Raw genomic sequence first — 144,179 nt, forward strand, 5'->3', positions numbered from 1 at the left:
AAGGGGGAAATGATGTCCTCAACAGTGCATGCCGTGATATGTGCCTTGGACTTTCTGGTCCTGTAGTTGGGATATTTTCACAGAGCCAAGAAAAGTTCTGAACTTGCCTCTTATTCTTCAGTGGAAAGTAAATGTCAAAACCAAAAGAACTAGAAAGATTTTTCTCCCATCCTCTTGCTAACCTTGGCAGCGGTGGTCGATTGTCTGCAAAAGGAGAATGAAAACCACAGCAGAATGTCCCAGAAATGGGTCATTTTAGAGTTCTGCATAAGATCCACACAGCTGTATGACTGAGCAGCAATATCCAAAGAGGAGGAAAATGCTTTGGTTGCCTCGAGCTAGCATGTTAAAAGAAAGGTATGCTTTCCTTCCACACAAGTAAAAGTGCTTGTTAGCTGATGAAGCAGGAACGACACTCAAATTACTGATGGAAAGAAGGTAGAAACGTGAAATGCCTCCTCTCATTTACAGCAAATGTCATCAGAAGAATTTCAGCCTCTCTCCTTGTTGTGGTTTAAAGTTCTTCTCGGCACATAGGGAAGTTGACAAAGGTGAAGACATTAAACTCTATCAATATAGAGAAACACAGGAAAATAGCATAAAGAAACAACACGTAGATGCCTAATTTCCTGTCAAGTTTCCACTTATTTACATGGATTCCAAACACCTGCAAGCAAACAAAGTGTTAGTTAATTAAGCCCCAAAGGAGACTTTTGGAAACAACCATTATAAACTAAAAACGAGACTCTCTTGAATTAAGAGATCCTGAACGAAGATAAAAATGTTCTCAGTATTTTCTAGATCAAAAAGGCAACATATGTTTTTCTGATCAAGAAAAAGAATGTAAAAGCCCAAACTAAGAACTCAAACTCTGACCCGACTCTCAGTTGTCCTAAGATCCTTTTACAAAGTATTAAATGAATCCGCTTCAAGGCCCCTTCGCAAGTTCTTCGTGTAGCTGAGAAATAGGCCCCTAAGTGCTCAGTTTTAGCCTGTGGTGCATTTTCAGCACCTGGGGCACGTTCTAGTCAGGCAGCACGCATTCATTGATTCAGTATGAACTAAAGGAATGCACTGAGCTACATGAACGCATCTCCCTCCAGTGTTCCCCTACAGATCCTTTATGTCCCAATAGTACACCAACACCTAACGTTCATTCTTTCCACGGCCTCAGAAGAGGTGTGTGCTTTGATGTTCTGCTCAGCTCCAGAACTAAGGGGAGCTACAAGTTATAGGTAGCAAAGCAATGAAGTCCTCATGAAGGCATCTATTCTCAGTGGTGTTAAGCGTCTCTGAATTCCGTGCGATTCAGGATATCCAGCAGAACAAATGAGACAATAATAGATGCTTCGAACTCAGGTGATATGGCTTCTGCTATGAAAAGACTCTTTTCAGAAAAGCATGAACAGCTATTATAGTAATACATCTGCATAATCCTCCCACTTTTTTCCAAAGTGCCAACAGCCAACACGCATGCAGCATCAGATACAAATGCCTCGAGAACACCTTTGCTGTTTCACAGGCACTGTGCAGTATGCCAGAAACAGGGATAAGAACAGAAAAGAACAGGCTCCCACAGCTTATATACCAAACGCATTAGAAAGTTAGTGGCAGAGTGAACAGCCCTGGTCATTCTATCACTGAAGTCATGCACAGGTGATGTGGAGTTTTCTAAGACCTATTCATGCAACAGTGTGAAATCTCCAGTGACGAGCCCCTCCTCCACAGAGCCTCTGCAGAGCCTCCACAGGCAGTCAGTGAAAGACGTTAGTGTAAGTGGATATTTTTATACCTTTGGGATTTGATTCTTCCCACAGAGGGTTCCCTGGGAGTCAGCAGGATCAGACCTTAAGTACCAGCAAAATTGACTTTTGAAATTGAATTATTGTTTCATCTTAACAAGTCATGTGTTGTAAGAGTAAGTGTCTTATGCTGAGTGACACTTAGCATGCCTATTCACAGTCCTCGCAGACTAGTCATTGAGGGGTTTGGCTACAGCACTTGGTTAGTCCAGGCTGGTTTTGGAAATCAGAGACAAGGGCAAAGGGTGATGAAGCATACCTGGGTCTTGTCCCAACATAAAGTAGAGACAGGCCTGGGGTATGCAGCTGGACACAGGAGCACAAAAGTATTATTGGATCCCACAATTTCAACACTGCCACTGAAATCAATGGGAGGTACACGTATCCAGCATCTCTTACACCAAATGTCAGGTTTCAGTCCTCTCTGAGGACAATGGTAGCTCTTCAACTCATGGTATTGCTAGGAGAATGATACCTTACAAGAATCAATGCCTCGGGGATAAGTATTTTCATTTTGTCCTTCTATAACATGTAAATACCTAATAAGTATTTTGCAATTGGAATACTTGGTGACACTCAAATACTTACCGTAAGTGCCACTGATCCTAGCAAAAGTGCAACTGAATAGACCAGTCCTTTGCTGTTTATCTTAACCTGTGGGAATTAGACAGAGAAGAGACATTTAAAATGCACAGCATATAATAACTGTGCTTTGGAGATCAGAAATCAATTTACTAATTTATGGTCCACCTTCTGTTCTCAATAGTTACTGACTTACATACTTTAAACTATGCAAATCCATGACCGATTTATCATAAGAATGGGAAGATTAAAGAATCAAAACAAATGTATAAGTAATCCCACCTCCATTTTTTTTTTAAAAAAATCAGCATTTTATGTTAGAAGATCCTCAGGAGAGAGAGATGCACTGTTATTCTCATCTTACAGACAAAAAGACTAAGGTACAGGAAGACTAACAGGTGTGCTTGAAGCTGTGTAGCGAGAAAATGACAGCGCCATGAAGAGATATCCATGGAGCTATTTTTCTGCTATACAGTATAATGTACTCCAGTTGACAAACTGGGAATTAATTGCAGCTTGTGGAAGAAGAATTGCTTCCTTAACTCCAGGTTCTATGGCAAAGAAATAACACCTTCTTTAGCAATCAATAACATGCTCAGCAGGTTGTTGGTTTTTTTTTGGTTTTTTTATTTTATTTTATTTGCATGCTTTCTTTTTAGGACAGTTTTTTAAATAGACAAAAAGAACAAATAAAAGATTTGCCAAGTATACATACAGTTGATCCAGAATCAATCGCTATGGTCTGCAAACCCCATGGAACGCCAAGGCCCACCAGAATGTCAAAGACATTGCTCCCTATTGTATTGGATACTGCCATGTCACCGAGGCCTGCAGAGAAAAAAAAAACAATCTTTTGGGTAAAAATGGAAGTATAGGACCATTACTCAGTGTGCTAGAGGAAACTAAAGGGGAAAGATCTGCATTGATCCAAGCCCCCTTGGACTGGCCAGAGTATCCGAGGTAGGGAGAAAATTTCCATAATCTTTGCATGTCTGAAAACAGTCTGAAAAGACTGCAAAAATTGCTCACTCCATCTACATCTTCATTGTGTCTTGCAGAGGCTTTACTGGGTGCGTGGTAACCATTCAGCATCCAAGTTCAATGCCAATTAAAAAAACCCAAGTCTTGTTCTAGGCATTCTGCAGCCACAGGGGATCTGGAGATTTTGTAGTACTGGGTTTCGTATGTGGACATGTGGCCTTTATCTCGTGTGAATGATGAAAAGTGATCGCGAAAAGAACCCAACCAGATGCAAGTCAAAGATAATTAAGCACTTCTGTGAGGCTTAATCAGCAGTGATTGCACTACAGGAACAATAAAATGCTACAGGAAAGGAAAAAAAGAAGAGTGAATAGTCCCTAGGCATTATTCAAAACCTACTTCTAATGCTCATCACTGGCTAGCATCTCATTCTGCACCAGTGTCAATGGATATGAGGACAGCAGAATTATCTGCCCTGCTAACTTCCCTTAGGAACCAGCCTAAATATTGAATCACTTCCACAAAGTGAATACTGGAAAGGAAGAGGAACTCTGATGTAAATGGCACATGTCCCACAAACACTTTGAGAGTACACAGAGTGGAGACAGACACTACCACACCATACGTACAGTATCTTCTTGCAGGAAGCTGCTGAGAGAAAGGTTATGCTTTAGGTCTGTATTACAGTAGTGTCCATCTCTACTTCTTAGATATTTGTCTGCAATCTGTTAGTAAACATCTCTCTTGAATCCGAGTAGTGCAAAGTCCCTGTATTGCCTTTGAGAGAACAGGGCTGCTTTTTGCCAAGCTAGTGCCTACCTTCACTTCCAGAGGAAACAATCCCTACAGTAGTTTTGCCTAATACTAAAGAAGAATTAAATGAAAGCAGCAGTCTGTTCATTAAAAAATGTAACGTGTTTTCCTTCTGTTCTTGCAAAAATCTGTTCGCTTTAATGCTTCGCATGGACAACTAATTTAGTAGGAAGGTGGTTCCATACGAATCCTGAATACTTTTTTGTACTGCTCGTTGTGAGATTTTGCTGTACACAACCAATAATACCATCTGGAAAATGAAATATTTTAAATATGTAATTCTTTTCAACCAGGCAACATTTAACAGCACTACTCCTATCTCAAACTACAAAGGTGGGGCTTTCAAGTACTTAATTTATCACTCCAGAACTCTTGTTGTTTGCCCAACGATGTGTGCTGGAGATCTTGCTATCTGGAAAAAAAAAAGACTCTGGGAATTGGAATAGTGGAAAAGAATACAATTAGGACCTTTTCTTATTCTACTGCAGTACAGGAGATCACAGTCAGGTTTAACATTTTTCAACAAGAGGAAAGAATGTGGCTACAGGTATTTCTCAAGTAAAAAATGAAATGTAAAGAACCTTAATCAAAACTTAAAGATACATGAGAAATCCTTTGACAATTTCAATTGGAAAGCTGATGAGGACATAGCTGACATTTATATAAAACCCTTTCCAGTGTGGCTATTCATATGTCCCAACAGGAAAGAGGTCTGCATTTAGATGAGAAGTAGGCCTGCAACAACATCACTTCTGCCAGATCCTCTTAAACCGCTTCACTTCCCTGGGTTTGAGAGGTCTTCTAGAAATCAGTACAAGTTTTACATGGACAAGTGCTGGTCAGCATATACTCTTTGATGTAGTTTTTAATAACTCATGTTCCAGTTTTGTCTACTAATTTTATCTTTTCACCCTGACTGATACATACCATGCATGGGATATCTGAGTGTTGAATGACCTTCTAGAATGCTAGGGTGAGCCCAGTCCCAATAAGCAAAAGATAAAAGGACCGGGATTATTTTTTTGGTTCACAATAATTAGGCAAAGTGTTTTCACTTTTAACAAGGTTCTGAAACAGTAAGAATAAAAGAAAAAAAAAGAATAAAATTGCATTGAGAATTTGTGTGTATGGAGGAAGCAAATCACAGAGCACCTATGTAAGATTGCGTTTATGCTTCAGCAGACACAGTACCTTGTCTTGCTACTATTAAGCTGGCCATGCAGTCTGGGACACTTGTGCCTGCAGCTAGGAAAGTAATGCCCATGATCACATCTGGTATCCCAAGGGTGTATCCAATCACAGTCACCTGAACAGTGAGGAAAACAGATTAATTCATCATATTTGGCAAGTCTCCTCATTCCAATACAGTTGTGGCATACTCTTTAACTTTGACTTCTGGTGTGGACCCTGACAGGATTAGATTCAGGATACTTACCCATTTTTGCAAGTTAAATAATTGTGGAATAACCAGCCCAAAACCAACCCTGTGAAAAGGAGAAGTTCTTCGGGTCATGTTATTCAACATAGAATCATAGAATCATAGAATTACTGAGGTTGGAAGGGACCTTTAAGATCATCAATTCCAACCGTTAACCTACCCTGATAAAAACACCACCACTTCTAAACCATGTCCCTAAGCACCTCATCTACCCTTTTCTTAAACACCTCCAGGGATGGTGAATCCACCACCTCTCTGGGCAGCCTATTCCAATGTTTAATAACCCTTTCAGTGAAAAAATGCTTCCTAATATCCAATCTAAACCTGCCCTGACATAACTTGAACCCGTTTCCTCTTGTCCTATCACTTGTCACCAGGGAGAAGAGGTCAGCTCCCATCTCTCTAAAACCTCCTTTCAGGTAGTTGTAGAGGGTGATAAGGTCTCCCCTCAGCCTCCTCTTCTCCAGGCTAAACAACCCCAGATCCCTCAGTCGTTCCTCATAAGGTTTGTCCTCCAGACCCTTCACCAGCTTTGTAGCCCTTCTCTGGACACGCTCCAACATCTCAATGTCCTTCTTGTAGTGAGGGGCCCAAAACTGAACACAGTACTCGAGGTGGGGCCTCACCAGTGCCGAGTACAGGGGGATGATTACTTCCCTAGTCCGTCTCACCACGCTATTCCTGATGCAGGCCTGGATGGTGTTGGTCTTCTTGGCCACCTGGGCACACTGCTGGCTCATGCTCAGCCGGCTGTCCACCAACACCCCCAGGTCCTTTTCTGCCGGGCAGCTTTCGAGCCACTCCGCCCCCAGTCTGTAGCGCTGCATGGGGTTGTTGTGACCCAAGTGCAGGACCTGACACTTGGCCTTGTTGAACCTCATACCATTGGCCTCAGCCCATCTGTCCAGCCTGTCCAGATCCCTCTGCAGAGCCAATCTACCCTCAAGCAGATCAACACGCCCCCCCAGTTTAGTGTCATCTGCGAACTTACTGAGGGTGCATTCGATCCCCTCATCCAGATCATTGATAAAGATATTAAAGAGAATGGGACCTGGGGGACACCACTTGTGACACCATCTATGAGCAAAGGAAAAGGTCCATTTTCTGTACTTCTAACAGGATATACTGATCTTTTAAGGAGGAGCACAGACATGACCCAACCCGTGTTTGGTTTTTTTATTCCCAAGAATGGCAAGATTCTCACTGGTTCCATCCTCAAAAGGACTGCAACCAATTTATATTGTGATATAGGGGTGGAGATATAAAGAACCTATTTTTATCCCGACACATGAAGAAGGAATTGGTTTCTTGCATGACTCCTGATATAATCCTGAAGTGAGCAAGTCTGGTTATACAGCCCCCTGAGAGTCCAGATGCAGCTTTAAAAGAGCTTAGGGAATGGCTGAAGCTTGTAGCAGCGCTCTTGGAAAGGACAGGAAATTGTATTTAGCTGGCACATCCAAAGAAGGCTGAAAAAATGTCAAGAAAAAAGGCTGAGCAGGCAGCTGAAAAGGAAATAGCCTTGTGAGAGTGAGAAGACTGAATGAGGGACAGGCAGCTGCTTCCCTGCAGAGACTGCTAAGGGTGGTAGTCTTTAAGGCTCTGTGTTGTTTTCTTGAAATAGTCTGCCAGTCTCTTACGTGAGGAAAACTGGACCAAAAAAAAGGTGTGTTTCAGGAACCCGCTCACAAACCTTATTCTCAGGGGGAAGCTGTGACTCAGAAATAGGAGTGGGCTTGATTCTCCTGCTGCAAGTGGTAACGGCCCGTTAAGGTCTAGCTGCCTCTTAAATAAGCTGTGTTGCTGCAGCCTTCAGGAACACACTTCTCATTTGTGAAGGGGGTATCTACAAATGGAGCGAAGGTACAGAGCATGGCCTTGCAAAGGACGTACAGTATGACGTTAGTATGTGGCTTTGGCACAATTATGCCAGGCAGAATGAGTGGCTGCCATATGAATTTCTCCAACACGTTTTACGTTAAGAGAAAAGAGGATTACTTTACAATGCAAAACTTATATAGAAAGTTGCAAAAAGCGTATAGAAACCACAATCTTCCATGAGAGGTAACATCAATATAAAGCAGTTCGCAAATGCCTGACACAATTGAAGGCGGCGGAGATGCTCTCCACCCAAAAAAGATTTTGCAGGTAAGAAGCCCATGAACAAAAATTCTTCCATATGCATGACTAGAAGAGTATATATATATATATGGCTCTGAGTGTATATATGTGAGACTATATATATTCCAGTATGAAATCAGCTGAAGGTTTCTTAACTTTTAAAGGAAAAATGGGCATCTAAATTCTTCAGCAGCACTTCCTACCAATTTTCCAGTTACAGTTATGTACAATTTTTAGTTTTCCATCTTTAACGTAGAAAAAGTTAAGTTTCTATACTTCAAAAGTATGGCTAATTTTTCTACCACAGAAATGATTTGAGGAGCTTTCCTATTCACGCCTATTCTCTGACTGAAAACGTAAACTTGAGAAACTGAAAAAGGGTAAGAAAGAAAAAATAGGAACTTATTCAAATCTTCAAGTAAGTGTGCTGCTGAATTGACACCAATTTACAGATCCACACCTGATACACTGCTTCTCACAGATCTAGGGCAAATGGAAACATACCAGCAATCGTAACACTCTTCACTAAGAAGGATTTTCTTGCATTACTCCAGTCTACTCGAGGTGTTTTACACAGCTCCTGAGTCTTCAAAATTTGCCATCCATCTGCTTTTATGCACATTTCAGTATCAGACCCTGTAGCCAAATTTCTAAAAGTGCCTCAGCTGCTGAGGGTTCAACATTTTCATTTAAACTCCCTTTTACTAGTAGGATGTGGATGTCCACATTCTCTTGAAAATCAAACTGCAACCTTCCTGTACTGTATTGGGCCCTATACAGTAAAGGCTCAATTATCCGTGCAGAAAAGAGCAACAAAAGGCTAAAATTATAATAATCAGAGTATGAGCTGACAGGACTGCACTACAATTACGCGCCTTTCTTTAACAACTACACAAAAGATCTATTATGTATTTTGAGATGCACTTTTCATGCAGTATGGAAAGTCCTGCTACAGGCACTTACCATCCACACCATGAAGTAGGAGAACAAGGCAATCCAGAGAGTGGATAAGATGAATGTCACCATAAAACACTTCTCCCAGCGTGGTTTGCTGCAGTTTGGAATGGTGCAAAAGAGCAAGAATATCAACGGCCATGTCAAAATCCATTTAATTTTGTTCGTTTTTCCATCTGCAGGACAAAAAGGAAAGAACCAGTTTAGCTTTCCCATCACTATCCCAGGTCCAGTTACACCTCTTTGAACACAGCAGATGATCCCAGAAGGGTATTTACAACTGTGTATGTCAGCTTATTTTCCATTGTACCTTTCATCTATACTTGTTCTCGTCACTCTCAGTCAGGCTCTGCATCCACATCCAGAATCTTACAATTAAGCCTGCCGAGGTCTATGTAAATGCATGAAAGAATTACAATGATTCAAATGCATGGCTGCTTTGAAAACCAAAATTAAAAGTTAGGTTTGTTATTCTTTCAAATACCTGTATACTATTAATCCAAAATTAAAAAAAACCCAACCAACAACCAACCAAAAAACCCAGCCCCCACCTTTTAAAAAGGAAGCTGGAAATCCTTGTAGTAAAAATAACCTGTACCTTCTATGCAGTAACAGAAAACACTTTCACGGGAAACAGAAGCACAGACCCAACCTATGAACGTGACAAACTTGTTTCACATGACTCACTGTAGTCACTTGGGCACAACTTTAAACTGGTGCTTAGGAGACCTAGACTTGTTAACTCTCCGACTGCATATAGCACCACCTTGAGATGGTCTCTCATCTCTAAAAAAGGAAACTGAAGACACCGACCTCCTGCGTACAGCTCTCCAAAATCAACTGGTGAGAAATACTAGAGAACTGTCATTACTGAAGACAAGTACACACCTTCTCACTCTTTAAAAATACAAAGTATTGTAAATGTGCACATAAATCTCAATACACAAAAGAGAATTATGTTATAATTGGGCCATAAATAAACGGGGCACTTATATGTTTCATGAGGTATCCTGCAAGTAGGATAACATTTTTTTTATCAGGCTAAGCCAGAGCATCATAGCCAACAGCATGGTGGGATTTGTTTGGGTTTTCTTTACATTATTTTAGAATTAGGCTAGTAAGGATTTCCATCATTAACTGATAATGATATGCATGAGATCTAATAATATATGCCACTTTAAATAAAATGGTTGGTTGCACTGAAGAAAATTATCAGATACATCTTGCAGTGAAGTTATTTAGCTAAATTATAAGGGGCAGGTAATAATCGGCAAAAGCTCCTATCAATTTCACCAGGAATTTTCTTTCAGCAAAGACATTGGGATTTAGGATTTGTTTAATGGAAGTTTTTGTCAGTGAATTTAATTAGGTTGAAATCTGTCCTCTGGACCAATGTGCACCAGAAGCAATGGAATTAAATATAAAACATTTAACAATGAGTAATACTTTTGTAATTTATGAGGCTACTTACTAGTCTAATTTAACTTGGTGAGTCCAAATGCAAGTCTTTAATCATTTACTTCGGTATGTATCCTAGTACTAAATTGTCTCAGGTAAGTTCTGAATCAGCTCCTTAACTTGAGATTTCCTTGTGAACCCTGAGATGCTATCAACCCACCAGGAAATCTCAGACCAAGCTTGGCTCTTTATTCCCACTTAGCTTCTGTCTGTGGAACTTCTAACACTAAAACTACTGAAGTCTCCTAGAGTCAATTCTAATTCTAGAATTTTATGCATCACTGGGGATCTACTACAGATTTTACAGGAAAGTCCTTTTTCCCTCTGATCACATGTACTGCTATACAGATTTTTAAAACCGTTATATCTGTCCTGTCCAGAAAATGACACTTCTTAGCTCACATCTCACTTTAATTCTGTTCACAAGGCTGTAAATATCCTATGGTAATTTCTACCTCCCCCTGTTTAATTTGTTACAGTTTGGATCATTAAAAGACTCCCCCTAGTTAATCTGTACTCTTTGTCTACCCGAGCTGCCAAGCTTGGTTCATAGTCAAACAAGTCAGTATGGCCCAGCATGGCCTAGGCCAGTGATTTCCTCAGGGCGTAATTCCAAGCACAGGGCGAGTGGGCGACTGACAGGAAAAAATTATGGATCCGATTCTGATCTGATGTGGGTGTAATCTGACTGACTTCAGTGCTGCTACACACAAGAGATTCAGTCCTGTTTCTCAATAACAAGAACAAAAGAAACAAAAATGTGTGGGGAACAACTAGAGAATAAACATACGCAGTCAGCCTCTGCTGGGGAACATGTATCTTGTCAGGGATCCTGTCTAATGCCCCAAATTACTTAAACAAATGCGTAACTGTGAGAATTCACAGTGCCTTGCCGCTGGCACTGCTATACTTGCCCAGGTCCAGGAAAACAAAAATATTAGTGGAGGAGGACTTGCCTTTCCCTTATCTTCACTCAGTTTGAATGGACGTGTGTCAGATGAAAATTCCTGGCTCTATTAGTGGTGCTGCTTTATCCACACAACATCATGAATCAGAACTGTTTTTTACAGCTTTTTGTGGAAGTGACATTTACGTTCACTACACCGCAACCAGGCTTCAGACTTTGGGGAACAAAGTCTGGGTTTTGCTGGGTTAACAGAGCAGCTGACTAGACATTTGCAGTTAGCCCGGAATAGTTCTCAACCACCATAGCCAAAGCAGCCTACTTGACACACTTTACATTGGCTTCTCTTTTTTTGTCAGGGTTTCCCAGCTTTTGTAAACTTCTATATAAACCTTTAAGTATATCTTTGGAGCACCTCTCCTATGAGGACAGGCTGAGAGAGTTGGGATTGTTCAGCCTGGAGAAGAGAAGACTCTGGGGAGGCCTTATTGCAGCCTTCCAATACCTAAAGGGGGCCTCAGGAGAGCCAGGGAAGGACTTTTTACCAGGGCTTGTAGCGATAGGACAAGGGGGAATGGCTTTAAACTGGAAGAAGGTAGACTTAGATTAGATATTAGGAAGAAATTTTTCACTTTGAGGTTGGTGAGGCACTAGAACAAGTTGCCCAGAGAAGCTGCGGAAGCTCCATCCCTGGAGATGTTCAATGCCAGGCTGGATGGGGCTTTGGGCAACCTGGTGTAGTGGGAGGTGTCCCTGCCCGTGGCAGGGGGGTTGGAACTCAATGATCTTTAAGGTCCCTTCCAACCTAAACCATTCTATGATTCTATGGTCTGGCCTTGGTTCTGACTCCGGTCATTTTCTTCAGTTCCTACTACGCTGAGTCAAAGAACTTGTGTGGCACCCAATGCTAAAGAAGTCTACTTGTATGCTGTAACTTGGTAGTTAAGTAAGAACTTAGTAAGTTTAGCAGCAACCTCAATAAAGTGAGACTTAATTTCCTCAGGAAACAGATGCCTTTATTCGTTTCACCTGGGTTAGATGAATGCACAAACAATATACAGCTTGACATTTTTTTTTTTTTTTTAATTCATTTATTTTGAAATTACTTCTTGTGGCTCTGTTGTTTTGTTTTTGACAACCCACTCTAAAATAATCATTAAAATGATTTAGTGATAAATTTGTTAAATTGGGGTATGTTTTTAGTTCATGACAAATTGTTTTATGATTGTTGCATAGCTCACTAGTACATATGCAAGGAAGAAAATTATCATCCTCACTAAGACTCTTATTCAATACATAGCTGTTCTGCAAAACCAGGCAAATAGTCCCATTACAAGGCCTTAGCTCAGTTGTTTTAATACCAGTACTGGTCTCTCCTGTGAGCCCTGGGTCTGGAGGCTCCTGCGGCAACCCACATAGCTGAGGAAAGGTGTATTTTGTTTGTTACAGCTCCCATGACAATAATGAAAGAATATTGCCTTATTACAGAAAGTAACACTGGTCTATATCCTGTTCACTTCACCCTGCTGTAAAAGTTGAGTTTTTTCGCGTGAAGTTGTTTTCCTACTTTATACATCCATTTTTTCTGTGTCTCCAGATATCCAGAAGCCAAGCATGCCAAGTATTTCAGAGAGATATCATTGCTGAAAGGCCTGATTACAGTGTTTCTGAAAACGAAGCAGCAGCCCTACAACAAAAAGCCCTCTGCTAATTTTCAATACATTTTTGGGCTTGTCATCTTTCCAGATGTTACACTTGCAATAATTACTTTCCCATACAGATAATCTCCTGGTGAACGAACTCAACAACACACATCACAGCACCGAGAGGAAAGAAGTATTTCCTTAAGGCACAAAAGGAAGTGCCTTTTTACCAGAAAAACACTGTCCTGTTCACAATATTCACACAGAGATGAGAGGAGCTCAGTACAAAAGTGTGAAACTACATTTCTGTTCTCACACACATCAGGAGTGTAGCCTTGAAGTAAATCCCCTGACTATCTGCATTTACTGTACTTTAGTTTGCAATACAAAGCAGCCTTGCATCACACCAACAAGATCACAGAACCATAGAATGGTTTGGGTTGGAAGGGACCTTAAAGATCATTGAGTTCCAACCCCCCTGCCACGGGCAGGGACACCTCCCACCAGACCAGGTTGCCCAAAGCCCCATCCAGCCTGGCCTTGGACACCTCCAGGGATGGGGCCTCCACAGCTTCTCTGGGCAACCTGTGCCAGCGTCTCACCATCCTCATAGGAAAGAATTTCTCCCTAATATCTAATCTAAATCTCCCCTCTTTCAGTTTAAAACCATTACCCCTCATCCTATCGCTACAGTCCCTGATAAAGAGTCCCTCCCCATCCTTCCCGTAGGCTCCCTTTAAGTACTGACCCCCTTTAAGTACTGGGTTCCCTTGGTAAAAGCTGCACCAGAGGCACAAACTTAGAAGTGCTCCAGATAATAATAGGCATTTAGTCCATGGGACCAAGGTAGAGCTAATCTGAAACAGAACTTCCAAACACATATAGTGCAGACAGCCTACCCGACCTAGTCAATAAGCTGCACAGGAAACTTTCACTGAGTTTAGACAGACTGAGGTCTGCAGCTACACCGTCAGGAGTCAGATCTAAGTTGCCACAGGTCACTAAATTTGATAGCTTTTCCACTTCATCTTCCTTTTAAACGTGTGGCAGTCAAGCACGGACCACCGCTCCACACATTCGCTACTTCACAACATGCCTAAACCTTCACACATGAAAAAAGCATCTGCTTACATAAGGCAACTAGTAACTGACTGAGCTAAAAAATTATAACATCAAGGAAAAGCACGAATCTAATTGGCACACAGGGTTTTCATAACTGTATTGTTATAAATTCATATAAATCTCTAATTTAAGGTAACTTGAAAAGTTACTTGAAAGGTTTTCTCTAATTTAAGTCTATCTGAAAAATGAGAAAAACTTCCCGGAGTTTACTATTGATTGCTATTTTTCTGGGATTTTGCTTTTGACAATGGTAAACTTAGAAGAAAAATAAGGCACATCCAGGCTGGCCCAGAAAGATTATTGTTGCTGATATATTTGGTGCTCCACTTCATCATTTTTAAAGTCCTTTTTTATCTTTTAAAATCTCTCTACCGTTTTTCATTTGGATAAATAAACCCAAACAAACAAAACAACAAAATCCTTAACTGTTTTTCCCACATTAAAAAAATGATTTTTAAATCACCTGTCCCTTTGGTCTTAATTAAGCTTTACATTTACAAAGATATATTTACACCCACGTCATTAGAAATATTAATTCAAGTCTCAACCTGAAAACATGTAACAGTAACATACACGCCTTGACACTGGGAGCTAATAACCCAGACAGCAAGTAAATTTCTGCTAGAAAGTGCTGCTGTTCATCAGAGTTGAGACTGGTTGGAAAACTTTAATTATGTAACTTAGCCAATCTGAAAGCCTAATTCATTTCTGAGCATGTGCAGTATCCAAAACATAACAGGGGAATGTGAATTTTTGTCCCAAGTATGGGACTCAACATAGACACAACTGAATTAGATATAACAAACTAGATCCACTGTGAATTTTCCACCCGGATTATTTTCCACTGAAAAATGCCTTTGTTGCAAAATAAAAAAAAATTCTGAGAAAAAATGGTTTCAATTTGCTGCTCTGAAAATTAACACAGCAGCTGCCTCTCCACCTTCTTGGAAAATCCTTATTGCTTTCAGCTCTGCAACTTTCCCTAGGAACTGTGGCGGCAAGAGACTCCCTGCGTTACCACACCAGAGACAGGCTACCCAGTGTGTGAAAGGGTATCCAAGAAGGCCCAACTTTTGTCAGCCTTCCAAGTGGGCGCTTGAAATATTAAAACATTCTTATTGCAATTCTCCCGCAACAGAGCTTTGGAAACAACTATTTTATTTTTTTTCTGTGGAAAATACCGAGGTTTTACTTCTCATCCTCATCCAAAACAGACTATTTTCCAAGCTACTGACACTTTTCTCGGAAGTTCCATTTTCCAGAAGACAAGTTCCAAATTCCAGACGATGAGATCTGTCCAAAACAACACAGATTTCTATTTTCAGCCTGTGCCTTTACCACACTTTGCATATTCAGATTTGTGCCAATAATTTTCTCTTAAAGACATATTTTTGGTACGGGGGGAAGTGGTCCGGAAAAAAAAATTTGCTCCAGTATGCAGAAACAAGCTTCACTCTCAGTTACTTCAGGTTTACAGAGGACAATATGCAACAAAAATAAAATGTGATTGAGCAGAGGTACTCCCCGTGTCTTCTTTGACTTGGCTGGATTTTGGCATGGTTTATTTTGTATGTTTTAACCTTGCTGTCTACTTCATCAATATTCTTTTAAGGGAGAACTGGGATTTATAGACTGACTTACTCAAGTCCCTCTTTGCCCTTTCAGAGTGAAGTGATGAGTTACTAAATGAAAGCCTTGCCCACTTCTCTTCCAATTTATCCTGTGTATCCTCCTCCAAGGTAGAGCACGCTCGTTGCTCTTCTGGAACACATTTTCCAGTTTAGTTTTCTACAAAAGGAGTCTGGTTCATGAGGTCCAAGAACATGGTACAAAACACAGTGCAGTACAGTGAGATGTGCCTCAGAAGCACACTTGTGTTCTGAAATAAAATTCTAAGGTAGATGTGCCATTACACAGGCAGTGGCAAGAGAAAGCTCTTCCAAAAAAGCATTTCAGAATACTTTAGTTAGGTCCTGCTCTGAACTACCTTCTTGGAAGAACTTCTCTCTAACAACATCACAGAAGCTATGGAAACTGGCTCTCTTCCTAACTCAGCCACCTTGAGTCATGTTTCCAAACTTTGGCAAAAGCACAATAAAGCAGGGAAGAAAGAGAGTCTGAGGAACAGCTACAAAGAGGAATCAAAATTCGCAATAAATCTTACTTCAAATACATTAGGAGCAGGAAGTCTGCTGTGTCCACTGGTGATCACTGAGAAGATAGGGGCATTGCAGAGAAGCTAAAAGAACTCTCTGCATCAGTGTTTGCAGAGACAGAAACTATGGAGCTTTCCACATGGAACTCTCTTCTGTCTCTAGCTCAACCTTGAGGACATACAACTCCATGAGGAATGTAACAAAAAGCTACAGCATCCTGAGTGTCCAGGTGAAATACATGGGGTTTGCTTTGTTCATGTTTTTTTCCAACAAAAGACATCAAATAAAGCTAGTAGGAGACCGGTTCAAAGCAAGTAAAAGGAGACGGTTCTTCACACAACCATGAAACTCCTACCCAAAGGCTGACGTGGGTGTTAAATGTTTGCAAAGATTCAATGAGAATTAGACAGGTTAATGAAGAAGAAATACATTAAGGATTTTTAAATACTCAGACATTACACCCAGTCCAGGAAGTTCCTTGAGCTGAAAACAGCTGAAGGTCAACTTGTCCTGTCCCATTTTTCCCCAGGCTTCTTCATAAACTCATGACTGGAGTCAGAATATTGGGCAAGATAAACATTTTGTTTGACCAAGTACAAACGTTTTTTATTATTTTAGTAGATACTGTTAATTCCTTTTTGCTTCTATCCTACATGTTGTCTTTGTATTTTGGATCCATACAAGAAAGGGGAGGATTGCTAATCTCCTTTATTGCCATCTCGTTTTAGCTCTGGGAATTATTATTCCTATTTTAGCTAACACCCATCACGACTTACATAAAGCATCCATGGTCCAATCCTGTAAGAGAAGGAGTTCTTCATTTCTGTGAACCAGGAGGAGCTGAGAATACTGAGTATTTTAAAGGATCCTGGACACGTGACAGTGAGTGAGATTTAAGCATCCATTAAGAGCTGCATAGAATTGCTTTTCTGAGTCTGGACTCTAAAAGACCACTGAACTATGCAAGGGCTTTTACACATCATTTTGTTGTCAACATATGCCCGTTCAGTTTCATCCTGCTTTATTCTGATCCGTTTGGGGTTTTTTTAAAGTTTAAGACCTCTTTCCAAACAACTGTAGAGTAACCAAATTGTAAAGCATCAAACGAGCCTTTCTCATGGAAGAAAATCATCATGACCTAAAGGTTAGGTCAAGAAAGAAACTCCTGTTTTAAAGAGAATGTTTCTGCCCACATAGAAACCAAAAGCAAAGGCTGGTTTGTATGATACCATATGTAGTTTCCATAAAAACTACGTGTTGCCTCCTGTTTCAAGATGGACCTGAACCACACCCCGGGGGTGAATCTCTCTGGATGTCTGACATATGTGATCTAGGCTGGATGCTGTAGTTTGAGACTGTTTTCATGTAATGATTTTTTTTCTCTATTTCTGCACGCTACAGCCCGACATTTACTGCTGAGCACTGCCATTGACAGAGGATAAAAGAGAACGAAAAGCAAAAGACTTACAGATGGCAAATGATTACTGGGAATCACTCAGAGATGATGCAGTGCTTTAAATTTCACTTACATTTATTTCTGTTTCAGAAAAAAACTTGTACTTGCAAAAGGATCCAGAATACATATTTTGAAGGAGCAAAGTCAAACCCCAAACTAGGCTAAAAAAGGTGACTACAGGACAGCAGGAAAAAAAAAAAAAGGTTTGGGCCAATTCACAGCCATTTCTCTTGCAGCTCTTAAAATACCGGAGTGAATTTTCTACTTAGCACACTGTAAGCAGTTGACTTGGAAAGTCCTATTGAAAAGTGAAAGCCTATTCTTCGTAGAGCTCTTTATAGTACTGAAAGAATACATGAACTTCTGATCTTTAGAAAATGTATGTGCCTTATTCCTGGCCTGAAAATATATCAAAAGTAAAAGAGAGGGGATTCTGGGAAACTGTCTGCAAGCTACCTTTTGCCTAAAGCCAGTTTTAAATGTCAGGATTTTTTTTAGGCTACTGATTGGGCCACAGTACTTAAACACCAACAAAGCACGATGCTAGTTCTTCACATTTTCTCCGAAGTTATTAAAGTGGTGCTTCTGAAAGCAAAAATAAAAGAATTCTCCCTCAGAATATACGAGTTGAGCAATGACAATCCAACCAATAGATAAGCATCTCCAGACAACAGAGGAGTAACAACACCTGAAGATAACGATGAGGACTTTAAACAATCACTTTACCACTTTTACGCAAACTCTTAGAATTGATGTTGAACTTTTGCTCCATTCCAGTATGAACTGTATCATCAGTGGTTTCAATTTGGCCTGTTACACCTCAATTATCTTTAAAGACTTTCTCAAAAATGCAGAAAAACTGCATTTAAAAAAGGCCAATGGCTCAACTAATAACTCCCTCCCTCCTTAGTTCAAAGCATTTTGTCTACTGTGAATGTCACACAGTTAGGAAGCTCTGCTCCAAAATCTATTTTTTATTCATAAAGAAGTTATCTTAGTCTTGAACAAATCCAAATATGGCAATTTGGTCTCCATGTAATGTCTGCCATATTTGAAGTTTCCTGCACTGTCCTGGAATGCAAAAAGAAACGCATGATTGCACTGCCCTAATTAAAATTTGAATCCAAAAACTTGTTAAAAACAACTCAGTTAAAAAATCTCCTTTGCCAATGTGTGCATTGAGTCCTGCGTTTTTAAAGTGGTTTGGGGAGGCATTTTCGTTCTTTAGAAATTGGTTATTACTGTTACTGTTGTTATTATTATTGTTGTTGTTGTTATTATTAACATGTGCATACGCACAAGCATATTGCTGATTTGGATCCCTTATTTCACCATACAGTAAAAACATTTTTTTCATTGTCTCATTGATTATCAGGAGCCCATCTAATGGGCCTATCTTCAGTGAATCCATTTGTTTCCACTCGTCACCTCCGATGAAAGCCCGTAACTGCCGACTGCAAGAAGCTCCTGTAAGAGCACACAGTACAGTCACATATGAAAACATACGGTTTTATCTGGTTTTCACAGAGTGTGCTTCAATGTTTGTTCAGTCACAAACACCTCTTCTAAAATGACAGCAACTGAAGCAACGGGATCTCTAAGAAACTAGACTCATACCCAACATGGAAAATTCTTCCTTCTTTCTCACTGCATGTGACATTCATTTATGCCAAGTAATACTTGTGTTCAACAGGAACTGTGTGACAGATGACTACTGACTACATGTCTGTGAGGTGTGATCTAATCTCTGCTATCTAATCTCCAAAGCATTTGGGGGAGAGTTAACCTGCAATGTGCTAAGGGCACCAACATAAAAATGTTGGTTATATATAGCTGTTCACACCAAAGAGTTTCCAAAAAAATTCAGAAAGTGAATATTATTACATACTGCTATTCCATGAATTTTAAACACTGTCAAAGATATTAAACACTCTTTCTCCCTCTAAACCTTTCTTCATCTTCATCCAAGAAGCCTCCCCTACAGTCACTAAATCAAGTTGTTATATATTTATACACCTTGCTGCCTCTGGCAATTTCCAGCAGGGCATTATTAACTGTTGACTTCAAAATTACTACCAATGCAGTACTTATTGGGTTGGTCTGACATGTTTTGTAATATAAACCTGCCTTACCTGCTTTCCCTCTGCCGCTAGCAAACCAGGACTTTACCATTATTGTGCAGGATGGCTGGAATACACTTTCCTCGGATCTACTTTTAGCCATTTAGCCTCCAGCCCAGTTTTACTGTCATTAAATTCAGCTTTCAGACAGCCAAATCAATCCCCGTGCTCCTCTCTCCCCACATGCGTTGTCTTTTCTTACAACCCAGTGTTTGGCATTTTAATTATCTTCTGTTTCCCTACAGAAAAACCTGGAAAGTAAACCTTACCTGGCAATGAAAAAGGAGATAGATTGTCCTGTTCATTTTCCTCCTCTTGGTTCACCACAGGGATGTTCCCATTTTCAATATTCTGATGTCTCCCATTCTGAAGTGGTTTGCTCGAGCCGTTGGCAGATTGGATTAACCGCTGACGCTGCATAGTGTCAAAGACAAAACTGCCATAGTTTGGAAAATATTGACTTTGTTAAATTTGAATTTTGCTGTCTATCCAGCCCCACGTAAGCTGTGATGTTTCTCCACAAAGCCTTCCTTCCGGTCAGCAACAAATAAATCTGTCTGTGACCTACCTGTCTTCATCAGGCCAGCGTTGACCATCCACCTCAAAATTACTGGCAGGAGTCTTTCAAGCCATGATGAAGACAGTTGTCATATCTGTTCTTCCACACCATGTTTTAATAAGCGTGGTTATTCTGAAGCACTTCTCACGCTACGGTTCCCACTCAAACCAGCAACAGCACCATAATCTAGTGGTAACACTCAATACATTTCCACACTAATAGAGTTGGTTTATGAATGACTTATTACCCAGGATCTCTCCTACTCAGGCCTGACTCCTTTCCCTCCTTCTCATCCCCATTCCTTGAGGTAAATGTAAAGGTCCGACTTAAAATTTCAAAAGCAAGACTAACCCCTGTTGCCCTTGTCTGAGTAGATACTTTCATGAAGCTCATAACTGCCCCTGCAGACATGTATAAGACTGCTACAGTTTCAAAACATAGTACAACAATGACAAAGATAGGTTTTAAACATCAGTATATATACCCATTAATACATCGGAGAATGTGAGATGTAACAGTGATTTCCTACTCTTATCAAAAAAATATTTTAGTTTGTTAGATGAGATAATGCAGGGTTAATAGGTGTTCTCTTTTTCATGACAAATTGTTGCAACTTCCTAAAAAGTGCTGTGAAATGCCTTGAAAAATAAAGTAACTGCACAACACAAAAAATTTCTGAAACTGGTATTAACACACTGTAATTAAAAAGAGAGAAAACCGATATCTGAATACTTAGCAGAAATTTGGCAATGAGAATACATAAGAACATAGATCCAGAACGCTCTGGTTTAGCGAATGTTTTTTGCAGACGCTGAACTAGCAGGTATTAGCTCTCTCTGCACATATCCATTAAGAAAGAATTTTTTTCAGATCAACGAATTGCTTTCAAAGCAGAACTTTTACAAAGTCGACTGCTGCTCTGTGCCCTATCTGGTCTTCTGCTCTTTACTGTATGCCACCAAGCTGACTTCCTAATAAACATTTCACTGTTTTACTGTTAAATCGGACTTCTGTTAAAAATACATTAGTGCTGCTTTCTTTCATTGGGGTATTCACAATGTGGATAGACTCAGAAACTGTGTTACAATGTTCAAATTCTAGGATCATGCTAAAGATTTTATTTCCTAAACTACTGACATTAATTTATTTGCCAGAGTAAAAACCTCTCATATTTGGCACTGTAGGGAGCAAAGGATAAAATCCTGCTTTCATAGAAGCCAAGGTTGGCAGGTCAAAGATTTCCCCTCAAGTGCTTCATACAAGCTCAGAACAGCATCACTTGGCCAGTCTTGTCATTTTAGCTGTAGGGTATGAAACAAGCAATATATGGTGGTGACAATACATCAAGTAAGAGTTAACTGAAACTGTCCAGGGCAAATTCCACTCATGAAAGTATTTTGGTCCTTTTTCATTTTGAGCTGAGGACTACACTGAAGACTAAAGAGGCAAGCAAATATCTGATATGATCCTGATGTGCTGCTAATATAAGAACAGTTCTTACAGATTTTTGGTTGCCCTGTCCATTATTCTTTTTTAGCTTGACCACTGTTTTAATGATCAAAACCAATTCTGCTGCTGCAGATAAAATCCAAATGTGCATGCATACACACACATACACCCTGAAACAGGCATCTTCTGGCAGGGAGGTAAGGGAGTCCTTCCTTGGTGACTGCCCTCCCATTAAGACAGGCAGCATGACCAGCTGGGAATCCACCTTCAAATCTGCCGTGGCATAGCTTCTAGAGAAAGACACAGCTCTAGTCTGTCCCTAGGAACATGGGAGAATCCGAATTCCAAAATCACTATGAGCACGGCTCTTTGGCAACCCCTCTGCCTCATAGTCATTTGTTGTTTTCTTAATGGACCTACCTCATTAATGATGAGCCGGCTTGCCATCCGCATTCTGGTGCGTGGTCCAAACTTATTTGTAATCATAATCCGTAATCCAGCTTCAGGGAACCGGTATTTGGGGGGACTGGAGCAGATGATCTCATCCACCATCACAACACTGTTTCTGCCATACTGCTGCATCCCCTTCACTAATGATCACAATGGACAGAGTCAGTTGTGGAATTGATCTTACCATGCTTCCCATCACCCAGAGTCATTCTTTTCAGGTGCAGATGGGGGTAATATCCATCTGAATACATGAGTTTTCAAGTGACTTTCTTATAATTTTTCTGCAGCCTGGTGAATCTGCTCATCAGTTGTGCACTTCGTTCAGATCACATGCTGAAAAGGGATTTCACTCTGCTAAGGTAGCCACCAACCCACTCTCAGGAGAGTGGGAGCAGTTTTTACCCAGCCATTCATGCTGTAGGACCAGTTTTCTTTGCTTATGTCCCACTACAGTTTTGTAAGCCTTCTCTAAAAGCACTTGCACTGTGGCAGTGTAGACAGCGCTCCTGAAACCTCTAAAGCTATCCCACTAGGATCAAGGAGCTGCACACCCAGAAGTCCCTAATGTTGTGCCCACACCTTTTACAACTCTTCACTTTACCTTCACAGAATATTATCAATATCTCTAACATGACGAGATTTGAAATGATAAAAAACAACAATTGTTAAGAACAAATGTATGTTATAAGTAAGCCTTTGGTAATATAAAGGAACCCGTACCAAGGTTAAGAGGTTTGTTCTACTGTGTTAAGAACACAAATAGAGAGACAAAATTACATGGGGAATCAACACAAGTACAGGCAAAGACTTTAAGAGCTCAACAACAAACCAATATTCTCACAAATGCTACAGACTACACATAGCAAGCAGGGCAAGGCTCAGCAGACAGGAGACATACCCATGTGGTGTTAGAAAGCAGGGCAGGAAATAGGCATATGACTGTAATAAATATTATTTATTAATATATATATATAAATATTAATAATATGTATGGGGGAAAAAAAAAACCCAACAAAATTATTTGTTGCTTGTTTTCTGCTTTGCTTAGCTTGGCTTCACCCTCCCAGTCCCCTTTGGCATTAAGTTACTTACATTAAGAAGAGGAAGAGAATTTAGGAGGTAGAAGTGAAAGATAATTATTAGTGCATGGTTCCAGTCAGGAAGCAAAGGAAATCTAAGAAAACATTCAACTCAAACAAAGGAATTAAAATGGACCTGTTCTAAACACACAGAAATTTGTATTGTTATTTTCTTGTATTGTTACCATGTTGAAATATTTTTGAAATATTTTCAGGAAGAAAACTGGATTCATGCATGCATGTAAATCTCATCATGCAAAAGAGGCTTTGCTGTCTCAAGCATCTTCTAACATATTTGACGTTGAAGAAATATATCCTTCCATTATTGTTCAACAAGAAAAACCTAGCAAGCCTGTAAATCACCAGTAAACAGCTATATCTTTTGAGTGTCTTGCTTTGTTTCGCTAAAATGAGTTTTCAATGACTACACCGGCGTCACCTGAAGTGTCATAAAGAGATCTTGGGTTTCACAAAGAAATATGTCCTACTCAAAGAATCCACTTGGTAGTCTTGTTTTGCAGCTTAATATCTCTAATGGAGAATAGAACTAGTAGTAATTTTGCATTTGGTAAACACAAAGCAGCAATTACCCTCCCCCTGCCCCGACATCTAAAACAAATTAACCTTGTTGAGTACTGTAGCTGATTATGCAAATAAGGAGCACGTCCATTCCAATGACTTTTACAGTTAGAGATCTATGAAGGAATATATAGCCAGACAAGCTTCCTAGGAACCAAACCTCACAGATGAGGCTACCTGGGAACCAATCCTAGAGAAAACGACTCAACCACAGTAGCATAACATTTGCTTTAGTTAGAGAAAGAAGAAGAAATGTTTGACAGCAATCCTGGCCAGATATCTTTTGAACAGTCTCATGGGATTAACTGCTCTCAAGTGAGTTTCTCCAGTGAAGTCTCCAAAGTGCTGCTGTATCTTACATCGTCAGGAAAAATATGGGAGTGCTGCAGTTACGCTGGAACTGTTTCTAAGAGTGCTAAGGAGAGAGCGACCAAACACACTCAGCTTTGATGAAATACCATGACAAAAGACCCAGCACTGATGTAGAATACATCACTATAAATATGTATAACCAACTGCAGCTGTTTTGACTTACTGCGGCACATTGGTCTTACATTTTCATAACACCTCTTCAGTCTCACTCCCTGTGCCCATAAACATATATACCTTTGCCCCATATGGTATAAACAGGGTCCACCTAGAATTTGAAAAAGTAGTTTTCATAAATGTGTGAGACAGGGAAAAGTGTTTTTCGCTTCTCCTTTGCAATATCTTCTGAAAACAGCTTTTCCTTTTAACAAACTACCTAAACTTCCTGCTCACTACAAAGGGTCATCACCAACAACCCTGTCAAAATCAACAGAAAGCTTCTTGCTGACTTTAGCTGACTCCTGGTCAGGACCTTGAAAACCCACTTTTTTCAAGTTTCTGGTTTTAGGCAGGAATTGTACCATGCCACCTGGTGGAAATTTGGGTCAACATAATAAAAGCCACAGGCAGTGAACCACATGTTTGTACTTTTAAAATAGGAGTGCTATTCACGAAGTACAAATATCTTGCCTTTACCTGTGTGTGTAGAACTTGCCCTTGAAATTGAATTTAACTCATGGTGAAAAGCTCTTATTTTTCCCTCTGAGACTTAAGTAATGGAAGCTTTTATATTGTACCATTTGAAGCTCTTAAAAGTAATAAAACTTAGAAGCATAAAAGAGCTGTGCAGCATGTGGACTCCCCTTTTATCTGCACCTTGAGCAACAGACTAACCATCCTTGGCAGGAAGAAAGTTCCTCACCCAAAGCAATTGATCTTTTTTAGGAAGTAATCAGAATTTCCTCCTGTGGAAAATCAGATTAAGGTTAGATTTACACCTTGGTAAAGCCAAGGGAGGTTTTTTGGTGGATCCTGAACCTTGCTAACCACTGGCTAGAGGTAAGGCAGAGGCCTGCTCTACTTCTCTTCCCTGCTACTAGCAGTGCTCCTGTTTCTGAAAGTGGCTGGTGCTGGTGCAGCTCAGCTTATGAAGCCAGCCAAGTGTCAAGTAACAGGGAGTCACTGATAGGTCATGGCATATTTTGACTCAACAGGAAGCAGATGCAACAGGCAGCCATGTGATGGTTTTCTAGGACAGCTTCTTGACACATAAAGCATCCCATCTACAAAGCAGTTCGGCTAACACTGCCATCCTCCTCTCCCACTCCTCACTTCAAAACCTGTCACCTTCTTAATCTCTTCTTCATCTCCTCTCTCATCGCAGGTAGGTTTGCCTATGATAATATCTACACTCTCACACTTTGAACAATGCTCCAGCGCAGCATGTAGTTATGTAATGGGTGCTGGAGAAGGCAAAGGGAATCTGACTGAAACTGCAGTTGCAGTGCATCTCTGAGGGAAATTAGAGAAAAAATCTGCTGTGGACAGTTGCTAGTGGAGACACCATTCTCAGGAGTACAGGTTTTTATTAGCTTTCTTGCTCCTTTTCCTAAAAGTTCTGCGTGTTCTTCACAAGCATTAAATTATCTTCACATTTCCTGAAAGGAAAATAGGTGGACTCCGATAGCACTCTGTGCTATCAACCCTTTACCACACAGTGGCTAGAGAGGACACACTGGTACTATTTAACATCTTTGTTGGTAACATGGATGTTGGAATTGAGTGCACCCTCAGCAAGTTTGCCAACACCACCAAGCTGCGTGGTATGGTTGTCCTGAGGGACAGGATGCCATCCACAGGGACCTGGACAAGCTCGAGAAGTGGGCCTGTGAGAACCTCATGAGGTTCTACAAGGCCAAGGGCAGGGTCCTGCATCTGGGTCAGGGCAACCCCCAGTATCAATACAGGCTGAGGATGAAGGGATTGAGAGCAGCCCTGCTGAGAAGGACTTGGGGTTACTGGTAGATGAAAAGCTCTACATGAGCTGACAGTGTGCGCTCACAGCCCAGAGAGCCAACCACACCCTGGGCTGCATTCAAAGCAGCGTGACCAGCAGGGCGAGAGAGGGGATTCTGCCCCTCTACTCCACTCTCGTGAGACCCCACCTGGAGTACTATGCCCAGCTCTGGAGCCCTCAACATAAGGAGGACATGGACCTGTTGGAGCAGGTCCAGAAGAGGGCAACAAAGATGATCAGAGGGCTGGAGCACCTCTCCTATGAGGACAGGCAGAGAGAGGTGGGGTTGTTCAGCCTGGAGAAGACTCAGAGAAGACCTTATAGCAGCTTTCCAGTATCTGAAGGGGGCCTACAAGAAAGCTGGAGAGGGATTTTTTACAAGGACATGTAGTGATAGGATGAGCGGGAATGGCTTCAAACTGAAAGAGGGGAGATTTAGATTAGATATTAGGAAGAAATTTTTCACTTTGAGGGTGGTGAGGCAGTGGAACAAATTGCCCAGGGAAGTTGTGGAGGCCCCATCCCTGGAGTTGCTCAAGGCCAGGTTGGAGGAAGATACCCTAGGAGGTATCCTCTGAACCTTGTATTTACGTACCTCCACATCCAAGTGACAGGCTTCACTATATCATACTTAATGTTCACAAAAATTCATTGTAAAATGAGATCAAAGTATTTGAAAGACATCTGCATTTAATTATGCTACAATGTCCTATGAGAAGTAATTTTAAATCTCTGTTAAACTATGTCTAAACATAGCTTGACATCTGAGACCAGAATATCAGTGCATAAACCTGTAGTAAGTGACAACACCTACCTTGAAGAGATCCCAGCCTAAACACTGAAAGCAGAAAAGAGTGGGCTTCTCTGAGCCTGCCCTGAATTCCTGTTTGCTGCTATTTGTTATTATATGAGGACTTTTCCAAATGCTACCTACACTGCTGCTCAGCTCAGTCTGCAAAGAACAAAGCAAGGAGACCTCACTCATTAAGAGTAGCCCAAGAGCTCACTAAATTATATGGTTTGTGCTTTGAAGGTAGGAATGATTTTGTTCTACAGAGAAAAGAGGGAATGGAAGGGAAGAGGGTAAGACAATGTTAAAAACAGGCTTACAAAAAAGCCAAAAATACCCAGGTATATTTGCTTACCTTCAGTACCAGAAGCTGGGTATCATCTTCTTTCCCTTTATGACAAAGACATGGACAGCAAAGAACCTGCATTTCTCAATTTTACATATGTGCTTGGCAAAGTATGCAGAGCTATTTAGGCATATAAAAGCCAGTCTTCTGAGGATCTGAACTCAACACGTAATCCCTCTTGCCCACTGATCTGCCCATGTCCTTTCCTTCAACACCCAAGTCTCAGCTTCTAGTTCCAATCTAATTTTTGAAGTGAAAATTACCTTCTTCCTGGCAAAAAAAAAATAATATTTCTTTCACAGTGTTGTAGCTTGTCACTGAACAGGAGATCAGAAGGGATCAAAACTGCCAATGTGCAAAGCAGCTTGTTTTCAGAATATAAAAAAAAAAAGATTGTTTTTTTTCCATCTGGCAGTCTGACTGCTGAATTGTGAAGTTAACCCAATAAAAATTCCTGCTTACAATTGAACAGTAACTGTTTCGATTGCATTAAAGAAAAAAACAAAAGGATATCCTGTGAACTACTTTTTTTTTCAAGTCCTGTCTGCTCAGCCTTACCTTTGCATAGTAATGGAATGGACGGGTCATCACAACTAGAGGTATAACATTTATTACCATCTTCCAGCTCATTGTTGACTGTGTCACCATTTCCAACATTCTTGCTTTTAAGGCTAAAGAAACTTTGCATCCTCGCATTGTACCTGAAAGTGCAAAGGAAAGGTCTGAAAATGTTGGATTGTTGCATTTCCTCATCAAACTTTTAAGTGTCTGAGAACAACTTATGCAGGTGAGCAGTAAAGCCTAGATGCATGTTCTCCGACAACCGACAGGAAGTTAAGAGAAAGGACCATCCAATTCAGTGGCAAGCTGATGGGAAAGCAAGGGCTGCACCTATCTTATGAGATACAGCAAATTGCAGAAGGACACTAGAGCCCATTTAGTGAAGGTAAAACACTGGAGCTGCAGATTTTGGAGCCAGGACATTCACTGTACAATGGCTTCTCTCCTCCTGCATCAGCTTGAATTCACCTCACTGTTTCTCTCAGTACTGTGTCCCCCGTGGCAGGTAATTGAGTATTTTTGGGACTGTTGACCACGCCCTTCTAAAGAAAGAATGCATCTATTTTAGCACTAGGGTGTGATCTAAGAGGGTTGTCGATGAACTCTCCTAAGACCTGATGTAGGAGAAAAGGGAGGCTGAAGTTCCAAAAAAGGTAATTTTTGAGGGGAGGGCACCAAGGGGTAAGTCTAAGCAGCTTGCAGTAGAAGGGTGAACTCACAGACCCTAGCTGTAAAAGTCAGAGGCGGTGACACTACAGAAGACGGATGTCAGTATACAATCTGGTATGACATGGTCTGAAGATCAATACATGCTTAGTAGTCTGTCTAATGGTCCTTGACCTTGCTCTCCAGAGATTACAAAATATGTGTAATAACTGACATGCTGTGTGCTTACAATCCAGAGTACCCAGTGGACTTTTTCATATATCTTTGTACAAATGACATTTTCTCTCAACTATTTCTGAAATCTACTTTAGCTCAGTGCACTATGAAAAAGATGTATGAAAATATTTGCTGATGACTGAGCACAAATTTAGAGCGAACTGATTAAGCATAAAAAAGCAAGGGATCTTACACAGAAACATGACTGGCTGAATTGTCCTCAGCAGGAAGGCCAAGGACAAAACCACACCAAAAGAATGACGGTCAATTAACACCTAAAGGGCATACGGAGGAGAAAAGCACTTACTTCATGATAAGTATGTAGAATGAATACATAATGATGAGTACAAGGCTTTCCCACCTCAAAGAGACAAAAAAAGTATTAAAAGACCATTCAAACAGCTGTATGCTTTATAAGTTTTCTGTAGGAGTGCACATTAAATATCTAGTACCAGTCCCATTTGTGTACACAGGATTCACATCATTAAGATTAGATGGTGTCTCAGCAGAATGGGAGGGAAGCAGACTCTCATGTTCCAATAAACATGCAAATAAAATGTAATACATATATTTCAGAAATGTGCTATGCAGACTGAAACCACAGCTACCTTCTGAGGGTCATAATGCCAAGGCCTTTTGTCATTTCAGTGCTGAAGCACAGGCCAGGCACCCTGAGAGGACTCTTTTAGAAGATGCTTATGATCTTCCACTAGGATCCCACCTTGGATTGTTCTGTGGGACACCTGCACCCCCAGAAATGTTAACAGCCAGATTCAGAGCAGCAGAACTTTGGTTACCCTCTCCGCACGTATGAGTCTTCAGGCCTTACATAACAGCCTATTTACTTTGTCAATGTTTCCGAAGTCTTAACTTTTCTTTTAGTTTTCCCTGATCATCATAAAAAATATAACCAAAGAAAATATACAGGATTTCCTAGGTGTCAAATCCAGATCATACTCCCAGTGTGTAAGAATGAAAGCTAATTACACTGCAGCTCTATTTACTGATCAGTCTCATGGCAAATAGGGGACTGCAGGGAATAATTTACACAACTTACCATTCTATTTTCTCATCATATATGAACTAGAAGAAGGAAAAAAAAAAAAAGAAAAGAAACACATAAATTGACTGTTTCTCTGATCTATCTTGAAAAACAGCCTTATTTGTTTAATAAATATCAGTCATATCTAGCTAGAAGCTACTAAAGTTTTGACCCTTTCTAACCAGAACTTTCACTGTACGGACTGTGCAGCAAAGTTATGTATTCTGAAGAGACCTAACTCTGAGTCCTGTTAACAGCTAGACCAGTTGTAGCAGGAAAGGCAACCATTCTACTTCTGCTCTTAGGCCAAGTGGTTATACACATTTTACTCCACCCTATGTAACTCCTGTAACTAAACGGGCAGCTAGTGATCTGTATTTATTACAAAACAAACTAAATGGATTCTTCCTCTCCTTGCCACCAGACAAGTAATTACATCCATTCAGGAATTACTACACTGCTCTAGTTGTATCTTACCTGTGCTCTATTTAGAACAATTTACCCAGAATCTGCAAAATAAAATCACTGTGTAGCAGCAAGAAACAGCCTACCCTATTTAAAATAGAGGTGCAGCTCAAAATTTTTCATTTCCACAATGAGCAGTCCCCTAGGTCAGAAGAGAGCGCTAACTGCACTGTTTAAGAGTAGCCTGCTACCCCGCAGAACCTTACAGACTGTAGGTACAAACTGAATGGACGCTGACAGACATGATGGACATGTATTCTGTGGGGTTCTCTGAAGCTTTCATATTTGGACTGTATTGCAGAGCTCACTTCCAGTTGCCACTAGAACTAGCTAGGAAAAGAATTGTTTACTAGTGTATATCAATGGTTAGAAGACTGGTCCTCCAAAAATTCAAGCAATGAAACACATTAATTGATAAGAGAACTACTTACAACAATAAGTACGATCACAGATATCGTGTAGTATGCAGAATCCCGAAACACAGACCACTGGGTGAGATGAACCACCTGAAAAACACCGCACCTTCAGCCAACAAAAATAAGTGATTTTAAAGACAAAACAAAGGCCTCTATCTTGCAATCACTTAGGTGTGTTAGCAATGATTCTGGAACCAATCACAGTTTTATACTAACAGGAGACATATCAGTCTGTTAGAAAATGGATCGATAATAACCACCAGTACTAAAAATCATATAGAAACTTCCATTAATGAAATACATTTTTTAGTAATGATATTTTAATTGGTCATAATTTCAATTGTGAAGTATAATTCATTGTACTGCAGAAAATCAATGGTTCCCACTTCGTTATATTTGTGGATACATTGGACTTAATACCTGAAAAAATATGATACACAGTCTAACCATCTAGTGAGTAGATGGAGCAAATCTCATGCTTGTGTTCTAAATTCTATGATGACCATCAGTACCAGGAAGGATTAGCAGATGCCACTGATCAGTTGACTGTGAATACAGTATTGTATGAAGAGGAACCAGTGTCCTCTGTATACTACACATGCAGAGTGCTGAAACTACACCTATTTGTAAATGATTTGTAAAGTCTTTCCAACATTTGATATTTTTCACAAAGCCAGCTCTTTTTTTTTTTTTTTTTTTAATGCTCCCTTTTTTTTTTTTTAATATTTGCTCATGGAAACCCCTGAATTGTAAGTAATTGAACTCCATAAAGATAAGTATCTTACTAACCTGTCCTGCAAACAATCCACAGACACCAACAATGCAGAGGATGTTGAAAACTGCTGAACCGACAATGGTCCCTACTCCTACATCTCCATGAGTGATAAATACTCCTGTAGAGGGAGCAAAACATGATTATGTCTGTCATTTCATTTTAGGTCACAGGCCATTACTTAGAACATGTACTACCTGAGAACAAGAGATAGTTTCAATGTTTAACCAAAACATGTTTCATAATAAATGCTCACTTCTCTGTGGAATATTTTTTGCTTTTAGTCTAGCTAGCAGCCCCCCCATTTTTGGCTTAACATCTCTACACATATATATTTATTAAAAGTAAATTATTTCTTTGCTAGTTAGTTCAACAGTAAGTCCTGTATTTCACAGCTTGGTTGTTAGTGGTACAGTAATCTATTCAAATGAGTATAAAACATCTCCAGTCACATCAGGAGCATGGAATTTATTTCAAACAGCATAATAAAGCACAAAAACCTTTCTCCCAGGTGTTTAATATTTAGTGTGTTCTTCCTTGCAATGTCTTATGAGAGTAAGAGATTCTTCCCTCAAAAACTGGTAGCTGCTTTGGGTGCAGTAACGTTTGCCCTCTGACTCAGACAGACAACAGGATTCAGAATTAACCTGTTCTAATACCAACTTTTTACTGAACCCACATATGCCTCAGATCTGTAACATAATTGCATCAGAATGACAAAAATTAATGGCTGGAGCGTACCTCCAGGCATTATTTATAACGTAGCCTGCAGCACTGAGGCAGAACCAAAGACAACGTGAATGTACTACAGAACTGTATCTACTTGTACTTTAAATCTTTCACTAAAGGGAGCCTTAAACGCTTGCACTCACTGCTTATAATAATTTGGACATGAAGTTATAGTGCATTCATTTGGACTGTATTTCCCTAAAGTTGGTAAAAACATTAGTTGGGATAGTAGCAGAAAGCCTACTAAGGTTTTACTGAAGACTTCTTTATCAAATTTAAGCCACTGTACTGCTAGAAATCTACAACCTAGTTGCCATTACTAAAACGTGGGACAAATCCCATGACTGGAGCGTGGCTATGAATGCCTACAGGCTGTTCAAAAGGCACAGGTGAGGAAGGAGGGGTGGAGGCGTTGCCCTCTACATCAAGAAATGAATACAGTGTGAAGAGCTGTCTCTGAAGGATAGCGACAAGCAGGCTGAAAGCCTATGGGTGAGAATTAGAGACTGAGGCGACAAAGGGAACCTTGTGGTTGGTGTCTACTACAGGCTGCCTGATCAAGGAGAGCCTATTTAGCAAGCCTTCTTACTCCAGCTACAGGAGGCATTGTGTTTGCAGGCTCTTGTCCTGCTGGGGGACTTCAACCATCCTGACATTTGCTGGAAAAGTAGCACAGTGAGCTGTAGGCAATCCAGGAGACTCTTGGAGTGCACTGAAGATAACTTCTTAAGACAGTTAATAGTCAGCCCCACCAGAGGAGATGTGATAGTGGACCTGATGGTCACCAAAGCGGGTGAGCTAATTGGTGCAGCTTGGACTGCAGTGATCATGCACTGGTGGAGTTCACAGTCCTAAGGAATGTGGGTCAGGTGAAAAGTAAAGTCAGGACCCTGAGTTTTAGGAAAGCAAAATTCCAGCTCTTCAAGGAGTTAGTCAATAGGACCCTCTGGGAAACTGCCCTCAGGGACAAGGGAGCAGAACAGGGCTGGCAGATCTTTAAGGACACTTTCCACAGAGCACAAGAGCTCTCAATCCCCAGGTGTACGAAATCAGGAAAGGAGGGCAAGAGACCAACATGGCTGCATCAAGACCTGCTGGTCAAACTAAAGGGCAAGAAGTAAATGCACAGGCAGTGAAAGCAGGGACAGGTGTCCTGGGAAGAGTATAGGGACGCTGCCCAGTTGTGTAGGGATGGTGTCAGGAAGGCCAAGGTGCAGCTGGAGCTGAACTTGGCAAGGGATGCAAAGATTAATAAGAAGGGCTTCTACAGGCACGTCAGCCAGGAAAGGAAGGTCAAAGAAAGTGTAGCCCCCAATGAGCAAGATTGGCAAAATGGTAACAACGGATGAGGAGAAAGCTGACATACTCAACAACTTTTTTGTGTTGGTCTTCACTGGCAAACTCTCTTCCCACACCTCTCAAGTGGATGGGCCACAAGGCAGGGACTGGGGGAGAAAAGTCCCTCCCACTGTAAGAGAAGATCAGGTTCGTCACCACCTGAGGAACCTGAACATACAGAAGTCTATGAGAGTTGAGGAGATGCATCCCCAAGTCCTGAGGGAATTGGCTGATGTAATTGCCAAGCCACTCTCCATGATATTTGAAAAGTCATGGCAGTCAGGTGAAGCCCCTGGTGGCTAAAAGAAAAGGGAAACATTGCACCCAATTTTTAAAAGGGTAGAAAGGAGGATCCTGGAAACTACAGACCTGTCAGCCTCACCCCTGTGCCTGGGAATATCATGGAAGAGTTCCTCCTAGAAGCTATGCTAAGGCACATGGAGGACAGGGAGGTGATTCAAGACAGCCAGCATGGCTTCACCAAGGGCAAGTCCTGCCTGACCAATCTAGTGACCTTCTATGATGGAGTGACTACATCAGTGAACAAGGGAAGAGCTACAGATGTCATCAACCCAGACTTCTCTAAGGCCTTTGACACAGTCACCCACAACATCCTTCTGTCTAAACTGGAGAGATATGGATTTGATGGGTGGACTGTTCAGTGGATGAGGAATTGGTTGGATGGGTGCAATCAGAGGGTAGCAGTCAACGGCTCGATGTCCAGCTGGAGACCAGTGACAAGTGGCATTCCTCAAGGGTCAGTATTGGGATGTGTGCTGTTTAACATCTTTGTTAGTGACATAGATGTTGGGATTGAGTGCACCCTTAGCAAGTTTGCCAATGACACTAAGCTGTGTAGAATGGTCAACAGGCTGGAGGGAAGGGATGCGAGACAGAGGGACCTGGACAGGCTTGAGAAGTGGGCCTGTGTGAACCTCATGAGGTTCAACAAGGCCAAGTGCAAGGTCCTACACATGGGTTGGGGCAATCCCAAGTGCAAATACAGGCTGGGGGATGAAGGCATTGAGAGTAGCCCTGAGGAGAAAGACTTGGAGGTGTTGGTTGATGAGAAGCTCAACGTGAGCTGGCAATGTCTGCTTGCAGCCCAGTAAGCCAACCATATCCTGGACTGCATCAAAAGCAGCATGGCCAGCAGGACGAGGGAAGGGATTCAGCCCCTCTGCTCCACTCTGGTGAGACCCCAGCTGGAATACTGCATCCAACCCTGGAGCCCTCAGCATAGGAAAGAACTGTTGGAGTGGGTCCAGAAGAGGGCAACAAAGATGATCAGAGGGCTGGAGCACCTCTCCTATGAAGACTGGCTGAGAGAGCTGAGGTTGGTTAGCCTGGAGAAGAGAAGGCTTCGGGGACACCTTATTGAGGATTTTCAATTCTTGAAGAGGGCTTATAAGAAAGATGGCCCTCTTTAATAAGGCCTGTTGCGATAGGACAAGAGGTGATGGCTTTAAACTAAAAGAGGAAAGATTTAGACTAGATATAACAAAGAATTTTTTTACGATGAGAGTGGTAAAACAGTGGAACAGGTTGCCCAGAGAGGTGGTAAACGCTCTATTCCTGGAAACATTCAAGGTCAGGTTGGACGGGGCTCTGAGCAACTGGATCTAGTTGAAGGTGTCCCTGCTTACTGCAGGGGGTTGAACTAGATGACCTTTAAAGGTCCCTTCCGATCCAAACTATTCTAAGATTCTATGATTCTATGAATCTTAATAGGTACTACTTTTGCCATTTAGACCTCCTCTCTACAACAATAATCTTTAATATTTCAGAGATTACGTCAAATTATTCTGTAAGTAATGTATACCATGTCCTTCTGGCTTTAACAGACCTGACTTATCTATACATTAATTTGTTCTTTTCCCATGTTCCCTGTTCTCCTACTTCATTGCTAAAATTAAGTTCCTTTATTTGTGAAGAAAGAAGCGAAAGAGGCATCAAATATCTCAAATCGTCTCTCAGGGGACTGCAATAAATCTCTTCTTTTACTTCCCATGTTCAGAATCAGCGATTCCTCTCTGTGTTTTGAGAGAAGATTCACAGTTTCATGAGATATTTTGAGTAGTTAATTATACCATGAACCACAAACTAGCTGACAGCTGCAATTGCTGATTATAAATTGGCAGAAGAATGGTAGCACTTTTGGATAGCTCTGCTTGATCTGCTGCTGATTTTTTAACAGCAGATCTCATAAAAGCTAGTGTGTGGGCTCCATACCTATAACAGATGCAAACAGTTCTGGAGTGGAGCTCCCTGCTGCCATGAATGTGGCTCCAGCAACATCTTCACTCAAATGTAGTTTCTGGAAGAAAAGCAGTGGTAATTAGCACTGCTACTGTATTTACATTGCACAGTTCTACAGTTGCTAAGATAGAATCTCTTCATTTTCTGGCCACAGTGCTGTTAAAGGATGAACAGTCAGTATGACACAAAATTAGACACTGCCTTCTGAGAAGGTAAATACACTTTGGGCAAGTCAAACGTTTATACCCTAACTCAGTGAAGTGTCAGATAAAATTACCTACTTATATATAACTGAATAGCCAGTTGCGGCTTACCTGTAGCTGATTAGAGAAAAGCATCTCCACAGGTTCAGCAAGATTGTAAACATCTCAAATTATTTTCATTAGTTTACTTTTGGAACTCTAAACACAACCATTCAAGAATTAAGGGCAATTCTTGAGGCTGATAAAATTTGAAAATAAAAATCCGTAAGAGAAAAATGTAACCTCTGAATAAATCTTACAAACAGCAGGCCTGATTCTGGCTTCACTTTACAACTGTGTTAATCAAAAGTGAGTCCACTGACACAGACAAAATTAGTCCAATTAGACACAGAGAAGCCTGTGTACTGTATACAGATCTATTTTTATGGCAGTGCCTCTTAAGCTTTAATAGGATATAGATAACTTCTAAGTTCTCAGACCAGCAGAAACATGTGTAGTTCCACAAGTCAGCTGCATCAATTTAATACTGTCTGAAGATCTTTCCCTTGAACTATAAAGAAGGTTTTATGGAGGAGCTTTTTCCTTTTTGAGAGTCTCTAGACTCATCTTTAGTACCTTATTTTTCTTCCAAGGACAGAAAAGCGATTAGTGACAGAAGGACCAGCACAGAAATCCTGTATTTTTCAGGCAGTATGCAACACTTTGAGCTGCTGAAAATGGCATCCTACAGCACTTGACAAAATATAAACACAAGCCCTTATTGTACCATTTGATTTACTGCCAATCATACTGTTGCAGGAGCTCAAACTTAAGTGTGCTATCTGAATTCTTCCTGGCTGTTTTAATGTTCAACTGAACATCAGACAAGAAGCAAAGATTTTATGAAGGATCTGTGACAACTTAATTGGTACAACCCAACTGGTACAACTTAAACATGGTGTATAAGGTGCATGCTGAAGACAGAATACGTGAAAAGGGAAAGAAAAGATCCCTATTGAGGATTTTACTATTTTTGGCCACCTCCCTTATTCTTTTATTTGTTCTTCTATTGATAAGTCTAAGTACACAGCTTGTACAACACTAATAGGGATTTAGTACATATATCCATAGGAAAATAGACTTTTTAACTAGCTACAGTAGTTTTCCAGAAAATGGTCACACACGTTTTTGTTAAAAACCAAAGGAGATGAGATTTTCATTTTGCCCTCAAAAAGGAATTAAAATCCGGTTTTGTATTTGGATTCATTTTGTAGTAGTTCACCCAAGCCTTAACAAGCACAACATTTACATGCCAGGTATAAATTCTACCCTGTCCTGATCAATTCGCTTAATGTGAATCCTATATGCAACTGTGTAAAGGAATTGCATTTATTTACTATTTTTTGCCTATAAAATAGGTATTCTCCTTCTATATCAAACCAAGTTACACACTTTTCTCATGCATTCTCCCTTTTCTCTACTTTATGCTAGGACCACATACGCTTGCTTTCTCCTTGCTGATACAGTGGCAGATGCATAATAAAATCTGCATAGCCAACACATTAATTTATTTATGTATGATTTCTTTTCGCAAGTGACTTTTTAAACTGGGAGTACAATAATAAACCCAACGCATCCATATGTCATATCCACCCTAGCTATGTGCCTCAGGTATTTAAGACTGGGTTTTGTCATCTGATCTGATTACATCTTTCATTTTTTTTTTCTTGAGTGTAGCCAGGGGCACCAACATGCCCTGACCACAGGGTCATTTTTTGAAGGAAAGCTCAAATCATTTGAAAAGGACTGAGGCCAAAAAGGTGACAGGAATGAACTCCAAACAACGATGGCACAAAATATTTGATTCTATAATACTCTCTAAATAAATTTCCAAAAAAGGAATAAAGTTCTTTAACATACCTCACAAATTTTCTCTAAGGATGGAACAAAGAAGTCATCACATACTATAGCCAAAGCATAGAACATATAAAGAGCCTGTAAAAAAAAAATAAATTCAGGAAATACTTCAGATTTTTCCCCTACATGGAAAGAAGAAAGAAGGCAATATTTTATTTATTCAGACTAGTGGAAATATACAGCTTCATTTTTTTATTCCATTCCAAATAAAAATCCCTCTGCTGATCAATATATGGCATAAAAATAAGATTCTTGAATGTAAGATTAAGTTTAGGACAAGAATGTTTGCAGGACCCTAGAATACAAAATGCAGCACAGTTTGACAGAACAGGGCGCCACAACAAACTTCATATGAAAGAAATAAACAGGCAAGGCTTACAAAGTTATGTAGTCATCATCTATATTTTCAATTAATTATTGGACCAAGTAATTAAATAGGAAGTAACACCATGTTGATTAACAATACTTAAGAAATAATCACACCTGGAAATAAGCAGACCCTGACCACGGCTCACTGCACCAAACCTCTCAGGAATGATGCTGGTTCCCTGCATACGTGTGATTCTCCCACTGTCTTTTGTGGCTTTATGCGCTGTGCTCAGGCACTGGGCATAATCCTGCTGTTGTCCATGAAACACGACTCTCTTTTTCTTTACTTTCCCTGAGCTGGCAATCGAAAACTGGAGCCTGCAGGCCTTACTCGTTTTGGTTTTTTCTACAATAAAATATAAAACTCCCCATGACATTTTCTATATTTCTTCAGGCTTTTTTTTTTTTTAATTACAACTGCATCTTTTGCATAGGGGCACAATAGGAAAGAAAGAGAATCAAGAATCTTCCACACCATCGTTGATGTTATCTACAAAGGAATCCCAAATCCTGTTTATGCAAGATGAAATAGAAACAAATACAAGTCTGTGATCCATACAGCCAGTTACCTTTTGAACATTTATACCTATCTGGACATATCAGAAATACTGAAATCAAAGTATTAGAAACATGTCGATATATACAGAGCTCTATTTAGTAAGACCACTAAGATGATTAACGTCTTACAAGACAAATAAAAGGAAAACAAAAATGAAGCACAGTAGAGGAAAACTTACGGCAATGATATGAAGCAGAACCCCTCCTTGCTGCCGTTCTTTATTTGTAAACACATCTTCAGGAAATTCATTAATGGCTGAAAGAGAAATGTACTTTTTTAAGAAAAATTTTACGGCATGTATAAACGGAAGACTGAAAAATACGGATGCATCTGTAGATATATATGATCAAACCTAAGTGTATCTTCCAATTAATTACATTAAGGCTTGCCACCTCAGAATCTCTTTTCTGCTCTGTAGAACAGAGAACTGATACTTAGGTGTTATTAATTATCATCATTCCAGTGACTTCAACCAATCTCCAATGTACTATGAGTTTCACGTTCTTAATGCCTTATTTTTACTATTGTCTCCTCTAAATATACCTCCAAAGTGATAGGTACAGGCACAAAAATTCATCCTGAAATAATCTTCCTGGCTTTAAGTGTGTCTTGCCTGAAAAATTACGCAATGGTCGTAACCTTCCATCAGGTTCTTAACTGCAAACTTTTATAGGGCTCCACAATCTTCCAAATTGCTTCACAAAGATTAAAGCAATTCCAAGTACTTTCTCCAGAAAGTGTAATCTGGTGAAGGAAGGAATGAGACAGAAATGGTAGGTGGATGATAGGAATGTGCAAAGACATGAGTTTTGGGATTATTTCTGGGTGACTGCGAAGTTGTGTGGAGCTCAGTTAGAGGATCTATGTTCCACACAAAGGCAACGGAGTGAAAAAAAGATTCCCGATGGTGGAGACAAAGACAGCAACTAAATCACAGGCCTGAAGAAATATATGAAATAAAAACCATCCAGATTGACAAGACAGGCAGGGATAGAGATCTACGGTGCCTCAGACAGGAGTCTGGGAAGTTTAAGGGTGAAAATTATTTCAGCCACTGGAATCCAAATGCATTGGAGTCATTAAATTATTATTCAGAAAGAGACGTTCCTTTCCGCAAGGAGTTGTAGATGTAGGTTGACAACAAGATAAGCTCCAGAAGGTTCTTTTGAACTTACCATAATATACTGAAACTCAGAGAAAGAAACAGAAGGAATACATTATCATCTTCCCCATATCCAAGCCCGCCAGTTTAAAGAAACGCTTAAGAGCACAATATATGATATTTATGCTGTTCCGTTTTCAATTTCAATAGCATATTTTCTCAATCTCTCAATATAATTCTGCAAACAATAACCATGAACACAGAAAGCAAGATCTTGAGGTATGGTTGATGTTTTGAGCTACTAAACTTCAAACACTCTAAACTAGCCTTATTTTCAGGCTTATTTTCAGCCTTATTGTTGCACTGTAACTCTTTGAAGATTACACTTTTTAGAGTATCTTAAATTTGCATTACCTGTAATCACCAAACACACTCGAAAATCTTATCTGCAGTGAGAGGATAATCTAGTTTCAAAGACCTGAATGACTTCTCATCTCCTCAGTCTTTGAGTTTTATATAAATACAAAAATGCCTCTTCTCATCTGTACTACACACACCTACATAGGCTGCATGTGTCTAGTTTGACAAAAACCTGAACAGTGTCTCCATGCAAAGTTGAAGATCCCATATCTCTGTTTTTTCCTTAGTGCCCACTACCATAAATGTATTATTTTTGAATTAATATACTGGCAGCGGGCAGTATTTAAAACCTTATATATATAAATCACACCTTCCTTCCAAAAGTCAAAGTTACCATTTTATGAAATCTCTCCAAATCCTCCAACCTAATACTTGAAAGCCATTATAGTTTTGTTTAAAACTACGAAAAGTCTATAAAATATTTAGAATAAAATAAAAGTTCATTACCAATGACTGGCTGCGATTCCTTTACTGATTTTCATTAGGCTTTTCTGTTACAACATCTTACTGTTGTAATCTGACTGGAACCAATATCGGCACTTGGTATGCTGAATAGAGCTTTCCCAAGATACAGGTGCATCTTTTCTTTAAAATCTCAGACAACAAAAGCTATATAAATCTATATCAAATTTTGCTTAGGTACTCCTGAATGTGATTTCCTACGCCTAGGTTCTAACTCCTGGTCCTTCTTCTGTAATCACCAGGAAAAATGAAAGCAATAGGGGATATAAATATATAAATCCATCAGCACAATAGCACAGTAATACCCAATCACTCATTGAATTATGGAACACCATTCAAGGGCATGCAGAGCACTTCAGTGTCTAAAGACCATCAGCACAGCAGTGTTTAGCAGGACTAGCTTCAAGAAAGTGGGTCTGGGTTGCTATAGAACTCCACAGTCTTCAAGGGCCATGATTTGCACTGCAAAGAGATTTGTGACCTTATGAAACAGTCCGAGGAAATAGCATTGCTATATAAATGCAAACCACACTGTAAAAAAAAAAAAAAAAAAAAAGACATCTGCCTATTGAGCCAGACAAATTCAAGTACTTCTAAAATCAAAATATGTGAATAAAACATCTTCCTTTCTCTTTGGTTTTCATAACTGTTACTCTCAAACAAGGAAAAGGATAGTAGAAATATACTGTAGTTTTGAGACACTGTGTATTTAGAGTTGACATTGTGCAGGATAAACCACAAACTATCCATCAAGACGCAGCAATCTGCAATGCTTTCATCTACACATAAAGCTTTTAAGATGCCAACAGAACCTTATATGCATGTAACAGCCAAGCAGGTTCCCCGTAGCAATATACCGCTATATACAGTAATAAGTAATACAGTAAATACGGTAATATTGTTCCCCCCATGTAGCAATCAGGGATGAAGACACTTCTGGAATCATATTGGAATACCATCAAATTTAAGAACTTCTCATCAGTTAAGCTAGCTGCCAAACACAAAATTTCTCAGAGGGCTTATTCCCTACCCCATGAAATAAAGTACGTCAAAAAAATTAATCAGCACGCAAAGCATGTGGTTTTAAATAAATTCTCCCAATTAACAATTAATATTAACTAAAATGATTAATAACTTAAAAAGCATTAAGGAGACAGACTTCTTTGGAAGAACAGACCCAGAGGTACAGCTGCTGGCATCTTACACGTTATGAGTGTTCTCGCATCACTGGCTAAAATACCATGCCCACACGGATAAATTTAGGACATGTATACTATTTTTCTTATCGCATCCCTCATTTCTCGTCTGCCTCCTCCATCCAAGCCGTGGCTGTGAGAATACATGTATTCCAGCAACGCGCTAGGAGAGCCGAGACCAGAGCCTTGGCCTGAGTCTCCAGCAATGATAAGGTCATCCTGCACGTGGGCTACATCCTTTCACATACTCTAATGCAAAGGTTTGCAGCTCCCATCACAGGTGCTTGTGCCAGGAGCACCATCCCCCTCACTGCCACCGTATGGAGAGGGAATATACCCCTGCCCCATAACTTAGCAAAATGGACGTGTCATCTGGGAAGCTATTACTTACCCGGTAATCCCATTCAATTGACTGAAAAATATTTCACATTATAACATTAAAAACGCTTAAGTCAGAATAAACTGAAGTTTCAAGAAGCATGGATAAAAATCACTTTCTAATCTTTCTAATGTGACTTTACTTATTCAAAGTTAATACTAAATAGGAAATCGGGAGGCCAGAAGATGTTAAAAGTAAGAGCCAGAAGATAGAAGCCAGGGATCTGATAACCAAGCAAAAGCAAACCAGCTTCACTGCAAGCCATCTTGCTTCACATGTAGTCTGGTGATGTAGTATTTCTAATAAATAACTACTTGTAATAAATATCGGCAGAGGTAATTTTAAACGAATTAACATGAGGACCACTTTTCTCCAAGATAATGCTCCTCTACACAGAATTCACGGCATAGCAATTGTTCCCACACAAAGACACTACAAAATCATCTTTAAGTCAGGGAAATGAAGAAGGCTCTGGAGCTTGGTAAGGAAGATTTTTTTTCCTTAATGAAATGGGCACCTGGCAGTGAGTTTCAAGGTAAAGTTTGGAGTTTTTCAATATAAGCATTTGCTGTCTTTATGGTTTTATTATCCAGGCAATCATAGGTCTTGTATAACTGTCATCTATAAATTCTGTATACCTTATCTACAGGCACCGTTCCTTATTTACTCACTGTATCATGGTTTAATATTTTAAACAAAGATTTGTTTTTCTTACGTACTGCAACGATAACCTGGTTGCTGAGGAAAAGGCTGTTTGGATTCCCAAGGCTCCTAGCTCAGGCCTGAGAATCAACGTCACTTAACTGAGGGGGACAGTGGCACTCCTTCATCTGTGTGAACTGACCGAGGGGACAGGACATCATCACGGAGTTTGAGAAAGCACCGTGTGCCCTCACAGTACAATCTGATGTGTGCGTGCAGCAGGGCACTGCTCTGCTTCACACAGAGATATTTTCTGGTGTATGGGAGACAGAGCTAGCTGGCAGCCCGAGTGGGAGCCACGTCTCCTCGGTTTGTACTGAAAAGAGAGAGAACAGATGGAAGAAGATGAAATGAAGAGCAGTACATCTAATGGGGCTAACCTTTGCCAAAAAAAGGAGAGGAACATATACCAATCATCTTAAAATCAGCTAGAAACAGAAATATTTATCCTGCTGGTACTGTTGCAAACCCATGGCTCCTGCAGCTCATCTTATCAAGCACAGACTTTTTGAGGGGGAAGGGAGGGCACCAAGAAAGCCAAGTCTACATTGGAACTGTCATCCTTCTGCAGCTCGTTCCCTCTCCCCAGTCATGAAATCAGCTGCGAAACAAAAGCAGCTTATCCAGCCACGACTCGGAGGGGACACCACCACCTTTTTTCCTGAGTGACGGAAACAAAAAAATCCGTGACTATGCCATGACAGAAAGGATGATTCATCTTTGATAAAAAGCTCTGGCTGAGCTGTCTGTGGCTAAAGAGCTACACAAGGCATGCAAATAGCATGCCTCAGAACAGAATATAATAGCAGCTGCACAGCTTAAGCTCTCTGCATGGCTCCAGAGTGAAGATCGGGGATGCAGCAGCCAGGGTAACCCAGGCACGCCAGTGACACCTCCCTGGACTTAGGCTGTTACCGGATTACTTCTGGGTACCATCAGAGCATTGTTCCCATATGCCCTATCCATACTGTGACAGGCAGACTGCCAACGCAGTTGAGTTTCAAAATCTCCTAAGCCTGACAGAACATCTCAACAACCACGTGGATCTGTGGTTTTATAACCTGTCTCAACATGTGATTTCTTCACCTTATCAGCAGTTGATTTACTCACAGAGGCAACAGACATGCCAACTCTTAATACCTGCTAAGCATTCAAGCCTGTTAATGTCTCTTCATAGGGAGAAGGGAGCTGTAGCTGTTTGAAAGGACAGACGCAATCGGCTCCACTCTGCCTTTGCAGGAAGAGGGTTAAGCAAATGATGTACGCAGAAGCCCACTTCTCCTTTTAATGCCTGCATGTTCTTCCTCTGCCTTTGTTCCTTTGTCCCTTCAGGACATGTTACATCTACAGACTGTGATACCCACCCCTTCGCCCTGGAATTCAGGGGTTGTTGATCATCAGACTCACCCAGGGCAGAGGTACAGGGAGAAGAAGAACAGACGGAAGACAGAATCACGTAATTCCACTTTTACTCCCTCTATAATCCTATTCACAAGCCAGCTTGAATATTTCAAATTTGTGTCTTTAAGCACTGCAAACAGCTTTAGGCACCTCTGCACTTAGTGTATATCTGCTTATGCGCAATTCCCTTTTCACATTGCAGAGCCTCATCTTCCTAAGGCCTGGTCTTGCGTTCATGTACACTTATTTGTGCCTCAGTGACAGCAAACGAACTCATCACTGTGTGCAGGAATGCGCTTCTTTATACCTGTCAAGCAAATGCATGCATCCTTACCTGGTGTCAGCAGTGAAATGTCAACAGTTTGTGCACGGAGAGTTGAACTTGGAACAGCCTTCACAGTACTGCAACTTACACTAATTTATAATTCTGTAGTAATACAATCTGTTGTAAGACTTGAGTGAAAGTCAGAAAATCATCACTTCTACCAACCACATCTCCCTGAATGCAGGGGTCCTGTATTGGCTGAGTTGCAATGAATGGGATAAGGATGTCTTAGAATCACCCTTGCCTTCAAAACATTTGTGGCTTTGGCCCATACTGTTCTTGAAAATCAGTGCACCGGGAAGATTTTTTTTACAGAAAGAAGGTTAGCCACTTTGAAAGCAACCTGATGGCAATGGGAGATACTCCTCCCATATTCTCTTTACTATCGACGTCAAGAGGGTCAGTCCCCTGTCACACTTCACATCTTAGCTCAGGTGCTGAAGTGGTGACAGTCTCAGAAACGACTAGTGAGCTCAGTCAGGCAAACAGACGTGGCAGTAGTCTTGGGGAATAGCATAGCCTGTGCACTGCCGGTGTTGTGACAGCAATTGAGCACTTCAGAAGAGCAGCATCACTTTTGCTCATAGAAAAGTATTGACTTGTTTTAGTTATGTATTCCAGTGTTAACAGTGGAAACAAAGTCAACCCAAAGATCGTATTATCCCAGTGAAACTAGTTTACTCATATATAGAATGTACCGTATGAAAGCCCTCCTTTTTAATACTGCTTCCCAAATTAGATATAATAAATCATTAGAAAATCATAAATGTGCCACAGTACACTAAAGCTCTAATTTTTACAGAATTACAGAAAGTCTAAATTAAAAAGAAGAAAAAATCACACAAATCTCAAATTTAAAAATAACCCTTTCTAACACCACAAGCTAACATGCCCTTAACTCCAAATTGTCAGTGGAGAAAAATGGTATACTTAGCAAGTACTTTCATACATGAAAGCTGGTAACTTAAAAATCTTACAAAGAAGAAAAAAAAAGAACAATTGACTGATAATCCAGGGTGCCATCCAGAAAAAAATAAGAATTACCAAGCTTTAAGCTCCCATTCCCATTAGACAGCTGTTTCCAGTTTTCTGCAGCAGGATGATATGGATTTCCCTCAAATACCCAGTCCAGCTTCTGCTGGATACTAATCTAGGCACCAGTGTTAAAGCATATCAGGAACGGGCAATTCAAAGAAACGCACATGTTTACTTGAAAAATTCTGCAAGCAAATTCCTTTAGAGACAACTCTAGTAAACTGGTTTCATGGATTCTACCTCCTGATCAACAACAGAGCACCCGAATGAAGTGCAATGAAACGATGTGAAATACCACCCAACTTCTTTGAGAGACATTTGTGCATAAATGTAATGCCGTGTGATGCCAAAGATCAAGCTTTCTATTTCCAGGCAAAGTACCATATGGCAGGAGGCACAGTAAGCATCCTCCTCCATAGCCCTCACCTCACAAACAGTAGAATTATGAAAATTTTATCTCCGTGGTATATTAACTCAATTTGCATCCCACAACCAAAAGAGGACTGCCAAATGCGGTTATCTGTACAACGGTAAGTGGCAGCTTATGAAGCAAATAACTGACTCAACTCTACACTATTAAATCCATTTAATATATGTAAAGGATGGCGTATTAATGAAATAGCTTTCAAACCTCTCCTTCCATCAGTATGAAATTATGAAAATATCTATACAAGACTGGATTAGCTATAGTAAAAAGTGACATTAATACCTTATTAAACCCTGGACTTACATTTAGTTTTTTTCTTTTATAAAAAAGAAAAGTATCTGCACTCATTAGGACAATGTCAATCAATCAAATGAAAATACATTAACAATTATCTGCCAATGAAAATAAAATTGTAAGGCATGATGAAATCTCATCTCCCAATCAAGGGAATCAGTGATGACACAGGGATGCACAAGGACTGCCACATGGGGATGCACTGGCGTATCAGAGGGCAGCATTTCATGTGTACTGGGCCTTGTGTTAATGGTTTTAAATGTCCTCAAGATAACTGTAAAAGGACCCCAAGGTTTGGGATCATGGATTATTTTTTTTCTCCCTGGCCTCCAGCTGATATACTCTCTAGAAGCTGCCTTTAAATAGCTAGAGATCAAGAACCTCATGATGAGTTTTCTTTTCTTTCTGGCAACAGTTAGTTATTTCACATTATTTTCTCACATGGATAGCTCTTGCCTGATGCCTTCATACAGCTATACCTCAACTTTATTACCACAAAGTAGCAGTTTCATAGAAGACAACTGGAACCTGCCCGGAACACCTCTACCACGATTCAGGACTTCAGAAAATTACAAAACTGTGAAGTCCACTCAAATTAACTAAGAATGAGGACGTGGCCATTTCTAAATCAGTGCTGAACAGAGGTGAAATTAGCAACACTTAATTTTATTACAGTGTAAGAACAACTTACATGAAAAGATATTAATTCAGTGTAGTGCAATGCTCTAAGTTTGCCTCCGTTTGACAGCTCTCCAGTGTTTATGTGACGTAAGCTGTTGGTCTCAGTGACCACTCACAGAATTTCTGAACTCTGCTGACATCTTCCATGATTATGGTTCTCGTTTTCTACAAAGCACAAGTGTATTATTCAAAACCTCACCCAAGGACACCAACCCTTTTATTTTACACCTCAGATTCCTAAACCAGGATACTAAAAAGCTTTTTCACCTCCTCCCCTTTTTTTACTTACTGTCTCATTCTGCCTCAGCTGTGTTTACGCTACTCTGAGCCAAGGTTGCCGAAGCAGTTCAAACATTAGGAGGGTCTAGCATTGGTGCGGCTTATTCAGACATGTCATTTCCAAGCTTAGAGGGAATAATATGGTTCACCTTCCACTCAGGACTGAATAATCATTGTGGAATAACGTTAAATTGTACTACCTCATGATTGGTCTGTGAATTAATCACAGGCACCGGTCACCAGTAAAAACTGGTGTCTTCTACATGGTATTTCTCTCCGGTTTCTCACTTTGAGCTTCATACATTGCATCCCTACAAAGGGGAATGCACACATTGCATACATTGCATCCCTACAAAGAGGAAGGCAGGCAGAAAAGCCTGAACAAGGAGCTCCTGGACATGACCAAAAGGAAAAAGGAGGCCTATAGGGAGTGGAAACAGGGGTGGGTAGCCTGGGAGGCATACAGAGGAATCATTTGAGCAGCCAGGGATCGGGTTAGACAAGCTAAAGCCCTGATAGAACTAAATCTGGCCAGGGACATTAAGACAAACAAAAAATCCTTCTTTAAGTATGTCAGTGAGAAAAGAAAGACTAGGGAAAACTGTGGGCCCTCTCCGGAAGGAAACACAAGAACTGGTTACCCAGGCCAGAGACAGAGCTGAGGTACTCAATGACTTTTTGCCTCAGTCTTCACTGGCAAGGACTGCAGCCGCACTGCCCACAACGCAAAATGCAAAGGTGAGGATTGGGAAAATGGAGAACTGCCCAATGTAGGTGAAGATCAAGTGCAAGACCACCTGAGGAATCTGAAGGTGCACAAGTCCATGGGACCTGATGAGATACATCTGCGGGTCCTGAGGGAACTGGCAGATGAAGTCGCTAAGCCACTAGCCATCATATTTGAGAAGTCGTGGAGGTCTAGCAAGGTTCCTGCCAACTGGAAAGGGGAAACATAACCCCTATTTTCAAAAAGGGAAACAAGGAAGACCCAGGGAACTACAGGCCAGTCAGTCTCACCTCTGTGCCTGACAAGATCATGGAGCAGATCCTCCTGGAAACTCTGCTGAGGCACATAGAAAACAAGGAGCATGGCTTCACCAAGGGCAAGTCATGCCTGAAAAATTTGGTGGCCTTCTACGAAGGGGTTACAGCGGCAGTGGACAAGGGAAGACCAACTGATGTCATCCACTTGGACTTGTGCAAAGCGTTTTGACACTGTCCTACACGGTATCCTGGTCTCTAAATTGAAGAGACATGGATTCAACAAATGAACCACTTGGTGGGTAAAGAACTGGCTGGACGGTCACACTCAAAGAGTTGTGGTCAATGGCTCAATGTCCAAGTGGAGAGCAGTGACAAGTGGTATTCCTCAGGGGTCATTACTGGGACCTATACTGTTGAACATCTTTCTCAGCAACATGGACAGTGGGGTCGAGTGCACCCTCAGCAAGTTTAGCGATGATACCAAGCTCTTTGGCGAGGTAGACATGCTGGAGGGGAGGGATACCATCCAGAGGGACCTGGACAGGCTGGAGAGGTGGGCCCAAGCCAACCTCATGCAGTTCAACAAGGCCAAGGGCAAGGTCTTACATCTAGGTCGGGGCAATCCGAAGCACAAATACAGGCTCGGCGAGGAATAGCTGGAGAGCAGCCCTGAGGAGAAGGACCTGGGGGTGCTGATTGACGAGAAGCTCAACATGAGCCAGCAGTGTGCGATCGCAGCCCAGAAGGCCAACCGTATCCTGGGCTGCATCAGAAGAAATGTAGCCAGCAGGTCAAAGGAGGTGATTCTGACCCTCTACTCCACTCCCGTGAGACGCCACCTGGAGTACTACATCCAGCTCTGGAGTCCCCAGCATAAGAAGGACATGGACCTGGCTGAAACGTGTCCAGAGGAGAGCCACGAGGATGATCCGAGGGCTGGAGCACCTCTCCTATGAGGAGAGGCTGAGAGAGTTGGGGCTGTTCAGCCTGGAGAAGAGAAGGCTCCGGGGAGATCTTATTGCGGCCTTCCAGTACCTAAAGGGAACCTACAGGAGAGCTGGGGAAGGACTTTTTGCTAGGGCATGTAGCGATAGGATGAGGGGGAACAGCTTTAAACTGGAAGAGGGCAGGTTCAGATTAAACATTAGGAAGAAGTTTTTCACTTTAAGGGTGGTGAGGCACTGGAACAGGTTGCCCAGAGAAGCTGTGGAAGCTCCGTCCCTGGAGGTGTTCAAGGCCAGGCTGGACATGGCCTTGGGCAACCTGGTCTACTGAGAGGTGTCCCTGGCTACGGCAGGGGGGTTGGAACTCGATGATTTTCAAGGTCCTTTCCAACCTAAGCCATTCTATGATTCTATGATACATTCCACCTCCCCTCTCTCCTTCACCTTTCTCTCATTGTTTGTTTCTGATATTTTTCGATCACGAGCTGATAGAAAAAAGACATCCATGACACCTGCAAGGGGATTTCACTACAAATCTATTAGTAAGCTGTATAGCCAGGGAGAATGACAGTCTGGTTTCAATACCAGAGGGCTTTGAATATCAAGCAGACAAGCTGTAGCACTTATTGAAAAGATTATGAAAAGTATAACATAATTTTAAGACACTATGGACTAGTAACCCTCTTTGAAACAACACACTCCATTTGGCACAAAAGAAGGATGTTTTTATGGAAGGTGGGTTATAACTCCCCAATTTTGTTACTGAGTATACATTGGAGATGCTTTTATATATATTGTTGTTGTATTATGCCTCATGAACAGCTCAACAGTCAGAGCAGACCACAACCTCCCTCTTTGTTCCCAAAATGACTCTTTCAGCAGGTGTACAAGGAACAACCACCACAAAAGTTCTCCTTGGCAGATTTCCCTACACTACTGAGTTTCATAGCTGGAAGAATCTCTTTTCTGTGCTGCTTGAATATGCAAGCAAGGTGGATCAGTTACGTGAATCTGGCCCAAGGCTGAAGTCTCCTTCTTCTCTGAACATCTGAAGAGCTCATTTGGCAGATGTCATCCATTTCAAAACTGGGATGCATTACCATTCCATTGATGCCACGTAACAACAGGATCAAAATCTGCCCTTCAAAGACAAAATGAAAAGGTGGCTACCAGTGACAGAACTAATATGAAAGACGATCACATTTATGAATGGATATAGATGGAGTGGCAGGAAATAACAGTTTTTCTTAGAAAATATCACTGATACTGTTTCATGAACATCTCTGCTTGCAAACTGTATTTTTCTATACAACCAAGGTCCTTCTTCCCAGCTTTCTTCAATGAATAAAACAGGGTGCTACTACCTCCTTATACCTGCTGGAGATAGACCTCAAATAACACGGAATACAAGGCTATTTCCTGCCTGGTACATCCTCAATAGAAGTGACAACTACATTCAAACTGCAAAATGACTGGCAAAATTTGACTTGATCAAAGCCAGACCACAGATTAAGTTTGAACTGCTGGCAGCTCGAAAAGCTACCAGGTTACTTGAAAACTGAAGAGATTACATGTAGAAAACAATGAGAAGGAAGAAAGAAGCAACCACAAGAGCTGCCAGAGCAGCTATCTTTCAGAATAGAAGTGCACTTTAACCGAAACTGTGCTATTGTGGCTTCAGCACAGTTAATGCATAATAATAGGCTTTTGAATCCCTTCTACTTCAGCAAAAGCTGCAGTATGGCTCATTTAAAAGCAGCTGTATTGGCACAGGCCATTCTTTTCCAACTGCATGGAAAAGAAAGTGAAATTCAATAGTTAAAATAAACGTATTTTTACCATTTTTCTGATACCAAATCCAAGTAGGATTTTAACCATCCAGGAAAAATGTGTTACTCTCCAAGTTGAAACAGCACAAAAACTATAGATGCTAAATTCTACTACGCGAAGATTATCTTAAGTTAAATAAAATGGTTTTCTAGAAACAAATGGGCATGAGGTTGCAGAGCATCAGACTTTAAGTCAGGCCCACAGAAATCAAACACAGAAAGGCATAAAGTCAGACATGGGTATTGTTTGAACTTTCTTTACTTTTTCTTTCTGGATATAGGAGGAAAATGCTGGAAGGCAGCAGTAGAAAGACCTACTCAAACATTTATTCCACCCCCTGCCAATTCAGGATTGTTTCCAACAGTGAGTTTTCTTGTGCTTTGTCCAGAAAGCTCCATCAATCAAGAGGGAACAGGTAAAATACAAAGACACAATAATAAGGCAGAGGAAGCCCCTCAAGGCTGTTCATTAGGTGACCTTTCTGGGGCCATAATTCCCAAGAGGGTTCAGCACAGGCAAGCCAAGATTTTCAAGGAACTCGGCTCACCATGGACACCATGTCCAGCCCTTATAAAAATGCAGGCTGTTGATACCACAAGCTGAGATCAGCTGATTAATTCTCTGAATTTTGCTTTTATTTCAGAAGGAAGCTGAATTTTGAAAAACTGTTTCAAGTTGCATACATTAAGCTCTCAAAAAAACACTGTTAAAATTAACACTGGATCTATAATGAAGTCAGGTTTTGGAGTGGAGTATTTAGGATAATTTTTTGTTCCATGTACCCCTTGGTGCTTTGAAAAACTCTTTTTCATACAGAAACTCTTTTTCAACAGAAGCACAACAGTTTCTCCCTGTGAGCCATGCTCATGTGGTATAGCCAATTCTCATTGCTTCGTTGTAAACCATGTGGTAATTGTTTTTTACTTTTCCTGAAGCCAAGGTCCTGGAATCATGCAATTATGTAAGAACATCAGCCTTTACTTAAAACAAAAAATCTGCTTCTAGCCTTCGTGTTTGTGGAAGAGGGCCCAAGCCCCAAAATCTAAAAGGCTTATGAAATCCAAAAGACAAACAAGAAAGAGACCCAGACCTGTTTATCTTTTAAACTAACATCACAATTTTGCAGGGCCAGGTTTACACTTTCTGAGCACACAGGATTACTAGCATTACTCTTTAGTTCACGTGCTTTAGCTCAAAGTCGCATATACATGCACGTTCCAGCATACGGTTTCTGCCTGATGACATAAAATGATGCCAACGTGTTTCTTACACCATAGGTTAAAGCCCACTTCACGTTTTCCACACAAGTAAACCCATCTGAGGCAACCAAGATGTAACCCTCCAACACCTATGACACGATTCATTTACTAGATAAATTATTTTTTAAATTGTAGATTTGCACAGTTCTGTGCTATTTTTCCCAAGACAATATCGCTTGGGGCATTTTCTCCTTAATCTAGAAATTCAATAAGGAGTTGGAGTACTTCAAGAATGATCTCTTTTCAGTTCTAGCCTCTACTACATACTTCAGCAGCCTCACATTTGATATGAAATCTGGTAAGCAAACCCAGCTTCTTAAAAGATTTTGAGACTTCCACATATTTAGCAGCATCTTCAGCATCACTTAAGATTTGAGGGAGGGAATCTTATTTTTTTCCTAAATGCATAGTAATTTTTCAAGAATAAAAGTGATCTTAATCCAGAATAGAGGCATACAGCAGGAGAGTCCACTGCTGGAAGGTAAAAAAATAAACATTCCAATAATTCCACAATCCAAATTTACAGTCCTTCTCAACACTGTCTTTGTCCATGTGAAGTCCTACTTCATGATTATTTAGTATCTGTAAATGAATATTGCCATAAAGCTCATACCAATTAACATAAAGAAGGAGGGACATAGTCTTCACTTTGAGCAGTGCATACACAAAGCTGAGTAAAAGGCCAAAGGCCACAGACCTCAAATTAGCAAAAGGAAACAGAAAGGGGAAAAAAAGTACACTGATTTAGTGATGTCGCAACCCAACGAATCAATCATGAAAATCATGAAAGATTAGTACAGGGGTTTTTTTAGACGTTAGAAGTTAAGAGTAGAAGAATGTACAGTTTAGTCCAAGACATACCTCTCTAGTGTAGCCAGGTGAGCTACCAATAATAGGGGAACTACTGTCACACAAGCTTCAGCACATATGGTACAAGCCCTGCTGGGAGCCTGCACATATAGGTCATAGCTGGAGCTTCTGCTTCACTGCTGCTGGTACCACAGCTAGTTCACTTAAACTCAGGCCCTTCTCCACTCCTGCAAAAATACTCCAGCTGTAAGTTTGGAGCGTTGCTTTCTAAAAACAAGCATCGCTCCGTCACAATCCTGCATGCACGAACACTGTCTGAAACCAAGTCAGAGAACAGCATTTCTCATGCCAGAGGAGCCATCAGAAGTGCTAACAACTTAAAGAGCGCTAGCAGATTTTATTATCATTTCTTTCCAAACTTCATTGGCTGAGCAGCAAACTGATGGAAGTGGTATCTAGAGTTCTCTCCAGCTTACTCTGTATTGGTTTACTATTGCAAGCATACAGGCTATGGATAACTCTCAGCAGAAAATCCCAGATCAGCACATCAGAAATGTATTTGTACCTGATGGACGTTTGCACTTGGCTCAACAGGCACTAAACTATATTGTCTGGTCTTGAGAGGCAAGAAAGGTACATTTATCTGGAGTCTCAGAAAGATACCCATGGGAAACAATCACCATCTGTAAATATCACTGAGGTAACTATATAAAGACAGACAGGGAATTACGGAGAGTCTCAGAACATAGTAGGAAAAGAATCAATGTCTGAAACCTAAGGAAGGAAAAAAAATCAGTAAAATATATGTGCTAAATTCTTAACAAGAAGAGAAATAGGAAAATCTCTTCAAGGTCCCTTCCAACCTAAGCCATTCTATGATTCTATGAAAATGACATACTCATCTAATCATGCCAAACAGTACCAGCTATTTAAGACAGATATATTATAAAGCACTTTCCGAGACCATATACTGCAAGTTAAGAAAATCTCTAGGAGCACCATCTAACATACTCTCAAGAAACATCACACCAAGATGGTGCCCAGCAAAATGCATGTAGTTAGAAAGAGCTGATTCAAGGGATCTTTTTTAGTCTGGTCTGAATGAGGGTGGACTCCAGTGTTACCCACATCACACTTTACAGTGCCACTCAGTGCAGTAGGACCACACAAGATATAACCAGCCGCAAAACCTACAGAATGCTTTCACACCTGTCCATGTACAAATAATACTGCCTTACTACTCTTTCTTAAAAGAATCTTCTATCATCTTTGCCTCACTGCATCAGGTGGTTCAGAAACTGTTTTTGCTCTCCTACCTCTTGTTTAGATGAACTGAAGAGGAAAACCCACCTTCCTAATATATATTAGGAATACACAGAAAATACTTTTTCCCTGCTTATATTCTTTCTACATATATCTATTGAGGTTTGCCTCAAACTGTTAGGCAAAAAGCCCCTGCCATACAGAAATAAGGTGGACGCTTGTATTCCTGCTGTGAACCAGGAAACAGAACCAGAATCATAGTAAGAAATCTGATGGAACATGGCTGCAGGAACAGAAGGGTGCTGAAAGACCAGCGTGGTCACAAAAACAAGAAATGTGGACTAGGACAGTGAGTATTCAAAGACAGCAGAGCCTCACCACAAACTTCATCTGCTTTCAGCTGATGTAAGGAGAGCAGAGCAGGAGTCTCATGGCTTTAAACTGCTGACCTGATCTGTCATATCTTACCTGCCCAGAGAGCCAGACCTAACATTTCAAAAGTTATTTATATGCCCATTTTGGATTACTAAATGTATTAACTTAACTTAGAGTGTCACTGTGTCATGTAATACCAATCTCTTTCACAGTCAGAGGGAAGACTGAATGTATGAAAATGCCTCATACTGCCTGTCCTCTCTTCAACAGCCTGGCTGGATGTAGCTGGGGAATGCAGAAGCTGCCTGACCTGCCTGTGCATTTCCGTTTACTTAGACTGAAGAATTTGCAAACCAGTTACAAACACCAAGGGACATGACCGGATGAGTACCATTTTTCTAGTCTTTTGTTCTGTGAAAATGCTGCTTCTGTTACCTTGCAATCATCAAATACTGGGCATAAAATGTTGTACTTGGTTTGTGAAACAGTAAGGCCTGGTAAACCTTTCTTGCTCAATAATGGATTATACCTTTTAAAATCCTTAACTTAAGCATGGCAGTACTTTGGTTCAAGTTGGCTAGTCTGTCAGAAAGCACTAGTTACAGCTTACAGTAGCACACCTCATGAGCCACTAACACAATCACTCTGCAGTCATTCAAACACCGTGTGAAGCTCTTGAGCTATTTTCCAGCGCAGTTGTTCTCACCTATGTTAAATTAATCCGCGATAGATCGCTCAAGTTAATTTTGCAGTGAAGACACAGGTGGAACGAGAGAACATGATTTTTCCAACTGCATGATGTAGTTAATGCCACAGTTGGGAATGATACATACCAGTTTGATTTCCAGCAGTTGTTCCAGCCACTAGACAAATCTCTTCCCTTTCTCACTGTGAAAGCATATATGGTGGTTTAATACAAGACTGGGCAGTTGACCAAGTAACAGCTTGTTTTTTTCAGTTCAAGTTTTTTTTTCCTAAATTTAACAGTTGGGAGATTTTGAAATGTGTCTGCAGATGAATCAACAGCTTAAATGCTTCAGTGAGCAAAATAATTGTATGGATTTTTTTTTTTCTCAACATGGGGATTTTAACATATTTGCACTTGGCAGACATAACAAATTTGAGTAAAACTCATTTCAGTTCAATTTCTGTTCTCTTCGGCTCACATTTCTTAACTATATTTCTGCTGAAAGGCTAATATTGAAATTAAAAAGCACAGCTCTACAAAAGTTAATGGAGCTTTGCTGATTTACATCAGCTTGAGATTCCAACCCACATATTTTTCTTTAATTAGAAAGGTTCAGAGGCATAAACAGTGCGAACACTGTAAGTGCAAGATGCTGCTCTCAAGTATGAGTTTAGAACCAGACAAAAGAATTCTGAAGTAGAAAAAAAAGGTATGGATGGTCCATTTCAACAAAGACAGAAACAAAGTTTTCATGGCTTTTCATAACAACTACAAGGCACAAATCAAGGCCCTAGTTTCCGTAACGGGCTATGAGTGCTGGGTTCCTGTAAGGTCATCAGCACAAATCCAACCCAACAGTTACAGATGTTAGTATTAATACCGGTCCCATTTCAACTCGACTTCTTGTTTTTTGAGTCAGGTACCTATTTAAGTACTCTGGATAAAGCTCCTGCGATGATCTTATCTAAAAAAAAAATAAAAAAATATCACCATGCAAAGACATATTTGCCTTTGCAATTTATTTCACTTGAAGACAGTTCAAGCTGTAACTACACAGCAAACCCACATTCTACTAGACTACAGTACTATTTACACTGAGGAATAATTATAAGGAATTATCACTAGTAGGCAAAACAAAATCCTACATATTGAGAAACATATGTTGACATTTTAGCCATTAATTATAATGAATGGCACTGATGCCCTTTTCTAACGGATTCACATAAGTAAGGTTAACAGAAGTCCAGTTCATGCAGCTACTATAAAAACAGCACAGACAAAATAAAGCCGAGCTAGCACACAAGCTCTGCTAAATAACTATTGCCTTCTACGCAACTGATGGGGAAAAGTACTGAGACATCTATGTCAGACCGGGCTCCTTACTCCAGTTTGTAATCTAGGCGTTGTGGGCACTATGCTCCGCTAACTGCACGGTGAACCAGTGGCAGCCCTGGATAACCGTGATCTGAATAACTTACGCGCTCTCTTAAAATGTGATGCCAAAAGAGCTGCCACACCTCAGACAAATTCCTTGGAGAAAGCAATTGGAATACAACCCCTTAAGGAAGCAAGGATAATGTCCGAGTATTACAGAACTCCAGCCATATACAATAACATTCAGTACTAACATCCCAAGCTGAGCCTTACCCCCTTTACTTCAAAGATGTTGTGGCAGTTAGGAATGTGACTGCCAGACTGAAATAAACTCAATTTGTGGAAATATTTAGAACACTGGAGCTCATCAGAGGACTCAGAGACACAAATGGTGGTTCACACTGGAAGAGGCCTGCCCTGGTTTTCGGATGAGGCACATCATGCTTAAGATTGGGCTGTGAATGGTGAAAATGTAAGGAAATGACAGATTCTGACACATGCAGTAATAACTGTAGACCTTAACAAACACCAGCAATATATAGTAATGACAGAGAAGGCTGCAGCCAAGGAGGAGTGATGGAGTACTGCCCACAGGGCTCCTCTGCCACCACATCAAGTGGGAAGAAATTTGTTTGAAAATCAAAAGCAGGCACAGCTTCTGAGAAAAGGAGGACGGCACAGCTGCGCCAGCAGGCTGAGGTGTCAGTGGCAGCTGGAAGAAGCTGAGGAGGGGGTGGTAATTGTAGAAAATTATCATTTAAAGAAGGAACAGTGTACCCATTAATAACTGACATGAAGAATCGCAAGATGAGTTGAATCTTTTCCTACTAGTAAGTGCAGCCACATGAAGGCATCAGAACGCTGACTAACCTTCACTGTTAAAAGCAGTGACGGCAAGAGTAGAGACAGCAACTAGATACAGGATACAGAATAATGTTAATGCCAACAGAAAAAAAAAAAAAACAACCCAAACAGACTTTACAAACTCACATTTCCCCACCCATTTGATATGCAACCAAATATTTCATTTTCCCTCAAAAAAACACCCACCCCACCTGGCATAGCTCTGAGTTAAGGGATACAGACTGCAGGAGGGAAGTGCTTGGAGGACATTCCACAAAGCCAGTTTACATGCATTTGGCTTAAATGCCAGCTGCACTTCTAGCAAGCCTTTAAATACAACCATACTGACATCCCAGAGACGTGAAAGTGAGATCACAGGCCAGTATATGTTAAGAAAAATTAAAGTAACGGCCTAATTTTGCAAGCAATTTCCTACAATTCAAATCCAATGAAGTAGAGCTGCAAATCAGTTCACACAAAAGTCAGGCCATCATATGGCATGTTCTCCTTGGTAGGAGAAGCTGAAGAGTGCATTATCTTCACAGCATTCTTAACATTCATTATTACATATACACTATTTGTAAAAGGTATGTACATAATAATACAACTAAGCACAATAGTTAATGTCATAAAACAAAAAGAAATCATAGACAACACTACACAGACAAAGAGATTACTGAAAAAGAAAACTGCTATGGGAGTAAAAGTTTTTAAGGAAAAATAACATGCAATGGGGAAGAAATCAAAGGCTTTTTATGAAGACACACAGAGCTAAGAAAGAGAGGACTGAAACAAGTGCAGAGCATACAGAGAGAAGTACAGAAAATAAAACAAGGAGTGGAAAATTACACAAAACATGCACAGTAAGGAATAACCACTGAGAGGCAAAATGATGTACCATTTTTGACTAAACATTCAGGGATGTGCTAATGAGACACAAGGACATCCAGGAAGAAATGCCTGAAGGTTCAAGATCTGAGAACAGAAAAATGTGTGAGAAGCAGGCACAGCTACAAATCCTTGGAAATTACCATCAGAGAAGCTATGATTGAACCCATCAGAGCTGAACGGAAGATGTTATAAAGAAGAGAACGCAACAGAAGGAAGAAACATGAATTATGCCAAAAGAAAAACAAAAGGAGGCAAACGAAACTATGAGCAAAGAAGAAGATATCCAATAGAGCACAACACCAAAGAAGCGAAGGGAAGAAACAGAGCTGACAATAGTTGTATGAGAGGAAGGGTACAGACAGATCAAGAATTATCCCAGTGATCTCCCTAAGAAGATGGACACACAAACAAATGGCAATTGCCCCACGTATTTCATTAGGAGTGAACCTGTGGGAACCACAGATGTTCAAAACATTTTAACCAAAACAGACAAACTGTAATTCCCATCAAAGAGCCCACAAAAATAAATAACATATAAAGAGCCTGATTGAACACCTTCAGTCAGGTAAAACTTGCAGTTCAGGGCAGGTAATCTGCAAGACTTCAAGAGTTTGCAATACTGAATTCTAAAACAGTAAAATAAACCCAGCAGTATTTACTTAAGCCCGATTATTTTCATCGTAGCTTTCCCCTGAAAACTGAGTGCACATTTTGGCCCAACTCAACATAATTTTTCTTTAAATTCAAGAATATTTTCTCAGCCAAAACCTAAATTACATTTTGGCTGACATTTGAACAGTATTAATTAACATACTATAACAGTTGGGCCACTACTCTATTCTCAACCCAGGCAATACCCTGACACATGACCTTGAACGAACCGCTTGGATTCAGATCATCTGTTTCCCTTCTCACCATTTTGTCTCTTCTAATGATTGGGATACAAAGAGGTTTTACAACTGAAAATTTGATAAATAATACTATCCACATTAAATGGCAAGCTAAAAAACTACTTTCCGTGCTACCAGACATAAACATACCAGTAAGAATAAAGAATACAATTTCAAGACATCTCCTGAGATGTAAGAGACCTGGGTCATTTAGGTATTTGTTAGCTGGACTTGCTGTTACTATATATTACTATATTACTATATATTACTATATTATTGTATCTGTAACAGCTTAGTTGACAATATCAAACAGACACGAGCTAGCTGTGTTTTTCTACTTTTAATGTATGTGTTTATATATGCTTATGTGTGTGTATTATTTTGGTGATTTTGCTGGAAATATTTCAGACTTTAGTGATACCAAACATAATGGCCTCACGATTTTGCCTCGTTCTTAAATTGAAATTCAGCAAAGGAAAAAAATACACTGTGATGTGAGTACATGTTGTGCAGAGGCGCAAAATAGCCATTGTGGTCTGAGAAACCGATTTTAGACAATGCAATGCTTCATGCTTTGAAGTGTTAAACTCTACAAACTCTGAGACTATCTCATCATGTTAGCATCTGCCTTTCCACTAGCAAAAAGAATCACTGAATTGCAACAGCAAAAATGATATTGCTTTTTATACGGTGAGTTGAAGCAGACTGACCACACTGAGCAAAAAACAGAGTTGAATGAACTGGTAACATCCTCTTTTACTTTCACTTCCCTGGCTTGCATAACCAGGTAAAACAGCATGTTAGCTCAGGTTTTTGAAACACCTGTGCTACCATTTACAATGTAAACCCCCACTTAACTCAATCCACTAATATGTCTTCCTTCTCCTATTCAACCACATAAATTATAGAACTCTCCTGAAGAAGGGAAAACAGAAAAAGAATTTCATCAGCTGAGATCAAATAAAGTTCAATGTAAAGTAACTTGCACTCTTTAGCTTTTATTAAAACATAAAGCAAGAAATATAATGAGCTACTGGAGAAATATTAGAAGACAGCGCTGTGCTGAACAGCCATGCTTAAAAGCGACTCCATATCAAAATAAGAAAGGAAGAACCCAGCATTAGGGGTAGCACATAAATTTTTAAAGATCATAAAATATTACTTTCAAAGTTCTAACTATTAGATGCCTTGCAGTTACATTTACGAAGAAACAGTCCCTAAATTCCATCATAACACCCATTCAAATAATAATAAGTAAGGGCTGTCAGCCCTTTTTAAATTGCACTTCTACTCCAGAGCCTTCCTGTCTCAGGTCCAGCACTCACAGGACCTTCTTCCATCTCAATCACTTTCCTACGTTTTATTTTAGGCCCTAACCTAGGGAAGCACCTTAAAGCATGGGTAAACATGCCTTCTCAAATAAGGATAGACAATATCATTTTCCTATATATTCTTTCCAGTCTTTTCACCATACAGGTCTCTTCTGTATTACAATACAGCCCTAAATAACTAACCATTCCCCCTCTCCTTCTGTTCCCATCTTTTAAAAGTTCTCAAACCCAGTTATTTTAAGGTAACTCTGGTCACAGCAGGGTACAGAAGGACTGAGATAAACAGCTTTTACTCCCTACAATGAAAAGAAGCAATTAAGAAGCCAGAAGCATCATTCTTGGACTTACAAAACCGCAGCACAAAAGAGGAATACTTAGTAGCAAAAGAATGAAGACGCAAGTTTTCAAAGAGAGATTTTATTGAAAGTGATTGAGAAAAAGAAAGAAAGAAAGGAGATGAAGATACAACAAAAAGAACCCTGGAAAACTTTTCCAGTCATAAAGGGTGCGATTAGTACTCCCTGGCAGTATATGATGCACTCTTTTCCGAGGTTTCTATGGCTATCTGATCCAAGGCCAAAGGCAGACCTTCCAGCACTTTCTAGGTGCTTAGGAGAAGAAATAATTTCTGTTAATAGCTAATATACGTGAAATTTGAAATATATTCAAACCAAATCCTCCATTTGCAAAATGAGGTAGCCAAACTGAATGTTAAGAAATCTATTCTTTCAGAAATTTCAGCCTGATAACAATGCTTCCAGAATAATCTCTAATACAAGATCAAGGCTCAAGATGAGTCCTTACTGCTTGTACTATTCCCTTTTGAGAGATTATGGAATAAAAAAAAAAAGTGCCAACGCACTGTTTATCTTCCCAAGAAAGCATTAACTTGCTAGGAGTAAGAATTGCAAAGTTTATGTATTACAGCACCACCTGGTGTGGCTTGCCATGGATACAAATTATAAGCGGACAAAACCTACCGAGTCATCTGATTTACCTGTCAACCAGTGTGCAGACTTCATCACTATAACATACCTTTGGTGCTTTTCATTTTCTTTTTCATTCTAAATTATTTGTTTTGGAAGACATAATTCATATCTAATCAGATTTCTGAACAATATTTGACACAGAAGCGGATCATAAAAATCCAGTTACAAGATGGATAGTTCAGTTTTAATTAACAAATACACTGTTGGTAAACCTCATGACTTCCCACATCATGATGACAGTCAAGCAAGCAAGAAAACATGCCACTATCTTCATAGAAATTTAACTTTATTAAGTGTTTCAAGCAGAAAAATTGGAAATCTCAATGTGAAAACATAAGGTAGATTAGCAAAGATCAAGACAGAAAGCAGCATGACCCCTCAAATCCTACAAGAGAAGGTCTTTCTACCAAGTAATGAAGGGGCATTCTGATGAGATTACATAGAGGACTACACAGCACCCTTAATTGCGTTGTGCTTAGCTGTTTACATGCTTAACTGCTTGGCAAATTATAAGAGAGAAATTAATTCTTTCATTATTATACCAATATTAGGATAGACAGCCTTAGCAAAGCACGTCTGGAACACTGTAACACAGCTACGTATCTGGGTCACAGGCACCCTATGCACTGCTTATAGTGTGTTCTGTTTCCTTTTACCTTTCTCTGCTAAAAAAGAAAAGTTATTGTATGACACATATAAAGCAAAAAGCAAAAGGCCTTATTTACCTCTTGTCCTGTCATAAATGAAGAATAATTGCAGGAAATCCAATAGACTGTGAACCGGTATAGATTAGCAGAAAATCTGCCCCAAAAGCCTCTACACCAGCAGCCAGACCTTTCTCTTGCCAAGAAATGAGTTGGTGTGCTCAGCTACACCAATTCTCTTTAATGCGCAGATATTAGAGTGCTTGTGTTTATTTGCTGTCCCAGGCTACTAGTAGGGAGGCGCAAATCTGGCTAGTCACACAAAAGTTCTGAAATTTAGAACAGAACATAGAAATTTTATTGAATCCTGCCAAATTCTGGTGTCTAAATATTCTGTAAAACTGATTACTGTGCACACGGTAAGCCACTGTCCTCCATTCAGCAAAAAGAGGAGCATTCTCCATGACAAATCACAATACAACTTTCATGAATAAGCTGGCATATCTCACCATAAACCGGCGCATCTCACTACAGATATGTGCAACAGAAAAGGTGAAACTAACACTGAAGGATGGACACAGACGCTTTCTAAAACACTACACAGTAATAGTATCTACATTCTTGCTATGTCACTGTCACCAGTTTGGATAAAGGCCAAGCAACTTGCAGGTGGGCCTTTCTTTTCAATCAAAAGCTTGCTAAGTTTCTAATTACCTCTCAAATTCTGCCAGACACTTTTGGCAATTTTTAAAAAGGTTGGGTTTTTTTTTGTAATTGCAATGCCATTACAAAAAGAAATCTGATAAGCGAGATCACTTCCGTAAATTCTGAGTATGCAAAAAGCTTGTGCACAGACATCACCCATTGTCCCATAAGATAACCCCCTAAAAACAGACTATTAACACTGTCACTCAAACTGAAACAGCCTAAAGGATTATTAGATTTTTCATTTTGAAGATCTGTTATCGAAAAGACACCACCTGCCAAATTCTTCTGAAATACAGAGGGGTACATTTCAGTGCAAGAAAAAGCATGAATGTTAGTCACAAATACACACAATACTCAAGTGGTAATTGAAAATTCATTTTGCTGTTGCTTATCCCCTTCGTTTCTCATTTTATGTGTATATAAGTCATTAAAGTTTCCCTTAGGACCAGTCTACACTCATTTTTTTCAGCTTCTTTTCTTTGAGGTTGAAAGTATGTATCGCCAGAACGTCATCAACTGCCAGCAATTAAATTAGGTAAACCAATATCAGGCAATTTTGAAAATCATTTTCAAAGAAACTACTCCCTCTGCAAGAAAATTAAGTGAGCAAAATATCTGCAACCCCTTGTCAGTATCCTGAAAAACTAATTAGGTCTATGCTTTTGATAAAGTAAGCTGACAAGAACCTTTCACCTCTTCTGTAAGATCCAATTTGCCTTGGAAATTTCTAATTTCTCTTCTGGTGTGTCACATGTGATTCATCCAAACACAAAGCAAAAAAGAAAGAGAGAGAGAAAAGGAAAGATCAAGCGCTTTTGGACTTGTACTAATGAATATTGTATATCATTACTCCAACCGTAGTCTAAATTTTCTAAATCTAAACTTTCATGCCTAACAGTTTATCAAACATACCTTGAAAGCTACCATAAAAATAACTTGAGGATGCTTTTTACCAAAAATAGTACAAACTGCCAGAAAAATGGTTTAATGGTGACTCCATTCTACTTAGCCATCACCAGAATCTAAATATTTACCTAATAACACCAAGTGTGTGCAAAAGTAGCTTTTAGAGAAGTCTCATGGTCCTTGGGAACTGCTGAACCTAGAAGGTGTCCGGCTCGCTGTGGTATAATGTTTTGCCTACTTATTTAAGCTGGTCTATATGAAACACCTTGGTGACTCTTAGCACATAGGGGTCTTGGAAAAATGCCTTCCAGCTTACCCACCACTACTTTTGATGTTAGAAGGGAGAAAGCAAATCATTTAATCTATTATTAGAATTATAGTCTTCATTTGTGGGCGGTCCTGCTTCAGGAAGGCTGAAATCTTTAAACAAGAGGACTCAACCAGGACTGGTCATATGTCCAAGAATCTGAACATCTGTAGTCCCCAAAAATGAAGAAGCAGAGTGCCCATTTTCTCAGTTAAATTTCATTTCAGTGTGTTTTGCCATTTCCTAAGAATCAAGTCAAAAACTAAAACCAAAGAAAAGACAAAACATCAAGCAGTGATCATCTTTCACAAGTTGAGCAAGATTTTTTTGAACATCCAGTTTCTAAATGCTAACTACTATTCTTCTAAAGACCAACAGGTGTGATTTCCTTTAAATGGTCCCCTTGATAGAGGATCAGTTTTACAGTGCTCTCCCGGTGTTCAAATCAGAAATACAATATTGTTTGTCCTCTGTATATTTCATATCAAGTTTTCTAACACATGCAAAAATCAGTGAGGTGATTCATAGCATAAGTTTCTATCACAGCAAATGCTTTGTCCACTTTTCCAATCAGTTTTCATAGATTTGCACATTCTGAAGCTAGAAAGCACCTTTCTGAATAAGGTATCTTAATCTTCTATTTAACCTACTGCAGGATAGGTTATGCCAAGAAACCCCACATAATCATTTGTTTATTAATCCACTCTGGATTTAAAGACAACATATTACATCACTAAGCTTTTCTGAAGCTGGATTACACTCATTATTAAAACATTAATTTGCTTTTTACTGTGAAATTATAACAAACTTGCTTGTGATTTCCATTTCGTGCTGGATGAAAGTGCCAGTTTTTCGAAGACTTCAGGACAGTTATACTGGTTTATATCAGGCAAGGCATTCTTATCCCAGGGTACAGTTCTGCATCATTACTGCTTAAGACACGATGAGATATAAACCTGCAAGATTTTCAACAACTTATCTAATAAATTATTTCAAATTGCTGATAAGTATATGGGCATCGAGACATTCAGTTCTATAAGAAGAAAAAAGATGATGGGCTATTTTGGTCAGGGACGGCTGTTCTTGTGTCCCTGAGTCACAGAGGCAGACACAAACTTTTCTCCATAAATGTTTGTAAAAAGCAGGTTCTATTCCCGGCAGGGGTTCTTGGTGGCTAATGGAGTATATCTACATACTATAGACACAAACAGTATTAGATTTTAGTGCTGTAAAATCCCATTACACTATTAGACATCACTGTACAAACATAGATCAATTACCAAATGCAGCAAATTAATTCACTTCTTATTTAGGCAAAATAACAGTTGCCTTACATACATGAAGCAGGTAACTTTATCTGCATTTTTATTCATTGTTTCACATGGGAAATTGTTAGGCTTATGTGCTCACACCAGTACTATTAAAGCAGAAAGTGATCACCAGCAAGATTGATGCTATTCCTTGGTATTCTACCCAGAGATAAACGCCTGCTGCAACCTGTCTAGGGAAAGCAACATCCCACACTGCATCTTCTCAGAATACCCTGAAAACCCTCCCTTGGCTGGACAACTGCCTCTGGTTTGCAGTTCAGATGCGGAGGCTGACCACAGTGAAACGGTTGCAGTGACTGAGGCTGGAAAGAGTCCGTGGCTCACAGCTTCCATTGAAAGGAAGGGCTGATGCTTCCCATACCTGCCGGGCTGCTGGTGAGGTGCTGACGCCCAGCTGCACCACTCCAGTGTCAGAATTGCCAAACAGTTTATACTGCTGGGAATCTATATTGTGAAAAAATGAATCCAAAGAACTCCTATGTATACTCAGTCATCTCAGGCTGGTAAAGGCCCACTTTAAAATATCTTGTAAATAAAATAAATAAAAGGCCAAATTCTGCCATCAAATATGTACACATGAATAATTTTAATACGGAAAATTAACCTACAGGCTACATTATACATCATTAGCAAACTTCCCTATATTGAGAAGAACAAGAACATTTCAAAAGTTAGAATTTCAATGTCCAGAGAAAAAAGCTATATCTGAATTAGCATTTACTCATTGCTAATATGCATATGAATCAAACAGATGCACGTACAACAGGTGACTGTTGTGTTTACATGTTTCAGCTGTTTTCCATATCTGAAAGCAATGGTACTGAAGTTCATGCATGAACGGTATCAGACCCAGGAGGAGTACAGGAAGAATGCATATTGGGGATGAAAGGAACAATAAAATTTAGAGATAACAGGAAAATGGCCAGATTCAGCAACTCAGCACTGGTATCTACATTGGGGGCAGGGGGGAGAAGAGAGTGAAGAAAAGACTGGGAGAGCAGGGAAAAAAAGAACCATAGATTCGCTGAGGAATAGGCCTTTCCAAACACGTTTGGTGGTGTGTGTACCCACACACATTCATTATTGTTACCTAATAATAATAATGTTAAAAAAAAAAAGTGTTTGGCTACAGGCCCTATGAGATGAAGTCATAAGCCGCCTCTCTCCTGAGATCTCACCAAAGCTGACAGCCTGAGTTAACCAAAGGAAAGCTTCCAATGGGTTTGGAGAAGAGACAGCTTAGGAGCAGCTTGGTTTTGGTGACAATCAGAGGACAACTCAAAAAGAAAGATATGAGAGTCACTGCTATAAAGATGGCAATGAAAGAGTGAAGAGAAAAAGAATACCAATGACAGACACCTGAGGGATCCCAAAGGATGACAGCAGTGACAAATGACTTTGGAAAAAAAAAACTAGAATTAATACTACTTCAAAATGAAAAAAAAAATAAATCACCTTATTTATATGTTGTGAGAAGGCCCTTTTAATGAGTGCATGTAAAAAAGCAATAGGTGCAGAGATCCTGATCTTCACCTCTCAGGCACTGACACTCTTTCCAGTCTCTTCAGCTGGATGTACAGGAATTCTCTTTAATTAATTCCTGAGTTTCAGGGAGAACTAGGCACTACTGTGAAGAGACCACACTGAGAAGTACTTATGGGCTAGAGAAAGAAATATGTAAGCCTGAACAGCTACTAGAATGCCTAAACTAGATACTTATGGATTTAAACAAGAGTTAAGCTTTTTAGTAAGAGTCAAGCATACCTACAGCACTGAAGCCCAGGTTATTCAAAGATTAAAGATACTTCTAATTGCAAAGAGAAGGTGTCAAATAGACCAGCATTACTCATCACTATTAGAGTAACAGCATTCTACCAAGAATAAAAATCAATCTGTTTCCTAACAAAAAATGCTTATGTACCTCAATTATTACATACAACCAAATAAGTGAGAGCCACAGTGTGGCGAACAGTGGTACAGCTACTAATGAGACGACAAAATAAATCTGTAATGTTTCTTAGTTACAAAGCGAGTTTCATCTTAAAACCTCAACAGCACTTGGTTCTAAACTTTAAGTCATGAAATAAAAATCCTCACTAAGCCCTGGCTGACTGCAGGCAAACGGAGCTTTGAATCAATACAAAATAGACCAAGTTTCATAGACAATCAACTCCCAAGTTTTTTCTAATGGGCATGAGAGAAACAACTGCAGACAAGACATCATCGAATGCACTGTATATAATTGTAACCCCTAGACATGTGCAGAGCAGCAAGAAGAGTTCTGTCTCAGCTTTAATTCTTTGGTTCCAGTGGCTTTGGTGTGCTGGATGCCAAGGAAAGTTTGATTCGTGAAACTAAGCAGATTTTAAAGATTCTGCTTACATGGGGAAATCCTTGACCACTGGGATGGAAGAGCCAACACTTTACGCATAATCTGGTCAATAAAAGAAAGGAAACTAAGCAGTCCTCAGACATAATACAGCAGTTTTCTTATTTTTTAAAACAGTCTTTGAAATGCATTGTCATTCCCCAGAAGACAAACAGGTTATACTCAGTTTACCAACCTACAGCAAAACAGAGTTGCATTTGACTGACTTTGTTACAACTTACATAGTATTTTGAGCTGAATTGACATAGGAACTAATAATCTAATGGCATTTTGCAGTGATTATAAGTTGAATACAAACACCTGTGTATAACTTTTATGCTTGCATTTTTTTAATTACACCACTTCAACAAAGCACTTAAATTTGCATGTCAGTAGCTTAAATAATATCTAGAAGCTTTTTTGAATTGGGGCCTAAGGCAGTCCCAATGAGTAGAGAAGGCCCGTATCTAGAATCAAAAGACTAGGCAGCTCTAGAATCAAAAGACATGGTAGACTACTTCCCAGATCAACATAATTCTTAAGCTCGTTTTCAAAATGGCAACAACTGCCTCAACTAAATCACACACCTGCCTGTTACACAGCTACAAATTTCTTGTTGTTTCATATTCAGAGCTTCCTCATATTGTCATGGAGCTATTTCAAACGAAAAATGTTCATGTCCACGTCATCAGAAAGAAATTATCTGCAAGACTACTATTTTTTTTTTATGTGGAACAAAAAGTAAGTAGACAGTATCATTTATGCCTTTAAAAATGCTAATTTCCATAAGACAAGAACAACCTTTCAAAGATCTGGATACTAAAGAAGACTACATAATGTTTGCAAATTCTATTCACTAAGTAGAAGGAAAAAAGAGAGCAGAAAATATCATAGTAACAAGGGATGCAGAAACAGCTCTGTTCTGCTGCCTACCTGGTCACTTGATATACCTGCACTATTGTGTTTATCACAGCTACGGAAAGAACGTTTAACGTTAAAAAATACATCCTGAGTAACAAACAGTTCATATTTGCATTGCCTAGGATTGAGGTAGGAATCAGAGGCCCATGACCATCATCCTGGCCTGCACATGTATGCTCAGATTTCAAAATACAGTATTTATCAGATTTACACTCGGTAGAAAGCTGAAGTCATTCTATTTTTTTTCCAATGTCTCTGGATTTACACCTCAGAGCAGAAAGCGACCCTCAGTCTTGGTTTAACTAGGGCATGGGGAGGAGGTATTATCTTGCTAGAGGAAGAATCACACAGAGGCTCCCAATTTTTTTGGAAGTCCCAGAATCAGCAAAGCACTTCTGTGGACACGCTATGGTCATTTCAGTATTGCACAGCATGGGGCTGCGCAGGCCTAGCGCGCAGATTAGCCTTTCTAGGTGGTGCTGCGCCAAGGCTATAACTCCACATGTAATTTTAAAAAACCCCAAGACTTAGGTGGTGGCAAAGCTGGAGCAAGAAGTTCCTGTCTTGTATCTGCCCTGCCACACAATTTTTTCCTGCTTTTGTTCTCCCCACCATCCAAGCTGCGCGTGTACATCTGTTCTGCGATGCCTTCCAATAAGGGCAGTTCTTTACCGAGAGCTTTACAGCACAACAAAGGCAATAGTAAGTGGCAATGAGTCAGAAACAAGAGGTCAAAGGTTAGGTCTTCTACAGTCAGTTTTATCACCATAGCCAGCATCCCACAGAAGGAGCTTTAAGATTTCACATCCTTCCAGCCAGTTCCATCCCAGCTGCACAGCACTACAAGTAGCAGCCCAGCACTACTATGCTTTCCCAAGGCCAGGTTCTGACAGATTCCCTGTACTGGCACATGGGAAACTGCACACATCCCTTTACCCACACCAGACAGACACAAATACTACAAAAAATAAAAGCAGGGTCTGCTACAGATCCCCCTATCTTCCTTTAGGAGGTTAGCCAGATTTTCTTCTCTCGTTTAATTGCGTCATACGTGTGGAGCATAACTGTGTAATGGATGTGTGACATCCATATCTGCGTATGCAATAAATGTGTATTTCAGTAATTGTGTGTATGACCATCTTGACCTCCATTTGCTTACGCTATCAGCACTTCTCAAGTGTGCGTGATCAGAAAACACAATATGAAAAGAATCAAAATACCCCCTTTCGAAGCTGAAAAATATTATGTTGGGAACAAAATTTCAGCTTTAACGCTGTAAGAAAGCACATCTAGTCATCTGTAGTAGCAAACAGCAGGCATTATCTTGCTTACAGTACAGTACAGTAGGTACACTGTTTCAAGAGACATTTGGAAAAGCTTTTGATGGTTCACAATTACAATGCTTTTTAGATCAAAATGTACTCCGCAATTTGTTCTCTTTTAGCATGTGTTCACAGATGACTCAATTTGCTGACACATACTTATTTAATACTTTTGCTTAATAGAAAAAATAAGTGAGAAAACCAGAAAAATACCGATGGGAGAGTAAGGTGCATACTCTTTCAACTCTTTGTTTTCTGCTAGCTCCAAATGTTTGATTAACTGGCTGCCCATTTTGTATCATAGATGTTTTGGGTAGGCGTAATTTCTATGTATTTTTAATACAGTAAGAATATAAGAGATGTATTAAATAAAAATGCATGATAAGCTTTAATTTTGGCCAAAAAATAGTTCTAGACTAAAAGTTTATGACATAGATGAAGAAGTTACTTAAACCCACAGCTGGAAAGATGCTTAGGTGTAGGACACCAAAAGTCAGCCTGCTGATCTGTTAGGTACCAGCCCTAGGAGCAGGAACAGTGAAGTAATGGTATGCCAAAGGGTATCAGTAAAATAATCACCCCTCTTTCTTGAGTTTTATAGTCTCTCTCTGTTCTGGATGCAGATGTTGAAAAATAGCTGGTAGAGATAGCACCTAGGATACATCCAAATAATTCCCTTCATACCTATCCCATCCAACTTGCTGGCTGAATCAAGAGGCTACAGAGTAAGGTGACCCTCTTGCTTGCTGTCTTTCTCGATCAAAGATTAATCTGTCAGTTCCAGGAAACACAAGAAGTGGTAAATTCTGCATTATGCAAAGCAGAAATTAATAAACTCCTTTTACCTACGTTTATCTTTAGGCACGCTAGCACCACTTTCCTGGCTGCAGTCATCCAATTTCAGCCAGAAGGGTGGACAATACTATCAGCCAGAGTAGTTGACAGCCTTGTCATTAGGGCACACTCCTGGGACACGCGGCTTTGGATCCACTGACGCCGTGATGGAAACAATGCGACTCAGTACGAACTCCCCAAGCAAGCCTCTCAGCTCCTAGACGGCTACACAAAATACAAGCACTGTTGTCTCTCCTTCAGTCACAGCTTTGAGAGAAAATGGCCATAGTTTCTCTATTTTGGGCTAAGCTCAGTGAAGTTATAGGCTCCAAGCACATCGTTATAATGCTACCTGCAGGGGAAGCTCTGGTTTGCCAATAGGGTTGGCACCTGGATACTGAACACAGGCAATACCCATGGTGCATGCCAGAACTCTCGTGTAAATTTTGGTGCTGCTCTCTCTCATTGGGCTTTGTGGATCACAAGATCATGGAAAAATACAAGCTAGAAGGGATCTCAGGGGGTCTCCAGTCCAACCTCCTGCTCAGAGCATGGTGAGCTGTGAAATTAGACCAGGTTGCTCAGTGCTTATACAATCACACCTTCAGAAATCACAGTATCACAGTATCACAGTATGCTAGGGATTGGAAGGGACCTCAAAAGATCATCTAGTCCAATCCCCCTGTCGGAGCAGGAACACCTAGACGAGGTTGCACAGGAAGGCGTCCAGGCGAGTTTTGAATGTCTCCAGTGAAGGAGACTCCACAACCTCCCTGGGCAGCCTGTTCCAGTGCTCTGTCACCCTCACTGAGAAGAAGTTTCTTCTCAAATTTAAGTGGAACCTCTTGTGTTCCAGCTTGAATCCATTACCCCTTGTCCTATCACTGGTCGCCACTGAGAAGAGCCTGGCTCCATCCTCATGACATTAATCTCCAAGGATGGACACTGAGTAACCTCTCTGAGCAACCTGGTCCAATGCCTGGCTTCCCTCATGGTGAAAAACCTTTGCCTTATATCCTGTCTGAACCTTTCTGGTTTCAACACGTGCATAGCCTCAGTCCTTTATGTGCTTAAATTTGCTCCTGAGCTCACTTATAAAATGAGTCCAATAATCGTTCTCTGTGTCCAGGGAGAGGAGAGGTTATAAGAATAAACTACTAAATATTCATCATTATTGTCAGATTTATTAAGTGAGGGGTCTTACATATCAGAACATTGTAGCCCACCTATGTGGAAAAGGTACTTTAATACAGTATATATTTCACTGAGCTCTCAGTCTGGAGCAATGCCTGCTGACCAGTTCTGCAGATGCTACATCATCTGTAGAGGGATTTGGTGGGGCGAAAAAGTAAATAGTTGGAATGAGATCAATACCTCATGCAAGAAGAAACCTCCAGCTCTGGTTGTAAACTTGGAAGAAATGAAGTGGTGACATGATGTTCACTCCTTAAGATTCAAAGCACTGTTCTATGTTATTCTTGAGCCTAATCCAATCACAGTATCACAGTATCACAGTATGCTAGGGATTGGAAGGGACCTCAAAAGATCATCTAGTCCAATCCCCCTGTCGGAGCAGGAACACCTAGACGAGGTTGCACAGGAAGGTGTCCAGGCGAGTTTTGAATGTCTCCAGAGAAGGAGACTCCACAACCTCCCTGGGCAGCCTGTTCCAGTGCTCTGTCACCCTCACTGAGAAGAAGTTTCTTCTCAAATTTAAGTGGAACCTCTTGTGTTCCAGCTTGAATCCATTACCCCTTGTCCTATCACTGGTCGCCACTGAGAAGAGCCTGGCTCCATCCTCATGACATTCCCCCTTTATATATTTATAAACGCTAATAAGATCACCCCTCAGCCTCCTCTTCTCCAAACTAAAGAGACCCAGCTCCCTCAGTCTTTCCTCATAAGGGAGATGCTCCACTCCCTTAATCATCTTAGTTGCCCAATGTATGCCCAATGTATGCATGGAGCAGGTAATAATTAGAATTTGTTTCTTTTTATACAAGCAATCTTTCTTTTCAATAGTGTTGCTTCACAGTTTGTGAAAGGGTATCCCTCTCCCACAGCAGTTTCAGTTAAAAAATAACAAACTACATTTTCTTCAAGGTCTGTGTTTACAAACACTCAAAATTTCTGTCTTCAGCAGAACCTGTTAACAACGTGCTTAAATGCTCTCCTGAATTAGGGACATAATTTGATTATGTATTGCATAAGATCAAGCTGGCAGTTGACTTTCAAATATTTCCTTAAAACATCCACAGATAGAGAATTATATAATTAAGGTACCTTAGATCATTTAATGAGGTTGCAAAAACATACTAATAGTAATTTGTCACTTGGAAGCTTGTGCTGTTGGACTCATGGTTACTAAGGCAGCTGCCTTAATAGAGCGGGGCACAGGAAAAAACATCCTCGTGAAAAAAAATACAACCTTCTAAACATTTTACTTAACAGCAATTTTGCTTTAATATCTAGAGTAAACAAAACCAGAATAGGATATGGTATACTATACAAGTTTCAGTAGCATTCACCCGAGAGGACCTCTATTATTCACTAGCATATTCAGACATTGGAAACATTAACAAAATGTTTGCATGACACAAAACACAACTGTGTGTTCTGATCCTGCTTGGATCACTCAGCACACGTGCACATGTCCGTGACAGTAGGCATGTGACATACATCAAAGAATCTCACAATTTGGCATCTTAGCCCCAGGGTTTTTTTTAGATATTTATGCCTAAGTAACATGACTTGCTCTTGCAATTTTGCCTCACAGTTCTTTCCTGAGCAAATCTGTATTTAAGAAGTGCTCCAGGGCGTACAATTTACATACAAGTGTCCAGAATCATAAAATAATGCTGACCACTGAGTGCCTGAAAAGGACAGGACTAGTTGCTGTTCCAAAGTAACAGGACATGGAAATGCTCTGCTATAGCAGAGAAACATGGCTACAAGCACTATTCTTGAGCCTGTCTACTCAGATGCTGCATATTTCCAATTATTTTTATGAGTTTGGCTGGTTGGCCAAATCTCTATTTCCTGTGCTACACTGCACCTATCTGACTGCTATGAGGTGGACTTGCTTTTCACAGAGGGGAGAACACAGAACGTGGCAGGACTATAAATAAAAGGGAAAAAATATTTCAGCTTTGATGTTTCAGCAAATATGCATAGTTACAGAAAAAAATATAATCTTTGCTTTCTGGTAAAATACAGTCAATCGGAACATACACATTACTGAGGGATGGAACCATGTCAGTGTTCATGCATGGGACTGGAAGGTTATGGACATTCCCCCAAAAAAGTGTTAAATATAAATAAGTGAACATGAGGGGGAGCTTAAGCTTAAGCACAAACAGCACCACATCAATTTCTTGTGATGGCCCAATTTCCTCATGATTTCCATGAAATATACTCTCTCAGTTCAGCCCCTCTAGTTAAAGAGATCCACACTTCAAAAAGAGCCCCAAATTTATTATAGTTTATGTTCTCTGGATGGAAGAAGCATTGGTACGCATGCCCCAAAATGATGAATTCTAATTACTACCTTGGCTACTCAGCTGTAACATACTTTGCAAGTGAGACCAATAAGCAGCGAGACATGCAGAAAGCCTGCAGTCCCTCCACATTTTAGTGACATTCCACACAGGACCTAGTGACAATGTACAGTGAGGATATAAAGACTGGGAAGTGTTTAAGTAGAGAATTTAAAGATATATAGTATGAACAAGATATACAATGCTAGTACCGATAGATCTTGTGTGCATGCTCAGTAGACGAATAAAGAAATCAATAAAAAAAGCACTCAAAGGTACACAGCAGAAGATAACAACCAGTAAGGTGATCTATGATATCGTGTCTAAGGAACAGTTTCAGCTTCTGTAGACTTGGGCTTCTGATGAATTGAATCCTCTAATGCAGGTTTCTGAGGTTTCAGTCACAAGCAAAGAGCGCTGAGCTGATGCCTGGGGCAGTAAGTGACAGCAGCAGTGGTGGCTGGGCTGTCTGACTGAAGGAACCTGCATGACAAATTTGGCAACCAACAGTGTTTTAGGAATGAGTCGGCAATGCCTACTTAGTGGGAAAAGTAGATTTGGAGCACTCTATATTAACAACACTTAAGAGGTAACTTGCTAGCCCTGGAAGAGCAAGGGGAGGACAAGAGTTCCTAAAATGCTCCTAGTGTCCAATATGAGAGCCAGACACTTGGAGAAAGGATCAACTGGCGTTTTGACATCACATTCTCCATATGCAGATGGTGACAGCAAGCACGCTATCCTAATTTTCACTTTCTAAACTTCTTTGCTCTACTACATATAATCAATAAGAAATGAATAATGGAAAGGTCCAGTTACACTATACATCTCTTGACTTGTTCTATGGGACAGAGCAGTAATGCTTGCAGCAACACAAATGAGACAACTAAATGTCCTTCAAAGTCACACATACAAAAGTTCTTCCAAAATTATATTTGTAGTTGAAAGGTCTCTTAATGAAAGCAATTCACAAAAGCCTAAGGCAAAGCAAAACAAAACGTAAAGTCATGGGCAAAATGTAAAGAAATACAATGCGATAGCAAATTAAGAGACGAGTTGGTCGTGTTTCTACCATCTTAACTGGGTCTTTACCAACATGTACTTAGAAACGTCTCTGGAGATCGAATTTCTCTCATGTAACACTGACTATGAAGGATGCTTATTTTAGAACAGAAAAGTAAGATACACCAAATTCATCCAACCCTCAGTGTGCAAGGTATTGGGGATGCCTGTCTCCACTGAGGATAAATATGGTCTACACAACTAACAGTCTGAATTTTAAATGGCTAATGTCACATGGAAGTTACCCTCATCATAAACAACCAACATGATATGCATTAAAGGGAATCAAACTTTTAATGGTAAGTGCTCACTACTGTCTGAAGAGCCAAATATTCAATAGTTTAAAAACCAAAATACTGTCATCACTGTTTTTGAATGGGTGAATACTATTTTAAATTTGCAGATACAATAGCCATACTATAAGATTTGGTATGTAATTTGAAAGGTCTGTATTTTTGTCATTAAATATTTGCAGGGAGGAGTTCTTTCAAAGGCAATGTTCAAGTTGAGAAACAATTTAAGTGTATCTTGGGTATACATAACTGCCTAGTGTCGAGTATTCTGTGGTTATGACTGTCTTTCTGTTTGTGGTATCCTGCAGCTTCTATTACTGTAGCAGAGCATCTTAGTCTGATGCGTGCAACTTCATTGTATTTTTGTGAGACAGAGAAGTATTTTTAGGTCAAACTCTGTAAGCGAGGCTTACAACATGGAGGATTAGATCAGAACCACCAAATTCAGGGCTGGACCAGGACTAATACAGAACTTGAGTAAATAAGTCTAAAGAAACAATCAAGAAAATCTGCACTAGCAGTTACCTGTCCCTGGAGGAAGCAGGAATTCAGCACCTCCCTGTTTATCTTGCAGGTTCCCCAGGCAATTTCACTTGCGCAGAGCTACTTTCATCTGGGGAAAGAGGCAAATAGCTTTCGCCTGAGCAACACTACTCTCCAGTAACAGGGTAAAACAGCATTAAAATCTGCCAAAGCCCCTAGAGAGGCTAGATCAATTAGGTATGCTCAAAGTACTCCTTACACATCTCAGTAAGACCGAATTCAGCACAAGCCACAGTTACTACAGCCATTTTCACTAAAAAAGTTAAACCTAAATCCTTCAGTTTCCAGACTAGCACTCTCACGTCTCACTGGTTGCTAATTCAAGAGAGTATCACCTCTCCCTAAAAAAAAAAAAAAAAAAAAAAACAAAAAACACACAGATTATAACTATGTCAACTACAGACCTAAAGTCAATTCATACAGTATAATACTTTTGCATCTTTGCACATTTAGTAATAAGCCAGCCCAAAATGAGTGAGAATGTTGCTAACAAAGCAAAACAGCTTCCCAGCTCCCAACCCGCTCCACGAGAACTGCTAACTTTTGAAGATAAAAGTATTCCCCTACAGTCAGAGACTTTTGCTCTCTGCTGCTTCACTGTTCCCCACCCCAAGAGCTCCTTGTGTTTAGCATGAAAGATTCTGTAGTGAGGGCAGCCCATCCAATCCTACCCAAGGCACTTGTCAAAAACCCATTTTGTGTTCAGAAGTCCTCACCGACTTCACTGGGAGTGCTGCAGGTGTGATTTAGGGCTACAGACCTATAGCACTCCAGAGAGAAAATACAGTTCTTCTAAAACATGGCAGAAAGTTTCCTTTAATTTTTCCCTACTGTTGAAGTGCCAAGATGTCCAGGTACCTAAGGATGCACTCAGTCATGTTGCCAGAGTCATCTAACTCCAACTGAGATCCAGAGAACTGAGAACCTTTAACCCAAAGATGTCACAAAGAATCTGTCTATATCTAAGTACTGAGGCCCTTAAAATCCCACTCTACACCCCATTTCCCTCTCCGGTCCACGGGAATTTTCCTTACTGACTTTAACAGGAATGTTATTAGTAATACAGTGAGTTATTTCACTGCCAGAGAAACAATTTCTATGGACAAGGGTACAACTCACACCACAATATTTTGCTTTATTAAGCTGCCAATATCATTTCTATAGCTTTGGATGCACAGAAATAGGTAAAGAGATTATTTTTTAAGGGGACACAGTGCTTTTGGACCACACGCAACACATTTGTTTATGTCATCTGGCAATTTTCCACAGGCCAAGGACAACAAACAGCCTAAAGCATAGAGATTTACAGTTTCTGGTTTACCACCCAAAGTCATCTACCATGATTTAAGGTACTTCTATGCAAAAGACAGCACAAGAAGATTGCCTGGAAGTTATTAATTTTCCTCACCTCCCTCTCTGAGAGGTAAGCTCTTCAAGCAATGGCTACTTCGCTTTCCACCAGACAAATTAATTTCACTGTGATCTTTTTCAGATGTATAACCCGTGAATTTTAAGTTGGTTGTAAAAGTTGACAGGAACCCAGTTTAGCATCTTCCATCTACACAAATTTAAACACTCTTCTTGAACAGCAACAGTAATAGTTTTGAAATGTCCTTTCCCTTGGCTCCCCTTCTTCCTCCTACTTATCTATACACTCTCTAATCATTTTGATGACACAGGGATATTTCAGTACTTTAATGTTAAAATTGAGCATGTCGATGTTTTCACTATGTAATTAGGGGAGGAAATACAAACACCTGACAGCAAACTGATTTTGTATGACTGAATATCAGAACAGAGTTTCACTGTTTAAAATGACAAATAAGCTTCACAGACTGCTGGATGGTCCTGCTTTGAAAGAAAAACGTTTTCACAATAAACTAAGAGAAAACTTTATTTTTTTTTCTCTTTTATAAGGTGCATTAGTAACAAGAACTAAGAATAATGTCTCTGAGAATGCCAAAATAAAGGATATTTCTCTCAGTGGAATTAAGATTTTAATACTTTGCCTTTGATCTGAATTACACAGTACTCTTTAAATCCAAGAGCACAGAATTCCAGACTTCCGTAAATAACCTGGAGCTTGCTAGCACAAATCTGTCAAATAACAAATCCCTCTTCATCTCTCCAAAGGCTGCATTTTTAAAGGTCATTAGATGGTCAGCTCACACACTAGCTTTGCAGATCACGTAAATATAACAGACAAAGACATACAAAATTTTCATTCCCCATTTCAAGTAGCAGTGCTTCTTAAGAGTGCATCATCCCTGATGTAAATCAGAGAACCTGAATGCAGGTAATAATAGCAAGATCCTAGCTTCCACTAGATGAAGCAGTCCAATGCTGCATTTGCTGTGTAGGGAGAAGTCCTACTGATGTAAACAGTGGCTTAGGAAGGGCCAGTGGGGCCACAACACTAAAATATTCCTTTCAAGAAAAAAAAAAAAAAAAAACAAAAAAAAAAACAACAAAACGCCCCCAAAAAACCCACCACACTCAAAAACCTTGATTCCTGCATGATGCTAAGTCCCCATTTTGCCTGAACACAGGCCGAAATATGAATGATCCTTCCTGATGGATACTCAAGGCATTGGAAACATCTCAGTTTCAGAAAGGATCAACAACTCAAAACTGGAAGAGGGCAGGTTCAGATTAAACATTAGGAAGAAATTTTTTCACTTTAAGGGTGGTAAGGCACTGGAACAGGTTGCCCAGAGAGGCTACTGAGGCCCCATCCCTGGAGGTGTTCAAGGCCAGGCTGGACGTGGCCTTGGGCAACCTGGTCTAGTGGGATGTGTCCCTGCCTATGGCAACAGGGTTGGAACTCAATGATCTTCAAGGTCCTTTTCAACCTAAACCATTCTATGATTCTATGAACTTCAACTCCAGATTAATTACTTGTTTAATTTTCAAGTTGTGCATAAATGCTGTACTAAATCAGAATATTTGCTCAAGTGAGCCACATGAAATCACGATCCACCATCAGTATACTTAAATCACGAGCAATGGCAAGTATAGTAAAACTTCACTTCAAACTGAAGTGAATGCACTGTAGTATGGGGTATTGTAACAAACTTCCAGTTCTAGACAGCTTTGTCCTGAAGCAAAAATGGTCCCCTCCAGCAACTGCTGTTTCTGTGCTAGTACCTCAGCTGCAAAACTCCATTCCATAGCCTCAGTTTCCAAAAAGTGGATAAAAAAAAGATGTCATTTAAATGAAAAATTAATCCAAACACCAAAAGTAAATAGATACAAACCTCTAAATCTGGCCACACATTTAGACTAACTTTGAGAGAAAGGGCTATTTCTGTAATAGCAATGTGCAACCGTGTTTGTGTGGGTCATTTCTCTTTACCTGATATGTCACTCCAGCATGTCCTCAACACTACGTGGGAGGTTTACACTAATCAGCTTTTTCTGAAGTTTAAATTCTAGCATCACATCAACAGCTGTTACACAACATCAAGAAATATGAGCTGTGCTGCTTTATGAAAGCCAACCTGGTCCTGTTTTCAAGGATCTGAATTAACAGATATTTTCACCCATAAAATTATTTAGCATCAAAAAGTTAAATGTTTTAGTTAAAAATCACTAAATACAATGATGCATCATGCTCTAAAAAGCCAGAGCTATTTTACAGTTAGCATTAACTTTTGGTAAGCTGAGGATGGAGGTGGGATGGGGGGGTGGAGGAAGAACAACAACAACAAAAAAATTTTAGAAATTTTTATCATCAATGAATACCTCACAGCAGTAGGATTTCTCTCACAACTTTATTTGTTTCTACCTTCATATAGTGGAGAGTGAACATCTTCCTAGAAGGAAGAAAAAGCACACTCCTTTCCAAAGTTTTTTTCAAAGAAAACCAAATTATCTTTATTATTTTCTCATAAAACATAGACCATACAGCTTAACAGCCAGTAAAGCCAAATTTGTATTCTTGTTTTTTGTTATTTTGCAGTGGTAAAGCTGCCTGGCACTCATAGTAGCATCTGAAGGAACACCCATGGAATTCAAGCCTTTTGAATTCTTTGAAAATCTTTCAGCTAACAGAATTTTTCTCTAAAGCAAAAAGAAAGAGAGAGAGAGAGAGAGAGAGAAAATTAGAAAGTCAAACACATGTCTGGCCAAAGCACACATGTATTCATGTATCAGACTTCAGGAAGAATCAAAACATAGTGTAACTCTGGTTAATCTCATAATTACAAGAGGCTTTTATCCATGGCTGTTAAATAATACGATCCAAGTTGCCTCTCAAAGATTAAGTGTATAAAGTCACCATGCAACTAAAATAGCATGTCACTGAAGGGTATGCTACACCATTTACACAAAGAAGAGAAGGATCATTTTTAGTAATTACCCTTGTAAAAGAATTCCTGTTGTTTCATTAACACACAAACACATTTACTAGCAGAATATATATGCATTCATTGGAACATAATGACTCTAAAACTTTGAATTTTTTACTCCTGTAAATGCCTAATCTAATACACTACTTTAAAACAAGCAATCCATTTTTTTCCCATATTAAAAATAAATTTTACAGGCAGAAAAGGAGGAAATGTATTTTTGCAGAGGAAAAAAAAGACATAATCAGAGCAATTAACTGAATAATCTGAGGATAAGAAACAGGTGCCTCATTGAAAAGCTACACCACATTTACACTCATTCCGAATCAGAATTTATACTGTGGCACCTAAGTAGGTGCAAATTGGGAAAGCCAGGACCATCTTCATTCTCTACGGAGAACAAGGCTTACTATTATAAAGATGCTTTTCATGTTCAGAGTCCAATCTAACTGGATAATATTTGTAGAAGGGATAAAGGGATCTAGGTTCCCCACTAGTGTTCAATTAATTTTTTGCACCCTGGGGGAAAAAAAATAAATAAAAATTCTGTGGAGTGAAGGAATATAGGGGGAAATCACAAAGGGCAGTCACTGCTGGAGCCACAGCTAGAACTGAGAATTTCCTCGTCCCCATGCCATGCTCAAACACTGGATCTGGGTCCCTTGCAGTACAGATCCGTGTATACAGTTATTATGCAGCCCTGTACATTTCATGTCAAGGCACAGATCTACTGAACATAAACTTCAGCTACTACATTAAAACAGTCATTAAAACAAAAGACAGATATGCATCTGTGACTTACAAAAAGAGATTCAAGTTTTCGTTGTAAATACTCTAAACAAGATGAACAAACAACTCTCTCCACTTAGTACAGCGACTGAACTTAGTTTTCTAAATAAAACAGATGATAAACTGTTTTTTATTATAATGATCAAGATGTCAGTTCAGGGTCATGCCTGTAGGCACTCTGGAATCATGAGACATCACCCCCTACTACAGCCTGAGCACAGTGAGATGTCACAGGGCTAAGCGCTTTGGCACAAACAGGCACACAGCCAGTGTTGTCCAACACAGCCATTTTTCACCCTACACTTTGGATACAGGAGCTCCTCATCTCTTCCACAACTTATCAGATGTGCTGCCCCTCACAGCTGAAAACCCTTTGGAGAGGGACTGAACAGACCTGCCAACCACAGCTGGGCCCCTGTCAAAAAGCATCTGGCAGAGGTGCAATCTCTCATCCTCAGAGCCGCACAGATGTGTAAGAGCCCAGTCTGGAATCAGCAATGTGGCAGGACCAAAATATTTGCAATCAGTTACTGGATGGAAGGGAAGAATTTTAGTTGTGAAGATTATAATTTTATTCATTAAGAAGTACATAGTACATGCATCTCTATTCCCATCCCATCTGCAGTCTGATCCCAGAAGAATAGTAATGCTAAGTGGCATTCCAGCCCTCTGCAGGGGGAGAATGGGGAAGAAAATACCGAATTGTGAAAGCGTCCAATGAAACCAAAAGATTCCACACATAGTGTCATACATTCTACCAAATCTGACCAATTTCAAAAGCCACTGAGCTTATCAAAACACAGTACCTTCTAAGACCCTGAAGTGCTTGTACAATCATGGCAAGTGTTCTTTTTTCAGTCTAACATCTCTCCTACATGTGCAAATTGGTCTTGTACCTACACCTATGGGTACAAACTGGTGAAACTGTTACTAAATAAAGAGAATTTCACAAATAGTTATTTAGCAAAGACTTCATTATTTATACAGCCTGCATTTATTTTTTTAAAGCAAATTTGAGTTGAGTGCAAAATGGATATCACGATTGTTTCATGAACAACTATAAATATTCCTTTCAACGTAAGCAATTTGTGCTAGTTTTGCTGCCTCCAAGACTACATGAAGACTAATAGTATTTCTACTGTCAGAACCCCGTAACACATTAGAAAATCAAATTCTGAGTTGGGTCGGACCAGACTCAGTGCTATACAAAAGATAACATTGAACCAAGTTGACTAACTTCCCTTTACCAGACTGTTGTAGCGCAGAGAAAGCAGCCCAGCTCCAACCTTTAATTACCTAAGTAATACTTACTAAACTTAGTTGCCCTGAATATCCACAGATTAAAGCAGTTCTGGAGATGATCCCAGATAGTCTTTCCAAGTAAGAACTCGCCCGTCAGGTGGCGTTACTAATCAGTCCTGGACAACCAAATAACTATAGTAAATCCATACAGAATTAAAAACCATAATTGATTAACTTCCAATCTGAGGTACTTGTTCTGCATTCAAAAGTCAGTTATGGCCAAGACAAAGCCTTCCCTCACCCTCCCATCCCCCAATCAAAAAAAAAAAAAAACAAAACCCAAATATTCAAAAACCTTTGAGTCAAGCACAAGCACAGGTTTGCTCACACATGAGGAATACTGCTGAACGCTTTCTTTCTTTCCTTTTTCAGCCTGCAAGCAATAAGAGGTGCTCATTTTATCCCTAGTATGGCAAAGAAGTGTTGGTATTTTATACAGTCCCTCTCACACAGTGGTTCCAAGAAAACATTCCTCACTGGCAGAACCATCACCACAGCACAGACCTGCAACCTCCCTAGCCACAATTTTTCATCCCCATTTTCTGTGGATAGCAGCTGGCCCACAGACAGACTAGCCAGGCATCTCCTTACCCCCTTGCAGGAGCAACTTAAAAAATCTGTATGTTCCAAGTTTCCTCCATCAGTCCTTCTCCTTCTAAGGGGAGGAGAAGGAGAAATGATAATTGGTCTGTAAGGTAGCATTCAGTTACCTCGTATAACTGGCTGTGAAGTGGTAACCACTTTGCTTCCTAGAGGCAAGCTGGATACTTCATTTGGCAACCATTAGATATCACCATAAATCAAAAACATTAAGCATACTGAAGCAGTTCTGGGCATATCCTCGCCCCATTTATACTAGTAACTAGTCTTGGTGCTCCATGTTAGGCTTTGTAAAAACATACAGCAGGGGAAAGAACATCTCTACTGTGAAAAGTTATACTTCTCATAAAAAAAGCACCATAAAGGAGTCAAGTCAAGTCATTATAAGCTGATCGGGAAGGAGAGCAGAGAGGTGATGGTGGTAGCAGCGACAGCTCCAGGCTCAATAAACTTAGTATGACTACAATTTATGATTAAGGGGTGAAAAAATGGAGCTTAGCTCCTGACCCTCTCTGCAGACTCTAGGCAAGTCACTTCACCTTTTTCAGTCTTCTTTTTACTTTTCCTTGTCCATTTCCATTAGGTGCTCTTAGGGACTGCCACTGCATCTCACAACAAGAACAGGCAACACTATAGCTCTATAGGGACCGTCCTCCCTCCACCCTCAGCTAGCAAAGCCTCTGTGCATGACTGAAACAGGACTAATTAATATGCTAGCTTTGACTTCTTCCCTGTCTATCCAGTCCTGGCTGGCCGATCTCCTGAGATCACCATGATACTCATCGCTCATGAAGCGAGATTCAGAAAAGGATAATTATAATATTCCAGATAGTTTCTTTCACATACTAATCTGCAAGGGGCTACATAAAAATAACAAGAAAAAGCAAACTGACATTGGAAACTCATCTCAAAGTTTCAGTGCAGGTAAAGGAAGCAGACAAAGGCTAGCAGCATCAGGGAAGGGGAAGGCTTGTGAAAGGCTTAAGAAGGTAAGAAAAGCCTTACAATTTCAGGCAACAGTTGCCAAACATCCTGCGGAGGGATTTAAAGAAGCATGGCATAATCAGGCAAAGAACACAACCTTTACAAAGGCATCAAGAATATTAAAGACAGAAGATTCTCACCGAAGAACTAAACCAGAAACAGCGTCTCTCCATTCAGCAACAAATCTATAGGGCAGAACCTCAGCTGCTGTTAACCGTTATGGCCATAATGCCATAGTGGAGTTAAAGCAGTGTACACCAGCATGGATATGCTCTCAGAAGCCCTAAAGAGCAAATACCTCTCTCTTCAAGAGTTTATGTTTTGGGCTAGGAAGTCACAAAATACAAAGCACGTGTTGATTTGCAGTAAATGAAAAATAAAAGTAATCTGTTTTCCCCATTTCAGTTTCTTTGAGCTTCTGAACAAAAATTCCATTCATTTTAACCCTACTGTTCCCAAAGTTTAAATGTTTCCCACCATCTCTGAATATTTACATCTTGCTATTCAAAGTTTTAAATACCTCCGTGCAATAGATCCAGTCATATTACCCTCAACCAACCAACCATGTGCATCATATGCAGGAGAAAAATAATTATCAGCTTTTGGCAATGTCTGAGAACAGTCCAACAAGCAAATACGTATGGAAACTGAAGAGGCAGAGTCTAAATTATCTTCTTGCTGTTCCCCACTACGGATAGAGAATGTCACTCTCTCAAGATCATTAATGCAGCACCTGTCATTACCATTAATGTTGCAAAAAAGGAAACCATTGGAGCCAGGCTCTTCTCAATGGTTCCCAGTGACAGGACGAGGGGCAGTGGGCACAAGTTAGAACACAGGAAGTTCCGTTCAAATACACAGAAAAACTTCTTTACGGTTCAGGTGACAGAGCACTGGCACAGGCTGCCCAGGGACGTTGTGGAGTCCCCTTCCCTGGAAATTTTCAAGACCCGCCTGGATGCAGTCCTGAGTAATGTGCTCTGGGCAATCCTGCTTTAGCAGGGGAGTGGGACTAGATGATCTCTGGAGGTCCCTTCCAACCCTGAAAACTCCATGATTCTGTAATTGTACAAGCACATATACATGTAGCCTACATTCTACCTGAAGCGTCCTCTCTGCTGTACTTCAACTTATCAGTAGAGTCCCAGCAGGAATCAATTTGACTCAGTTTCTAAGGCTATTACATTTTCTACTATAATGTCTTCAATGTCTGTCAACTTTAAAGAATAAAGGAAACCATCGCTCTTTATTGCCTTGAGATGTTGCCTTCCTGTGGAACAGGAGTGATGCCAGTTTAATTGTCAGCAGGTTCATGGAATATTTTCAGCCTACTAGGTGGATAACCACACCTGCAAAGTCATCAGCATTAATGAATACAGTAATAGCTATGTATAATAAAATTTTGTAACTTCTGAATAATTCAATTATGAAGGTTCTTACCAGAAATATTAGCAGAACAAAATATAAAATTAACTTACTGTAATGAAATTGTATACTGTGCCTTAAGTGTATTTTTAAATCAGTCATTTTGACCCTCAAAACAAACACCGAGATTCAGAGAGACAGAGCTGAGTCTCAGGAGGGTCCAGTTTTGGTTAAGCTTTCTAAATTGCTTTATATCTAGATGGTGTCATTAGTACAATCTCTGAAAATGTTCTTTGTTGATACCCAATCCATGCTAAAAAAAAAAAAAAACAAAAATCAAAAAAATGGATATAAATTGTGAATGCTTCCAGTTTTACATGCCAAACACCAGCCTGAAAGGTAGCCTTTTTGTAATGTTAGCTCTTTTTAGAGACTCCCTTTGCTTTCCATTCTAGATTCCTTGCCTGACCAAAACCAAACTTCTCACTGCATTTTGAGTTTTCATACCTTTTTTTAATCACTTTTTCTGCTTACTACTTCCCAGGGCCTGCCTCCTTGCCCTGCTAGCCCCAGGATTCTCCCATGGTTCACTATCCAAATTCAGCCTCCCTCGACTCACATCTTTGTGTCCCTTTCACCTATCCTCCAACTCCAGGCTCCCTGAGTGGATAATCTTAGTCTTTCTACCACCCAATTCCAAACTTCAAGTTTCTCTATCCATCTTGCAGCTTCTACCTCCAGGTGCTTTTCAAGGTACTTCCCTGCAGCCCAGTTCTGTGCTTGCCCAGTTTCGCCCAAATCCTCTACATTGGTGGTCCAAGTTATGGACTGATGAGACACTGAGAGCACAGAGATGAAGTAATGAGTGCAGGGTTTTAACATCTGTCAAACAATCCAGTACCTCATAAAGACTCTGTCCTAGGCCGACCGCAAGAGTATGGATTAATGCTCACAGACTGATATACAATGCCTTTTCAACCCGCTTCCTACAACAGTAAAGTGAGGTGTGGTAGCAACCGCACATGATACAAAGAAGCATTTTCTGTCTCAACTGCAGTATGTGGTCAAATGTCACAGACAATAAGGTAAAAAGCAAGGAGTGAAAGTGAAATTGCCATGGATAAAGATGGGTAAATAAATTTAAACACGGCTTTTACACCAACAGTACAATTTTCTGAGTGGAAAATGGAGCACATTTCCACACAAAAAGGTCTATCTGCATGGTTATACTAGTGAAGACCAGATCTAAATACACACACATTATCCCACATTAAGGGTGAGACAGTCAGTGACACCATGTAGATCTGCATGCCCAAATCTCATTAATTTTGAAATCCTCTGTTCAGGACCTCAAGTATGTCCTGAGTGAAACGTAACTCATTTGGTTTCCATACCAGATCACAGGAAAATTCAGGTTGGATGGAACCTCAGGAGGTCACGTTAATCCAAACTTCTGTTCAAATATCATCTTTGCAGAAGCCTAGACCAGGACTGAAGTATCTGGATTTGGTTCTTTGTTCTATCACATATTTCCTCTTTGAACTCAGGTCTCTAATTTACACAGCTGCTGTCTGCCTGAGTTATCTGCCATCACAGAAAAAGAGATGTTGCATTATTACTACATTAACATTTGAGACATTCTTAGGTAATGTGGCTTGAAATATAGGTAATCAGACACCTAAATATCAGAGCTGGGCTAATACGGGAACTTTAGATCTTAGTCTAGCACTCCAGAGCGTTCAACCCAGGTGTTTTGTTCACTTCAAAGAAAGGGACTGTGTCAATAGATGTTAAATTTGGTTCTGAAGATGTTACATTTTAGAAATTCCGATTTTTTGTTTCAAGCCTACTTCTTGGTTTCAGACTTAGCTTGTAAAAATCCTTATCCACGGTGTGCTGCCCAGGGAGGTTGTGGAGTCTCCTTCTCTGGAGACATTCAAAACTCGCCTGGACACCTTCCTGTGCAACCTCGTCTAGGTGTTCCTGCTCCGACAGGGGGATTGGACTAGATGATCTTTTGAGGTCCCTTCCAATCCCTACCATACTGTGATACTGTGATACTGTGATACTGTGCTTCAACTGTAAATAAACCTGAGTCATATGAAATAAAGATTCTATCAAGTAACATTTTTATTAAGAATACATAATAATATATTAAATAGTGTTTCTTTTTGTTTCATTTGCCCTTGTTTACTACATCTCTAAATGGCATTTTAGTCAGACACTTACTTACTGTGTGTTAAACTACTTCCTGTAATCTTGGCACCTAGACCTGGGGAAATGGATAAATTACCCTGGAGTTCGTTTTCTGTTCTCAGCTCTCCAGGGCATGCCGCTGGCAGGTTGAGCCGAAGCACAGAGAGATGTTTGTCTCACTTCTTTCTACTATTTAGGATGCCACTATTACTACACTGCTAGAAAATGAACAGCTCGGAGAGAAGGTTTGTTATTTTTTAAATTCTAGCTTCAAACAAAGCACATTTCCAAAACCGGTTCACAAAACAATAAACAAAATACTTTTCCCAATTAACTTCAATGACATCTACCTGCCAAGCTTCTAATACCCACATCAATAAGCCAGGCAAAGAGTGTCAGAAGTTCAACCTAAATCTAGGTGTGAATTCTGCTTAGGAGGCCTTGGGAGCCACACAAGAAAAACTTGCCATTGAATGTTTGTCATTTGCCCTCAACTACTCCACTAAAAGTGGTTTTAAATTGTCACACATCTATCTCCCCCAGAAACAGAAACTATCCAAGTGAGATCACAATCAATAAAGTTTACTGCTCAGCATCTACAGGGACAAGGAGGAGTCCAGAGACACCAGGGGAGAAAGGGGGTGAGGAACAACCCAAAACAAATAAAACCCCATAAGCACAGGAGAAGTGGCTACAGAGATAAGCTATGTGCTACCTGGTTAGTAAGTCTTTCCACTACATAAATACATGCATCTGCGCATATATACGCACACATTTGCTGGACACTGCACCTATATGTTACATGAATGCAATATACATAAAGTAACGAAGAAATTTTTTCTTTCCTCTCTTTCATTTCCTTTTAGACCAAGGCAAAAATAGGATACCTAATGCTGGTAAATTTCCTGGTCTTTGAGAGCATAAGACATCAGAGTAAAGAAACATTTTAAATCAAAATGTATGCACAATCAATAAATCTATCATATTACAACAGTTACACATTTTCTATGCATCAAGGCAGAGAGCAAGTCTGACTTAAAGGCTAGTGGGGAATATCTGCAAATAACATAACACAGTTATTTTCTGTACTACCTCAATGAAAACCATGGTCTTTCTGTGCTAGGTACTGTATGAATGCATAGTAAGAGAACCTGCAGGTCATGCTGAGCTTACCAGTTTAGGCTGTTCATGAAACAAAGGGTTACAGTGAAATTATTAATACCACCTCCTTAAAAGCAGGGCTTTAAGGCGTTTATTCCTGCTACAAAGTGGAATTTTGCTCTAGGGAAGATCATGAGCACATTGCTTAAAAGAAATACATATTATCATGTCATTTAAAGACAATTTCCATCAGCAGAAAATGACATATTCCACCAGCAACAAACGTATGTTCAGATCAACATTTATTACACAAAGTTAATAAAGGGGTAGGACAAGGGGTAATGGATTCAAGCTGGAACACAAGAGGTTCCACTTAAATTTGAGAAGAAACTTCTTCTCAGTGAGGGTGACAGAGCACTGGAACAGGCTGCCCAGGGAGGTTGTGGAGTCTCCTTCTCCGGAGACATTCAAAACTCGCCTGGACGCCTTCCTGTGCAACCTCATCTAGGTGTTCCTGCTCCGACAGGGGGATTGGACTAGATGATCTTTTGAGGTCCCTTCCAATCCCTAGCATACTGTGATACTGTGAAAGTTTATGATCTTATATATTAAGGTGTCCATAAGGATTAAGAAACAAAGGCATACTTCAATCCAGCATATTGAGAATGATGCATTTCACTAAGCATGCATTCGTTAAATAAAATTGATGGAAATCAATGCTTCCTATAGTGTCTTTACTATAAATGTACAGGAAATAGCTTTTTTCTATCCTTTTGGAAAATTACTTTCGTCTTCCCTAGTCAGTGAGAACACTAACATTGATTTTTGTAGGAAAAGTAACAGGCTCTTGTACTCTCTATGGTATGTTAACAAAACTGTCTAAGACTTCTGTAGTTTCTCTACAATGCATCACATCCTACATGAGTCCCCAAGGTTATAACTAACAGTGTAAAATACACACAGACTTAATGACTTTTGATCCTGACTCAGAACTCAGTTACATACATGCTGCTGGGAAACACACTTTATTTCACTGTAGAGGACTGATTCTTTCTCTCTCACTGCAAGAACAGAAAGCATTGCTACAATGCGCCTTTTAATTCTAAAGTAAAAAGGCAGCACGGCTCAGAAAGAAATGCTAGCCCCTGCCTTTCCCCCAGCTCACAATTCATCTTTACCCGCTGATAACAATGGGAGGAACACACTTGAGCCAAATCCCCAGCTATTTAAAGTCAATGTAGCTCATGAACTGTCCAAAGCTGACAAACCACTGGACAGAAAACCCCACCGACTCTTTCAGTTTCAAGGCAGCTCACTGACAAGTGTCAGAAGACTAATGTAAATATATTCCTGTACATTTCTAATTCACAGCAAGTAATTTAAATATTCTCTGTACTGTATACAGCGATTACTTGAAAACATTTGCAACAGAAACGAGTCCAGAACAGCTGCTTTAACAGTCTAGCACGACCCAGTGGAGTCCCATGGTTAGAAACACCACACCACCCAGTCACCCCAGCTTGTAATTGCTCTGGAAACATTACTCAGAGTTCTGGAGGACATGGAGTCACGGGAACATTTTGAAACAAGAGGCGAGCCATTGGAGCAGAGAAGCTATAAATCAGCCTTGCTGGGCAGATGGCACTGCAAGCTAGCGAGCTGATGGCAGATGGAAGTGAGAGCTTGGATAAGGCAAAAAAATTCGTTGCAAACTAATGAGATCTGTTAAGATGCTAGAGACAACTACTCCCTGTCTCTGATCGCTCTGCTTTAAGTGAGGGTCAACCCCTCCTCCCACAGATATTTATTTACCCAGGAAAAGTTTTCAGAGCCATAAAGAAAAAGCCATCCCTCAAAGAGGGATTCCCACAGCAGCCATCCAAAGAGTTATGCATATTTCATATTGAGTAAGATTCTTAATTCAAAAATCCCATGCTCTCATGAAATTTTTGAAGTCCAGAGCCTTCTACATACAATCTATCAGCCCTCCAGCCTGGCTCCAGGACAACACAAAGATTTGACATCTTTCCATGGCAGAGGAGCCTCTGGCAAAGGGGAAGTCTCAAGCCAGGAAGGCTCTTTAGTGGAAAAATGCTACACAACACATTAACTTTGGCGAGGATTTGGTCTTAGTCCAGACTAGAACCGAGTCTGGCTCGGTGCTCACAAATGCTCCACCTCCTTTCTGCAGCTGACCTACAGTTCCTTTGCAGATGTTACGGGATAGACAGTAACTATTCTGAAGTCATAAGGAGCTATAGGTACTGTCAGAAAAAAAATGCGTAGCACCTCTTAAGATATTAATGAATATCAGTCCCTCTAACCTCCAAATGTTAGAAAAAACCTTTCTCCTCTAGTTATATACACATATATATTTTCCTTTCTTTTGTCAGAGCCTCAGGGTTCTTTTTAAAAGCAGCATTGCCAAGACTTCAAAGTTTTTTTCTGTTCTGATACAATGGCCCCAGAAGCATTAATAATGTTTCCAGAAGAACACAATACAAAATTATCTACTTCAGTAAATGAGACAATCTCAGGGTAGGCTATGTGAGCTTCTAGCAGATAGCAGCTTCCACAGACTTCTACCATTACTTCTAGAAGCTTATGGAATTTTTCTCCCAAGGTATACTACCAAGGACGAGCCTTTCTTACCACTGTCATGAACTGCAAGGACCTCATGGTCTTATAAAATTCTATAGCTGCAAATTCTGACAACTGGGGATTTTTTTTTTTTATTTGCATGTACATAAGAAAAGGGAGTGAAGTGGTAAATAAATTAACTTTGCTGAAAGCCTTTGAGAAAAGGGAAGTAAAGCTGCAGACTTGTGTGGGAAGCTAATAAAGAGGGAGCACAGCAATAGCACTGCAATGACACAAAGGATTAACAGGCTCTCAGCAAGAACTTGCATTTCCCAAGGTATTATGAAGTTCTCGTATCCGAAACACACACAGCAAAATATCCACATAACATAAGAAAATTGCTATATACCATATACACAGCCATGCATTTGTAGGGCCCCTAGTGCTTAAGGCAGATACAGAAATGACATCGGTAAGAATAAGTACTTCTCATGAAGGAGCATACAAAGAACACTGTAGTCATACAACATACATACATGTTAACTATCTGTTCCTAAGATTAAAAAAAAAACAACAACCAGAAATAAAGTCCAGCCATTTCAAGTGTTTGACAGCACATTTCTGAGATTTTCATTACATTGGGATAAGCACATGACTGAACGCTTGCTTATTCCAACTGAAAATCCATGCTCTCTCACCAATTTTCTGTGTAACCTTGATCAAGTCTCTTGACCTTTCCTGGGACTACTTTTTCCAGATGTAGTCAGGGAGTTAAAAAAGCTACATTCCCATGGAGATGAGCTATGGCACTTGCTCCTTTTTGATAGGTTTTAGGTCATTGTACCTTCTTCTCATTACAGGGCAAATCTCAATCTCTGGCTACCAGACAAGAATTTAAAAATAAGAAAAAAAAAAAAAAGAAAAAAAAAAAACAACCCCGCCCCCTAAAAAAAAAAAAAAAACACACACACACAAAAAAAAAAAACAACCAGAAAACCCTAAACCTACAGAAGTTGTTACTGAGCAATAACAACCATGGGTTCTTACAGATCCATTCCTGTCCAAGAAACATCACTTTCAGATGTTCCCTTTATTTGTAGCTATCTTACATCTAGCCACTCTTGCAGCATCTAAATCCCCGTTCAGCTGCAGAAGATAGACAGAGATAAACTGTACACAACCACAGAATAACAGGAAGTGACTAAAAAATGCTACAATTGCAATCCTGTGTCATATTTGATCTGTAAATCTGTATTCTAACAGAAGAAACACCTTGAAAAAGAAAGGCTAGTTCCAGTACTGTGACTAGAAATCATTAATTTAATGCAAGTCTCATGATATTTTTATCAAAACCTCAGCATCCTCAGACATATTTGGGCCTCTCTTGTGTCCAGTTCTTGTGGTTACAGAGAAAAGCACACCTCAACGACCTGAATTTCAGAAAGCCCATCAAAATGACCCAACTGTATTTGCTTATTCCAATTGTTCTTAAACTAATCTTACCATTTTAGAGGAATGGAAGGAACTGAGCAATTTATTCTAAACATCTGGAGAAGTCAGCACTGCTCCTGGTATTCCAATTTACACATAAACATATGTTCTCCCTTGGCAGTTATATCATATTGTAAAAAAAAGTTCATACAAAACAGAAATCCCCATCAAGAACTTTGATGGGCACGTTTCTGATCCTACGATTTTGTGGCCTTTGTTGGGTTGGCTCCAAGTGTGCTGCCAAGTATGGGTTCAGACACAACCACATTGATGCATCCAAAATGAAAGAAGAGTAGGAAAGAATAGTATTTTCTGACTAGTCATCAAGAGTAATTGCATGTTTCCAAAAGGTCGTTTTTATCTTCTTTCTTGTCTGTGAACAACTTTGACAGACAAAACAGCATTGTAAGGTTACAGATGCAGACAACAGCAAACTAACCCACAAAGTTCTTAACAGAAGCACAGAGAAGCTCTTTGACATCAACATGATACAGTTAAAACTTTTGGACCCACATACTTTGTACAATGTTCTTCCATTCCTCTCAGAAGTGCACAAGCACAGTAGTGATCCTCAATCTGTACAATTGGTGCCTCAGCATTTCAACAAACATGTATCTGAGGGGCCGGGAGTACTGTTTAAAACTCTTCTAGCACCTGGGGCTGACAGTATCCCATGCTGTCACTTTTTGCAAGAAGGCACAGACTCTGCTGTCATCAAAGAGTTGATCAAAGAGTCATATTTAAAAAAAAAAATAAATCTGAACTTTAAATTAATTTGGCTAGTGCCACTGGCAAAATGTCTCATCTCCCACACACCGTTAAACCACAGAGAGGCAAGGAGAGAAAGGAAATACACACTAGAAAGACAGATGGGAAGATGAAAGCATTGCGGACTAACACTGATGTTAAAATGCGTCATCTATCCCTGCCCTCAATCAATTATTATCGCCTGGCCAGGACAGATATCCTGAAGTAAAAATGGATTCCAGGGTTTCCATATCGCCCACCTCATCATCCCCCTCCACACAATATAAATTCCTACTCTGAATACATAGTTTATCATTAAACTAGCAAAACATGATTAAATGTATAATGGTAACGAACACATTGAACACACTGTGCTCAGATGGTATCTCAAACACTGTATGTTTAGCTACCCAGAGTTTCAAGAAAAGTACACGTCTCATTACCAGTGCAATACACACAGCAACAGCTATGCAGGAATAATCACCAAAAGAAACAAAATTAGAGAAATCAAATTGTCAGCACAAGTCTCGTAATGACTCCAAAACATTCCTATACCTGAACGTTAACTTTCACTTTTGATAGATAAAGTCATGGTATTATATAGAACAATAAACCTTATTTCTACACAGAACAGTCCTGCTTTTTTTTTTTTTTTTTTTTGACACTTTTATGTTTGCCCTAACAAATCACTGCAGCTTGGTCATGGCAGCACTACACAACACATCTCAAGAGCTTGTAAGACATAAGTTTTCCCATCTTACCTGGCTCTGTACAGTTCTTTTCTTCATGTGTCCCATTGGATGATGCCATCAATCTTCTATTCCTCCATATTTCTGACAAAACGTGTCTGTCTGCAATAGGTGATTCTTGGCCTATATTAAATAGAAAGAGGTTATGCCCACTGTCACTAATTTTTTCCTGCATCATCTTAACTGAACTATATGCACCTACTAGCGACGAGCATGGAGAGACCATCAGCATGTGAACACAGCAAAATCAAGGTGTGATTGGGGCACACACCAACATATATATGCTAGGTGCTTCTAGCTACAAAGGGTGAAACTAACTATGAAGAGGCAGTATCAGAGCTGTTAGCATGTTCTGGCTATCAGAATACCTGGTTGGAACCCCCAATGACAAAAATATTCTGCAGCAAGCAAATGCTGAAGCCTGCACCTGTGAGACTCAACACTTAGCAGTTCCTATAGATGAAACCAGCCAAGCTATGCTGACATGAGCAACAATCACACTTCCATTTAGTCATTTTCACTTGCACATATTACATTACTGAGTTCTCAAAAAACAGAAACGCATATGGTCACGTTCCGGTTACATTTTGGTTTATTCCGAGTCTAGAGGCTGATCTTTTCAGTGTTGCACATACTTGATAACATCAATCCCTGCATAACTTGTCGAAGAAAATGGAAAATATCTGCACCGTGAATCCCCACAAATCTTGAGAAAAACAAACTTCTTTAGAAGTCAATGGAGCTTTTGTCTAAACTTGTATTCCAGAAGCATTCTCAATGGAACTTGCTGAACAGAGTACAGAAGGAGCACTTGTGATAATGCAGGGTATGCTATTATAATAATTAAAGAAAGAATAGAACCTCTTAATTAAATCACTTCCATCTCAACCTTATCCATTTCAAACGAACATATCATAATAAGAAAAATTCTTCCATGGCTGATCTTAGAGTTCATATTCAGTCATAATGTAATGCTTTGTTACAGCAAGTCCCGCAAAAAAAAAAAAAAAAAAAATCTAGCTTGGAAGTTAAGTTTGGCTAGAGTGTTTGCTAAAATATTCTGACATGACAAATAGAACAAACATAGAGAACAGATGGTCAGTGTTTATGGATACAATATACTGTAAATTAGCCAGCTGAAAAAAAAAAAAAAATACCTGATGCAGCATACCATCAAAAATTAGGTTATGAGGGATTTAGTGATAACCCATGAGATTAAAAACTTTCATTAGTCATGACATTTTTCATGTAAATGTAAAAAAGTTCTGGAAAACTGTTATCTGCAACAAAATAACCCCCTCAAACTATGTAAACATAATCATACCCCAGTTACATGCTTTCACAAGCCAGTAAATTTATGAAAATAAATAGCCAGTGCAAGGAGAAGGAAAAAAAAAAAAAAAAAAAACCAAACATAGGCATGACAAACGGCAGTTCTAAATAAAGCAAGCAACAGTATACTCTAAAACCACAATTTAAAAAAAAAAAAGTTGAAAGTTCTAAAATGAGCAATATGCTAATATGGTCTAAGACACTGATTTCTTATATGGATGGCTTGGTGCCATCCTAGATATATCTCAAACAACCCAGGCAATAATTTGAGCACACAAGCATTAGAAAGTATGACAAGTTCCACCAGATTTTTCTTCCCTAAACACGCACTTCAACTTCAATTTAAGCAGATGACCCATCCTAATTCTGCTGAAATCAGATTTTCTTATATTAAACACGGATGTAGGATCTGGGCTTAGTTTGACTTTGTTCTTAAATCCTCAAGGACTGTTGGCAGTCCTACCTAGAGACCCATATGCTGTCCCAGCAACCTTAGACTTCGTGTCTGAGGGATGCAAAAAATACCGCGGGATGAGTGCCCGAAGCTGCACACTTACAGCCCAAACTGTGCCAGCTGGCGGGAAAAAAAGCCCCGAGTGGGAACGATGTGGTTAATTATAAACGCATCAGTTTACCAACACGGCACTTGCACTAAGGATGCAACACTCTCTCTATGAAACATGTGATTAGCACCATTCTTTGCCTAAAATATAAAATTTTCAGCCAAATCCTCATTGTAATTTGGGGGGGTGGGGGAGGAGGAGGTGGGTAAAAAAGAAGCAGGTATAGCTGATGGAGGTTTACAACCAAGGATAAAAAGGAAAGGGGGCCCGAAGTTGCAGAGGGGACCACAAGCGGCTGGAGAGGATTCAGCGCTGGCGCAGCGGCGGGGGGATGAAAAACTCCCTCAGGGCCGTTCCCAGGCAGGCAGCTGCTCCCCCGATTTTCCCCTTCGATCCCCGACCCGAAGCCCTCCGAGAGGCACTGCGGGCCGTCTCCCGAGCGGGGTCGGGGCTGGGCAGCCCTTGGCCACACCAGGCGCCGCCGCTGCCTCCTCTGCCCGGGGGCTGCGGCCAACGCACCTGCCCGGCGCCGGGGTTTCTCCTCAGGAACCCGCGTACCCCCCCCCCCCGCCGGGGTATTTCCACAGAGAAAGTCGCAACGGGAACAGCCGAGGACGCTTGAGCCCGCCAACCCCTGCCCCGGGGCCGCTCCAACCGCCCTGACCGGGGGGTGCGCCGGTCCCGCCGCCACAGCCACTCACCCAGTCTGGAGAGCAGGCTGGACATGCACCAGACGAAGAAGAGGATGGCGCAGATGAAGCCCAGCTGCTGCAGTAGCATCTCCCGCCTCTTGCGAACTTTCCTCAGCATGAGCAGCATGGTCTTCGGGGGAGCGAGCGGCGTCTCGTCCGGCTCCATCGGAGCAAGCACGGGCGCCGAGGGGGCGGCCGGCAGGCCGGTCAGAAAGCGGGGATCACTGCCGGCGGCTTCCCGCAGACGGCTCCATGTCGGGCGGGCTGCAGCGCGGAGAGAAGCCGATGCCCAACGCCTCAGGTCGGCGGCAGCAAAGCAGAGAAGGCAGGTGGAGGCGGGCGGGGGCGCGGGGAAGACGGCGGCGGCGGCAGACCGGGGGCGGGAGGGGAGGATGTGGGGGGGCGGCGAGGCGTCGCTCTCAGGGGCCGGGCCGGGCCCCGCGCCCCACACGCACCATGGCCGGCGGTGGAGGGAGCAGCGCGGCGGCGCCCCGCGCTCCTCTGGCAGCCGCGGGCTGCGAGTCAGCACCGAGGGACGGCGGCATCCATGCGGCTCCCCGCCTGCCCCAGCCAAGTTTGAAGTTTATCCCTTTATCCTCCCGCCCGCCAGACGCCGCCAGCCGATGGGGGGAGGTGGGCGACACAGCCGCCGCCGCGGGAGTAGCTGCCCCCGGGGCTCCCAGCGCGGCGCCGAGCGGCCAGTCAGCCCCGGCGGGCGGCTCGGCCCCCTTCTCCCCGCCCCTCTCCGCAACTTTCTGGGTGCTCCTCCGGCACCCATGGCAACGCGCATGTACCGTACCCTCCCCTCCCCCGCCTCCTGGGAGGGGGGGTGGGGTGGGTAAGGCGGAATTCAGTAGCTAAATTAATCCTTTCCCCTAAACGGCGCAGGAATTACCCGCTGTCGGCGTCGCATTTGGCGGGGCTGTCGGTGCGAGGAGGGGAAAGGGCTGCGGAGCCGGGGGCAGGGCCGCCGCCGCCTGAGGTGCGGCAGCCGTTGGGGCGGCGGGCGGACGGGTTAGGGCCGGCGCCGCCTGAGGTGCGGGGGCCGTTGAGGGGATGGCGGGCAGGGCAGGGTCGGGGACGCCTGAGGTGCGGGGGCCGTTGAGGGGATGGCGGGCAGGGCAGGGTCGGGGACGCCTGAGGTGCGGGGGCCGCTGGGGGGATGGCGGGCAGGGCAGGGCCCTGAGGGGTGAGGGCGGCCGTTGGAGCGGGGCTGAGGGGGCAGAGTGCCGGGGTGCTACCGTGAGAGGCGGGCCGGGTGTTGATGGTGTCTGGGTTCTTCCACCTGTCTCTAGGGGATGAGTTTCAAGGTGGACGCCCATGGGGGGGGAAATGGCACTTCAAACTAAAATTTGGTATTTACATTAATTACGTGGTTACCCTTAGCCATCAACAATTCTGGGAACTTCCTACAACAGCACAGGCATCGGTTCTGTGTTCCTTCCAGGTATCCAGAAATGCTGTGTGTGTCAGGGAGTCCATGTGGACAAAACGGGATTAACTCATCTGATCTTCTTTTCCATGCAGCATTTGGTTTACACTGGAAGGCTTTTCAGGTGATTCCCTCTGGATCTCTGTCCTTGTACTTCAGAACATGTAGCGCTTCATGTCTGGCATTGTTTCTAATGGTGCCATAATTATAATACAAATGTCCTAGCCTACAAAACCAAATCTTCACAAATAAAATATCACTAATCCTCTGTGTTTTCCCATCTTCATGCAAATGTGGGTTTTCTCCCTATGTTTATGAATTACATCTGCCATAGTGATATGCAGCAGCACAGTGCTCAGGGTGCCCTGGTAAGCATGGCATGTGAAATTGCTCGAGATTCATGCTGGAGGCTGCCCAGTTGTTTCAAGCACAAAAGGTATCACTCAAGCTAGAGAACCAAAGAGAAGCAGTTGTGTTAACCTTGTTGTTTGCTTGCATGCACCTAGCTACAGAAATTTGTGTGCCTTAACTGTTCAGGCCACAGGGGCACCTAGGCTCTGATGGGCCTTTGACTTTCTGATTTACTTGAAAGTAGGAAAACAACTGCATGTTAGAAGAATGGCACTCTCTTTCATTCTCTATAGCTGCAGAGAGGGAAGGTGGCTCTGACAGCTCTTGCCTACTACAAAAAAGGTAGTAGAGAGGATTACGAGTCAGCTTATGTCCCTCTATTTCTCTCCGTGGCCACCTAGGAGAACTCACAGTTGAACCCAGAATGATGAAAGCTGTCCCTGACTGAAAGAACTTAGAGGCTAATTAGACACAGAGGCCTGGGAAGCTGAATAAAGGCAACTGAAGCTCTTTAGATCAGGACTGTTATTTATAGTGTTTTTTTCATTGAAGACCTTTAAGCTCCAGTGAAGATGTTGGTTGGCCATGCCAGTAGAGATGTCACTGCATAGCTAGATGCCACTGCATACCCTGTCAGCTGTCGTAATGCCTGAGAGCTAATTCTTTATGTGGCTTTTTAGCCCCTCTTTTCTGGGACCAAAGCCTCCCCTTCCACTCAAAGTGGCAATGTGAACATCAGTCTGCCATCTCCTTGTCCTGTGTTTAATAGGAACTGCGGTGCTGACAAGACTGTAGCTTTCTGTATGAAGATTTTATGTAGCAATAGAAGGATGGTGACACTGGAAGGGATTGCAGATATTTGTTGTCTTTTCAGTATCCACGTGCCGTGAGTTTATAGCCTTCTTCAATGATAAGGCAGACCAGGGTCATGGTTTCAGGGAGCCTGTCCTGATGGTTGGGTCTCTCTCCACAGCTGACAGACAGAGGTTGCCTGTGATTTTTGTATTTACCAGGGATATTCTCTTGCTCTTTACAGTGAAGATATTTTCAAAGCCATGGCACTCCTGATCTGAAGAGTTAGTGATATTAAGAGATGCAATGATGGGTTTGTCTGGAATTGAAGTAAATTTGGGTTTGGAGATGAGGTTGTGATTCACAGATATGCCATGTTCGTATCTGTAGGTTGTTTACAAAAAGACCACGGAATTGAAGCATTGTTAGATGTCCTGAGTTACACATGTGAGGGATTTTCATTAATTCTGTCAGGTCCTATGAACATCACATGGATCAAACCAAAGCACATGGTTAATTACAGGAATGTAAGTATAATGTTGCCTTTTTTGACATAGGGTTTTTTCCTTTTTCTCTCTGTTAAAAAGTTGCCTGTTTTAGAGGTATCAGTTAGTGACTATAGAAACCCCGGGGCCATCACTGTGAGGAACTGAAAGCAAGAAACAAAACCCAAAAAAGTGAAGAGATCTTTTGTGAATCCTGTACACAAAAGAAATTTGCTACCCATGAAAGCAGTTCTCAGCATGATTGTGTGTGTCTCTCCCTCTCTGTGTACACAAATGAGGCAGATCAAAGTTCAGACAGTACTAATCTCCTAATCATACAAGCTTCTGATTAGCATTTTTAATCAGTCTGGTGATCGCAGGGCAGCCTCAAAATTGTTCTTGAATACTAAACTTTCAGAACTTAATTCCAAATCACTTTTAATTTGGTGTTTCCTGTGAAAATGTGTCAGGTGACTATATGTGTCTCAAGGGGAACTGGTGCGCTGCAGAATTCAGCTCCAGTTACCTCTTCCCCAACAGCGAGGTGGACCCAAACCTGGAGGGTCTGTTTGAGTGCGTTCAAGCCATTCACATGGAGGTCGTTGGTCACTGGAATGATGTCTCATTGCTTTCTTCTGATTTGAGATATCCATGCTGTTTATGGGAGAGTGGCGATACAGTGTTGGAAGCAAAAAAGCAAATGCTTTCTGCATAAGGTGGCATTTGAGAAATTTACATTCATTTTTTAAATCTTAAATTATTGCTGTCTCTTACTTCAACCTGAATAACTATATGTAAATTCAATGAGGTCTTTCCATTAACAGACTCCAAAAAAAAAGAAAGAGTAAGACACACACGGTTTTCTGAGTGATGCCTTCACAGTGAGTGGTTTGGTGATACTGCAGATGTTCTGTGTTTCCATTATAATCAGAACAAAATGTTTTCTGGACTAGATCTAGGAATTCTGAAAGAACTACATTTAGGAAATTAGAGGTATTTAGGAAATATCATCGAAACAAATTGTAGAGGAAGAAAATATTAAATAGCACTTCTCTTAAGCAAAGCCAGACGCAAGAAACAATCTTTCTTTCTTATTACTGTGCTTATCATTGTGATCATTTAACTTTTGTGTATGTCCCATGCTCAAATGTCTCCCTACAAGCACAGACTAATGCTAGCTTCCTCTAGCACTGCCAAATTTGCTTGTTTTTCATCTCAAGCACATTTAGTATCTTGAACTGAGTAACAGCCAAAAGGCTTTGAATTAGGGAAGCGTCTCACAGGAGATCCGTGAAAGCAGCTCATCTGAGAAGAAAATATTGACGTTGCTGAGAGTCAAAGAAGTAGTATAATGTTTGTATTAATTCTCCATGGCACCCCTTAAAAGCAGCAGCACAGCAGGATAACTGGAAACTGAAACTCTGTCAGTTGGCCATGAAGACTGTTCCAGCAGAGAAGAGCTGATGGTGCATCAGTTGAGAAGCCTGGAGGATTAGGAGGAGATAATTTGTGACAGACACCCAGCCAGCCCTAGGAGCCTGTTCAAGTCCAGCTTTTCCAACAGATCTAACCAACATCCCAGTATCAATCATTCCTGTCTGCAAGATGAAGAGATTGTATCGAATAAAAGCCAATAATGTTCCCTCAAAAAAGCCATAAAAACTCAACTGAGAGCAAAGGCATCGGTGAGGGAGGAGACTGGGATGTGCTTTTGCTATTTGGTCAAGGTGGTTTATATGAGGGAGCCATGGAGAGAACCTTAGCTTGGTGCTGTCCATAATTGCCTGCCTATCAAAAAGAGGGCAATACTGTGCTTATTTACGACCCAATCCCTGGAAAAAGGAGCACACGCTAATATGCCTTGACAATATAAGCTTGCAGAAGGCAAATATTAGCACATCAATATTTAAATGTTGAACTGTAACTCAGGTCAACATATGTCCTTATGTATATACCCAAGTTGCTCTTTAAGCATTGATGAAATGTGCTTTGCTGAACCATACTTGAAATTTGGAAAGCAGACCCATTGTTGGCATCAGCACTGAGGGTTCTGCCAGCGTCTCTGCGATGGGTAAACCCTGAACTGGGACCACTAGATTTTCAGAGAAACTCCAACTGTAGGACCCATCAAATGACTCATCCTTGTGCTAAGATCCTCAATGTCTTTCTACTCATTCTCAGATTTTTATCTCCCATCCATTTTCCAGTTCCAGTGGACAGTTGCCAGTTGTATTATCGTATTGTACTTTGCATGCTTCAAAAGCAGAAGTTTTCCTTAATACAGAGTTATTTTTGTAGTTTAACTCAGACCTTTGTTTTGCTTCCAAGGCTATAAATAACCCTGAACCGGAATTTAAGTGCTGTGAAGAAGAAGTCAGTCTCACACTGTAATATGGAACCATATCTTCCTTTAACTTACCCAACTCTTCCCTTGTGTTTTACTTCTTGGAGTCTTCCTATTGCTGATTTCTCTTTAATGATCTTGGGTAATGCTATTTCTGACGAGGTTCTGTGATTACATCCTGTATTCAACACTTAGCTAGCAGCTGCACACTCACCCAGACCCTACCTGGGAGTTTAACAATAGTCACTTACCAATAATGGGATTCTCCCGCAGTATGCAGGAATGCTACAAGCAAGAGTTCCTCATATCCTACATGCCATAAGCAACCTCACATAAGCCCAGGAAGGAGGACAGGCTGCTACATATAATCTTCTTGCTATACAATAAGCAAAAAACTTACCAACCAAATCTAGGCTCTTGGTGTGATCTACTTTCAGCTACATGAAAAAAAGATCAGTTGACTCCTGATGTCCCACATGGGCTGGTAACACATCTTAATTTAGGTGCATTGGTGCTATTCATTTCTCTAACCCCACCAAAATGTCTTCTCGCAGGACAGAATGAGTGACATTATGCCTATCTGCCCATAAGGTTTCAATCAATACCTACCTAAAAAAGGGATTTTGTTAGAAAAGCCTCAATATTTGTCTCCTTAAATCAGTATTGTCTAAGCCCTTCAAATTCATCACAGCATCTATGTTTGACGCCCACTAGATTTCTCAGGGATATAGGCGTCTGCTGAAATGCTTGCCAGATTTGAAGAACTCATGCACATGCATAAAGCCGTACTGAAATGGGGGTTAAATTACAGGGACTCTGTTACGCAGCATATCCTCCCCTACACACATACCATTTTTGTCTTTCTCAGTTTCTCAAGCTTGCTATCTCCACTGAATCCCAGCCTTAATTGATTTTCCTGGTTTTACATTTTGCCAGTGATTTTCTAGTCCTCTCTGCCCTCACAGTCACTTTCTCTTCTCACTGCTTCTCCGCTTCCCCTAATTTTTCCCTCTGCTGCACATGACTTTGCTCCCCACCTCTTGATCTTCTAGGCCCAGTGTGAATTTGTCATTTGTTCCACTGTCTGTAAAACAAATTCCTTCCTCCTCTTCAAATCTCCCCTTAAATCTACACAGGGGTTTGAGTTTAGTATTGACTCTAAGCCCTGTTCTCCAGAGGCTTGGGGAAATTTGACTGTGCTTACCCATAACTGTGAGGAATGAAGTTAGCTGACATCACACTAAACATGAGGGATTCTGGCCTGTCAAAGCTCAGCAGGTTAACTGCAGCACTCTCTTCATCACTATTCAACACCTCTGTTTGCTCTCCATAATCTCGTTCCTCTCCCAGATAGAGGAACTAAATTAAGTTCTGTAAAATGCTGTCCATTTGTTTTCTTCTGGAAAGTTTTTGTATGTCTGTGAAATAAGCAAAATTCAAAACAGCTACTGAGGAGACATCTTCACACACCTCAGTCAACCACACTTTTGTTCAACTTTCATACCTCCTGGGATCTGTTTCCAAAACCCTTTGCTAGTCCCTCAGAATGAGAAGGATCATTAACTAAGCAAAAATTGATTCATTACAGTGAGAAAAATTTTCAACAGCTACGTGTTGTTCGCCCAAACCACAGACTGCTGTGATCTTACGAATACACAGGAGGAAGCTATGCAGAATTTTCACACAGAAAAAGCCTCAGTTGATGTCAGCACTTGAAAGCCTGGAAGCCGAAGAGGTTCAGTGAAAGTCCTGTAGGGGCAGCTGAGGGAGATCCAACAGGGCAGCTCCTTTCCCTCATTAGGTTAGTCCATCAAAATCATTAAGAAAAGGAGAACAAGCAGTCATCCTTAGTGATGACTAAGGAAAAAACAAACTGCAGACTCCACACACTATGGAAGCAAGTGCAGGAATGTATGTCCTGGCAACTGATGTCCTTGAAACAATACTGAAAAGGTGAGAACTGTCTTTATTCAGAGACTTGTAGAACATACGCTTGAAGGAACCCAGAGGGGTCATCCTGTTCACTCCCTTTGTCTAAGGCAATATCAACTCTCCCTAATGTTGAGTGGGCTTGCTCTGAAACTTAATACCCATCTTGGTACTGAAATTGCTGTTTGACTGCCTATCAAAGCTTGTAAAATAAAATGATGGTGAATAACGTTAAGAAAATTTACACCTCCTACTTTGGCTGGCATCTTTTTTTAGCGCTGTTAGTGAGCAGAGCCTGGAGACTTCTGGGAATTTTCCCCCTCATCTGACCACAGATTTTCAAAAAAGACAATGTATTCTATTGAAAACCTATCACACTAAAGCTAAGAGGAATCGTAGCTGTCACTCAGAGAAGGGGAAGAATATTCTTACCATTTATTTCTGTAAAGTTAGTAGAAATCATGTTACTTTGCAGACAGTAGGAAGAAAACAATCTTGCCCTGGGAAGATAAATTCAGTGTATAAAATCATGTAAAATGATAGTCTAGAAGGAATGGCAATCAGAGAAATCAAGTGAGCGGGAACAGTGCTCAATGGAGTGTTTTGTATGAGGAATTCAGGTCATTTATTTCATTGCTGTTTCACGTTGTCTCCTGTGGAAGGGATAAAAAAGGAGGGTTAATTTGCTCCCCATTAAGATCAGACAAGAGAGGGGAGAACAGTGAAGGCTGGTTCAGAGTCCAGGTTCAGAACAGCGAGGGGAAAGGTGTTTATCTAAGGAGGCATTTAAGGGAAGGAAGGGAGAGCTTTGGTACACAAGAACAGGGAGATGGTTCTAAGCAAGTGGGCAAGGCACAGCCATCTGCGGGAGCAGACAAAGGGAACCTTAATCAAAGTGGACCAGAAAGGCGAGTGAAACGAGCTAAAATGGGGAAAGGAGCACCACTACATCCACTTTGAAGAAGAAGTCTTGTACTGCTGCGAATTTGTAAAGTGTTGGTGTAGCAGGAGAGAGAGAAATCGCTGTAGCTGCAGTACTTTAAGAAGAATGTCCTCCATAAAAGTTCCCTTTAAGTTTACAAAAACTGCCACATCTGCAGCACAGCCTCCTCCAAACGCAGATAACATGTTCGTTACCGTTAATGAAAAGTCATGATCAAAGCAAACGTTGGTATATTTTCAAGCATTGGCAGGAACACTTTTTACAGTATTTCCATGTTAACTCCCTAACAGACTTCATAGTAAAATACTAAGACAATTAGTAGCTATTGCCAATTTTAACAAGAAATGTTTATCACTGGCAAATAATAAATAGAGGACTCCTGCAAATTAGCTTATTTGCTATTCCTAACTGTTTGCAGAGGTCAGCAGCAGGCTATTTCAGCTCACCTTGGTCCTAAGTGTTCTCAGCTGCCTCTCAGCAGCGGGATAGCTCAGGTTCAGCACGGCTACTCTGAGCCGGTTGCTCTTTTCAGCTTGTAGCAGGAGAACAGCAAAGAAGAGCTGTCCCATAGTCCAATTTAGTAGCAGCTATTGTGGGTGTCACCTACCTGTCATGTCTGACTCACCCCACCATCTTTTTGTTGATTTCATTTAAATATTTAAACACTCAAATATTCCAGCCGCTTTACATTTCACCTCCTCGGAAAGAAGCAATGTTTCAGAGATGTTGCCATGGAAACAATGGAGCGAGGAGGCAGCTAAACATGAAAGAAAGTCATCCAACAGTAAATCCAGAGACATGCTTTGGGGTAACTTGAAATTAAAAAATGTATAATTAATTGGGTTCCTGCTGGGCATGTGTTTGTACTTACTGCTTTCTTATAAGTGACAAGAGGCCACCTTTTTGCCTGTGACAAGGAAATAAAATTTCCCTGTGCAGAATTTTCAGTACATAAAGTCCTTTTTGACACAAGAGGTAATAGCACTTTTGGAGATGACCACCGGAGTTTGTTATTAGCAAGGTCAGGCAACTGAAATGGTATTATGGGTCAGCAACACCGGCTTCCTGAAATAAATCAATTCGTACAGATAGCAGTGGGCTGTGAGCGTTTGGAGAGTTGTGATCCAAGATATTTGAAAAGTTTAATCAGACTATGGGGAAAAGAAGTTTAGCATTAGTGGAAGTAAAAAGGCAGCTAGATATAGCAAGCCCCTTCCAATTATGCAAATGAATACACAGAGCCATTCTGCTCAGAAATGGGTATTAAATTATTCTTGTGGATAAATATAAAAGCATACCTTTGTCAATCTGTCACCATATATCTTGAAATACCATAATTACCTCTCTTGGCCTGTGCTCACAGAATAAAACGATTTGTTGTGTCTTTACACAGCCTTAGCTTTACTGAACTACATGTTGTCTGTAGTGAAGGTAAAAAAGGAAAATCCAATGTTTCAACTATGTGTGAGGCAAGAAAAGCTCAAGAAAAAACCTGTAATGAAGATCATATTCACTTCACGCTTTGGCAAATTGATTACAGAAACATTTAATACATTTAAATATGCCACACAAAATGTTCTGTTCAAAAACAGATTCAGAAACAGAACATTAGAGCCTTGAGCTTTAGTTGCTTTTCATAACCCTATAGATCATGCTTAAAACCATCGTACTTTCACTTGTGGGCAAAGGCAGGCTCCTGGGAGATGTCTAAAAACTCTCCCTAGGGCTGGAAATTGTCTTGATGATTAAAAGAAGAACCGTTCTAGTGGCCATCAGTGGCCACTGGAAAAATTCTGTCATTGTAGACGGGCAGGGTAGGATACATCTCTAGCGAACCAATGGCTCTGGTTTGACTTGTACACTGAACACCTGGCTGTTGGTGCCCAGCGTGACCTATAGTATTCACCCCACAGCTGGTGGCCTATAGTATCCACCCCACAGCTGCCCTCCTCAGGAAAGTGCCCAGCACCTGCTCAAAGGGTCGCTCTTGGGACCAACTTAGTTTTTTACTGACTTTCAGTTTCTGAAGAGTCTTTCTCCTTGGAACAATGGTTTTCTGCTTCTCATGGATCCACAAGGAGATAGAAGCATTACTGGTGGAGCTTCTTGTGCAGAGACTTGGAAGACTACCCGTGCAGGTAAAAAGCTGCCGCTGAGAGAAGAGTGCCTTGAGAGAGAGGGCAGGCCAGGTCCTACAAGCCTGAAACAGTGATTTAACCATGCACTATTGAGAGTGCCTTCCTCCTGGAGGGTTGAGCAGAGGGTCAGGTGGTAAATTGAGATCTCCACACAGCCCATAACTTAATTAAACTATGAGGGAGCATGAGGGGACTGATCTGCTGTGGCTTGGGACACTGATGGGACCTTTCTAGCAGCAAACCTTGAGGAGCAGATCCTACCCATACCCAGCTGGCTTGGGAGCACATGGAAGCTAACAGCCAGGCTGATTCACAACAGGGTGGCAGAGCATCAGGGCGTCAGACAGGTCGCAATGGTTATCATAAAATATATTCACTCCACAGATTTTGATAAAAGTTAGTTTATACAATTCTCTACACAAAAAGAAAATTATATCAAATCTCTTTGAACTAGCATAACAGTACAGCTAAATAAGTGTTTATCTGGAGAAAAGGGATCTGCTGTCTATTTCACAATCATTTAAAAAAAGTACTGAGTTGCATTTAGCCTTGTGACTGCTGTAGTCTCACAGAATTAGTTATGCTGTTGGCATTGACTGTGCAAAGGAAAAGAGGAGATGGGCTGTGTTTTATGAAATTTGTTTTTGTCACTGTTGGAAATCTATCATACTTTTCCTGCCCAAATTATCGAGATGGTTGATAAGCTGGAAATAAATCAGATCATTGAGGTGAATGTTACATAGCAAGCTATTGTGTAATTGAACTGTACTTCCTACCTTAGCTTTCCAAACTCTAACAAATTAATTAAAAAAAAAAAAAAAAAGGCAAGTATTCTGGAAGATTTAACTAGCCTTAAAATTTGATTTTCAGTTTTTAAATTAATCCTAATTAATGAATTTTTTAATTATATGCAAAGCAAACCCACAAAATCTCCGGAGGCTTAGCTGTGACTTTGCTGTGAAAACCGAGCGAAAGGGCACAGCTTTGTTTTTGTAGGTTTTTTGTCCCCCTAGAACAGATCAGGAGCTTCCAGAGTGGGGCCGCCTCTTGCTTTCCTTCTGCTCCGCGCCTGACGCAGCCAGCCCCGCCATGTGCCGTGGCTGTGTTAGCTGCCATGGCAGAACTCCTGTCATGCCCACTTACTTGAGGTGGGAACGCAGCAGCCCCCAGCCTTTGGTATTTGCACTGCTGCACGGTTTGTGGCGGTTAGGACACTAATAAGCACATACACCACTACTCTTTCTTGAATGTTTACATAAAGTACCTTTCCTGAACAAAGACCCATTTCATCTCTTGGCTGAAAACTCTCTTTAATTTTCTGCTTTTCGCAATGTTTCTGTCTGTGTTGCTGCTCACTGACTCTGATGGACCCTGGACCAAGTCCTAAGAGAAGAAAAATCCTTCAGCTCATCATCAAGTCTCCGAGCAAGCCAGTCATCCAGAAAAAAAACACTTAAAGTCACTCACAGAATAATAATCATGCCCAGGGTCTGATACTTTTTTCCCATGTTTGAAAGGGCAGATGAACCAGTTAATGTGAGTAGAGTTACATGAGACCCAGACTGAGTTTTGCTGTTGCTGACACAGTGCCTCTGGCTCAGAGCTTTGAAGAGGGGATTATACCAAGTTACCTGTGACCAACAGACACTGAGCATTGGCGTGCTCACAAGTGATTTTCAAATGCTAACTTACAACAGGTAAGTATCCTAGATGCTATTTTTCTTACTTACAGCCTGTTAAAAAAAAAACTGTCACAAGAAAATCATTAGCAGAGAGTCCAAAATACTGAAAATCTTTTCTTTGCCTTGATAAAATATCTGGCTAGTATGAAAGCTCATGATTTCTCTGGTGAACTCAAAGGTACTAAGGCATCATCACACATCTAAAAATCTTGTGCTATTTAGCAAGTAAAACATTTTACAGTCTCAGACTTTACTGAGAAGTGAGCTTAGAAGGGAGGGAGATAAAATGTTTTAGCTCTAGCTCAACTGGACTTTTAAATTTCTCAGTCATATCTGTTTTGCTACCTAAGGAATTTTAAGGAAGGGAAATCAAATGTCTATCTGATTTTAGGTGATGTGCAATATTTATTCTGAAGGCTTATGCAGGTTCTTTCACTCTTGAATTATTTACGACATGCACACACTGTCATGTCTCAATAGATCACTCTATAACTCCATCAAGTAAAATGAAAGTAATTTGCACATTGTAAATATACATGTGCGTGTCTGTATGTAGAGGCTTAGTGAGAATCAGTATTGATGATTATCCATCCATGAAAAGGACTAAAAAATGTAATTTATTAAAGATAGGGAGAGGCTTTGCAGGTGGAAACAAATAAAAAATCCAGCTAGTCCAGTATGTATCTTGAGCACCAATTAGCGCTGGAGGTTGCAAAAGAAGGTTGAAGAAATAGAGTCTGAAAAAGGAGGCTTGTTTTTAATGCCAGGTAGCTGGGAATTAGTTTAAATCCTGAAACTTGGAGGAGTTTGATCCTTCAGTAGTTTTTTGGGGTTTGTGTGTTGTTTATTTTTTTCAGTTTGCACTCACTAATGAGTCAGGGTACCTGTTATAAACATCCAACCTCTCCATGAATCTTCCTAATTTCTCAGTCTGTACAAACAGTTACCAGGGTGTTTCTCCTAACCTGGCTTCATACATTTTTTCCTTTCTGCTGAGGAGTTATAAAGGGCTGTGCATATTTGCTTATGAAATGATAATTGATGTGATTTACTTTAAAAATCCATGTTTTACATTAAAAAACCATGTCGACAAAAGTATTTTCTTTTTGAGAACATGGCTAGAGTTTTCTCCAGATCTATAATTATGCTTTGGGTTTTTAAGATTGATATGATGATGCATTGTAGGGCTAAAGAGCTGCTGAAGACATATGTTTATTTCATACCCTTTATTTTTAAAATCTGTATGCAGGAAGATGCATACTCCTTCACAGGGGAGTATGCAAAAGAACAGTGCAGGGCAGAAGGAAATCCAAAACTGGGAACCGGAGAAGTGGTAATTCCACTATATGCTATTCCTGAAGACTGTGGAAACCCACCAAAGTGAACTTTGCTGCCTTGTGATTCAGTGAGAGCTTGGGAGGAGAGTCAGGCAGTAACCCCCTGCCAAGCACACCCCATCCTGCCCCACAGAAGACAGTCCAAGTGGAGGGTGAAGAAGATAGGGAAGGAGAAGGGACCAAAAGCAAAGTCAGAGAAAACACTGGATGTTAGTAAACCCAAGGTTTGTCCATTGCTTATTTCTAGGAAGCTCCAACCATCTTCTCTGGGATGGCATCTCCTCAGAGGAGTCTGGAAAGGCTGATTTCCTGTGTGATCTGCTGGATGTCTTCCTCCCCATTACATCTCTTCTCAAGAAGGGAGTTGAAGTATTAGTTTAACAGCCTGCCGAAGATGGCAGAACATGCACTTCTGTTGAGCATACTGTCCCCGAGCGTCACACAGGACTGGGGTAGCAGGGGTTGATATATCAGAGACTGGGTTAGTATTTTTGGTCCAGTGGGTGGTGAAATGTGTTTTCCACTAAAGCATTGACACTAGCAACCAAATAATTCTTGTATTTCGCATTGTCATGATTAGTCACACCATTTTCACCATATCTGAAAAAGAGAAATAGGCACTGAGAAATTATCACTGCACACATGCCGTTGTGGTTTGGAGAGAATGGGTGGGGGGTGGAGTGCAGAGGAATGTATTTCGGGTCTTTGTGACCCTGCCCTGTGAGCAAGAAGAAAAACATGGGTTGTTCAAGGATGTGTTTGTCAGTGCCAGTAAGGGAGAGAAAGTTGGAAAATTAAATATATGTATATACACACATCTCTTTCTATTCTTGGAATTCTCCTTTCTCATCCTATTACCCGTGCAATTACACTTTTTAATTTCCATTTCAGTACACAACCTACATTCAAATGCATTTGTCTCCAGAATCCTGATCTTCCTGAACCTTGTCGCTCTCTGCTCTGCTGATGTCACAGGACTTTGAGAATTTTGCCTAATGTGATTTGACCAGTAATAAGCCAAATGCACATATTCACAAACATTTCAGGAGTTCATTTTGGACTTGAGTCTACTGCTGACTTCAGATGCTTCAAATAGTGTAGCTTATTTATGTACTGGAAAAGCTATTGAGAATATTTTATAAAACGCTGCATTTTTATTAAAAAATAGTATGTATTTCTGTTGTACATTGTCTTTTTTTGTTCCATACTGTGTGCAGTCATTCATCCACACTGAGGTTTTCTAGATCTACATATGGAGCTTTGTGAGATTCTGTCCTGCCGATCACATCAGAACCCCAAGCCACAGGCGGCCAGTTCCTTCTGCAACTGAGACTCGCCTGTCTGGCTAGTCTTCCACCTCCAAAGTCTTTCTGGGTATCACTCTTCGTGCCCTCTGGCAAGCTGTTTCTTCATTTTCTCATCCTCTCCACATGATTTTACTCCTTCTTCCTGCTGCTCACACAGAGTGTGTCTGTATTCACAGCCAGTCCCCAGGCAAACACTCATTTTTGACCAGTCATGCACGTCTGTGTTCATGCAATGTCTCCCATAGTTCCTGTTATAATATTCCACTAAGAAACTTAATCGCTTCCTACATTTTTTCCAAATTAAGGGTATCTGTAATGCCCGTTACTATAACAGTACTGGGGGGGCTGATTTTGATCTCACACAGATATTAATGAGGATTAATTACATAGAGACTAGTGGAAGCAACCCCAGATGAACCCAGTGAGTGCCCTTCAGTTTCAAGAAGCACCACATAAATCACTCTCTCTCACTCTTTCCCATGGGTTGGCTCATCAGAGATCAGAGATATTAGCAAGTATCTTTAAACTAGTCACAGGAAAAGCCGCTATTCCGTAATGCACGTAAGAGGGAGACCTCTGCATTTATGAAAACAAAGGTATGAAGAAACCATTTACCTTTTCTAACATCTAATTTCCCTTTGCTGGGCTAGGCCAGCTGTGCTGTAAAAAAACCAAAAAAAACCAAAAAAAAACAAAGAATAGCCTCAAGGCAGATGCATTAGTCTCTGCATCAGTATCAGTTTCTCTGCTTCTCCAAAAGTGATTTCACAGTAGGAATTCCAGTAGGAATTAAAATACTTTTCTACAGAAGACACAGAGAGAATGAGAGCTGTGTGCTGCAGAATACAGATGGGACTCAGAGTCTCTAACAAGGCTGATATTTTTCCTTGGTCCATACTGTCACATACACATAACCATAAAGCCTTAAAAAAGCTCTCATTAGCCGGCAAAACACTGAAACTTTGAATGGCTCCCAGCCCTATGTTACAAAATTTTTGAAGCTCATAAAACCTGAGGATTCGTTTGTCAGTTCAGCAACTATTCCAGCTCTCAGCATTCGAACGCTACTTGTATTGGTCAATGCACCGACTGTTGTGATCAGGACCCTGACAAGGTTATGATTAAAATGGGGCACAGAACCTGAATCGGCACCTAGAGAAATCAATGGGATATATTTTTTTTCTTAATAGGAATCAGATCTTTTCCTTGTGCCATAAAAAGCCATAAAAAAGAGATGACCATGCAGAAGAGAATAAGAGTAATAAAGGAATTCTGCCCAATCATCATTATCCAGCTATTCCTTATAGTCATTCCAGGAAGAAGAGCTGCCTTGAAACAATTTGGAAACTGGTCTCTGCGGATGAGCGGAGAGAGATGAAAGGGGGACTCGGCAAACCTCAGTTGATGTTAACAACTGTGATAGATCCAGGCTTCTGAAATCACCATCTGATTAGATAAACTTGTACACAGGGCAACATAAGAAATCAAGGATAACATCCCTCACTAGGACTTCCCAGTGCTCTGGGCATTTTTGAGGCTTGTATAACAAGGCAATTTCAGAGAAATGGGAATTAAGGAAAACTTTTCTGTAGAGTCCAGGTAACATATTTCTGGGTAATAACTCAGTATTAAAATTTGATTTTTTTTCTTTGGAGAAACCCCAGCAAAACCAATAGAGCGTGTATGGAGAGGAACTGCGGTTTCATTCCCTTTGTGTATCTGAGGAATTCCCTAAACAAAGAGTTTTTCCATATCTGCAGAAAAAAAATACTGTTTACACAATAGATTTCCCTATGCACCTCTGCACTGCTTGTTTCATATTTTAGCTAAGAAAGCAGAAGTTTAATAAAGGTAACATTTCAGAAATAAAGAAGTAGAAATCACATTGAGAAAAGCTTAGCTACAAATAAAGGGACTAAAACAACTGCTACGGAGCTTATGCAGTTGGGATAGAAAGTCATATAATCCTGGCAAAGTGAAATGGAAAAAGGTGCTTAAACCAAACCGTGATATCTCTGCAGCCGCTGTTGAGAATGACTTACAAAATGGATTGAATCTTTTAGTGCAACAAAAAACAAAAAAAAAAAGAGTAACAAAAAACAAAGTAGGACACTTAGAACATGAGTCTCTGTGTTAGAAGGAGCCTCCAAGGAAATGTAACAATTCCCCTGAAAACCAGACCTCGTTTATAGGATGTGCCACTAATTAAGGCAGCAACTACCGTGCATAACGACTTTCGAAGCTGCATATATATAAACAAGTAAGGGAGAAGGAAGTCTTTTTTGCGTGCACATCAGTTTCTGTTACATTTCTCCATTCAAGCACAAATATTAAAGGAACACAAAGATAGATTTAAAAAACCCTGGAAAATCAACAGTGTGCGCCAATGTGCTCAGCAGTGCAGAAAACACTTGACAATTCTCTAATTACCAGGGCACACCTCGCAAGTTAACCTTTTGTATTCGCATGCTGACTACCAGGCGGCAGGTGATACGTATTTGTCTACCCAGGCCCATGGAAATACGGGTTTTATGATTATGAAGTGAGAACAACGTACCATCTGTCCATCTAATAGTATCCACGCGGCAAGCACATCGCTATTTTAAGCCTCAAATTCCTCAGTACCAAGGAGGCAGAAGATAAACGTTGCCATTACGTTGTCGTCGTATTTGTCATGTGTGTACATTTTGCCTGGGAGTGAAAATCCAAGACTAGTAGCCAAAAATACTCAGAGAGTTATCACAGCACCGGTGCTTTGGACTTTTCACTACACCAGATGATACTTCGTTATCCCAGAAAGAGCTAAATTCTCACCTAAAACTGGCAGATTTGCAAAACGCAGAAGAAGAATTCTTGTTTGTCTTTGTGAAGACGGAGTTAAAAAGGGACACCAGTAAGAAGAACAACCCAGTGGCTAAATGTCACGTGCGTAAATGCCCACATCAGCTGGCACCAAACCATATGCTGGGTTGCTAAGAGTATCCAGTGCCCAAAGCGGGCGAAGGAACATCTCCACGCACTCCAGGCAAGAACGGCGGTTGCTAGAATGTAAATAGCAAAATTAAACATGAAGATCGTGTCTATGAAAGGAGTTATATATGCAAGGAGTTAATAAATTCATATAGCGATCATTCCATGAATGTGTATCATGAGGCATATTCTGTATCCATATATATGTGTCCGCTATGTAAAAAGTGATGAGTTAACGAAGCCCTGATTTCCCTTAGCAACTGAGAATTTTTTCCTCCCAGTTTAGAACAGTGGCTCTTTCATGCTTTATTACCATCTAGTTTCCCAAAGAAGTTACTTGTGGCAAGAGTGCATGTCTCCAGGAACTGCACAAAATCCCAGGCACTTGGTCCTGCCCCTGCAGGTCTGGTTTGAGTGCTGCTTCCAGTTTGGCTGATGTCTTTTCTAAGAGCTGATGCTCAAATCTCAAGACAGGGAATATTTCACTGTCTTCCATCGTCATGTTTTTGCCTCATATTTGTAGTGACTGTACATATCCGTGTCCCCATGAAATGTAAGTCTATCCTTTTTCCCCAAAACGGTGGGATCCTTACATGACCCCACAGTTCTCAGAGTGCTTTAGTTTACTGATCAGTAAGTGTCTCTCTTCCATCTTCTCAAGCTGAAGCAGTGCTGGTACCGTTGTCCCAGCTACAGAATCAGCCATTGTGCTCGGTTACTTTTACCCAGAACTATTCAGAATGTTCCTCTAGGTGGGAACAGCTTTTCAGCCATTTTCTTGGCTTTTTGCATCACTCTCTAAAAATGTTAGCAATTTTATCTGCCTGTTCAGCTTTGCCCATTCTTGAGTCAACATTATTTCTTTGGAAATGCCTACCCTTTTGCAATTAAAAATGGTGTAATATTTTGCCAGATACCCATACCCTAGCTCATGAGATTTCTGCTATCTTTGTTCATCTTGCTTCAGTGAAGAACTTTTCTCATATTCCAGGTACCCATGTACCAACGTACCTGGAAAATTGACAGCTCATTTTCCAAGTATCAATGTTTGAGTGATTCGGAGGTATATTTGAAAGAATGACCTGGGTATAGAGAGTCAGTTGGGTTTGTACAGATACTGTGTTCATCTCGCTGGTTCGTTGACATTTCTCAAGAAAGTAGTGTCTGTATTGTTTGCATAGTTTATTTTCTTTTCTGTTGCTGTCTTTTCATGATAGAAGACTACTCTAGGTAAGACAACAGTTGTCTGTCTGTCCCCCTCTCATTCCCTTTCTTGTAATGTAGAGCAGAATTGCAGTTCCAACAGCATTAGCCAAAAACATTTTGGGTTCCTCCTGGCAACACCAAAGTGCTTTGAATTGCTCTCTGTCCTTACATTTGTGGGTCCAAGTCCTCACAGGGAAATACATGATTGCAGGTTACCCTCCATCATGTCAAGGGGAGTTTTGCTCCATTGGCAATACAGAACCTGATGTCTACAACTCTCGGCTGAGTCCACATAGGTTTTCTGAGCATTCCTAAATGGATAGATTTTACTTGACTTTGATATGAAAGTTACCCATCCCCTCTCTGGTCCACAATCTGTCTCACACTGTTCCCTCTGTTACATGACTCATTTTTGCTGGGTGACAATTCCAGTTTCTCTTCTTGATCTTAGAGAAACTGTTTACTCGCTTTTGATGTTTTACTGCTTTTGCTCATGTATCACTGCCCGACCTCTGCAGTTAAGGCCAGTCAGACGTTTGAAAATTATTTACCGTCCATCATGTCATATGCATATCAAATCTCACATTCGGAGTTGCTGCTTTTTGTTTTAGTTTGGTGCTTTTTTATTTTTCATTTTACTTATTTGTAAACTCTACAACCATTATCACATATGACCCAATATGCAGGATATTTTCCATTAGCTTTTTCACCTCTCCATCATATCTTCCTGTTTTCCTTTATATTCGGTTTGTTTTCTCTGCCTTCTGCGTTTCCACAACTGTTGGTGTATTTTCCTTGTTTTTCATGAGCAAACTAATTACCTCAGTCTCTTCATTGCTTATGCTCTGTATTTGCAGATGAATGTGTTCACGTGTACATGTCTGTGGCTCTTAGTAAAGTTAATGTGAGCTCCCTGAGCAGTCTTAGTCAAGCACATTTGTCTTGTCCCTATCATTTCTGACACATTCACCTTTTTAGAAGTGACAATACAGGAGCTGACTATTTTGTGATATACTGGTCTATTGTTTCTCCAGATCTTTTCACACAAGGAAACCTTTTATTTATGACATCTTTTGAAAGATTAAATGGTTTTTAAAGCATGACTGGGATTTTACAGTTTGTCTTGGTTTGATGCTCCTGCTAACACACGTAGCAGTTTTCACCAATTGCAGCGGATGGTGTGGCTGACCTTACTCTGATTGGCATTATATCTACATATTCGTGCTACTAAACTGATCCTCCCTTAAGTTTAGTCCTGCAGGGATAAAAAATCTACAGTGTTGCTATAATTGTTTTCTTTTCTTTTTTTCTCCTTCTTTTCCTTTGTCCTATTCAGTATTAAGCCAGACAGACATCCCAGGCTGTGCAACAAGCTGGTCCTTCCTCCAATTCTTCAGTCCACTCATGTAACACTTCCTGAAAGCAGAATGCCCTGAACTCTGAGGTATAGTCTTTCCACAGCTTCTCCTATATGGAATAGCGCCTATTGAAAACCGCAGGTGAGTGCCTGCTCAGCTCTATACTTCCTGCATGACCTTTGACGAGTCGCTCATCCTGTCTGTACCAAGATTACTAAATATTTAATTGTGGTATTTATGCCAAAAAGGACTGCTCCGTAGTGACACAGATGCACAGGGGCTATTATGAAGTCAAGAAAGTTTGCAGCAGAGTTGTCACCAGTATCTTACCCCTCAAGCTGAATCAAATCCATTACAGGACAGAAAAAAAATCTTCCCATTGTTTCCCTTCTTCCTCCTCAAGTCTACACAGTGATGAAATCAGTTTTGCTCTCTATTACGGTAAAGATATTTTCAAAATAAGCTTTTAATAAAACTTCAGCCAGGCTTGGATGCAGTCACTGGGTGGATATATATAAGAATGATCCATACAGATGGGATTGTATGAGCACATTGTGTGCCCTTACCTGGCTGAAGATGCTAACAGAAGCATTGCAGCCCTTCCCTTCCTCTTCAGAAGAAACCACTTTTTCCTTTAACTGTAACCATTACATGACAATAACCTCGCTGTGAACAAAATATGGGCTCCTGTCTTAGCAACAGGAATGAAGCATGACCAAGATAAGTGACACTGTAAAGGTTTGACCCAAAATGCAGGTCTACACGTGAGTTGTCCTCCCAAAACTGAAGGAGGAGGATGCTCGTAGGGTCACCTATAGCCTCAAGTACCAGACGGTTTTTGTGGGATGAGGCAGTTTTCTCTGCTGTAGGCATAGTTTTATGTGAAAGAGCTTGATTGACCACACCAAGGCATTTTCCCTAGCTGGTATGCATTTGCAGGGTTTAACCCTGAGCAACACACAGACAACTTGAGTAAAACCGTGCACCAATTTGTCTTTGCAAGTCATTTCAAGTACCAGCACAGATAAAAAGTGTACAAGAACTTCTAAGCAACCAAATGAACAAGGGGCGCCCTTTCCCCTGGCAGCTTTATATATCTTTAAGCTAGCCTAAATCTAATCGTAAAATTCAGAGTTTAGGGACTTTCATGGGATTTGTAGCAATCTCAGAAGAATGATGATGGGACGAGGAACAGGAACAGCTCATACCCAGCCAGCCAGGTAATCATGACCCAGGTGGAAAGTCATTTCACCAACCAGCCAAGTAGAACTCAGCAGAAATTATGATTTTTTTCTTGGAAGAAAAAGCAATTCTGTTTTATATAACATTTTCTTAAATGTGTAAGAGAGGACAAAAGGAACTGAAAACATAGGAGCTTTTGGTGGCATCTAGCTTGTATGTCACGTTTCTTCTAAACTGAATAGCAAACACAATCCCATCTGAAGATGATGTTAGCGCTGTTAACCAGACCTACATTCCCCTATCCTGTTACTCTTAGTTTGCCTGAATTCAAGCAGGTTTTGTGCTCTAATGCATACACCCATCCAGTCTGATTTACCAAATAGGAGTCGAAGTACTTCTAAGTCCATGTCCAAGGATTTGCTGGCCCTTGTCAAGGTACAGAAGTACCTTGCACAAGTGAAGGGCACAAGACACTTGTTTGCTCAGCAACACACAATGACAGTAATATTGCTTAAAATGCTGGACTTACATCCGAGTGTTTGGCTCAAGGATCGTATGAGCCATGACACAGTTAAACGGGACTGAGAAGAGACGAGGAGTTTTTAGACAGAAGGACAAGTCTCAGGTGTCAGGTAAACAGGACTCTGCCAGAACTGGAGAATGATGAGACATTGAACTGTACAGACGCCCACCAAATGGGTGCATCGGGGAGATATTGCACATGGGCCATAGGGCCACTATTAGAATAAGAGCCACAAAATAAAGAGTATGTCACCTTTTCTGAGACATTTATATTCATGTGGTTTTCTGTAATGGTAATTTGCTACCGACAATAGCTTTTTCATATGTTCCAGACAGTTGTTTCACTGAGACCATCAGCAGTAAAGAATCTTTGTCCTTCATTAACTTCTCATGCAAGCATTAATTAGCTCACAGATTCTAGTAATAATAGGCTTGCGAAACTGATGTCTGAATGTGCCAATAACCTCTGCAGTGAGCTATGCCATCCATCAGCAAATCCAGAAAGTAACAGGGTTAGGGATATAGTCTTAGAGAGTTTCTACCAAGATCCTCTTTCCTCCTTTGCAGGACAGTTGGAAAAGGGATTGAGGAAGCCTGTTTTCATTTTCCAGGGACATCTTTTCCTTCAGTACCTTTTAATCACTATGAAGGTTAGTTACGAATGTCTCTGAAGTCAGACTCCAGCTATTTATATTGCTATGTAGTTCTTTTGAAACAGCATCGAGCACAAAAGGTGCACTGTCCCCTCCTGCCTGCTTCACTTACCGCTGTTACTCTGTGGTACTACTGCGTGGGAGCCCGTGGTGTTGGGCACTATTAAACACTGACCATCAAGGCTGCATGCCTTTAGGAGCTAGAACAAGACAGCTGGTGAGATACAGCCAGGGAGCAGAGTAGAGGGGCGAAGGAAGCAGCACCAGGCAGTTTGACAAGCACTGATTCTAGCAGATGAGCAGTCCTGACTCATTGCTGATGGCTCCGGTCCTTGGAAGATGCTCTGTGTGCCTGGATCGCTGCATCTACAAGGTGGCCACTGAGGCTGCCGGGGCCCTGTGCAGCTGCTGTGGTGTTCCCACAGGAAGCACCTTTCACGATCAGGTCCTCTAAATGCACAAAATACAGAAAATCTCCCCTGTCTCCCCATGACCTTCAACTGTCACATTCTTTGTCATGTAGCTGAAGGAGATATTTCCTTGGAGTCGGGTGGGGAGAGTGCTAAGGGTGTTTATTTTTTGTGACCACACACTTGGGTAGCCCACAGTGCCAGTTTTCCAGCAGTCCCCCAGCCCTCAAGCCATCCCTCCTGTAGTCAGCAAACCTGCCAGCATGCAGGTTCTAGAAAGGGGAGTCCAGCAGAGTATTCAGCAAACTAATCCTCCCCACCCGCGGGTATCATTTATATTACCATGGCTGTTAGATGCCGTAAGCTTGGAAGAGCACCACCTTATGCTCTGAACTGTGGATTTACATGTGCTCCTTTATGCCAGCTCTCCTATTTCTAAAACACTCATCAGATCACAAGTTAAAAACACTTGAAGTACCATGGCCTGTCTAATCGTCTGTACGAGAAGCGAGTTCTCTGTTAGCACCACGCAACAATGAAATCTGCAGAGTCCTTATTTTAGTGTGCTTCCCAGTTCTCTGTGGTGCCGTCACTAATGAACTGTAACCTGGGAAACCACTGAAAGTCTGCTGGCTCAATGCATGTGAGAAATTTGGCTAGATTAAGGTGTCTTTCACAAAGGAAACTGAAGAGATCTTCATTCCCCTCAACCTCATGGTCTTCAGACTGTTCGTTTAGACTAGCGAAGCTCCTTGAAATTCCTGGAGCTAGCTCGTTGGGGTTTTTTCTACCTGCAGTGAAACAACAACAGGTGTCTGGAATTGGAAGAATCTCTAGTTACCAACATAATTCATGAAAAGTGGAAAGAATGTATTTGCAAGATTGGGGTACATAATACTTTGCACTTTGAGAACAGGATCATGCAGAGGTTTCTAAGCACTGCACATGTATCAGTGAAACCTCATACCGTCCAATTAACGTGACCCTTACCTATACATGTAGCTGAATGACAGGGAGTGTAGAGGAGGGTAGGACATTCACTCAGGCTCACACCACGAGCTGGACTTGGACTAAACCCAAAAGTCCCCAACACGTCCTTCTGGCCCTCTGTGCATGCAAATGCTGCCCTCCTTCTGCAGCGCCTCAGTAGCACTCCTCCACAAACACTTCTGCCCACCCAGCCCTCTCCTGCCTTGGCCCTACTCAACACAGCTGCTTTCTGTGGGCAAACTTAGAATCACAGAATCATAGAATCTTTTAGGTTGGAAAAGACCTTTAAGATCATAAAGTCCAACCATTAACCTAGCACTGCCAAGTCCACCACTAAACCACATCCCTAAGCCCCACAATCTACACATCTTTTAAATACCTCCAGGGATGGTGACTCAACCACTTCCCTGGGCAGCCTTGCCAGGACGCAGCTCTGTTTTGGGCAAACTCTGTCTCCGATACCTCTCTTCTTCCACTGGCTTATTCCAGCAGTCAGCTGGAGAAGAAAAGAGAGGAATAACAAGTGCTGGCCGTGGCAGGAAAGTGCAAGGGCTTCTCTGTGACAACTCCCACAGAACATCTGCTGCCTACCGTGGCTAGCCAAGCTTATGCCCTTAGGACAGCACCTCCTCTCTGCATGAAAATAGGCCTCACCAGATGCCTGTTCCTGCTAAAACATGCCCGGCAGAACTTGGTATGCCAGAAAAGAGAGGGTGATGGAGGAAAAAATATGGCAGCACTGTACTGACTGGGATGTCTGACAACCTGGTTCAAAGCACAGCTCAAGGAGTAGCTCTGAACCAGCCTCCTCCACTGCAACCTGCCAGCTCCCACTGACCACACTTATCTTCATAGCTTTGCTTCAGTGACTTCTGATCATCCCCTCTCTCCCTAATTGCTCCTCCTTTGCATACTCAGCCACCTGAGCACCCTTCCCAGAGCCGCATCCTTGATCGTCTACTCTCTACCAATACTTGTTCTCTGGTGATCTCCCCAGTTACGAGCCAAGCTGATACACTTGCTGTCTGCGTGTAGGTATTTGACAGATCTATTGCTCTGTTCCATCCGGGCCTGCCTTTCACTTGCATGCAAATCTGCCCGTCTCTCTGGTACCTCCTTATACATATGTGTATAAGGGCTACAGCCTGTCCCACCACATCTCCTTCCTCTTTAGCTCAGTTGGGGTAACACTGCCATCCTCTCACCCCTGCCACTCTGTGTCTCATCTTCTGTCCCTGTGTCCGGGCAACATCTCAGCCTGACAGGTTGATTTTACCACTATACCTGCTATCTACTTGTCTCATTTGAAATCCTTCCGGAAAATAATTTTCCTATGCTGCTGCCTGGATCCTTCACTTTCTCCTCCTCTTGCATTGCATGAATGTCTTTACTTTTTTATCTTTTCACTCACAGCTTTTCAACCCTCCACCCTGTCCTAGCTCTTATCTTGTAGTTGTTCTCAGAGGGATCAAAACATGCTTCTAATCAGACTGTGTGTCAGACCCACTTATTTGGAGCCCTAACATGCATCGCATCTCTTCCTCTTGTCCCTCACACAAGATAGGCACTCCGTGAAGTTCCGCAGGCATGCTTATGTGCACCCTCAGATATTTCTTAATTTCTCTTTTGCCACGATGTCACCAAAATGCTACCAGCTAGGCAGGCTGCTGGTAGCTGGAGCCTCCTGCCTCTGATACTGAGCGCAATGTCCCCACTGGATCCCACATATTCCCATTTCGCTGTCTGCATCCTTCTGGATTGTATCTTATTCTTGGATGGCAAGCTTGGGGTTAGAGACAAAAATGGCCTTTTTGTTCTACGTTTGCAGAGCACCAACCACACTGGGAACCGAGTCCACTGTTCCTGAGTTTTTGGCGTTAAAGTAGTAAATACGAGTGGAAATTACAGCGACCGAATTGTCACAGGGAGAGCAAGTGGCAGCACTGACAACAGCGCAGCGGCACCCTGCCTTCCCTTCTTGCTGTTCATCCCTCATGATTCATTGCGGTACCTCTGTGATTCCGCACCTGCACACGTGCAGCCAGTGGAGCGGCAGGAATTGTCACCATCCCGAAATCTCCTTCTAATTATAAGAGTAAGAGCACATGGCTTTCTGCCAACCAAACAGTTGTAAGCTCTTCATATACAAGAAGCTTTCACTTGAACTTAGCCGCCACAATCCAATTTGCTCGATTTCAGTAAGGTTTCAACTGTCCTTCCTGCTCTTTCTATACTAACAGCCCCAGAACAGTATGTTAGGAAGATGTAGATAGTGTGTCTGAGAGAGATTTTCAATTGGATGTGTTGAAATCTTCCTTTTTGCCACTAAAAACATCCTGGCAAGAGAAAATTACTAGTTGCAGACACGTGTTTGTGTCGTGTCTATCAGCAACCAAGCTAAGCTGATTTGCAGCCTTGGACGCTAACCATCACTCGACTTTCAGGTGGCTGAGGACTTGATATATAAGCATGCCAAAAGCTAGGATGCTCCCAAAATAGAATACTCTTTAGGATTCGGCATAGTTAAAGCAGAACATTAAGGTGAAAAAGCAAAGAGTTGATCATATTTACAGTGGAGTGTAACAGCACACTCCACAGAGAGTAAGTCACCAAAATGCTGTATAAGTGAAGATCTCTTGTATTTACTGAGGATGAGGAGGCAGAGGGAGAGACGGAACCGAGAGTTAACTGGTTGTGTAGAGGACAGGCAAAAGAAATGCATTTTCCCCACGTGGAAAGCTGTGCTATAGGTTTAAACGGCCTCCCAAGCCCGAGCAGGCTTTATGGGTAATGAATCCTTTGATGTTTCTTCAGAACAACTAGTCTAGAGCGCTGACCACCATAAACCTCTTAAATTTCAAGTGCTATTTTTACGGCCTCTTTATGATTGAAGTAACCTCACTTAAAGGATTACAGGGGTTACTTCATGTCTTTGTAGCCAAATGCATTCTGGTAAAGATCAGATTGATCTGGAGTCAACTGTTATCTTTAGCTTTGATTGTTAATCATTCGGAAGACCTTTGTTCTTTGATTGCCACTAGGGAATCTTAAATGCAGATTATGTTAATTAGTACCTGGATTATCAGCATCATCAAATAGAAGAATTATAGCCCTGATATTGTTAGGAAAAGTACTTGAAAGTAAATTTAAAATAATCATATTCACTTGATGAGTCCCACAATGTTTTGCTGGTTTGGCTTTAGTGTTTGCAACTGTTTTATAGTAGAAGCATTTAAAAAGGAAGGCAAGTAGGGTGCTCTATTTGAAAAGGGATGAATGCTCTCTAAGAAAAAGAATTCACAGTCTAGATTGAAGCATTTAGACAAAGTAAAGTCAAATGAACAGGTTAATGTACTTGCCAGGTTTTACAGTGTCAATCTACAGAAGAAATGATGCAGACACATGCTGCCTTCATGTTAAATAGCATGTCACAGCTGATCATTAGCAAACATCAGAAAACACAGCAGTGATTGATTACGCTCTTGTACCACAGCTCTACACAGCTTTGCAATGAAAAATACAATTATGCAGCGGGTACTTTGAAAAGCACCATCCAAGTGCCGTGCCCTGAGACCCTTAATAGCGTATGGAGCTACTTGGTGTCCGCATACAGCTCTGCCCTCTGTAAGACTGCCTCACGGTGCCCTGTTGTACCTGGGCCTGCCCAGTCATCAGCTGCCTGAGAGTCACTTTCTGCTGAATGCCCTCACACCTTTTCCTTTTGAAGGAGAAGGATGTGAGATCCCCAGTGCCGGCCTGATATTGCCCAAGCCTAAGGTGTGTGTGTCCAGAGGAAGTCGTGGGTGGCAAAGGATGAGCGTGATTGTATAACACCTAATCTGGCACCCAGAAATGCTCACGTTCGTCTGCCACATCTATTTTTAGGCATTCTTCTTCCTGTAGGTGCTTCCTTCAGTCCCAAAGGTCTCAGGTAAATGATTCCTTTAATACACTCCAGTTGAAACTATTTGGTCTGGGAAAAGAATTAGACGAAGAAATTGCTCTCATATATTAATTTAGCTAGGGCAAAGATGCTCAATATTAAATTTGAATCAAATTATAAGTTCATTCTCTGCCCTCACAGTCTGTTACAGGGAAAGGGCACAGAATTACAGAATCACAGATTGGTTGAGGTTGGAAGGACCTCTGGAGGTCATCTGGTCCAACACCCCTGATCAAGGATGGCCACCTAGACCAGAGCACCCAGGATCATGTCCAGGCAGTTTTTTAATATCTCCAAGGATGGAGACTCCACAGCCTCTCTGGGGAACCTGTGCCAGTGCTTGGTCACCCTCACAGCAAAAAAGTGTTTCCTCGTGTTCAGAGGGAACCTCCTGTGTTCCAGTTTGTGCCCATTGCCTCTGGTCCTGCCACTGGGCACCACTGAAAAGATCCTGGCTCCATCCTCTTTAGGCGTTTGCATACATGGATAAGACCTGCCCCCTTCCTCCCCTCAAACCTTCTCTTCTGTAGGCTGAACAGTCCCAGATCTCACAGCCTTTCCTTGTAGGAGGTATGCTCCAATCACTTAATCAACTGAATGGCCCGTTGCTGGACTCTGTCCAGTGTGTCCATGTTTCTCTTGTACTGGGGAGCCCAGCACCGGACACAGTACTCCAGGTGTGACCTCACAGGTGCTGAAGAGAGGGGAAGAATCACCTTCCCGGGCCTACTGGCAATACTTTGCCTAATGCAGCCCGGGATACTTTTAGCCCTTCTTTGCTGCAAGGGCACATTGCTGGCTCTTGTTCAACATAGTGTCCACCAGGACGTCCAGGTCCTTTTCTCCCAAGCAGCTTTTCAGCTGGGTGGCCTCCAGCATATATTGGTGCATGGGGTTGTTCCTCCCCAGGTGCAGGACTTTGTGCTTCTGCTTGTTGAACTTGATGAGATTTCTGTCAGCCCATTTCTCCAGCCTGTTAACGTCCTTCTGGATGGCAGCCTGACCCCCTAATCTATCAGCCACTCTTCCCAGTTTTGCTGAGGGTATGCTCTGCCCCATCAGCCAGATCATTAATGAAGATGTTAAATGGGATTGGACCCAATACTGACCCCTCGGGTAAACCACTAGTTACTGGTCTCCAACTTTATTCCACCAATCACCACACTCTGGGCCTGGCCATTCAGCCAATTTTCAATCCACCTCACTGTCTACTTATTTGGCCCATACTTCATCAGCTTTTCTACGTGGATCTTCTGGGAGCAAGTGTCAACAGCTGAAGTCAAGGTAGACAGTATCCATTGCTTTTGACAATCATCTATCAAAAACAGTCTTCCGTCATGACCAAAGACTGTCATTTCATCGTAGAAGTTATCAGGCTGCCCTGGGGTGAAGCCCTGCTGACTGCTCCTGATCATCTTCTTGTCAGAGCAGCCTACCTATGGGTTAAAAGCTATAACAGCAGTATCAAAATCCAACAGGAGCTTCTCAAATCTTATCCAAGCTCAATTCAATTTACTTTCCAAAGCATTAGTAAGTCACCTTTCTTCATTAAGTATAGCTGGATCAGGTCCTTTATTAAAGACATTTCCTTTTCTTGCATTCAGTTCTGTTGTCTAATCTTCCATGCCATTGCTGCATTCTCCGCAAGGCCCCTGTGAGATATTCTAGTTTCAATGACAAATATCCAATGAGAAAATGTCTAAGCTGTCTTTCAATCACTTAAGAGACTGTATCTTGAGTCAGTATGTATTTTAGGCAGGTTTATCACCCAAGAGACAGAAGGGCTCCGGCCTCACAGCTAAATATGCAGTTAGGCACCTCTTAAAGCACAGTTACCCCCAATTCACCTTGGGGGTAAGGGATAGTTCTTAAATAAGAAGTGTTTTGAAGTCTGTAGCATTAAGACCAAGAGGTAGCAATAGGATCTTTACAACCTATACCTTCGATGGGATTGAATTCTGTGGGCTATTTATATACTTTTTGGAAAGATGATCTCTATGTAATGAGCAAAAATCTCATTTTACAAGGCACTTGCTTCTTGTGTGGAGCTGAGATCTGTTTGTGCTATGAAAAGGGATATGGGTGACGATAAGCTTTTCTGAAACCCCTGCTGGTAACATGAAGCAGATGGGACTTCTACCTCACTGGCAAAGCAGTCCACAGACTGCATTAACATTCACTTTCTAAGAGCTAACCTTACTGGCACCTCACCACAGATGTCTATGAGATCAAATAAGTCCAGGTGAGTGTAAACTCTTCCCAGTTTACTTCTGACAAATGGACTTAGTCTGTCCTTGACTCAACTATGGCTATTACAGTGGTAGCTATTACTACCACTCTGCTTTGCGGTTTTATCTTGCTGATCATCACCATAATAGTGTCTGAATATCTTACAAAATATGCAAACACTAACAAAGTCCTGAGTGGATTTCAAACTCCCACAGACAGCATTTAAAACACTTCACTGGCCTCCTTCGAGGATGCAATGCTGGCTGCTCAATGCTCAAGAACCTAAATTGTTTATTGCCTTTAAGTTTGAGTACAAGCTCCATAAATCATTATAATCATTCTCAAGTGTCCTCCCAAGAGCATGTGAGAATATATAATAAGGACATTTTCTACTCATTTTTTGTTAGATTTTATCATTTTAAAACTATTAAAATTGTGCCAAAGATATCTGAGGCTTCATAAATGCTGCTCTAGTTTAAAAGAGGCCAAAATAAAAGTGTTCCTCTTGTCTTTTAGCTCACTGCTGAGGTCAGTAATTAGTCAGATTTGAGACCTGGAGGAGCTTTGAGGGTGCTTTTCTGTCGGGGATTCTGAGGCTGAGCAATAAAAATGCTTGCCATTTTTACATCAACTTTTACGTATGTACGCAGGATATATATACGTTAGTGCAATACCGGTGTTGGCTGCAGCAAAGAGAACATCCCTTTGCAGTGCTGCCAGAGTGTCCTGCAGGACTGGCTAATCTGAATTGTGGCTACAGCAGACGACGGTCTTCTGATGCTTCAGCATGTCCTGTGCCTTTATTTTGCTCTTCCTTCTTTTTCTATCTGCTCCCCTTTGCAGGCTTGTGCGTATCAGCAATAGCCTTCGGGAGAGAATAGGCAGAACCAGGTCAGCAAAGGCTGCTTCCAGTCTGGAGGCTAATGCTAATACGAGTGCCAGTCATTGCCTTCTTCCCTGGCATTCCAGATCAGCTGCACAATTTGAACAGTAAATTAAGCAAATTAAGTTGGTGAACTGTGGTCTGCCTTGCTGACAGCAGCCTCCTCTGGAGGAGCAGTATCTTGTCCTAACTGGTCTGCAAAAAGGTAAGGTTTGGTGCCTGGAACATAGTTAACACCAGAAGGGTGGAGATAACTGGAGCTTTATGTTTTAAAGAATAGGAGGAATTCCAGAAATGTGGCCCTGGTATGTGAAAGCCCCAGGAAGTAAATGACCTGAGCACATGCGCCAACTTAGTGCTTGGTTTTGGACTGGGCAGCGGTTAAGTGAAAAAAGTAATATACCGAAATGTTCCACGCTGGGTACCAATAGCCGGGTAAGTTCTGCTTAGATTAGAAGGAAATAAAATTTGGCTTCCTGCTGTTTACCCTCAGCTCCAGGGAAGTCTCCAAGGTGTAATTATTCAGGCCTTTCTCATGTGAGCTGAATAGACTGAAGCTGCCCACACTCCCAGAGTGGGAAAAGCAGGCAGACACCTGCAGCGCCGCGAGGCAGGGGACAGGGACCAAGGGAACTGGGACATGCAGCACGGAGCAGTGCCAGCAAGCAGCCTCATAGCCACAGAGACTTGGCTAAAAGCTTTTCATTTCGTCAAAGCACTTCCTTTTCTGCTTATTAAATGGATTAGAATTGATTGCTTTTTATCCGAGTTATTGCTTTGATGTTAAGCTCAATACAAAGGAAATAAAATAGGGAAATTACTATTATGAAATAAAATGAAACAATGGAGCTCAGTGAAAACATGCAGGCTTCTTTTCTCTTGGTGGTTGATTAGGGGTAACGTCTCAAACGGAGTTTCACACATAAGCAGCTCATGGAGATTCAGTAAGATAGTCCCTGCATCTATTTAAATAATGAATTTAAATCATCCCGGCTCTGCACTATCCAGGTCCTCAAGCTGTGTTTACAAGGTGGCACTCTTCAGTGCAGAGAGTGAGGGCCCCTGATTTCCTCTGTTGTAAGCAGTATGAGAAGCAACGATTCCCCCACACCTCAATTCAAAACCCATCAGCTCTGCTTGGGTAGACGGACTCCAACGCAGCCGTACACCCGTGCGGCCTTCCTCTGCCTCTGGTTCACCAACCCCCGCCTGCTGGCAGCCACAGAGCAGTTCTCCGCCGCAGGTTTCCCATCTGTACTTTGGTCCTTGTGCAGTGAGAATTAAATCACTGACACCCAAAAATAGCATTTAAGAACTGACGCTTAGCTCAAAAGAAGATTTAATACAAATAATTTTTGTAACATAGAGATAAAATTAGGGAGAAGTTTATGTAAACATATGTAATTAGTACATGGTTAGAAGGTGGACAGCATTGTCACAGGCTTCATGTTTTAGAGGAAATGTCAATTTCTAGAGGCTTCACTCTGCCATTTGATGCACAATTACTGTTACAGCCTGAGGAGCAGTAAACATCACACTTACAAATCCTGGGTAGTTCTACCGCAACCAATGTGACTGAATTTAGGTAAAATGAGCACAAGAGTGGGAAAAGCCCTCTCATCTTACTCGCACTGGTCACTAAGAATGTAAAATGTCTGTGCCTGTGGCTATTTTGCCAGTCAGAGTAAAGCGGCTTCCTTGAATGGAATACCTCGCTGGTCAGTTTTGGGTCACCTGTCCTGTCCGCTCCTCCCCACAGGTGCGACACCTCTATGCTTTTCTGCTTCCGACCCTCCAACGGGGCAAATAACAAAGCTGGCTGCCCTTGGGTGTTAGAGCAATGAGTCTAACCCCGAGCCTCTCCGCATACCACCCCTGGGCATCAGCTATAAACATCAGGTCTTATCACTCTGAGAGCGACCAGTGCCTGCACGATACGCTCTTAATTTCAGGAGTTAGAAGAGGCTTGACTGAAAAGTCAAGTTACTGAACAGAAAATTGGTTCTGTTTTACCTCAAACCAGGACACCACCAGGACTCCCAGGTCCCTCTCTGCAGAGCTGCTCTCCAGCAGGTCAGCCCGTAACCTCTACCGGTGCACAGGATTGTTCCTCCCGAGGTACAGGACCCTACACTCGCCCTCGTGGAACTTCATTAGGTTCCTCTCCGCCCACCTCACCAGCCTGGACAAGTCTCACTGAATGGCGGCACAGCCTTCCGGTGTGTCAGCCGCTCCTCCCTGTGCTGTGTCATCAGCAAACTTGCCGAGGGTACACTCTGCCCCCTCACCCATGTGACTGATGACGACTTATTGAAGACGACTAGAACCAGCAATGACCCCTGAGGAACACCACTAGTTACAGGCCTCCTAACAGACCCTGTGCCGCTCATCACAGCCAGTCATGCCACCATAGATGGGTTCCCCCTTGGTGAATCTATGTTTACCACTCCCAATAACCTGCTTTTCCTCCACATGCTTACAGATGCTCTGCCAGGGATGGAGGTGAGGCCGAGTGGACTGTAGTCTCCAAGCTCCTCTTTCTTGCCCTTTTTCAAGACCGGTGGGACGTTGGCTTTCCTCCAGTCCTCAGGCACCTCTCCTCTTCTCCTTGACCTTTCAAAGATAGTGGAGAGCGGCTTCGCAATGACATCTGCCACCTCCCTCAGCGCTTGTGGGTGCATCCCATCAGGGCCCATGGATTTGTGGGTGTCGAGTGTGCCTAAATGATCTCTGACCCAATCCTCCTTGGCCAAGGGAAAAGTCTTCCTTTGTCCAGACTCTCCCTCTTACCTCCAGGGTCTGGGATTCATGAGGGCTGGCCTCAAGAGTAAAGACTGACGCCAAGGCAGCATTCAGGAATGCCTCTTCTGCAAAATGCTGCCTGACTCTGTGGCAGCTGAGCTGTCAGCACCCTGTGCCCATGTCGCCCAACAAAGTGATGCACAGACAATGAGAGACACAGCGTCTGTCTGTTAAACAAGTGCTTTATAGACACCTTTATACACAGTAAAACACCCTGAGGGAACGGAGTCAGGAGGAGGAGGGAGGGCGGGAGCTGTCCGGGGGGTAACGGGAGTCTCTGCTGCTGGTCCCGGTGGCCTCTGCCTGGTCGGTGCTCAGGAAGGTGTAGGAGTCACCTTGCTTCACACCAAACATCATGTCAATCAGGATGGTCTTACCGGAAGCGTGCGTCAGCCGGAGTTTGCAGGAGTGCCTGGATGGCAGCACCGTTAGGTGGCAGAACTTGGAGTGAGGTAACATGGCCCAGGCTCCTTTTACCACGACCTGCAACCAGTGGGCGGTTTTGACGATGTCAAGGTAGGGGCCGGTGCAGAGGGTGTGTAGGAGGCTGGGACACTGTTTATTCCTCAGCTCCTCCTGGGGGTGGTGGAGGAAGCACAGCATGTCCTCCTCCAGCGGCTCCCTCATGCAGGTGCACTGCAGCTTGACGCGGAGGCTGGAGTTCCTCGCCGGCATGTCCTCGGTGGCAGTGCCCAGCTCCACGTGGAAGCTGTGCCCGCGGGGAGGCTTCAGGGGCACGAGCAGGCGGTAGATGGCATCCTCCTCACGGGCACTCCAACATCCTAAGGCACCGCTCAGCCCGACGACCGGCTTCAGTCGCGGCATGAAACTATTCCTGGACAGCTTTCCACAGACACGGAGAAGTTCATCCATCAGCTCCTCCACCGTGCTGAAGGATTCGGAGAGGTCCAGGAGGCGGTGGGCCGAAACAGTGCGCGCACGCTGGGCAACCCGGGGTTTTTCTCCTTCCTGCCTCTTGCTCTCCTTGCTGCTGCTGGCTGGCCGGCGGCTCCTTTTCCTGAGCCACCAGCAGAGCGCGAAGAGCAGCAGCAGGAGTGCAGCGACCGCCCAGACCTGCCAGCGCTGCAAGGCAGCAAAGAGCAGGGCTCCCCAGGCAGAGTCGCTCTGCTCCACCTCCTGCAGCAGACGACTCATCTGCTGGCTGAGGAACTCCGCACGCTGCAGCATGCGCTGGTGCGTCTCCTCGTCCAGCTCACCACTGAGGGTCTGCCGGCGCTGGAGGATGCTCTGCAGAGCCAGGGCGAGCAACAGTCTGAGAGCCATGTTCTGCAGGAGGAGGGAGAGAAGGGGGTCAGTGCTGGCAGCGGGGGCAGCGGGGCCGCGAGCCGCAGGGAGCTGGGGGCAGGTAGGAGAGGGGCCGAGGCAGCGGGGAGGCAGCAAGGCCTGCGCCCAGGCCCGGTGGCGGCGACGCACCGTGCCCGGCCCAAGGCGCTGCCGCGAGCGGCGGGGCCCTCGATGCCCAGTGAGAACCCACCCCCGGGGCCGCACGTTTCCGCCCCAGCCCTCCTCCAGCCCAGCCTCCCCCCGCCTGCGCACTCACCGCTAGCCCAAGCCGTAGTGGGGCAGCACTGCCTGCTGGCCCCCTTTAGAGCCGCCCCCATTTTGATGCGTCGCCGGTGATGCCACAGGCGCCGGAGCGCATCACAGGCACACCCGGAGGCAGGCCCCAGCCTGGCCCAGCGACCCTCGGCTGCCCTGGGGTCCTGGTTCAGGCCGGGCTGGAGTTCATTTTCTTCACGGGGCTGCCGTCGTGCTGTGTTGCGCGTTGGCTCTCGTCTGCCTGCCAGCGGCAATCTCGTAATCACAGAATATCCCGGGTGGGAAGGGACTCACGAGGATCCCCGAGCTCAAGTCGAACCGTCAACCAAAACACTGCCAAGTCCACCACTAAACTATGTGCCTGAGCACCACATCTACACGTCTTTGAAGCACCTCCAGGGGTGGTGACTCAACCGGTTCCCTGGGCAGCCTGTTCCAATGCTCGATAACCCTTTCGGTGAAGACATTTTTCCTAATAGCCATCCCAAACCTCTCCCGACGCAACTTGAGGCCGTTTCCTCTTGGTCTACGGCCTGTTACTTGGGAGAAGAGACCAACAACCCCCTCGCTACAACCTCCTTTCAGATTCCTGAGCCCTGGGGAACACCGCTTCTGACCGGCCACCGACTGAATCACAAAGGCAGGGCCCACTGCACCCGCTCTTCACAGAATCACAGGACAGTAGGGGTTGGAAGGGGCCTTTGGAGGTCATCTAGTCCAACCCCCCACCCTGCTAAAGCAGCTTCACCCAGAGCACGTTGGACAGGAATGCATCCGGGCGGGTTTTGAGCATCTCCAGAGAAGGAGACTCCACAACCTCTCCGGGCAGTCTGTTCCAGCGCTCTCTCACCCTCAAAGTAAAGATGTCTTTCCTCATGTTCAGACAGAATTTCCTGCGTTCCAGTTTGTGCCCGTTGCCCCTTGTCCTGTTGCTGGGCACCACTGAAAAGAGTCTGGCCCCATCCTCTTGACAGCCGCCCTGGAGATGTTGGTAAGCGTTGATGAGATCCCTCCTCAGTCTTCTCTTCTCCAGGCTAAACAGACACACGTCTCTCAGCCCCTCCTCATCAGAGAGGTGCTCCAGTCCCTTGACCGTCTTCACAGCCGTCCGCTGGACTCTCTCCAGTAGTTCCTTGTCTTTCTTGAACAGGGGAGCCCAGAACTGCACCAAGTATTGGTCACAGATGTGGCCCCACCAGGGCAGAGGAGAGGGGGAGGAATGGCAAGGGACTCGAGCCCGTTTACATCAGCAGGGTGCTGAGGCCCACTATATTTTTAAGCATGAATGTATGTGCCAGACCCTCAAACTGCAGGTGAGTGAAGTGACACAGATATGGATCATGTAGCATGGAAAAATCTGGCCACCTTTCCCAGGAAGCAAGGGAGTCCTGGCTAGTGCCTACTCCAGGCCACAGGTAGCGGGACCAGCGGCGTGTGGCTGCAGGTCCTCACTGAGTAAGCTTCTCCTACTGCCAAAGCAAGCGCCCGAGTTGTTGCAGTTCCATCGCTCTGCCAGGGATGGAGGTGAGGCCGACTGGACTGTAGTCTCCAGGCTCCTCTTTCTTGCCCTTTTTCAAGACCGGTGGGACATTGGCTTTCCTCCAGTCCTCAGGCACCTCTCCTCTTCTCCTTGACCTTTCAAAGATAGTGGAGAGCGGCTGCGCAATGACATCTGCCACCTCCCTCAGCGCTTGTGGGTGCATCCCATCAGGGCCCATGGATGTGTGGGTGTCGAGTGTGCCTAAATGATCTCTGACCCAATCCTCCTTGGCCAAGGGAAAGTCTTCCTTTTTCCAGACTCTCCCTCTTACCTCCAGGGTCTGGGATTCATGAGGGCTGGCCTCAAGAGTAAAGACTGACGCCAAGGCAGCATTCAGGAATGCCTCTTCTGCAAAATGCTGCCTGACTCTGTGGCAGCTGAGCTGTCAGCACCCTGTGCCCATGTCGCCCAACAAAGTGATGCACAGACAATGAGAGACACAGCGTCTGTCTGTTAAACAAGTGCTTTATAGACACCTTTATACACGGTAAAACACCCCGAGGGAACGGAGTCGGGAGGAGGAGGGAGGGCGGGAGCTGTCCGGGGGGTAACGGGAGTCTCTGCTGCTGGTCCCGGTGGTCTCTGCCTGGTCGGTGCTCAGGAAGGTGTAGGAGTCACCTTGCTTCACACCAAACATCATGTCAATCAGGATGGTCTTACCGGAAGCGTGCGTCAGCCGGAGTTTGCAGGAGTGCCTGGACGGCAGCACCGTTAGGTGGCAGAACTTGGAGTGAGGTAACATGGCCCAGGCTCCTTTTACCACGACCTGCAACCAGTGGGCGGTTTTGACGATGTCTAGGTAGGGGCCGGTGCAGAGGGTGTGTAGGAGGCTGGGACACTGTTTATTCCTCAGCTCCTCCTGGGGGTGGTGGAGGAAGCACAGCATGTCCTCCTCCAGCGGCTCCCTCGTGCAGGTGCACTGCAGCTCGACGCGGAGGCTGGAGTTCCTCGCCGGCATGTCCTCGGTGGCAGTGCCCAGCTCCACGTGGAAGCTGTGCCCGCGGGGAGGCTTCAGGGGCACGAGCAGGCGGTAGATGGCATCCTCCTCACGGGCACTCCAACATCCTAAGGCACCGCTCAGCCCGACGACCGGCTTCAGTCGCGGCATGAAACTATTCCTGGACAGCTTTCCACAGACACGGAGAAGTTCATCCATCAGCTCCTCCACCGTGCTGAAGGATTCGGAGAGGTCCAGGAGGCGGTGGGCCGAAACAGTGCGCGCATGCTGGGCAACCCGGGGTTTTTCTCCTTCCTGCCTCTTGCTCTCCTTGCTGCTGCTGGCTGGCCGGCGGCTCCTTTTCCTGACCCACCAGCAGAGCGCGAAGAGCAGCAGCAGGAGTGCAGCGACCGCCCAGACCTGCCAGCGCTGCAAGGCAGCAAAGAGCGGGGCTCCCCAGGCAGAGTCGCTCTGCTCCACCTCCTGCAGCAGACGACTCATCTGCTGGCTGAGGAACTCCGCACGCTGCAGCATGCGCTGGTGCGTCTCCTCGTCCAGCTCACCACTGAGGGTCTGCCGGCGCTGGAGGATGCTCTGCAGAGCCAGGGCGAGCAACAGTCTGAGAGCCATGTTCTGCAGGAGGAGGGAGAGAAGGGGGTCAGTGCTGGCAGCGGGGGCAGCGGGGCCGCGAGCCGCAGGGAGCTGGGGGCAGGTAGGAGAGGGGCCGAGGCAGCGGGGAGGCAGCAAGGCCTGCGCCCAGGCCCGGTGGCGGCGATGGCACCGTGCCCGGCCCAAGGCGCTGCCGCGAGCGGCGGGGCCCTCGATGCCCAGTGAGAACCCACCCCCCGGGGCCGCGCGTTTCCGCCCCAGCCCTCCTCCAGCCCAGCCTCCCCCCGCCTGCGCACTCACCGCTAGCCCAAGCCGTAGTGGGGCAGCACTGCCTGCTGGCCCCCTTTAGAGCCGCCCCCATTTTGATGCGTCGCCGGTGATGCCACAGGCGCCGGAGCGCATCACAGGCACACCCGGCGGCAGGCCCCAGCCTGGCCCAGCGACCCTCGGCTGCCCTGGGGTCCTGGTTCAGGCCGGGCTGGAGTTCATTTTCTTCACGGGAGCTGCCGTCGTGCTGTGTTGCGCGTTGGCTCTCGTCTGCCTGCCAGCGGCGATCTCGTAATCACAGAATATCCCGGGTGGGAAGGGACTCACAAGGATCCCCGAGCTCAAGTCGAACCGTCAACCAAAACACTGCCAAGTCCACCACTAAACTATGTGCCTGAGCACCACATCTACACGTCTTTGAAGCACCTCCAGGGGTGGTGACTCAACCGGTTCCCTGGGCAGCCTGTTCCAATGCTCGATAACCCTTTCGGTGAAGACATTTTTCCTAATAGCCATCCCAAACCTCTCCTGGCGCAACTTGAGGCCATTTCCTCTTGGTCTACAGCCTGTTACTTGGGAGAAGAGACCAACACCCCCCTCGCTACAACCTCCTTTCAGGGAGTTGTAGAGAGTTATACGGTCTCACCTCAGCCTCCTTTTCTCCAGGCTAAACAAGCCCAGTTCCCTCAGCCGCTCCTCATGAGACTTGTCCTCTAGACTTTTCACCAGCATTGTTGCCCTTCTCTGAAAACGCTTCAGCACCTCAACGTCCCTCCTGTGTGAGGGGCCCAAAACTGAACACAGAAGTCAAGGTGCAGCCTCACCAGCGCCCCAGTACTGAGCCCTGGGAACACCACTTCTGACCGGCCACCAACTGAATCACGAACGCAGGGCAAGGTGAAGGAGAGGACAAGCAGGCCATTACTAAACAAGGCAAGGACAAGGCTTGCTCAGCACGTGGGTAGACAACCATACCGTCAAGCTTTAGTCTGGTTCTTCTCATCAGTGGATCTTTTCTGCAAACATGATCCCCCACTATCCTATTCTGCAGACAAGGAAATGGAGTTACAAACGTTACCTCAGCTACAGAAGGACCTTCACCGCCGCCCAGCACTGCAGGGGCAAAGCCAGGAATAACGTATCAGCATTCAGTGATTTATCGACAGGGCCTAACTCTGTGTTCAGTGCTTGATAACTGTCTCCACTATTTCCAGGTATCAGACCCTCAGGCTAGTGGCTCACTACTGGAAATCTCAGACTTATGCCTCCCACTGAACCACACGCAATGCAGCCACTGGGTTTTGGTACAGCTTGTGATCTACAGATGTCACGCCTGCTTTATTTGGAAGATCTCTCACCTGAGATTTGCTGTTAACTCCCCGCATTGCAGACACATATACACCCAACTCCTGCCTGTATCACCAGGTACACCAGAGCTTACTGCATGAGCCTCCGACTTCGGTAGCTGGTTTCAAAACATTGCAAGTCTGAAGCACTACATTATTTTTTCCCCTCTACTTTTATTGCACCACTTATATCTAGGTTCTAAAAATAACAATAGAAAACAGTAACCACTTGTTGCCAGTCAGTAACTGTAGTTATAAGAAGCACAAAGCACAGAATTTACAGAAGACGTGTCTGACCAAAAAGTACTTCCCATTTTCTATTTCTGTGGGGAAAAAGCCTTGCAGACTTGCATGAGGGAAAATTATCAGAAATAATTGCCTCCTTTTTTCATATTCAGGTAGAAGGAGATATTCACATCTGTGATCAAGTTTATCCATCCTGGCTTTGTTCTAGCTGTCAGTGCCAGAGCTTGGGCAAGTGTCAAATGTGCAGAAGTTCCCACTGGGAACAACTTCTGCTGCATTTAAATCTGGTACCAAATAGCTTGGGGGCGGGGGGGCCAAACCAGGCTCAGGCTGTCAACTTTCCCCAGAAGTCCCAGCACAAAGGGGAGAGCCATTCATCCAAGTATAATTGTCTACCGGATTGCAGGGTGTGCTTTTCTTCACTAAAATCTATAGATCTTTTAGACACCTAAAATAGGATATATGAATCATGTGTCTTTTGCCCTAGACTATGGGCTGAAGATCTGGACAACTAGCCCAGATAAATCCCTACAGGCAGTGGCTGTCTCAACCTTCCCTTCAGGCCATCACTTCTTGGCTGCACCACCAGCTTACACAAATCCCAAAGTGACTTTATGGTTGGCCCAAAGAAGAGCCTTTTGCCAGTGCCTCTGTGCTGCGGATGGCTCTTCCCCATTCGTCCTAAACACCAGGAGCTCCCTCAGCTTCAGGTCTTACCCCCATCACTGCCCTTTCCCCACAAAGGTACCTGGCTCCGGACCTCAAGCCTGTATCTGTACTGCTAAATAACAACAGGACCAAGACAGAGGCCAGGTGACCCATGGTGGGTCCTGTCCACCCTGCATAGATTTGGCCCTGCATGTCCTCTGGGGCCCATGTAATGTGGCCTTAAGACATTATTGGGACAGAGAGTGGTGTTTGATTCAAAATGCCTGAAATCATGGGACTTAAACACATCATGTGATTTCAGCAAAGGGATAATTTTATAGCAAGCGCGTGTGAAATACATGTGCCATGCAGCACAGCATGAGGGCATACAGGAGGGTTTGAGGAAGCGAGGCTCGCCGGAGCGTGTTGGGGGACTGAGGAGGGCGGCAGATCATAGACTCATAGAATCATAGAATTGCTGAGGTTGGAAGGGACCTTTAAGATCATCAAGTCCAACCATTAGTCTACCCTGACAAAAAACACTTCTAAACCATGTCCCTAAGTACCACATCTACCCTTTTTTTAAACACCTCCAGGGATGGCGAATCCACCACCTCCCCGGGCAGCCTATTCCAATGTTTAATAACCCTTTCAGTGAAAAAATGTTTCCTAATATCCAATCTAAACCTCCCCTGACATAACTTGAACCCATTTCCTCTCGTCCTATCACTTGTCACCAGGGAGAAGAGGTCAGCCCCCTTTCAGGTACTTGTAGAGGGTGGTAAGATCTCCCCTCAGCCTCCTCTTCTCCAGGCTAACCAACCCCAGTTCCCTCAGTCGTTCCTCATAAGATTTGTCCTCCAGACCCCTCACCAGCTTTGTAGCCCTTCTCTGGACATGCTCCAACACCTCAATATCCTTCTTGTAGTGAGGGGCCCAAAACTGAACGCAGTACTCGAGGTGGGGCCTCACCAGTGCCGAGTACAGGGGGATGATCGCTTCCCTAGCCCTGCTCACCACACTATTCCTGATACAGGCCAGGATGCTGTTGGCCTTCTTGGCCATCTTTATAATATCATTGATTAAAGATATTATATGTGCAGCAAAGATGCTGCACAGCATCTTCCATCCTGCCTGTTCAGGATGGTTTCTGGAGCATCATTTTCCCTTCTCCACACACTGCCAACCAGCATCACCTCAACATGGCAGGGAGTAACCTGCCAACTAAGTGATACGTGTAATCACTGTCCAGTGCTTAAGCTCACTACTGGATGTTGGTTTATTCAGCTATATGGACACAGAGTCTTATACCCAAACACTTGCCCAGAAAAGGGCTGTATCTCAGCAAAAGAGGGACTGGCCCTAAAAGTGCAGAGAGCCTTGCTGCCCCAAGAGCCCAGAACTCATGCATATTTTTGCCCTTACTTTCTGCCTCCCTCGATGTCCCACCAGCAAAAAGTGGGTAACAGCAAACCAGGGACGGGGAAATAAATTTACTGCAGCCCCAAAGCATGGAGTGGGCAAAAAGGCGCCAGGAAGAAGCCTGCCCAGAAAACACTAGTTCTGCTTTCCGAGAGGGCTCAAAGAGCACACAGGAAATACGCTGCAAACCCTACTGTGAATAACAAGAACAGCCTCCAGCTCACGTAACCGAGTCCTGTGCTCTGCGATGCTGTTTTTAACCCCAGTACCGATGCACAAAGGGCATGAGGCAGTAAACTGGATTCATCCCACCACACTTCAAACATGGAACTGCAGTCAAACGAGTCAGGAGCTCAGTCACCCCTGATTTCTACTGCCAATGGAGAGAAATGAGGCACAACTTTGTAAGAGCCACCTAAAACCTCAACTAGGTTAGTTACCTACAGTGGAGAAGGATTAATCTAGAAGTGAAGGGTTGACTTTGTGGTTTAAATGATCTCGTCAGGTTGCTTTTCTGAGAAGGGTCATAACCGAATGATGCAGAGCCAGCAGCATGCTGTGCACAAATGTGCCACTGTCTATGGCCCTACAAAGGAAACAGGGAGAAGAGAGGCTATTTAAAAAAAATAAAGAAATATATTAGATTCTTTCCAGGCAAAATGTAAAAGGTGATCAGAGAAAAGCAAGTAGAAGTCTGTTACACAATCCCATTTTCCATAATCTGAAAAACTATTAGCAATTGCAGGCAAGGAAGGCACGTACAAAACCTAACGCTGTCTCTGTGACAAAAAGAAAAAAAAAAAAAAAGCAGCTACCAAATAGCATTTGCAAAGTTTTGAGCAGGTCTCTACTTAAGAACAGGGCCCACCCCAAAGCAGAGCTAAGTAGGTTGCACTGTTGCAGGTCGTCACAGATTTCTTCACCTGATGTCACTTATAAAAAGACCAAAAGAGAGTATTGGTATGAAGAGTGAATAATATACATGGATGTTCCCTGCCATCTTTTTGATACTGTTCTTACAAAAATGTTTCTCGAAAGCAATAGAAATCTTTTCTGAGGCCATCTCCGCTGAAGTGGGGCGCTGAGTAGCTAACGGCTGTGGGAACAATCGGTGAGGCAGAGCCGCGTTTTGGGTGCAACGGATTTTTCGGTTTTCCTTTTTCTCCAAATGCTCTCAACAGATTTGTGATGGATTAAAGAAGTGATTTACAGCAAGCTGATGGGTACAAAGAGTAAAACAATTATTTTAACTATCATAAATAATTCATCGTTTGCTAGGAAAAATATCAAGCTACTAAATTTGTTTCAGAATACACAGAAATATGTTTTCAGGGTGTCTGTTAGAAGATCTGCACATCAAAGATTAGCTGCAGAAAATGTCTTTCATTGAGATCAGCGATGCAAGACCTTCATCAGCAGTGACGTCACAACTCAACAAAGACAGGACTGTGCTTATAGCCACGATAACCTAAATGTGTCCTTTCACTCTTGGTTAGGCATTTGACAAAAATACAAACATTAATATAAATTCCTCGCAAAAGAGAGGTGCTGACCTCATGGCTCTCCTATCGAGTTCCTCTACAGCGGGTCCGGGCTGTCCAAGCAGAACCTGTGCACAGCTCCAGGAACACAAAGGAGCCGTAAGCCTGTTCCACACGCTCTCTGCATGGAGAAATGCCCGGGTAGTGTTGGGAAGACAAGAGAAACGCTTTGTTCTGCTCCTGCCCCGCAGGGAGCAAGCGCCTGCAGAAGGGCCCTGGGGACATCTAACGGGGGTAAGCGGGCTGCTGCGAGCCATCGTGGGCCAGGCCGAGTCGGAGCAGCACTGAGGCCGCTTTAAGGCTTGCTAGGAGAACACCAACACGCCGGGAAGCACAAAAGCTGTGCTGGGATCTTGTCAGATGTGTTAGGTTCCTCTGCAGAGGGCTTTCTTACCTTTGGAGACACGGCGGCGCCAGCTACGTATGGCACAGGAGAGATGCTTTGGTAACAGGTAAAGCTGCCGCACACCAGGGACTACCAAGACCGAAATACTCGGTGAAAAACCAGCAACCTTCAGAAATTCTGGAGGAAGGTTGTTCGCAGCACGACTACAGTCTACGTCCCGTCTGCTCTGAGGCCTCGGACCAGCTGCAGGGCCGAGCACAGAGAATGAGGATGGCCAGAAATTTTCTTTCAAAGCTTTTTTTTCCACAAACAGTATACAATTTATAGGAAAGATCTATTTTATCCAAGGACAAACCAGAGTATGTTTCAGCCAACTGCTTTTCTGGGTAACTCTCTGCTCTTTTTTTAAAAAAAATGTATCTTTCTTTGGAAAGCCAAAATCTAGATAAACTTGGCTAAAGTGAAAAACTGACGGTTTCCCGGAGTTCAGTTGCTGAGAATGAAAGAACCCCAGGGATTTTTATTAATTTTATTTTTAATTAGCATTTTCCACGGCGGAAAAAGGAATTCTCACCGTGTCTAAGTTGGCGTTCACTTACCCAGCAGCCTTCTGGTCCTGTTCTCCCCACTGTAGCCCCTCTTTCTCTGTTCTCCTTCCACAGCTAAGACTGTCACATAAACTTCTCGACAGTAGAGACCAGTAAGATGCTTAAGTGGGTGCTTTCTTCTGAGGATCCATATGTGACCCAAAGCAATACTGAAAATAGCAATCATAATGGGAAAAGAAAGAAAAGTCCTTGCTTTGGTCCAAATTTCTTCCATGCCTCTCTGTTACCAACAGTCACCACGCTAAACTTTCCTAGGCCGTGTATCTATTTGTCGCTAGAAACATTGCAGGTCCCCAAGTTCCTGCTGCATACACGTAACTTCCATTTCTGTAATTACCATTTTCAGGATCCGTGAAGGCATTTTGGCACAGCTTCATCTCTCTCAAAAGTGTAAGTACAGGGAACTTCTTTCAAGGATTCAGACAGTGAAAGCTATACGAAATAGGGAGGGTTTAAACATTTGCAGCCGTTTAAAATGTGCAGAAAGTTAAAAAGTGCCAATGGGGCTAAATATCGGTCAGATAGCAAAAGGTACATGGAGCGACTTACTTTGGAAAGCTACAGTCAAGTACAGTATGACCTTTTTACCTATGTTTCCCGCAGATGGACGAGTGGATAGCTCATGAAACATCACACAGCTCTCGTGATCTTTCAGCTGCTCGGCCTCTGGTTCAGCAGCATTGGCAGTGTCACATCCCGGCAGAGGTCGGGTCCCCAGGGGCATGCCCTTCCTCGCTCTTTCTGCAGTAAAGCATCTTCCCTCTAACACCGAACCGTAAAAGAATAAGTGAATGCTTTCTCAGTGGCACAAGCGAGGAGGAAAAAAATATTTGCTCGTAACCTGGGTCTTAAAAAATTAAACCAGATCAATACTACAAGCCAAGCTCTCTCCCTCAGGGCCAGGGTAAAAGACACGCAGGGTTAAAGCCAGTTCCTGTTGCAATGGTATGACTTAGATCCATGGTATGGGAGACTGCCCCCGGACAGAGATATTGAGGAGGGATAAAGCTCTAAAGCATAGCATCAGAGCAGTAACATTTGGTACTACCTTCCCCGCAGGATTCATTACACAAGGTCCAAGACAAAGCTGAGCCCAGAACATATTAATGCACATTTTTTTCAACAAGATTTTATCACCCTGATTTTCCAAAGTCTGCATTTTCATTCAGTTGTGGCTTTCTCTATCAAGGAGTGGAGTGAAAAGCACAACTATCCTTTTCTGTCACTTTAAAAGATAACTATATCTTTGAACGTGCTTTCATTTCATTCTCATCCATAGCACTACTGGCAGAATCGCCTAGCTCAGTATTGGGGAGGTGCTATATCAAAGTTTTATTAAATCCACCCAATAGCAACAGTGGGATGAAACTCAGCAGTTCCCAGTTGACAGCAGCAGAATGGCAAATGGAAACGGCCAGCAAAGACCAAAGTGCATTTAGGGTGATGACGTTCCAGTGAAAGGACATTGAGGCTCAGCTACGACATGACCTGAAAAGTTTTATACAGCTACTCAGAACACAACTGAAAAAAGGTACACAGCAAGCAAGGACGAGCAGGGGCTTTGGGGCACTAAAATACATTTCCTTTACTTAATCATGTGAGAATCAGGAGACCATCCTGTGACTTGTGAGCTGTGACACACCACCCATCGCTGAAAAACAGAAAAAAAACCAAACCAACAAATTCAGAGCAACAAAAGCCTGACAGAATCTGTGTGCTTGAAAGTAATTGCTCACATGTCAGAGAGGACACAGGCACACACGCAGGACAGACTTGGAACAGCAGAGGTGAAAAAACAAAATTGCAATTTGCT

General features: G+C 42.1%; 1 protein-coding gene across 1 annotated transcript; it reads right to left on the minus strand.

Moving 5' to 3' along the window:
• Nucleotides 1–514: 514 nt before the first annotated feature.
• SLC24A4 (solute carrier family 24 member 4) lies at nt 515–97,667 on the minus strand (the record flags this gene model as incomplete). The annotated part of the gene is made up of 17 exons (XM_082484737.1): nt 97,418–97,667; nt 94,834–94,944; nt 38,798–38,874; nt 37,695–37,769; nt 35,566–35,650; nt 31,284–31,387; nt 30,510–30,584; nt 29,629–29,654; nt 28,879–28,932; nt 27,687–27,829; nt 21,979–22,148; nt 19,820–19,964; nt 8,701–8,867; nt 5,370–5,484; nt 3,100–3,212; nt 2,391–2,456; nt 515–667 (listed from the first exon to the last, which is right to left on the minus strand). The coding sequence occupies exons 1-17, from the start codon at nt 97,572–97,574 to the stop codon at nt 515–517; spliced, it is 1,836 nt and encodes a 611-aa protein (XP_082340863.1). The 5' UTR covers nt 97,575–97,667.
• Nucleotides 97,668–144,179: the final 46,512 nt, after the last annotated feature.

Source organism: Vanellus vanellus (assembly GCF_965231255.1).
Source record: "Vanellus vanellus genome assembly, chromosome: 6".
NCBI classification, from domain to species: Eukaryota; Metazoa; Chordata; class Aves; order Charadriiformes; family Charadriidae; genus Vanellus; species Vanellus vanellus.